The following is a 144179-nucleotide window of genomic DNA, read 5'->3' as shown; positions in this document are numbered from 1 at the left end:
CGTTGAGTCGTAAAAAAAGAAAAATGACGGCAGTAAAAAAACGCTGAACATTCGAGGAATGAAGTCTTTGAATGTAAAGCCATTTATAATGCAACGGTGGACGAACGAACGAACAAAGAGAAAAAGAAAAAACACAGACGAGAACAAAGAAGAAAAACGAGCCAGAGCGTCGCTTCGCGGTTTGAACAAAGAGAAACGTGTTCGGTAACCACGCCAGCACTAATACAGCTAAAATGGTGCGTTTTGCTATTGCCTCACTAACACAAGCAAACTGCTCTACTTTCATTGGGCACATGCGCGCGCGAACGTTAGGGCGACGAACATTGTCCATTTTACTCTGGCGCACAAAATGCCGCATGATGCCATCTCTTTCGCGTGGTTATGTAAAGATTGACGGGTCAATGTTTCGCCAAGAGGTAGCGCCATTTCTTTTCGCCGTACGGGGAGTGTGCATCAAGCCATCTCTGTCACGAGCTGATATCCCCACTCTAGTCGCAGTCCGCACCAATACATGTGAAGATTTTAGAAACTTCGATGGTAGTGGTTATTTACCCGAAAAAAGGGTGATAAAGGGGAAAAGGAACTCAAGGCGACCCTCCCACCAAAATTTAAAGAAATATACAAAAGGGAGTGGGGATGAGCAACCATCCCTGTCTGACAGCCGCCATTTCACTTCCCCGTCTCTATCACACTCACACTGTCAATTTGACAGTGCACTGTTGCCGCATTTGCGCGAATGATTGCGCAAAGGAAAAGACACGTCAAGAGCATACATATGCAAATTAGTGGCGATTAAATGAAATTGATTCAATCACCAATGAAAGAAAAAAATAGGAAGAGCTCTTATTGCTTGATTGCCCCACACACGTACACAAAGATACCTCTGAGCGACTGTCAAAGCGGCCGTCCAATTGCGCACACATTGAGAGAAGGAAAAAAAAGTTATTATTAGTTAGTTCGCGCGGGTTACCACCTCTATTAAATGCTGTATTATTACCATCATGACAGAGTAGGCCGAGTCGAGGGGGGCAATTCCGCGCCTCGAAAACGTCAATGTGTGATTCTTTAATGCTGAGTGTTTGCTCCCTCTCTCACACTCTCCTGATGAGTGGACATTTTCAATAGCGTCCACGACTCAATTGGGTCGCCATGTTGGATTTTTTTGCGACGATAAATTAATAGTGACGGACGTAATTCAATTTGAACTTCTTAATCAAACAATTTCGATATATTCAGCAAATATTTTAGTAAATTGAACTAAAAGTTTTTTGAAGATAGCAAAGAAAATCTTAGGAAGCGATTCTAGTTTGCCGTCGGCATTTGAAATGCCAATGATTTCATGATGTTTGAAAACCTGCAGCAAAAGATGGGCTTTAACTCAGTAAATAAGTAACTTGTTGTGGCAGTGTAACCCATTTGAACTTTTAGATTAGATCTTTGTTAATTTTTTTAATTTTAAATTTGAACTGCGGGTGGAAACATAAATATCAAGATTTTACCTTTGACCTGAAAATAGCACAAAAGTGTCATTTTTTTCAGAATACAAAAACTCACAAAAAAATGTGCATATTTTACCATAAATAGTATCAATTTTAAGTTTATTTAAAATAATAATTCATAAATCATATTCATGTTCAAATAGAAACGATTTTACTGAGGTGTGAAATAATCAAATGTTGATGGTTAATTTTTCATAAGAATTTTAAATTAGAACACACTTAACATAATAATAAAATCATTGACTTTAACAATTTTATTCTTCGTTTAAATAATCAGATCCAGATACAATTTTGGACAATATAATCTCAAAAACTTTAGATTAATCAAATAAATGCAAACATTGAATGTTTGCACCAAAAAAATGTTTACGCTGTTTTGAAAAATATTTATTTATTCAATAAACTTTCAAACGTTTTACTAGTTTTTTATTTGTACAATTCAGAACAAGTATACAAAATGATTTGTGCATGTAAAATTTAATATTTAAAAAATATTCTTAAATTTTTTAGCTAAGCGTCAAGTTTTCTAATCAAATTTCTAATTTTCCGAAGCAGTCACTCCCAAAAATGCCCAAAAAAAGAAGAACCCCGAGTGCCGTCGGCAGTTGGGAGCGGCCCGGTACCAGGCGGCCAGACCAACCAGGAGGAGGTGCACGACCAGTTGTTACCAAAAGAACCAGAAGAAGAGTCTCTTTCCTCTTCCACCATTACCATCATTCCCAGTTAGTTGTTGTTGTTTTTGATTGTTATTCTTACATGGAAAGAGCGAAAAAGGGGGAATCTGCGTCCTCTCGTTGTCACGTCTCTCTCTCTTCCTCTCCCTCATTCCCACTCTCCGACCATCCGGGAACCTACGATAGAAGGTCAGTGTGCCAAACCCCCGCCGAGGAACGATCCGCGGAGGGATTCTGTGAACACACGCACACGTCCCGGAAATCGGAATCGAACCAACACACAGCGGGAATATTAGCCTTGTAATAGAGCTATCTAAGCCCGATCTCACGCACACTAGCTTACCATTTGTTTTTGCTGGCGACCACAAATTTTAACCTAAAAATCCATCATGTAAGTACACGCAATACATGCGCACGTAGATAACTCTATAGGGTGAAAGTAACTGTGCGAGGGAGAGCGGAGAGAAAGCAGGAGGTGAACCGCCGGCACCACGCATAGAAACCCGGAGTATTAATAGATGGATAGACGGGAACGGGCAAATGTGGCAACAACCCGACCCGACCATAAGGGGCCAACCAGGAGGCAGTAACGTGGTGAATCTTTCTCTATAGGGCTCTGCGGGCCTGGCCATGGGTTTACATGGCAGTCTGGCAACAATGTAACCGGCGATAGGGCAAACGTGTCACGTTATGGACAACGTTTGTGGAGATTTTTGACAAAAAATGAACGAAAAGACACATTATAACAAATTGCCGTCAAGACAAGCGACTATTATGCCAAACGACCATTATGCCAAGTGACCATGAAGTCAAACGACTATCATGCCAAACAACCATTATGCCAAACGATCATTATGCCAAACGACCATTATGCCAAACGACCATTATGCCAAACGAAAATTATGTCAAATGACCATTATGCCAAACGACCATTATGCCAAATGACCATTATGTTAAACGATCATTATGACAGACGACCATTATGCTAAACGACAAAAATGCCAAACGATCATTATGACAGACGACCATTATGCCAAATTACTATTATGACGTATGACATAACTATTATGCCAAACGAAGATTACGTCAGATGACTATTATGACAAACGACCATTATGCCAGACGGCGATTGAATTGAATGCCTTTTTATGTCAATAATGTTCGTAATGTTCGCCAAACAATGCAAAATTTCGTATCGAGAAATTAAAAGTGAGAGTGTGTGCGTGCAACATGGAGTTAAACTTTTCGAAGTGCCATGGGAACCTTCACAGCAACTGCACAGAAAGTTTAACTCCATGTTGCACACACTCTCACTTTTAATTTCTCGATTAGTTTTCTGTATTACTATTATTCGTAAGTAACACTAACATATACATACTGTATACATACAATATGGGTATCGCTGTATTGCATTTTATTTTCGGTACCAATACCAATATTTCCACAAAATATCTTTTCTATTGAATATACTAAAATATAAATAACAAATTGTGTTTTCGTCATTTGATTATCCGTAGATTTGATTATTCAAAGAAATGTTTTTCTGTGGACTTCGAATAATCAAATCTGAACTGTTCAAAAGAATTCAAGGTGAAATACTAAAATTTTAAAAAAATACTGTAAATAAAAAAACATGACTTTTTTTGTTTTTGAAAATTTAGCACTTAAATTGTTATACATTTTTACAATTTTGCATTCCATTTTAAGAAAATTTAGGAATTTAAGATAAACAATTGAGTGCAGCGAAAATCATTTAAAAATGTCATAACATTTGATAACCGTGGATTTTGCAAATTATGAAAATTTAAGTTTTAAAAAACAACGTAATTAAAAAAATCAGCATTTAAGACAAAACAAAATATAATTCTTTTATTTCAGGTCCGTTGATACACATTCGTTGATTCCAAATTAAAAACGATGTTTTTTTATATTTTATTTATTTATTTTTTCCTTACTTTGGATATATGATTATTTTCAAAAATACAATGTACTTTGAGAAAATTTCAGTATTTTAATCTTTAAATGTAATACAAAGAAAATCTGTAAAACATTTTGCGTCGCATTATAACGCTATTGAAAGTCATGAAAATCTCGATTTAAAAAATAAGGTCATTCTATGAGAATTTAAAAATTAAACGTTGTGAAAAAAATGTGAAGTAGTGAAAATCCAATTAATACTACGTATGATTTTTATCGAAAAAAGGTACAATGAAGATTCGACTATTCGAAGTTTGTATGTGACTTCGGATGATCGAAATATGAAAATCAAAAAACCAATTAGATTTTTCTAAATATGTTCTTACTTTAACGTCAAATCGAGTTCTTAGGTTCCATTTTATTAGAATGTTTGGAATACTTAAACTCGACAATCAAAATGAGACAACGAAATAATTGATTCGATTATCCAAAGTGAAATTATTCGAAGGCCTTTGAATAGTCGAGTCTTGACTGTATTTTGTTTATAATTGTTGAGTAATTTTAAACTTCCAAAATTATGAAAAACTGCGTTCTGCCTTTTTTTCGTTTGTTGACGTTTTTAACTTTTTTGCTTAGCCTCCTGTGATCAAAATTTTGTTTTATTCAAATTGTTAAACAAATTACAAAAACAAATTTCATAGAAAACCTTGAAAAAAAATATCCCTTAATTGGTACCACTTCCACAACCCGACTTTTACCCGACAGTCAGCCCACAACTACCACCACACCACAAGAAAAACACCGGCGAGACTGCTCCGCGTTGGCCCCGTACCCGACCGACGGTTTTTCTGTATTTTGGATTTTGTTTACGTTCACAAAACCACACGCACACCAGAGCGTTTTGCTTACGTTGGTTAGCAATCAAAGGTACCAATACCACCAGGATTGCTGTAAAATATAGTAATTATTATGATGGAAACCAAAATAAACATGAAATTTTGCGTTTAAAACGAAAAAAAAAACCATTTGATAGAGGAACTAACCCGACTGACAGATTGGGCTAGGTCAAATTGAAACATGACCCCTACAGATGGACCGTTTATATTAGTCCAGACAGCAGATGACAATCGATGACAGTGACAGATCGACTCTCCAGGTTGAGCATTTGTGCCATAGACCAATATTCAAGATCTCCTACGAGCGATCAGATGTATCGTTCAAAAGATTTACATAACCATAAAAAGTATCAACAAAGTGTCAAACTGACAGCGGTCATTAAACAACAATCAGTACCGAATCTTCAATATTGCTCTATGCTTTTCACTCTGGATCTCTTTAATCTCGCTCTTTAACACGCTTCGCGTGAACATTTTCCCAGTATTCGTGAATACTTTGACGTTTAAAGGTGTGCAGCGCACACCACAATCGCGAATATTATTATTTTTTTCCGAAATTTCTCCGCTGATAGCAAGGCCACTCGAGCACAGTTAATTTGCAGAGTTTCTTGTGTTCGGTTCTTCAGCAAACTTGTGCGTGCGACTTTTTGCCGGGTAAGTCGTTGATTTTTGTTTTGTTTTGGTATGTCATGGACTTTACCCTAGTTCCGTAGGGGAAGGACACTTTCCTTGACCTTGATTATTAAAGTGTATAGACACTTTCCATAGGATCCCTAGGGGTTTCGGGAAATTTTCAATATCAGTCTGAGCTGTCAGTACGCACAGTTTCAATGTTATTACTCTAGCTTCGTGGTATTTGTGAGCTGTCAAATTCCTCACACCAGTATTGGTGACATCGTCGCATTTCACTACTACAAGCTCAACCAAGTTAGAAATTTAATTTCCACCAGACTACGGCTTCTTCCCGAGGCATTCAATCACTTCTGGACAGCTCGTGGAACCGTAACGACGACGGAGCGAGGGATCCGTTGGCCGCTCCGACGGCCGTCTGGTACTCCCGGGGCCGGGTTTCCCAGACTTTGAGTGTGTGTGCGAAAGAGAGTTGGTGTGAGAAATACCTGAAGCAAGGCTGTTTTGTGTGTAATTTTGGATCACAAACGAGTGCGAGTTTAATGAACTTTTTTTTTCTTGGCTTTCCGTGGAATTTAGGTTGTGTTTTTGGCATTTCTTTTCGCGCAAACTAAAAAAAAAGTTGAAAAAAGAAGCACACACACGTGCAAGAGACGGGAAACAAAACATTAGGCGAGTGTGCAATTTGCGTAAATGATTTCCTGCATTTTGGACCGGAGTTGGGCGTTCTTTTAGCAATTTGAACTCCGGAGGCCGGAGCTGCTGTGCTGACTCTTCTTCTTTTGCAGAAATCAGACACCAGCACTGGTGTTACGATGGAATGACTGGATACTCTGCGTTTCGAGTTTTTACCAAAGTGAAATTTACCGACGGCGATTTAGAATGTTACTAAGTAACAGTTTTTTAAAGTTGATATCTGTTACTAGGTGAAGTCTAAAGAGCATTGTCACCAACACCACAATAATACATGAATTTGTTAGTTATTTGTCAAATTTTGAATCATTGTAAGCCTATATATTTTAACAGGTCCTTGATGTTCCTTGATTCTATATTTTATCTATGTCAATAAAAGTGTTTTTGAATTGTAAGGAAACAAATTTCAAAGTGGTTTATATACGAAATCATGACTTGAACAAGAATGATGATATATTGGAAAGCAAAGACAACGAATGGTGCAAAGGGAACATGCCGTCGGTCTTTTGCTTAATGTCAAAAACAAGGCTGCGGAGCCGGATAGCTTCTTCAAATGCCTCAAACATCTTAATAATTTAACAACTCCGACCCCGACAACTGCAAAATCTGTGACTTCAACTCCGACTCCAGCTTTCCAAAATAACCCAACTTAACTGACTCCGATTAGGATCAAAATGGGAATCTAAGTTCAATTTAAATTTTCAAAATAAATATTGTAACTCTAGAAAAACATGACTTCCGTAATTGTATTTTTTGTTGTTGTTTTTTTATATGTTTACAAAATATTTCTGGAGTTTTTTTTAAAGGTCCAATAAACCAAATTTTCATTTTTTGCTTTTTGGGTGTTTTTTAATACCCCTGACTCAAGGCGGTTTCAAAAACACCCAAAAAGCAAAAACTGGAAAATTTGGTTTATTGGACCTTTTCAAAAAAAACTCCAGATTTTATCTAGTAAAGTAAATCTTTCCCTGTTCCTGAGGGGAATACCCGTGAAGAGTATCGAGGCCGGCATTTACAAAGCGGATTCAGTGACAGTTTATTGTTCAACTTAATGTTAACATGTTAAGGTTAATGTTAACATTCCATAGGTTGTCTTCCTAAGGTGTCTTGATAAGGTCCAGTTTGTGACGATACGCTACCTTCCCTTTACTAAGCAATAGAATCCAGAAGAGAAACGATTACCAGTTGTGTTGGTCCGAGCCGGGATTTGAACCCCGATCTACCGCTTACGAGGCGGTAGCCTTGAGCCCCTGAGATTGCTGTAGCCTTTTTTGTTTTACACTATCTTACGAATAAATTCGAGAGAAATCCGATAACAATTAATATGGGTTATTAGGGTGTAATATCAAAATCGATTTTCCAGCACAGCACTTTTTCAGTTCCTTTTGGGGTCCTAAACAACTCCCCAAAGTTTGGGACCGATTGGTTTAGTCCTCACTTTGCGCAAAGCGATTCAATTTTCCATATAAATTTGTATGGGGAAAATCATTTTTTTGGATTTTGGTATTTATCAAATCCACGTTTCATGCTATATCAAACTCATATTCGGATGCTCTAGAATGTCCTCTACAACTTTGCCGAAGAGAGTATGGTGCTATCTTGCTCCTGAAAGAAGATATAGCGTCCTCAAAACTCGTCTAAAACGTGATTTTCGAGCAAAAAACACGTTTTAGACGAGTTTTGAACACGTTGTATCTTTTTTTAGGGGCAAGCTAGCACCATACTCTCTTCGGGAAAGTTGTAGAGAACATTCCAGAGCATCCGAATATCCGGTTTTGATATAATATGAAACGTGGATTTGATAAATACCAAAATCCAAAAAAATTGTTTTCCCCATACAAATTTATATGGAAAATTGAATTGCTTTGCGCAAAGTGAGGACTAAACCAATCGGTCCCAAACTTTGGGAAGTTGTTTAGGACCCCAGAAGGAACTAAAAAAGTGCTGTGCTCACTAAATTTGGACAACTTTATTTTTTTCCATACAACCATATTACACCCTAATGGGTTATATGGTCCGGACACTGTCGAAATGTCAATTTTTTAAGTTTTTAAACGAGCTTTTCAAATGCCAAGCTAGTTTTTTTAGTTTCAAAGTATTTTCTAAATAATGCCTAGAAACCCTGTAAGCTCAAATTGGTTAGTACCACCCTGAGTAGTGATTTTTAAAGTATTTTTACTTTTTCGAAATTTCGGGTCTAATTATTTCTATAAGTATCCAGTTCAATTTTGAGCCCAATCGGATCACTTTTGATTTGGTTTGTGCATCATTGGAGCAATTAACTAGAGTTTTATTTGATTTTACTAAAATGGTAGTTGATTATTTTGTTCCAACAAAGTCTCTCAAGCTAGGCCGTTAAAATATTAAATAGTTTTCCGTAGTCTCACGTCATTCAGGTTATGTTGACGTTATAAGGCTTTCTAGGCCCAGTGAAAAAAAATATAATTTAACTCAAAAATGACGAACTCCTCGTCACAGTGTCCTGATGCAAACAATGATCGAGCTGTAGCTGTCACAGCCCTGCGAAGTATGTTGTCTGACATATCGGGCAGCCAGTCAAAAAAACCAGCTAGAAGTCGCCTGACAAAAAACTTTTGCTAGAAAGAGATAGGAAACCTGATGCAAACAAACGTCCAGCTGTCATGTAAACATACTTTCAATGTGTTGGTAAATTTGTGACTAGAAAGCCTTATTATGAAACAAAAAAAAATGAAAATTTTGAAGATTTTATGGGGCACATATTATTTCCACAACCTTGTTAAATGTCTCCTTTAAAGCCCCGATACTCTTCAAGGTGACGATTTACATTTTTGGTAACTTCCAAAATATTGCTGCCAGGATTTGAAAAAAAAACTATCATTTGATGATTCCCGATTTCAAACATTTCAAAGGGTGACCGTCACTATAGCTTGTGATTTGTCTTCTTTTATGTTTTATCTTTTTTTGCGAACTTTGCGACGGAAAGAAGAACAGTTAAAAATGGGTGGAGACACAAAAACACATCGTTACATAAAATAACTTTTAAAATTCTATGTTTAAAAATACAGAAAATATTTTTTTCATAAATTATCTTACATTATTCTTCAATTTACATAAAATGGAGCCTAACATTTTAAAAGGGCTCAAAAATTTTGTAACTATTGTATCCCTTTCACTCGAATGACAGTTTGCATGAGGTGTGAGAGGGATACACTCTTGTTTACAAAAGTTTTGTGCCCTAATGAAATGGAAAGCTCGAAATTTTCTTCCCACATTTTTGATAGCGCCTCTGTTTTCTCTGATTCGATGCTTTTGTTTCTCGTCTATAGTTTATTAAATTTTCATTAAAAACAAGACTTAACCGTTTTGTCGTGCAAAAATGAATAATATAATTAGAATTTTGAGTTTTCATTTGAAAATCAAGAAGAAAACAAATAAATTGTAACAAATTGTTTGAAATTCAATTCACTCGATACATACATCTAAAAACGATCACAAAAAAATATTTGAGAAAAAATATACCTACAAAAATTAGGGGAAAGTGGAGCAAGTGTAACAAGCTAAGGAAAAGCTCGTTAAAACCTTAATGGGTTACGTTAAAAAATCTTTCCGTTTTTTTATAATCATCTTATTCCAGGTTTTGAATCAGCTTTTGATAGAACAAGTTTTTTTAAAATCCTGTTTTTTAATGTTAAGAATTGCAGGGTTGTTACGGGAGAGTCGAAAAAAAATCCGCGCCAAATCCGCGCCGACCTAAAACACGAAACTGCGCGAAATCCGTGCCATATTAAAAATATCGCGACAAACATTTTAGAAATTTTATTTTTATAATGAAGTAAAACTAATTCAGAAAGTATTTGATAAAAAGAAAACAAACTTGTTTTAGGTTCAAAGGCTCCAAAAAATGAAAGCAATAAATCCCTTTTAAAAAATACCTTATGACCGTCTCTTAAGGGTCAAGGGCAAGGGTCATGAAAAAAACTACAAAATAGAAAATAAAATATTTTAAAACCTAAGAAATTTAACTTCAAAAATATAAGCCCAAAAATAAATCAAAATCTAACATTTTAAAATGATACAATTTTAAATTTCGAAAGCCTAAAAATTCAAAATCTAGCAGTTTTTATACAATTTGTATTCCAAAATCCTCGCTAAAAATTTACTCCAAAAGAAATTTTATTTCCGATATTTAAAATATTTTCTTCTCATAATTTCAAAACCTCTAACATAAAATATGACTCCAAAAATTGTGGCATTCAAGAATTAAAGAATTTAAGAATTTTAAAATTTTATATATTTTTATGTTTTCTAAATTGTTTTGAATTTGATATTTTTTTAGTTTTCCAATTTCGAGTTTTTCAATTTTGATTTCCCAAATTTTTGGTGTTTTGAATTTCAGATTTCTAAAATTTTGAATTGAGAAATTTTATATTTTTTAAATTACAATTTGAATATGAATTTTGATTTTTTTTTTTTTTGATTTTGAATTTCTCAAGCTTTGCATTTTTAAAGCATTGATCTTTTTATTTTCGCCAAGAATGTTTAAATTTAGAAAAAAAAAAACATTTCTACGGATTAAATCCCATCTAAAATTCGAAAGTGGAGACCAGCTTCTATTACGTCCAATCAAGCTCATATTTGGCGCCCATTAGAACAAGCCCCAATAATCGTTTTTGTTACACATTCCAATGTCTATATCTTCGGAAAAAATTTGTAATATTTGATTTACAACATTAAAAATTGGATAAATCCAGTATAAAATTAAAAATAAATAAGGTTACAAATCATCACTCAAAACTCAAAAGAAATTAAATATTCAGAGCCGGAGATGTTAAGAAAAGACAAGAAACATCTTCATTTTTCGACAGTTTGTACTAAGAAAATACAAACAAACATTTTCAAAAGAAAATTCAATAATTAAATAGGCAATTCTTGCACTCAAAGGAAAGAACAAATCATCATAATTCCTGATAATATTTTTCTTAATAACTTGAAAGTAATTCTATCTCTCTCAATTAATTTATTTATCAAAATTGCAATCCGCACGAAATCCGCGCCTGAGCAAAATTAGCCAGCAAATCCGCACCACCGCGCGATCCGCGCCGTCCGTAACAACTCTGGAATTGATTTTAAAATGTTTGATTTTCCCTACGTTCTACTCAACTAGTGGGCAAGAGGAACAGAGCATGAAACAACAAGTTAATTTGCTAATAATTGAACTGTTATCACTTAGACACATCAGATCATTAAATATTAATATTTTACTAAAAGCAATTGCCTAGATGATAAATAGTAAATTTTCATAATATCACTATATTTTGTATGTACAATTTTTTAACAATTTTCTAACAGTTTTAAGTACGTTTATGTCTTTGTTTCCCAATTTCCCATACTTAAAATCGATATGGTACACTAGGGTGATGGAAAAAAAATAAAGTTGTCCAAATTTTGTGAGCACAGCACTTTTCAGTACCTTTTGGGGTCCTAATTAACTCCCCTTTTCCATATACATTTGTATGGAGAAAACCATATTTTTTTTTTTTTTGGTATTTATCAAATCCACGTTTCATGCTATATCAAAACCGGACTCGTATGGTGCTAGCTTGCCCCTAAAAAAAGATACAGCGTGTTCAAAACTCGTCTAAAACGTGTTTTTTGCTTGAAAATCGAGTTTTAGACGAGTTTTGAGGACGCTAATCTTTTTTCAGGAGCAAGTTAGCACCATACTCTCTTAGTTGTAGAGCACATTCCAAAGCATCCAAATATGAATCCGTGGATTTGATAAATATCAAAATCCAAAAAAAAGGGTTTTCCCCATACAAATTTATATGGAAAATTGAATCGCTTTACGCAAAGTGAGGACTAAACCAATCGGTCCCAAACTTCAGGGAGTTGTGTAGGGTCCCAAAAAGAACTGAAAAAGTGCTTTTCTGGAAAATCGATTTTGATATTACCATACACAAATACCAAAAAAAGTGTCCACGGAAACTAATAGAGGCTAAAAATTACGATAAGTTTATGAATTGCGATCTTAGCGATTCCCTTTTTCTCAAACTCAAACTTACCTCTTGTGAAACTGAACAGCAATTATTTCCTGCACAAAAAAGAAAATAGAACATTAACAAATGAAAAATAAGTTCCACCACAAACTTACATTCCCAAAATGAAACCTGCCCTGCAGCCTTGCACGCTAAAACTTTTCGCCGTAAACTACACCAACCTTCTGGTGGACAAATCCTCAAAAGTGCACAAATCATGTCTAACGCTAAAATATTTCTCGTTTGCTTATCTTTCCATTTCTTCCAAGGTGACACCAAGAAGAGTGGGAAATAAGGTGTCTTTTGAAGAGGTTCCTCCCCGCAGGGCAAAATGTGTGCACCTGAGTCAAAGAAATATACGACAACTGTGGGGGGTGAAAGTTCCTTCACCTTGAGGATATTAAATTTCTAACGGTGGTGTTTCGTTTTGGCTTTGCTAGACAGACAGATTTGCAACAACCGGCAAAATCAGGATTAAATAAACATTTTCAAAATAACTATAATTACTTAATTGTTTTTCCACTGCAAATTCTTTCGAAAGTATCTCACGCTTCAAGTGACAACCCATTTCAACCCAGAAAGGCCTCACAATAAAATCCTATCATTCGCGTAATTTGATCCACTTTACCCACTCCCGACGATGTCACACTGGAAGACACGTCTATGGTAAATTCCTGGGAAAAACTCGTCGAAAACAAGACATTCAGCAAAAGCAAACTGACACTTTGCGCGGGCTTGGCCAAGTCTGGAGGAAATTCTCCGGTACGACGACGTGAACAGTCAAGGTCGTTACCCGTCACGGTCTGAGGACAAAGTTTTGGGACGAGAGCGCGCGCGGCATGGGCCAGACAGCTTCGCCCAATCCTCCCGACGATGACGATGTTCTGCCCACAGCTGTCTGCTACACTCTTCGCGGATCTCTATTAAAGTTTGTTGGGCAAAAAAAAAAACAAGAAGCGTAAACGAGGCGCGTCATAATAATCATCAGATTGTGTAATTTTCATCCCCATTCGATTCGTGGAAATTAAGGTGGACAGATAAACTATGGAACCATATCGTTAAGTTGAAGTTCAACAGGTTCAAACGACATGGATTTCAAAACTCCTAAATATATGTAAGTAATTTTAAACATTATCTTTTATTTCATGACATTTTTTTCAAAAACTTTAATGTAAACAGCAAAACACAAGATTAGGAAGCACTAAAACTGAAAAGTTTTCATTTATGCATAAATATCTCATAACAGAGTTGCCAAGTAAACAAACTATTAAAGCTCTTCTGAAAACTAGATTAAAATATGCAATTTATACTTTTGTATACTTTTAATGAAACAACTTTTAGTAAAAATTTCAAGGCATAACTTTTTCTGTGAGTTTCGGAACACATCGTTTGATGCATATTTTAATCTAGTTTTCAGAAGAGCTTTAATAGTTTGAGCAGTCCTCTCAGATTTCGGTCATTAAATTTTTTTGTATTTTTTAATCCGACTGAAACTTTTTTGGTGCCTTCGGTATGCCCAAAGAAGCCATTTTGCATCATTAGTTTGTCCATATAATATTCCATACAAATTTGGCAGCTGTCCATACAAAAACGATGTATGAAAATTCAAAAATCTGTATCCTTTGAAGGCATTTTTTGAACGATTTGGTGTCTTCGTGAAAGTTGTAGATATGGATATGGACTACACTGAAAAAAATGATACACGGTAAAAAAAATTGGTGATTTTTTATTTAACTTTTTGTCACTAAAACTTGAATTGCAAAAAACACCATTTTTATTTGTTTAATTTTTTGATATGTTTTAGAGGACAAAAAATGCCAACTTTTCAGAAATTTTCAGGTTGTGCAAAAAATCTTTGACCGAGTTATGAATTTTTTAATCAATATTGATTTTTTCAACTTCATTTTTCAATGTAAAAACAAATTTGCAATCAAAAAGTACTTAGAAATTATGATAAAGTGCAGCATTTTCAAGTTAAAGCCATTTTTTAGGTAACTTTTTTGAAAGCAGTCGCAGTTTTTAATTTTATTAAATTAGTGCACATGTTTGCCCACCTATGATTTTTTTTTGAAAAGCTGAGAAAATTCTCTATATTTTGCGATTTTGAACTTTGTTAGTACGACCCTTAGTTGCTGAGATATTGCCATGCACGTGTTTAAAAACAGGAAAATTGATGTTTCCTAAGTCTCACCCAAACAACCCACCGTTTTCTAAAGTCGATATCTCAGCAACTAATGGTCCGATTTACAATGTTATTTTAATGTTATTCGTGAAGACTAAGATTTTAAGAGGGCGTAATATTGAATATTTTACCCTTTTGAAATGTTAGTCTTAATTTAAAAAATTTGAAAATATTGGCAATATCTCAGCAAGTAAGGGTCGTATCAACAAAGTTCAAAATCGCAAAATATAGAGAATTTTCTAAGCTTTTCAAAAAAAAAAATTACCAGTTGGCAAACATGTGCAATAGTTTAAAATAATGAAAAACTGCGACTGTTTTCAAAAAAGTTACTTAAAAATGGCTTTAACTTGAAAACGGTGCACTATATCAAAATTTCACTGAAGAACTTTTTGATTGTAAATTAGATTTTGCATCGAAAACTGAAGTTGAAAAATTTTTGCGACCAATATTTCGATTTTTCGAAAAAATCAGTATTGATTAAAAATTTCTAAACTTGGTCAAAGATTTTTTGCACAACCTGGAAATTTCAGAAAAGTTGGCATTTTATGTCCTCTAAAATATATCAAAAAATAAAAAAATAAATTAAAAATAGTGTTTTTTTGCAAATCAAGTTTTAGTGACAAAAAGTTAAATAAAAAAAAACCTAAAAAAAATTTACCGTGTATCATTTTTTTTCAGTGTAGTCCATATCCATAAACACAACCACCAAAAAAGTTTCATTCGGATTAAAAAATACAAAAATTAAAATTCTAAAAAAAAGACCGATTTCGATTATAAAAATAAAATCCAAAAAATTTCATAACGATATGTTTTATCCATCGTCTCATAGCTTATCACGTGATCATAGCGGCGAGAGTGTCATTCTGCAAGGTCGCAGATAAATTCCCTGACCGATTTTGGAATTCTGCAGCACTTTCTAGTCTAACCAAAAAACATCGCTTATTCTAGCGAAGCTAATCCAACAAACAGAGCTGTCTTCACTAAACCAGGATTTCAAACAGAATCAAACAATAAAGACAGCTTCTGGATTGATACAACCACATTTTTCATTCATGAAAAAAAAAATGTTTAATGATCCATAACAATACTCTCTATTTTTGGCGAACAGTAAATTGATTCCACTCTGACAGTTCAAAATTGAGGCTGTTTTACGAACCACTATTCAGCACCCAGATTACACACATAGATTTTTTTTACCGAATTCGGTAATTGAAAAATCGATATAGGGGCATCTAATTCCAGCGTGCCTCTAATGTTGGCAAGTCAGGACTTTTGACTTTCAATTAAAGCTAATTAAAAGCGTTTTCAACTGAAATCGAGTGATAAATAGCTCAATAAGAAGTGCGCAAGCATGTTTCTATGAAAAGTTTTGCAAAATTAGTTGTTTAAATAGTGCAAATCAGCAAATTGGATGAAGTTAGGAGCGAGTGCTTAACCTGCCAAACATACGAGAATTTCCCTTAGTTTAGATCGGTGAACCATCTGTCGAATGAACAAAATTTATCGAACTGTTCAGCAGTTGAAAATTCGGTAAAATTTACTGAATTCGGTAAAAAATCTAAGGGTGTATGATGCTAGGAGCTATGTTTTCTTAGTCAAAAAAAATAAAACACTTTCTCGGGCTACCTTTTCGGTTTGCTGAAAAAACACTTTCGAACAAATTTTCGAAACCTAAATAAGACAAAGAAAAAAGTTTTTCGTGATGATTCGATTATCCGAAGCAAAATTTTTCTGAGGCTTTCGGATAATCGAGTCTGAATTGTAGTAAAAAAAAACATTTTTGACAAAAACTAAAATTGCATTGTTTTCATAAAATAGATTTTTGGATTTAAAAAAAACCTTTCGCATATAAAAAAAAAACAAAAGAAGCATTCAATTTTTTTTTAATTTGTGTTTGATCAGCAGATTTAACCAAACATCAAGAGGCAGTATTAACTCTGTGTTATTCTTTGGATATTTCATTTAACTTTTTATCTTCACGAATATATCTATACTATGAATAAAATTTTTATAATTTATCAATTGTTTCAATATCTGGCCACGTTAAGATCATCCAGAAAACAATCAAAGTTTACAAAACACCAAAATCAAAAGCCAGGTCAGTGGATAATATGAGGTTATTCAATTATGTTTAAGATTTTTTAAGGGGCAACGTTCTATCCAAACTCAACAAAACAATTGAAAAACTCCATCAGCAAATGAACGTTATCCACAACGTAGTTAGCAAATAATAAAAAAAATTATAATAAAATGCAGACAGCTCCAACCGGTAATTGACTTAGGCAATGTTAAAAACTAAAAGAAAACAGAATTGGGTTGATTTTGTCTTGAGTTGGACAATAGGTCGATGAAAATATAATCATAGCTTATCATTGGTCTACAAAAAAAATTAAATCAATTTTTTCGCTCTACAGCATTGCCCTGGCGTTCTCGAATATAAATGTATGAAAATCAAGCCAAATTCGGATAACTATCATCATGCTACCCTACCCAGTCTGGCACGGAACGCGTTCAGCAAACATCTGACGTGTACTCCCTCGATCATAGATTTTCACCACTCCCCTCTCTTGGCCGGAAAATTCCACACCCAGCCACGAATAAGTAAGCCCATAAACAACGCGTGTGGGTTTGCGATGCTGTGCCAACTCTTGGCAAAAGTTTTCCAAAAAGCAACACATTTTTGGAAAGCAACACGAGGCGTCCTTTCCAAAGTGGCTAGGGTGTCCCCAAGACAAATTAGATTACGCGCACAAAATTGGCCAAAAACTTTCGCCAAACAACCTGCTCCTCCTCCTCCTCGTCCAACCTTAATTCTAGCCAGCAGAGTGCCAAAAATCACATTTCACAAGGGTTTCACGGTCCCGAAAATGTGCTTAAAACATTTATAACTATACTCTCTGCGCGAGCACACAAAAACGCAACAGTCGCAGGCATCACTGCACTGTTGTGTTTGGGGGGCATGATCCTGCCATATTTTTCGCCGGAGGTTCCGGCTGTTTTTCTGGCCAACCCGGTGGATTTTAGGGGAAATTAGTCGTTAATTGATGTTTTTCGCAAGGCAATTTTTATGTCATTAAATCAGCAACAAATAATATAATTTTAGTTAATATCAAAGAAGAAAAACTTCAAAATAGTCACCACCTCCTAGTACAGTCCCCCTGGCAACCTGTCTCTCCGGCATCCTAGGTGAGCAGGCCGCACGCTGCCGGGTGGTTGACGAATATCCCAGGGGAGATAACAGGGTGCCGGCGAGGCAGGAGGAAACGAGTCGAACGCCACGCCGCCATGTGGCAGTCAGAGAGCAAAACCCAAAATTAAAGCAGAACTGTGCTGCTTCTGCTGCTCTGGTTTGGGCGGTACACTGCGTTTGCGTGACATTTAAAGGGCGATAGAACTCGACCCTGTCTAGGAGGAATGGGAAAAGTTTTCTACATGATTTTAGGTATTTGTCTCATTTTGGCATGCTGTCATTATGGACACTAAAATATGTTTGCAATTACAAGATATTTAAAGTTTTAGTGTCATCCCACATATTCGGAACGGTTTCCAGATCGGCCAATGTTCAAAAAATCATAGCAAATCGATAATTGAACTTAATGATTCGCTTTTACTTTCATTTGAAAGATTTTCTTGCGATCTTTCGAATGCTGTATCGAACATCTGCAAATTTTAACTTTTATATGAAGGTTTTGAGGAATTACTTTGACCCTTGAAATCCACAAATTCGGAACACTTTTTTCTTACGAATGTAAACAAACTTTGGATCTCTCCAGGAGTACATATTTATTACCAAATAATGACTTCACACACAGAAACCAATGAAACTCAAGCTTAGTGATGTTTTATACATGGTTTGAATACTTTTTTGTGAAAATATCAGTTAAATTCAGGTGTTCCACAATAGTGGGAGGCACAATAACATCCCACAATTATGAAACAGGCCATTTGGAGGCAATGTTTTGCTGCTCTGGACAAAATAGTCTTGGAATTAAGTTTTTTGTTCAAAAAGTACTACTTTTACTAGTGAAATAGCAAGATTATGTCCAAATGAAGGTTCTAAAAATAGTAAGGTCGACAGAAAAGCTACTTTTGGCATGCTATTGACAAATTATCATAAAAGTGTTCCGAATTTGTGGGTGTTCCGAATATGTAGGATGACTGTAACAGAATTTTTGTTTCTTTTTTTATATATGATTATCATTAAATAAATAGAATTTTATAAATAAAAAATACATTTATGGACGATTTCACAAAAAACCCACATTTAACCCTTTCGAGCCTGAATTTTCAAAAAAATATTTTTTAATCTAATAATGGGAAAATGATTTTTAAGACCATACGAAAATTATAGGCTAGTTTTGAAAATTTTCATTTTTGGGTCATATATGACCCATCAGGCTTGAAAGGGTTAAAAAAAAGCTGATAGCTCGGCACGTTTCAAAAATAAGATGATTAGCTGCCCTGATAAATCAGTGTGCCTAACAACTCATTCCCCATAAAGTGACAAATTGTTTGTTGTAAGTGAATTATACCACAAATAGTTTTCACTATATGGAAATGGATTTTATTTGTATTTTTTTATTTGGCTCAAACTTTGTGGGGGCCTTCCCTATGACCAAATAAGCTATTTTGCGTCATTGGTTCACCCATACAAGTCGCCATACAATTTTGGCTGCTGTCCATACAAAAATGGTATGTAAATATTCAAACAGCTGTAACTTTTGAGTGAATTTTCTGATCAATTTGGTGTCTTCCGCCAAGTTGTAGGTATTGTTGAGGACTTTTGAGAAAAAATAAGCACACGGAAAAAAATGCAGATTTTTTAATCAACTTTTTTTTCACTAAAACAAATTTCCAAAAATACGTAGTTTTTGATTTTCGAGATTTTTTTATATGTTTTAGGGGACAAAAATCCGCAGCTTTTGAGCCATAGAGAAACATGGTCAAAAAAACTGCCGCCGAGTTATGATTTTTTGAAAAAATAGTGATTGTTGGAAAAAATCGAAGTTTCAATTTGCTATAAAATTGTCTAAAAGACATTGACGAATGGACCTCGGGTTGCTGAGATAGAGCGGGTTGCTGAGAAAATGAAACACGAAAATTGATGTTTTCAAAATCTCACCAAAACAACCCACCATTTTCTAATGACGATATCTCAGCAACTAATGGTCCGATTTTCAATGTTAATACATGAAACATTCGTAAAATTTTCCGATATTTTCGAAAAAAAATACTTTGGTTTTTTTTAATCAAGACTGGCATTTTAAATGGGCGTAATATTCAATGTTTGGCCCTTTAAAATGTGAGTCTTGATTTAAAAAAAATTAAAATATTTTTTTCAAAGAGATCGGAAAACTTCACAAATGTTTCATGAATGAACATTGAAAATCGGACCATTAGGGAACATCCATAAGCCACGTGGACTCTTTTTTGGGAATCTGAATAAAGTCAACAAAGTTTTTTAACTTTCCCAATATCAAATCTTTTTCAAAAAATTGGCAGCACTTCGAATGAATTTTGACCAACTTGTGTGGTTTGCAAAACGGCCTCAATTGTGTACTGTCAAAGAGGAACCAATTTACTGTAGTATTAAAAATTAAAAATTGTTTTTTTTTGCAGGAATGAAAAATGTGTGGCTATTGAGGAACTGGAGTTGAAGTCAAGAATTCTTAAGAAAGTTGAAGACAAGATCGTCATTTTTTGTAATTAGTATTTTTTGTAAAAGTTGTTTATGGAGTCGATGCGGTTGCGTTGTGCGGTTGTGTTGTGTCCTTGTTGCTTGATTCGGTTTGAAAACCTACTGGTTTAGAGAAAATCTTCTTCGTTTGTTGGTTTAGCTTCGCTAGAGTTGGCGATTTTTTTTTTCGCTGTACCAGGAAGAGCTGCAGGATTCCAAAATCAGTCAGGGAATATATGTGCGACATCGCAGAATGACACTCTCGCCGCAGCTCTTTGTCACCCGTAAAAAAAGAAAAACCTCTTCAAACCGATCAAAACTTTAAAACACACATTTTCCAGCAAAAAATGTCCAAAACTAGACAAAATAAAACACATACTGCTGATTATAAAACAGCTCATTTACCAGTATGAAAAAAGTCATGCTTGTGCTTGAACAGCCTCCCTTTTTTGTAGATGTAAACAAAGTGGGATCATTCGAAAAACACGTAACGCATTCTCTCTATTCACCCTGAATCATATCAAAATCATCAGAGTACATCCTCAGCTATCCTCAGCACATATTTTTTTACACGTAGTATTGAAGGGCTAAGACAAAAAATTTGAAAAATGATGTTGGGAAAACTTTTAGAGTATTCGTTTCTTTAAAAAAAATTAGACTTATTGGTCAAAAGTTACAGCCAATTAAATTATTGGTCAAAAGTTACAGCCAATTAAACCTTTAAATGGCTGTAACTTTCAAGTCTAAAATCAGTTTTTTAAAGAAACGAATACCCAAAAAGTTTATCTCGAAAAGGCACATCGGATAGTCTAGATTAAACTGTAACTGCCAAATTTAAGCTTATTAGGTGGAATAAAAATGGTTCAACGAATATCTTTCAATAATAAAATAAAATTCGCCATTTTCACATCAGAGTTGCAATTATTCCTTCCACTAAATAGCCCCTTTTTCTGAACGGGCCAACAAAACACAAAAAAAAAAACGGTTCAAATCAGCCACGCTGGGGTCCAGAATTGCGCGCTGCGGTAGCCAAATGATTAATGATGGCATGTTATTATTATATTTCTCCAACTTTATTATTATTTTCTCGCGCGTTTTGCTTTGCTCAGTCTGTTCGCACTCTTCTCGCCTGTTCTTTCAATGTGTACTTTTTTGTTTCCCATTCCACGTGTCCATCACCGTCTGCCTTAGGGAATGATCGGTCACATGTCGACGATGTTGAAAAAAAAACTAGAGATGACATTTAAAAGGACTTATATTTTCAGGTTTCTTTGAACTGCAAGACCAAAATTTAAGAAAAAATAATTATCAATATTCAATATATTTTAATGAAACGACTTTTTGAAAGAGAACTACAGATGAAGAGCAGCAAAGCCAAAAAATAAATAAAACCGATAGGCGATAACGCTCGCAAGGGAAGAGCTGAGCAAACCTGTCAGAATCAGCTGCTACTGGTGTTTATGACGAGGTGCAATAAAAGGGTGAATGTTTTAGGATTAAAGCTCCCGACCAAGAAGAGGCCGGGACAGTGCAATTTTGTTGGGATATGGTGCTGCCGGTGCAATATTTTAGTGACTTTTTCGTTTCTCAGCTAGGGTAATTGCGTTTTTTATACTACATATTTGAAAGGACACGATGAATTAATATCTTAATAATAATTTCAAAAGTTATAGAAATACCAATTTTCAGTAAAGTGAGACGAACTTGTGTATGGAAAAACGGCACTTGGCGATAGTACCAAATACCCATGTTTTTGAATATTTTTTTTTTTTTGAACGCTGGTCTTAACGCCAAAATTTTAGTCAGAAATTTACCAACACATTCAAAGAATGTTTACATGGCAGCTGCGGACTGGATTGCATCAGATCTGCTATCTCTTTCAAGCTAAAGTTTTTGTCATGCTGGTGTGCTTTTTTTACCACTCGATATGTCAGCCAACATATTTTGCAGGGACTGTGACAGCTCGAGTTCGATCATTGTTTGCATTAGGATAATGTGATGAGGAGTTCGCCATTTTTGGGTTAAAATATACATATTTTTCAGTGATCCTAGAAAGCCTTTTTCAGATAATTTTACATAAATCCGTAATAACTGTTCAATAGGGCGAATCTGCGATTGTAAACAAGCAGTCTTTCCTTTTTGCTCAAGTGACAATTCACGTCAAGTAAGAGGGGGGTAGACTGTTTGTTTACAATTGCAGATTTGCCCTATAGAACTGTTACTACGGAAATGTTCTCATATCCAGGTTTTTAAGCGAAGATGGCGTTCGAAATGGTGAACGTCTGAAATGTCAAAATCGCGCAGTAGCACCAACATTAGAAAAAAATGTGGCTGTCATGCCATGGTACACTTTTTTCATAATGTTGGTATCACCGAGTGATTTTGACATTTCGGGCGTTCATCATTCGAACGCCATTTTCGTTTAAAAACCTTGATTGACCTGAACCTGAAATAAAATTTGCATTGACCTTATGTTGAAAATAAAACTTGAAATAAGCTGAAAGAAATACACATTTTTAATGACTTTTTTAAGTTCAGTCATATTTAAAAACACAATAATTTTACAAGCATTTTTCCGCAGTTTTTTTCAGTTTTTTTCAATCAGAAAATTCATGTTTTATATAAATCAAGCAAAACATTGTAAATGGGCCACTGTGAGTTTGTAAACAAATAGTGGATGTTTACAATAGGAGTACTATTTGTTTACAAACTCACATTGGCCTACTTACATTGTTTTGCTTGAAATAATTTAAAAAAAACGTATATTTTGCTGAGCAGTAGTATTGGGACCGGAGACAAGGTCGGTGGAGTCGGGTCTTGAAGAAATTCCGAAATCAAAGTCGTTAAATTTTGATGGAGAGCCGGAACCTGATAATTTTCAACAAATTTACTTGGATTGGAGTTGGTGGAGTTTTTGGAGTGTTGAAGTCGGAATAGCAAAATTTTCATAAGCCGAAATTGGAGTCGCTACACACACAAAACAATATTTCCGAATGTTACATCATTTATGATGTAACACTTTTGCACGCCATTAATCATTTAAATTTAAATGCAATTTGATGTAAATTTGCAACAAATTATACGTAAAAACGTTTACGTCGAATCTCACGTTTACATCAACTGAGTTTACATGTAACTCATTTTTTACGTGTCGAGTAAATTCACATATTTTTTTCTGTGCATAAGCTATCCGACCCCGAGTCAGATTGAAATTACAAACAAACAATTATAAATCTAGAACAATTGGTTTGCTTTTTGAGTGTTCATGAGTACCCCTGACTCGAGGCGGTTTCAAAAACAGCCAAAAAGCAAAAAAATAAAAAAAATGTTTTTGGACCTTTTGAAAGAAAAAAAACTCAAAAATGCACCATTTTTAGCAACTCTTGAAAAAAAAGATTCACAAGATGCTCGCATCTGTTTCGTTTAGCGCCAAAATCTAAAATTTCATTCAAAACCAAAGAGACCAACTGCAGCGATGTCATTCTTTTTTTCTTGCTTTGCTGATGAGCTGAAATCGTAAACAAAACAAACCAAAAAGCATAAAAACAAGTATGCGTTTGTCTGTCAAACAAGTTTCCACGTGTGAGTGCAATCTAATAATTTGCTGTTCCCACGAACACATCAGCAAAACAGAGAGAAACAACACCAACACAATCATGCAACTTGTACGCAATCGCACAAACACCACCACAATCTCAACTTCTGTGCGAGCAATTTCCTGAAAAATCTCTTCTGTCCGCCCGTCGAACCGTAAATTACCCACCAAAATGTGAAGATAAAAGGTTTCACTCACCGTTTCACTGCACGCACGATTTCACGCCCGTGTCACACGCGCACCTCAATCACTAACGATTTCACAGATTTTGCCTCGTTCATTCACACTCGTCCGTTACCGTGTATCGATACACACGCTTCACTACACTGACGAAATTTTGACGTTTACAACTCACGGGGTCTGGCCTGCTTTTTGCCTTGCCACCACACGCGATCATCAGTCAGTCACTTTGGTTGTTGTTGTTTTTGTTGTTGCGGCGTTGCCCTAGCTGTCAGCTTGTGGGGCCTTGTGCGATGAGACCACGAGGGACGAACACCAACGGATTACTAGATGACGACGGGCCCCGATGTGGAGGGAAACGTTGCCGTCTCGACAGTTCCACTCCCCTACCGAACAAGACTTTACATGACTTTGCGGTGTTTGAGTGTTTGTGTGCGTTTTGAAGGGGTAGTGGTCTTCGTGAAGGGGAAGTTCGTGTTGGAAAGGGGCGTGGCGTCCTATTCGGCTGTGTGATTGTGGTGGGGAATCGATTTAAAAGTCACGTAGGAGAGGGGGTTACACATATGTCAAACCATTTACTCTTCTTCTTGTTTGTTTCTTCAAACTTATTCATTGGATTGGAATGTGCTTGTGGAAGTGGCGCAGTTATTCATATTTTTTTCTGCCCAACAGTCACTTACACAGAAATAAAAATCTTTTACGATTGCGCACTTAAAATGACGGCCGCGACGCGGCGTTGTCGAATCGCGCGCGTCGGCTTGGGTGGGAAAAAGACAGATGACGCAAAATGTCACGTTGCCGTACTTTCCAACTGGGAGCCAGTTTGGATTGTAGGACGTGGCTCAAGCGCGCTTGGTTACGTTCATGGGTGGGATTGGCATCTTTTTTTTTGTCGTTGCTCTTGTTGACTTTTTGATAATTTCATTGCTGGAGTGGAATAGCCAGATTTCAAAACGATACTGTGAGTCATTTTGAAAGGCAATGGCTGGAAGTTTCGAGCTGCCATTGTAATTCTTAACCAATACAGTTCAGATTAAATCAGATTAAATTTTATTATCAGAAATCTTGATTACTAGTAATTTGAAACCTCGAACTTTTTTCACATTTGAATTCTTGCTTGAAGTTTTTTAACGCGTTGAGTTTAAAATAAATTTAATTTATTTTGGTCAAGACAGTGGCCATGAGAGCAACTCTCTCTTCTCAAGATTTCTTCCGTTTTTTTCTGCTTTGATGAAGAAAGTGGCTCTATTGCTCACTGTTTTGTATGAGATAACAATTATTTCAACATGTTCTAACAAAAGTAGTGCAGCTGTAAGTTTCAATTTTCAAACGATTTTTGATCTTTAAAAAGCATTGGAAAGAAGAACTCTTAAAATTTAAGAAAATTTTGGGCTGGGAGTTTGATTTATTTTTTGTAACTTGGCCAACGCATTAAATCATCTTGGGTCAATTTTGGCTGTGTTTTTCACTATTTATTTTCTTTTTATTTTAAGATATGCATATTGTTGTTGATATCCAAGACTATGCATCTACGCATTTTTTCCGCATAAGGCTTTCTAGGCCCAGTGAAAAAAAAATAATTTAACTCAAAAATGACGAACTCCTCGTCACAGTGTCCTGATGCAAACAATAGAGTTATCTAAGCCCAATCTCACGCACACTAGCTCACCATTTGTTTTTGCTGGCGGGTACAAATTTTAACCTAAAAACCCTTCGTGTACGCACAAGCAATACATGCACACGTAGATAACTCTATGATCGAGCTGTAGCTGTCACAGCCCTGCGAAGTAGCGCGGTTTAGTTACCCTCCAACTTCCCACCCTCCAGATATTTTAAACGGATCTTTACCCTCCACCCTCCAAGTTTTCATGCAACTTTTTCAAAACGGCGTATGTATTATTTAATTAAACATACATACAACAAATTGAAAAGGTACTCTTGGACAAAAAATATATTTGAGAGCTCTCCGAAGATAATACTCGATCAATTGTAGAGAAATCTCTTGCAACAACACCACCACCAACCGCCCTGTTCCGCTATCGATGGCTAAGTTATGTTTCAAGCAGCACCACTACCCACACTAGTAATGTTACATCAGCGATGGATAAATTAAAGTTTTTAATCAATGGGCTTTTGGTTGCGATTTAGATTAATAATTTGCATAATTTACCGTTTTTACTTTCAAACAAACAATTAATTAACAGATTAATCACATTTCGCTTTTCAACTAATGAATCATTCCTTTCTAAGATTTTTATTCATTTCAATCATTTTGAGCATTTCAAAATTTTGAAGTATGTTAAGTTGATTTTAAATATTACGAGTAATTTTTATATTTAAGGTATTTCAGGTATGATACACTCAAGTTTTTGAAGGTTTTTAAAGATTTCACGTAATTCAAGTTTTTTGCAGTTTTCATGGATTTTAAGTATAATAAGTATTTCCAGGGCTCCCCTCTCACTAACATTTACACACAAGATCCTCTGTAATTATTAAGTCAAATGTAATTACAAAAGCCGACTTGGTCCTAACCAGGTCCCAGCACCGAAAAGGACCTAATAAAAATAATTTTATGAAAAAAAGTATTTCCAGCATTTCAAGTATTATAAGTACCGCAATCATGGGTGAGATTGGTTCATACAAAAATGCAGAAATTTGTATGACCCAATCTCACCCCCTCACGGTGCATCAAGTATTTCAAGGGTTTAAAGAATTTCAAGTATTAATTTTTTTCTAAGCATTTCAAGTAAATCAAGTTTTCAAGTATTTCTTGAACACAATCATTTCAACATTTGTAACTATGTCATGGATTTCAAGTATTTCAAATTGATTTTTAATATTTGTAGTATTTCAAGTGTTTCAAGTTGTTGAAGTAAATATTTCAAGTATCTTTTTCATTTATTTTAATTTCATAAAGAATTTAAAATATTTCCTGTACTTCAAGTATTTTGTGTTTTTCAAGCATTTCAAGTAATACAAATAAGTCATGTATTTCAAGTAATTCAGTTAATGTTAATATTTTAATTTTTCTATAATTTCAATTATTTTTTTTTTAGATTTAATCGTCTCTTACTAAGTTTAATCATGAAATATCTTTATAAACGTTTCAGGAGTGATTGAAAATCTTTTTTTTTTTTTTAGAGGATTTAATAAATTTTCAGTAATATGATTTTTTGTTGGTTTTATACATGTATATAACCTTCGATGTACACATCCAAATTTAAAATATTTCTAGTATTTCAAGTATTTAAAGTAATTCTATTATATTAAGTTTTTAAAGTTATTCATTTTCAAGTGATTCCAGTTTTAAAAATATTTGGAGTGTATCAAATATTTTAATCATCTTAACACTTTTTTAATTTTCAAGCACTTCAATTATGTTCATGTTTTTTTATTTATTTTTTTTAAAGAATTTCAATAATTTAAGATTTTTAAGGTATTTCAAGTACCAAGTACATGAAATACTTTAATTATTTGAGCAAAAATTTGACAAAAATACCAGTTTTTTAAGTGTTTCTAAATAAATAAAATAACTAATTTAAATTAATTTCCTTTTTTGAATAAAATTTTAAAAACCGTATGTTATTATTATAAAAGCATCATATTTTAAGGAGTTTATGTAAACCGAAAAGTGATAATAATGATTGAAACTCATCTGAATATACAAAAGAAATCTTGGAACAATAGAAATTTGTCGATGTTTTCGATTCTTCAAACACTTTAATAACATAATAACAGTATAAAATTTAAAAAATGTTCTTATTAAGTGAAAATCATTCTAAAACCCAAATAAAATGGTACTTGGAATACATAAACTATTTATTGTACTTTCAATATTTACAATATTTTCAAAGATTACTTGAACAGTTGAAATATTTTTGTAGCTTGGAATATATGATAAAATATTTAAACAGGAAGTATTTGACGTGTTAACAATTCTTAAAATACTTCAACAACATTTAAAACATCCGAAATCACTAACATATTTTTAAAACACTGAAACACGTAAAAAATTCAAGCTTCATATGATCAAAATACTCGACAAACCTAAAATGCTCAATATAATAACAAAAAAAAACAAAGCAGAAAGACTTTAAATAATAGAAACTTGAAAATTTAATATACTTGGAATCTTTGAAATAATTGAAATACATAAAAAATAAAAGTAATCGAAAAATGTTGAATCATTTCGAAATACTTAAAGTCCTTGAAAATAATGAAATGCTTGAATGACTTAAACAACTTGAATTAATTACATGAATCACATGAATAACTTAAAGTAATAGAAATACTTCAAGGTCTTGAAAAAATAAAATACTCGAATTAATTCAAAAAACAAAATACTCGAATTAATTGAATAACTTGAAATACATTTAATATTGGAAAAACTTGAAATTCCTGAAATACACGAAAACACGAAGTTTTTCAATTACAAGAAATTTAAAGTATTTGAATTACTAGAAATTTTTGATACTTGTTTTACTTCTATAGTTTTTAAAGGTCCAATTACCAAAATTTTGTTGTGTTTTTGAATACTACTAACTAAATGCGGTTCGAGAAACACCAAAAAAACAAAAAAAAAAACAAAAATGTGTTTACTGGACTTGAAAAAACCCCAGACTTGAAGTTGAAGTTGAAATTCTTCATATACTTGAAACACTCGAAATATCTAAGATCAATCTGAAATACTATTGATTCTTGAAACACTTTCGGTTCTCGCAATACTTTAAATCCTTGAAATCCTACTTCGAAAACTTGGAAAAAATTAAAAACTTAAAGTGCTTATGAGACTTAAAACCCAATACTCCAAAACTTGAAATGACAAAAATCAGACAAAAATTTCGAAATTTGTATGATGCAATCTCACCCCCAGACCCAATGTCACCCCTGATGACGGTACTTATAACACTCTTGAAATATTTAAAATCGATTTGAAATATTTGAAGAATTTGAAAACATGAAGTATTTGAAATACTTAAAACATATTTATTTACTTCTATTGTTTCTTTAAAGGTCCAATTTTGCTACCTCTGACTCAATGCGGTTTCAGATACACCAAAAAGACAAAATTTTGTTCATTTGACTGTAAAAAACTCCAAACATGAAGTACTTGAAATCCTTCAAGTTCATGAAATCTTTGAAATTCTTCAAATACATGAAAATTGCTTGAAACACTCAAAATACATAAAAGACCGAATTCTTGAAATATTTAAGATAAATTTAGAATACTTCAAATCATAGAAATTGAAATACATTAAAACTTGAAATACTTCAAAACTCGAAATTTATGAAATACATGATATCCTTGAAATATCTGAAAACATATACAAGTATATACAAGAAGTATTTAGTTTTTTTGAAGGTCCATACCAATATTTTGCCTGTGTTTTTGAATACCGCTAACTCATTGCGGTTTCAGAAACACAAAAAAACAACAACAACAAAAAACTAAATTTTGCTTACTGGACTTGAAAAAACCCCAGACCCCTTCAAGTACTTAAAACCCTTTAGATACTTGAAACTTGCTTAAACACTCCAAATACTACGAAATATTAAATTACTGCAAATTTTTGAAATATCTAAGATCTATCTGAAATACTATACATTCTTGAAATACATTCAGTTCTCGCAATACTTTAAATCCTTAAAATTATACAAACACAGTGTTTGAAACACTTGATACACTTGAAAACCTACTTCGAAAACTTGGAAAAAATGAAATACTTCAATTACTTATAATGAAAACTTGAAATACTTGAAATTCTTGAAATGTTTGATGTACTTATAAAAATCTAAATTCTTAAAATATTTAAAATCAATTTGAAATATTTGAAGGAATTTAAAATAATTTTCAAAAAATATTATAAGTAATTAAATAACTTGAATTGCATGAAATACTAAGATACTAGTATACGAAGTATTTAATAAACTTGAATTAATAGAAACATTTGAGATTTTTATTTACTTCCATTATTTTTATAAAGGTCCAATTTTGATTTTGGCTTTAGAGTGTTTTTGACGCAATGTGGTTTCAGAAACACAAAAAAAAACTAAATTTTGTTCATTGGACTTAAAAAAACTCCAAACATGAATCTTGTTTGAAACACTCAAAATACATAAAAAAAACTACAAATTCTTGAAATATTTAAGATCAATCAATTCTTGAAATACTTGAAATAGGTACTTAAATACATGAAATACTTTGAAAACTTGAAATACTTGCAATACTTAAAATCCACAAAATACTTTACATACTTGAAGCTCTTGAAACACATGATGTTATTATTACACTTTAAATCCTTGAAATAATTAAAATCAATTTGAAATAATTGAAACAATTTAAAAAATAGAGTATTTGAATTATTTAAAAAACTAAAACTAATTGGATAAACAATATTTGAATAACTTGGAATACATGATATACATACAATATTTGAAATACTTGAAGCACTTTAAATCCTTGAAAACTTTAAAAAACTTGATACACTCGTATACCTGAAATACCTTAAATATAAAAATTACTCGTAATATTTAAAATCAACTTAACATACTTCAAACTATTGAAATGCTTAAAATTATTGAAATGAATAAAAATCTTAGAAAGGAATGATTCATTAGTTGAAAAGCGAAATGTGATTAATCTGTTAATTAATTGTTTGTTCAAAAGTAAAAACGGTAAATTATGCCAATTATAATTCTAAATCGCTCCCAAAAGCCCATTGATTAAAAACTTTAATTTATCCATCGCTGATGTAACATTACTAGTGTGGGTAGTGGTGCTGCTTGAAACATAACTTAGCCATCGATAGCGGAACAGGGCGGTTGGTGGTGGTGTTGTTGCAAGAGATTTCTCTACAATTGATCGAGTATTATCTTCGGAGAGCTCTCAAATATATTTTTTGTCCAAGAGTACCTTTTCAATTTGTTGTATGTATGTTTAATTAAATAAAACATACGCCGTTTTGAAAAAGTTGTTTGGAAACTTGGAGGGTGGAGGGTAAAGATCCGTTTAAAATATCTGGAGGGTGGGAAGTTGGAGGGTAACTAAACCGCGCTCTGCGAAGTATGTTGTCTGACGTATCGGGCAGCCAGTAAAAAAAAAACAGCTAGAAGTCGCCTGACAAAAAACTTTTGCTAGAAAGAGTGTGACTAGAAAGCCTTATTACCTACCTTAATTTAGACTGAAAAAGTGCCATTACACCAGAAAAGTGGTAAAATTACAGATTTTCAGAGGTAAAATTACACATTTTTTCTGACATTTAAAATCATAAATTATGATCATTTATAAATGATGTACCACTTCACAGGTGTAATATTACCATCATTTTTTTACTGTGCAAATTTTCCAAAACAAATGTTTTGACATGATTGAAGTTTTGCTGCTATCAAAATTTTGCAAAATGTCTAAGAATTTATACGCATTTTTTTCATTTTTTTCTGGTTTGAGGTTTCCAAACATGTTCTTTAGTTTAAAAATTTAACATTTTATAAGAAATAAACAAAATAAACATTTTACGATAACTTTATGAATAATCGATCCATTTAATCTGTTTAAAATGAAAATTTATAATTTTAGTAGATTAGTTGAGGCTATATTTTAACAAACGAAAAGAATTTTAAATGCGGATACATATTTCTTACTTTTGAATTTTAATATTTTTGTTTCAAAATTATTATGAAAAAATCGTGCTTGTCATTTCGTATGAACTGACTTTATTTCATGTAAACTGTCATTTGAGGGAAAGGGATTCACTATTCACCATTGCTTACAAAAGTTATGTGCCCCTTTGAAATGTTAGGCTCCAAATTATGAGACAAAACATTAATATCTTTTAAAATTGGACTGTTAAAATAACTTATTAAATTGATAAATTGGCATCTGTCACCTAAATTTTGAGTTTAGCTTTAATTTGATTCACATTAAACCTTACATTTTTGTCTTAAATCATGTTTGAGAGTAAAAAAAAAAATGCTTGCTAATATTTTTTCTGCGTTATAACTTATAACACGTTTCATTAAAATTTAAATTTTTCAATGCCAAAAAATAAAACTTCTGTCATAAAATGTTTGGTCTGTTCATCGAATTGAAATGGCTAAGCAGTTTGATGACTCTTGAAAATGATAACCATGTGAATAAAAAAATAATATTTTCAGCTGCTAAAAAATATTGTGCAACCTAGGGGTTAGACAGAATTAATGTTTTTATTATTCGTCAACCTATTGACGGCGGTCTTGATATTTTCTTCAATACTTCAACGAACAGTTGGGCTGACGTTTCCACCGTGTAGTGTTGGACCTTGAGTATAATAGACAGCTATTATTTTCAACAAAAACACTAGCAAAACATATTTTTTTGAGTCGCTCAAAACAGGTAACTTTAAAATATTTCAAAGCAAGCCGTAAATCCTCAAAAATTGTCTACTGATTGATTCGAAAGGTGCCACTTCTCCGGCGTAATTTATGATCTCAACACAAGTGTCCCAAAGCAGAAAGCCGGTTCCAACTTGATCGTATAGTACACAACTTAAGGAAAATCAAACAGGTTGGACACCCATGGATAAAGGTGTTATTATTGTACATAGGATTTAAAATGTGCATGAAGAATCAACTCAAAAGGCGATGAATGTGAATTTCTAAGAGAAATTTGAACAAATATTTTTTTTTCCTCGATTTTCTCTCAGTCTCAGTTTCAAGACCAAAAGTAAATTTAATTGATCTCGCTTATAACGAAAAATAAACTTTTTGTTACAGTATGAACGACAAAATAATTTTTTTTTTCTTTTAATTGAATTTTGCTAATTTTGTTTGGAAAACACAACATGTGTAACGTGAAACTAAATCACAAAACAATATCAAGTGTTTTGAAGTAAGAAATGTACTTCTATACTTGTTTTTTTCCTGTTCTCCTAAGCCAGAATTGAAGGAAAAGATATAATGATTTTCAACAACGTTCAAAATATCAATTGAAATTACATTGAAATATAAACCAAAATGATTAACCCTCAAAAACTCAACCCTTTTCCTGACTAAAAACTTCCAATTATTTTATTGTGTTTCAGAAGCATTTAGGCAGAATTCATACAATTATTGATTTGGTGAATTGACTTTGTAAATGTTTAAAAATCGTATTTTAGATGTGTTTTGACTTCTATTTTAGAAGTCAAAATTACAATACAGAGTTTTTTTTGTGTCAAGGACTGTTAACACACTTTGTGATGAATTATGATAAATGAAAAAATATAACAGAAAATGTGGGATACAAGTAAAATAAAGTCAAGGGTAAGGAAAAAACAACAATCCAGAAAGAAAAGTTAGTATTAAATTTTATGGTCATTCAGTCCACTCAAGTCGGGAAATCGGAAAAAGTCTGGAATTTGCCAAAATTCGCGAAAACTGTGAATTTGCAGAGGAGGTCAATCATTTACACAAACTAGTGTTTAAAAAATTGCTAACATGCTTTTCCTTTTTATTTTTGGGTATTTAATCAACTCTTAACTTAAAAATTTAATATCTCGTGAATTAAAAAGGAAAACGTACGTACGTTATCCATTAGTGGACCCATTCATATAGTGGACCCTCTGAAGGGTTTTTGATGAAAAATTCTCCAAAATCACAATTTTAAGCGTGTTGTTGTCTGCAAATCTTTTAATTTTGTAAACAAAATTATTTGTATATGATGAAAAGTGAGCAAAATCAATCTTTTATTCATTATATCTATCCTACACCATGCATCAAAACATCAAATATCGGTTAAATTTGGTATAAAAATAACAGTTTGCCTATAGTGGACCCGGGTCCATAATCGGATTATGGACCCGGGTCCACTTTAGAAAAAGGGCAAAAAACACTTCTTTTTCAAATGGCTATTTTTCTGCTCAAAAACAAATAACTGATGAAACAAATAGTCAAAATTCTTCAAAAGATTACAGATTTCATCGTTTTATACAAAGGGTTTTGAAAAAGTTCTACAAATATTGAAAATTTGTGAAAATGTGCTTTGGCTCTACTGGGGGGTTCAATCAAACCATCCACATTAACGACCCCCGGGTATTTTGTGGTCTCTATTGCAAGTTTCTGCTCGACCTAGGAGTCCGAAGGCTTGAATGGGGAGAGCACCCAAAACCTCTTTCTACTCCAAGGAACCTTCCACCCCAGTGTTTGAACTGACGACCTTCGGATTGCGAGTCCAACCGCCGCCAGCGATTCCACCGGAGTAGGCTTGGTTTGGTGTGTTGTTTGTACTTATGGCATGGAGACGACTCCTACACCTGGAATGACTTAACGGCCTAACAACCAAGGCCGGGACCGACATTTTACTTCCTCATCCGATGGAAGGTTGCAGCAGATGGGAATCGAACCCAGAATCAACCGCTTACAAAGCGGACAGCGTAACCATTCGGCCACGCACTGCCACTGGGGGGTCCACTAATGGTTAAAGTACCCTATTATATCGTTTATTTTGTATTTTGGCCAAGATTTTTGCTCATAGTAACACCAGTTGGTGAGGGATTTCTTTTGTGTCGAGAAATCAAACAGTTTTAATAATTTTATCATATCGTATTTCCTTTATGTTTTCTTTGTTTTATTTCTTTCATCGACAGATTTTTCCTAACCCCAATCCCAACCATGCTGCTCCGATATCTTGCTTCCACCGGCAAACTCCTCCGCCACAAACCAATCCCGTCGTTAGCACGCCAACTATCCTCAACCCACCGAGAGATCCCAGCGCTAACCAAGGAACGCTACCCGGTCCAGCGTGGCCAGTTCGCCGAAGTGACCAATGGAGACATTGCCAAATTTGAGTCCATCCTCGGCGGCAGCCGGGTTCTCACCCAAAGTGAGGACATTCAGGGCTTCAACATCGACTACCTGGGAAGTGTCCGCGGGTACAGTCGGGTGGTCCTGAAACCAAAGAGTACCGGTGAAGTAGCGGAGATAATGAGGTACTGCAACGAGCGGAGGTTGGCAGTTTGTCCTCAGGGTGGCAACACTGGTCTGGTCGGCGGATCGGTTCCGGTGTTTGATGAGGTTGTCCTTTCGCTACAGTTGATGGACAAAATCGAGCAGATCGATGAGTACTCGGGGATTCTGGTCTGTCAGGCAGGGTGTGTGCTGGGAACTCTGGAGGAGAAAGCCAACGAGAAGGGACTGGTGATGCCGCTGGACCTGGGAGCTAAAGGATCTTGTCACATTGGCGGGAATGTTTCCACAAATGCTGGAGGGTTGAGACTGGTCCGCTATGGGAACCTTCACGGATCGGTTCTGGGAGTTGAAGCAGTCACAGCTGAAGGTCGCATCATGGACCTGATGTCCAACTTTAAAAAGGACAACACTGGCTACCATCTGAAGCATCTCTTCATTGGATCCGAAGGAACGCTCGGAATTATCACCCGGCTGTCGATCTTTTGTCCCACGGCATCGAAGTCGGTCAACGTAGCTTTTCTGGGGCTGGAAAGCTTTGACGCTGTTAGGAGTACCTTTCTGGCGGCAAAACGGGGTCTCGGAGAAATTCTTTCGTCGTGCGAGATGATCGATGCCCTGTCGCTGGAGGCTAGCACAACGCATTTCAATCTGCAGTAAGTTAACACAACAAACGTATTCATAAAATCAGTTGTACAAATTATTCCATTTGTCCTTTCCCTAAGTAATTTTTTCGTAAATGAATTCTCATAACACTTAAAATATGTAATTAATTACTAATTTTTTTGTTATTCTTTTAATTTATACTTTTTAAGTTTGCTCGGCATTTGATTCGTCATGACCTAATCTCACCCTCAGAACCAACGTCACCTCTGATTATTTTTCAATTAAAGATTGGATATGTTTTGTTTTTAAATCGCCTAAAAAACAATGTTTATTTATTATTCTAATTGTTCACAATTTTAAAGCAACCAATTGAACAAGTACAAAAAAGTATGTAGTTTTCCAACACAAAATTAATAACAATTGAATTGTGACCTTAACAAAAATAGTTGTGATCATTTTTTTACTATCATTTCATTTTGTTTTCTTATTTATTAAATTTTCAATATGAAAATTGTGCGATGATTCTTAAGTGTATCGAGCTGTCAAATCTGCAACATGGATTTAAACTTTCTGTGAAGTTTTCCATGGCACTTAAAAAATTTTAACCACGGACGGACGTGGTTTAACTCCATGTTGCACGCACACACTCTCACAACTCTCATGAACTTATGGAATACAAAGGTCACTTATGTCGGGTTTTCACCTCATAAAATGTATGTTCCATTTTAGTTCTTAGTACTATTGTTAATTTGATTTGGTTAACCGCGGTGGATTTTTTTGAAATAATTCGTCAAAAATCCACCAAAGCATCTACCACATTGATTTGAACACAACATACATGTTTTTAACCCCATATTTTCAGTTATTCAAATTTCAACGGAAGTGCAATCAGCTCACATTAATTTAATATGCATTCCCTTGCATTTAGAATAATTTTTGGCATGTTTGGGTTTTGCAAAACAAACCGCACAAAGTTTTTTTCGCTAAAATATTCGTATTCGTCAAATCTAACATTTTCTAAAAACAAATGATTCTAAAACAACTGAAGTAGTGTAGGGTAGGGTAGTCATCAATGAGACACTTTTGGTTTTTAACTTTCAACGAATTTGTATTTTTTTTTTCATCAGCATGTTTTAATGAGTTTTATTTTGCATTTTGTTTCTTTTAATCTGCGCATCATGATGATGTTTACAGCTAAACAAGAAAAGTTTGCTTCAATTTTATGAAAAATGAGAGTTATGTTGATAGAATAATGTATTCGGTGTTTATTTTTTCGAGGTATCTCTAGAAATTGATTGACGAAATTTCAATGGCAGGAATTTCTCGATACGATTGAATCGATAGTCAAACACTTATTGCAAGTTTTAGCTCACTGGAGGTAGATTCAAAACACATGTGTTGGCACATTTTCGTCATTTTCGTGAATTACAAATTTAATCACTCACTCACATAAGATTATGATCTTTTTCCTCAATAAATTAAATTAAAGAGCTAGCCCGGCACTTTCGAAACGTCCGATCTTCTTGTTGCTAAAAGGAGACTGAGTTTGACATTTAAAAGGTCATGACAAAAAGATATTTAAAAAAGCTTCCCCTAAACAACTTGGTTTTAATACTGATTTGGTGAAGTAAATTTGTTCTGGGAATATCTTCTTCAAGATAATTGTCAGTAAATGAGAAAGAGTTTAATAACACTTTGCTCCATGTTCTTCGAAAACTTTTCAAAGTATTTTCAAGAACAGTGTTTTGCTTAGCCTTGACTTGATAAAAGGTTGACTTGATAAGACGCTTTTTCCAAATGTTTTATAAAAACTGATAAAACTTAGGAGCATTTGGTTTGCTACTTGGGTGTTCTAACATTGACCAAATTATGAGATCGATCTGACGTCTTCAGCCAGATTTATTCAACTGTCTTATTCGCGATCAAAAGCTCAAAAATTCCGACTGGTGGCGCAAAGCATCGAAGAATGACGATTCAAATTTTCGCTGTTCGGTTACATAGGAATGCAAACTTAAAATTGAATTTACAGCTCATAGAACAACTTTTGAGAAAAAATTCAAGTAGTACGATTGTTAACTCTTTGCCCTCTATAAATTAACGCAATAAAAAAATTTTGAAAAAAAAAATAATTTTGAGAAAATAATGTTGTTTAAAATGATAGAGCATCAAAAGTTAACAAAGTATCAGCTCGAATTTTTGCTCAAAAGTTGTTCTCAACGCTGGAATTTAACAAAACAGAATTCGCATACATAACCTCAAAGGGCGGAAATTTCAATCGACATTCTTCGCTCTGTTCTGCTACTCAACACTAGGTGTCGCTGTCGTTTGGCTCTTGAACGGCAATTGTAGACGTACTTGGCAGGAACAATGAGACAGCTGGGGAACAATGAGACACTCTAAGAAAATCAACACTTTTCTAATAAAACACTTTTAATTCATGTTTTGAAAGATTTACACGAAAATAAATGTAAATAAATAAGATAAAGATTTACATGAAACAAATGGAGAACAAAGAAACAGCCCTGGATCCTGGGTATATTCTTAATTTTGGTCAAACCTAATGAAAAGACATTGTAGCCCAATTCATTCCCTATGGGATGTCGAAAGAAATCTGAAGAAATATTAGTTTTGGTGCCAATGGCAACCTACGAGCGAAAAAGTATTTTTTGTCCATTATTCAACAATTGAGACTGTGGCTTGTTATTTGAATTTTTATTTTTTTTTTCGATTTTGACTACCATTTCCCACTTCTAATAAAAAAGTTTTATTTTCTCTCAAATTTTTGTTTTCGTCAAATCACACATTTTTTAAATACCTGACCTGAATAATGACTTTCATCAACATTTTCTTAACTATATTTAACTAACATTTTAAACTTCTCAAAATTTTATGAAAAGTTCTTTTTGAGGTACTTTGAACACTTCTCTACCACGGTCAGTATGATTCTAACCCATTCCGCACGTATTTTAATTGTACTCTTCATTTTACGGAAAAATCGCAAACCTATCAAAGTCACCCCGTTTTACGGTACTATTGATTGCAAAACAACTGAGTGTGTTTTTAAAACAACTTTTTCATTCAAATGTTGATACTTTTGCTTGTTATTTTTATTTTAAACAAAAATGTGTGCAACTTTGCGAAATTTTAGCAGTTTTTTATGTTTTGAACAATTTTGGGAAGAAAATTATAAATGCTTAGTAATAGTTTCATTTGATTCCGTACAGTCATCCCACATATTCGGAACATTCACAAATTGGGAACACTTTTGTGATTTTTTGTCAATAGTATGCCAAATGCATTTTTTCTGGCGCCCCTGCTATTTTTAGGACCTTTATTTGGACATTCTTTTGCTATTTCACTAGTAAAAGTAGTTCTTTTGGGACAAAAAACTGCATTTCGAGACTATTTTATTCAGAGCAGCAAAACACTGCCTCCAAATTGCCTGTTCCATAATTGTGGGATGTTATTGTGCCTCCCACAATTGTGGAACACCTGAATTTAACTGATATTTTCACAAAAAAGTTATCAGACCATTTATAAAACATCACTAAGTTTGAGTTTCATTGAATTCAGTGAGTGAAGTCATTATTTTGTTAAAAATATAGTCTCCAAGAGAGAATCAAAGTTTGTTTACATCCGTAAGAAAAAAGTGTTCCGAATTTGTGGTTTTCATGGGTCAATGTTTTTCTTTAAAAACTTGATATAAAAGTTTAAATTTGCAGTTGTTCGATACAGCTTTCCAAAGATCGCAAGAATAGCTTTCAAATGAAGGTAAAAGCTAATTATTATGTTCAATTATCGATTTGCTATGATTTGTTGAACTGTTCCGAACTGTTCTGAACTGTAAACTGTTCCGAATATGAGGGATGAGTGTATTCGTTCCGTACAATTTTTCGGCCGAAAAATACAATTGTTTAAAAAAAATAGCCATTTCTGACGGTCAGCGCACTATTTTATTAAAAAAAGGGGTTCAAATAACAGCTTTAAATAAATTTTAATATAATTTAATGAAAATGTCAGAAGTTTTCAATAATTGTTTTTTTTAATAAAGTTTGAATTACCAAATTAAAAGCTTTTAAAAAATATAGAACGGTTTAATCCCAACATTTTTTTTTTAAAGCTCTTGAAATTTCCTTTCCAAAATTACCTAAAACATTGATTATGATGAATCATTGCAAAGTTATCCGCTGTTTTGTAAATGCAAGCCTGTCCAAAAATACAATTTTGAAAAAAATGTTTCAGTTTAGTGTCACTAGAAGAGGTCTAATTCAACCCTTAACTTGATAAGCGTTATCGAAAAAGTCATTGGTTTTGATTTTTAAACACTTTGCATTTGCTTTGCATGCATTTAAGAATCCGTAAATCTATGTTGACGACATTTTCCCTGAAAAACGTTTACAATGTTGTTGATTTAGGATACATTTGCATCTAAGAAGAAAAAACAGATTTTTCTGAAGAACGATTTTTTTTCTGAATAAATATCTTATACAATCTTTAAAAAAAATCTAAAAAAAAGAGTTGTTTTAGACCCCTTGGCGAAATATATCGATTCGAGGAAGTAAGCTACGCTCGGAGAAAGACGTCAAAGATTTTCGCTGTCGTTTTTTTTCCTTGAATATTTATCCAAAATTGTGATCCTGGCAGATTCCGGAGATTCCGGTACTGGTTTTGATTGCTGTGGAAGGCCACGGTAGTGGTTCTAGCGGAGTATTTAATAACAATATTTGAATGTTCGAATTCAAATGTGAAAGTGCAGAGAGGAACGGTTTACGGCGATTCAGTGTCTATGCCGAGAACCTGAGCAGCTGTTTTACAATTGGCAGAGGAACCACGGAACCTTTCAACGGGAAAATCTTCAAAATCATCACTCAAGATCTGAAGAACTTGTGATCTAATCTAATCTAATCTAATCGAACACAAGCGCAGCCAGTCCGAAGAAAGCATCCGGGAAGAACTTATGGTTATATTACGCCTCAAGTTCCTTCTTGTCATTATTAATGATTGCAGTACTTTCGAGAACCCCCGAAGTGTATTACACTCATTAAAGCGTCCCGGCCTACTGCGTTGCATTAACCGCATGAGACAGATTCTATGAACGGATTCCACATTTCATAGAACCATCAGGGGAAGAAGAAGAAGCCGGGGACATACCGTACCAACCGATTCGAGTTATTTATAGATTATAATGGTGTGTGGTGTGTAGGGGAATCGTTGGGGAAGGGATTTTGTATTATATAGTAAATGACCTTGTGACATTATTTCACCACTACGGACTAATTTACTCAAGGAGTATTAATCCCTTGGTGGCCGAATGGCTAGAGCATCCGACTCTCAGAGGTATGAGTTCGAATCCCACCTGATTGTATGCGTTTTTTGTTCATATTCAAAGTTCAATTATAGTCGAAAAATTTCAAGGAGACCGGTCGGGAATCGAACCCTGGACCTTCCGCTTATGAGGCGGGGGCCGTCAAGATCTGAAGAACTTGTGACAGCTTCAAAATTTGGTGTTCCTTTCTGGTTTTCATCACGGTCAGCAATCCCCAGCTGCAACAGTAACAGAAAATGGACGTCGCGGTTCAATTCCAAGAAACTGGAACTTGACATAATTGGAAGCCACAAGTTCGAAGGCTGGAATGGATCAGGATTTGAAGTTTTCTTATTTGGTGAGCCCGTTCTTTTTTTTAACACAAAAAACTCTCACTTATTCTATCATACTCACAAAACAATCAAGAAAACTACGCCAACCTTATTATATACGCGGTAGGATGTTCCCTTGGTTGTTCGCTGTGAGTTGTGGATTGCCTGCTTCTCTAATGAAGGTTCGACTGAGGGGGCATGCTTATTAATTTCTCGTCGCTCCATACCCTCAGTGACGTGATGGGAACAAGGGCGTCTATGCAAAGTGTCCCTGCACTTGCTACAAATTTCCGGCTCTTGGGAAGGGAAGAGGGTAACCATTTTGATCAATGCGCCGGTATTTGTGGCACTAAAATTCGTGCAAAAAAACTTGTGCACGTGGGTGTACAGATTACGGAGTAAAAGATGATCGAATTGTTCACCTAGCGCTCACATGTGTTTCGGGACCAAGTTGCCTGCGGGTATGGGGATCATACATACATACATACATCACAGAGTAATCCAGAGAGAACAGTCCGAACAGTTGTCAGCTAATTTGGTGGCTCCGTTACGACTATACCCTTTGGAAAGGTAGCGGCTTTGGGCGTTATGTTTCGAGCGTTACGGGTTTGATTAAGCTACATTTTCATCAAAGTAAACTCAGGATTTTTCAGATTTGTTTGTTTTGACAACTGTCAGGTTTTGATGGCTTTGCTGTTGAATCTTTTCTGTTCAAGTTCTCTGATTTATTTGAATTTAAAAGGCATTGATGAAGCAGTTAAACGTTGAAATTCAGTCTAATCCTGCAGTGTTCCTCAGAACCATCCAAATACTTTAATTTGGCGGTGGGGCAATAGCATCTATCCTGGTCTATTCTTTCCGGGTTTTGTTTTGCTATCTCATGGTGATAATGAATATGCAGCTGAGTCGTAATTGCCGCTCGTGGGTTAGGCAAAATCTTATTGCCTAACCAGAGCAGTTTGCTCAATGTCATTGTTCCCTTAGTCGTTCGCTGTGAGTTGTGGATTGCCTGCTTCTCTAATGAAGGTTCGACTGGGGGGGCATGCTTATTAATTTCTCGTCGCTCCATACCCTCAGTGACGTGATGGGAACAAGGGCGTCTATGCAAAGTGTCCCTACACCCGCTACAAATTCCCGGCGCTTGGGGAGGGAAGAGGGTAACCATTTTGATCTATGCGCCGGTATTTGTAGCACTAAAATTCGTGCAAAAAAACTTATGCTCGTGAGTGTACAGATTACGGAGTAAAAGATGATCGAATTGTTCACCTAGCGCTCACATGTGTTCCAGGACCAAGTTGCCTGCGGGTATGGGGATCATACATACATACATACATACCAGAGCAGTTTGCTCAATGTCAATGGAATCAATGAGCACTCTCTGACGAAGTTGGTCCTGTTAAGGTTTTATGAGATGTTGGCGATTGTCCACGCCACATACAAACAAATTTGTTTGTGAACTTTAGTTAACAAGGAAAAAGGGAGGGGGGAAGGGCGTCTGAACCTTTCAGCAGTCTCCAAGGGATTTCTCACTTACAAACACATGCTATGCATTCTTTGCAGATTCAAAACCCACTGAGAATTTTGGCTCGAGCCAAAATTCTCAGTGGGAAGAGGGAAATCTTTCGTAGCGACATATTTTTTTTTTAGGGAATAATACTTGAGGTTAACCGTCCTTCCTAAAACGACTAAAAATGTGTCTAGTCCCAAAAACAAGAGAAGTCTTTGCACCAAGTCAGACCACACTGAGGAATATAAATGAAAATTAAACATAAAAACAAAAAGATTCTTCTAACAACACAATTTTTTCTAGTGGCATGTTCCGTCATTCCCTTAAAACAAGTTAGAGATATTGTCTGGCCACGGATAGTCTCTCAAACAAATTCGCACAATTTTCTATTTAAAAGAATGTTTAGTTTTCTGAAAATTTCACTGAAATTCTTTTGATTCCTTTGGATTGCCATCAGAAAATTTACATGATTGAATTGTTGTGATTGAGAAATTTTTTGACAACTTACAACAACCTGGTTGCTGCGAAAAAAAAGTAACGCCTTAAACGTCAGTTTACTTCGAGGCCCAGAAAGTTTTGCTGAAGGGGGGATGTACCACGATGTACCGCGTAACGCAACCATAAATTAAATGCCAGTGCTCCCTCTGGGTTACTCTGTGCATACATACTTGGCGAAATATATCGATTCGACCAAATATCAGACTTGCCGATTTTTTTTATCTTAAGTTTGTTCTACGAACCACACCGTGCTTAATTTCGTTGTTTATATTTTCTTTTCTTTTTTTATTTGAAAAAAAAATCAGGGTATTTTCTGAAGTTCAAAATCATAAAAATTGTTTTTATTTGAAAAACATGCTACTTTTATTAAATATATTATTGAATTTAATACCTTTCTTAGGTCACCGATCGAAAAGTATCCTTTCTATATGTTAATCGAGACTTCCGGAAGCAACATGAATCACGATGAGGAGAAGCTAACCAATTTTCTGGAATCTTCAATGGAACAAGGCATAGTCCTAGACGGTACCGTTACCAACGAACCTACAAAAATGAGGGTAAGATCCTCGTCATCGCATCACTGCAACACGAATGTTAACTGCCAATCGCATCTTTCCAGAACATCTGGAAGCTCCGTGAACTGATCGCTGACAGTCTCATCAACGATGGCTACTGCTTCAAGTACGACATTTCGCTTCCGTTGGACAACTTTTACGACATCGTGCTGGCCGTGCGGGACCGGGTTGGTCCGCTGGCAACCAAGGTCACCGGCTATGGGCACGTGGGCGATTCGAACCTTCATCTGAACGTGTCGTGTGAAAAGTTTACGCCTGAGATTTACCAACTGTTGGAACCGTTTGTGTACGAGTACACGTCCAAGCTGAGGGGAAGTGTCAGCGCTGAGCACGGGATCGGGTTCCTCAAGACCAAGTACCTGAAGTACTCGAAGCAGCCGGAATCGTTGGCGTTGATGCAGCAGATGAAGCAGATGATGGACCCCAACGGAATTTTGAACCCCTACAAAGTGCTTCCTCAGGCTTAGAGTTGCGTATTGTGCAAATGAGATTTTTTTCTTGTATGGAAATAAAGTGATATAAATTAATATTCAAAAATAAATAAACAAACAGATGTGTTGATAAAAGCACGGTTTTAATTATTCAACAATTGGATTGTTATATGCAGTTTCCTATGTATAAGGGACAGTTTGCGTCTCATTTGATGAGAAAACCTGGAAATTGTTGTAGGGGTTGGACAAACGCTCCAAATAACATATTGCGGGTTTGTTTATTGTGCTAAATGGCAATCTAAGTGAAAAAATATATAATTTAACTCATAAATGATGAACTCTTCGGCACAGTGTCCTGATGCAAACGAAGGTCGAGCTCGAGCTGTCACTGTCCCTGCGAAATATGTTAACTGTCATCGGACGGTTAGGCTTAAAAATACCAGCTATAAGTCGCATGACAAACAACTTTTGCGAGAAAGAGAAAGTAGATTCTGATGCAAACAAACCAACTTGTGACACTCAGAGGTGTCAATGTGGTAGTAAATTTTTGACTAGAAAGGAAGTGAGCAGGCAAGTTTCTATCAAAAGTTTTACAAAAGAAGTTGTTTAACTAGTGAAAATCAACCAATTGGATGGATTTAGGAGCGAGTGCTTAAGGGGTTATATACATGTAAATTGGGGAAAAAATCAGAGGTTGGTATAAGCACACATTTAAACCTTTTTAAAAATCTGTTTTCAGGGTATTAAAATATACATTTTTATCTGTAATATCTTCATGAAACTTTCAGGAGTGATTAAAAATCATCTTTTCAGAGGATTCAATAAATTTTCTGAATTATGAAATTTTACGATTTCTTACATGTATGTAACCCCTTAACCTGCCAAACATATGAGAATTCCCGTTATGGAAAAAAACACAAGTTCACTCTAAAGATTTATTTATTGAAGCAACAATTTCGTCTCTCCATGCAGCTTTCGAACGGTACCTATTTACATTCTAAGGAAATGTTTGATAAATCTAGCCTTTTTGTGAGCTCTTGAACGATGAACATCAAGATATTGAACAAGCTAAACGCAACGTATCTGTTAATGGCTGGTGGTCATAGATTATACATAGTTATTTGCCTCCATCACGCTGAGAGTCTTTACTTTTCGATAACAAGTTTATCTGCTTGGAATAGCTGCCCGACGAGTGCCTGCAAACACAACCAATCAGCATTATTTAGCAAATATTGTGAAATGAGTTCATTACCTGACGCTTGATGATGCCCAGATTCTTCTGGGCGTACTCCATCTGACCCTCAATTTTGGTCGCATCCGTAAGGCTTTTGTTCTCCCGGAAGGCGTCCCGAATCCGCCGAAGGGCGTACATTCTACGACGAGTTGAAAATATTGTTGTTGTTGCATTACTTATTTTATATGCCTCAAACTTACCGGTAGTTGTACGAGCTGAACTTCTCCGATTCGCGCAGCATTTGTTTGTACAGCGAAAGGACCTTCATTTTGTGAATACCGCTGGCCATGAACCGTGCACCGAGGAGCTATGAATAAGCTTGTTGGGTTAGTTATTCAGGTGTGGAATAATGTTGCACAAAGTTGTAACACTTGATTATTACATCAACACGCGATAGCAACACCGAACCGCACAAGAGTGATTACGAGAGAATGAAGCGAGCAAAACAACAAACTGGGATGACGTTTGGCGTCATGTGCGCAGTAGTTCCGGTTGTCACATGTAGGAGGGGCTACAGTTGTCTAGAAGATAACTGGAAGGCCTTTTTTTTTAGGAAAACTTTGTCAAGATTTTCAATTTTATATGCCGTGAGAAGTGTTACACAATTTCATCTCTCGTCTTCATCAATTCGAAAAAATGGAGTAAAGAAATCAACACATTGGCAGCTGTCATCGTGCTTTTGAAGAAAATTAGGCTCTTTGTCCCCTAAATAATGTGAATCATGTTTACCGTGTAATAACAACTCAAAACAGACTAATTCGTGCAGAATCGTGTATTGAATAACAGCCGTATAAAACGAGGCGCTTGTTTATGTTTACGTTGTAGACAGTCGCGAATGTACGTTTGACGCGGAAGTGTGTGAGTGTTTCCTTTGTGCTAAAACAGCTTGGCGGAATCCGGAACAGGGCAAGACACGACGAAAACGAACATGAGGTCAAAGGGTTGTTATTGTTGTTAATTTTTCATTTCTGACAGCTTTGACCTATTAAGTTTTACGCCGACTCGATTTGAAGGTTACAAAGGAGTGCACTGTTTAAGGTAAGAACAAGATTGTCCGTCAGGCCTGAACGCAAACGCAAAATTTTGCGCCTGTCATCATAGCCTGCCAGTCATCGACCATTGAACAAAGCAACCCCTGCAGATTGTTCGACTGACAGTTGATGGAAAAATCGAACTGGCACAGCGTTCTGCGTTCACCATTGCGTCGAACGGACAATCTTGTTCTTAGCTTTACACTCAACCCCGGTTGTTCGTCACTTCGATGCCAACATTTCAAAAAGCATCATGTACAAACCATGCGATTTGAGAAAAACGCATTTGAATGTTGAACATCCATTTTCAATTATCATTTTTATATAAAAGCAAAATAAGATGTTCTAATGATAACAAACGATGAAAAACGTTGCTTTTGTTGATACTTGATCATCCATATTCAATAAAACAATATTCCCGTAATTTTATTTGAGAAAAACAAACATAACTTCTTTTGAAATCACCAACGTCGATATCACCCTGCTGTCACTGAGGGGGGCGCTTTGTTATGATTCGTTTTTCTTCGCCGAATGTACATGGCGCTTTTTTCATGTTGCTTTTTTTTCGTCACGAGGTTTATGTAGCCTTTTGTTTGACAGGTTGACAGGGCTATATAAACAGGGACTGCTGATGGCAGAGATTTTGTTTATGTTACTTTATTTAAAATTATGATTAAACAGACTTTACTAAAGTAACTTTTGCTCATTTTTGGTGGAGAGGTAGCTTATTAGAAGTACTTTCAGAATATACAATAAGCCAGAAAGTGTCAAAACGTACATGATGCCTTTTGAAATGTTACCGTCGACTTTTTTGTTTGACACTTTTGTAATTTGTTGTTGTTAGTTAGTGGTTGGTCAAAGTCAAACTAAAAAAATACACTTTAAAAACAAACATTTGGTAGTGTGTGTGAACTCTGTGTAAAAGGGGTGTCAAACTAAAAAGTGACCCTGTTCGTTTGACAACAGTTGGTGTCAAACCATCGGGGTTTGAGTGTACATGAACTGGAGCGCAGTTCGATGCGATCGTCGATTATGATCGGGGAAAATGACAACACGGCGTAAAATCTAAAACATTGAAACCCCGATAGTTTGCTACCAATTGTTGGCAAACGAACGGGGTCATTTTGTCTTCCTCACTGAGGTAAGGCTATAATCCTGCTCTAAAAATGAACTTTTTATTAAAAGCTCCTAGACCCACCTTCATGTATATGTATACATATCTACTCAGAATCGAAAACTGAACAAATGTCTGTGTGTGTGTATGTGTGTGTGTATGTATGTATGTGACCAAAATTCTCACTGAGTTTTCTCAGCACTGGCTGAACCGATTTTGATCGAACCAGTTGCATTCAACTTGGTTTAGGGTCCCATACATCGCTGCTATTGAATTGTTTGAAGTTTCGATAAGTAGTTCAAAAGTTATGCATAAAAATGTGTTTTCACAAATACCCGGATCTCAATTGTATGCATGTAAACGATGTCCGGATCCATCATCCGACCCATCGTTGATTAGGTAATTGAAATGCCTTTCCAAAGAGTCCAAAACATTGAAGATCCGGCAACCCTGTCTCGAGTTATGACCACATAAGTTATACATTGTGTTCTTTTTTTCTGGATTTAAAAAATGATGAAACCACTCATATACCCTAGCATATACCCATTTTTGGTAAAAAGTGAGGAAGGCATCAACCACATAGGTGGATTAAGTTAGTTTTTAAGTTTAACAACCTCTTTACACAGAGCTCACACACACTTCCAAAGTTTGATATGATAGTAAGTGTGAGTCCCGTGTAAAAAGTGACAGTTTGTCATTTTTTAGTTTGACTTTGTCCAACCAACGGGGTACAAACTAAAAAGTGACCAACAACCGGGGCTTGATGCGTCTCTTGGAATCCCGGTGGCGACTTTACACCGACCCGGAAGCGAACAAATTGTGAGCAGTTATCAGAGTTAGCAGATTCTGTAAATGACAAAATGTCGATGCCAAAAGATGCATTAGAAATTTGTACCACCCCAAAAGCTTCGGAAGATTCGTGACTTTCTCAAAATAGTAAAAATAGACATCATCCTAAACAACCACTTTTATTACAAAAAAGAAAACAATTTCGAAATCTAACCGAATGAGCAACAATAAATAACGATTCATGGAGAAGGTGTCCTCTGTTCAACGGAATGTAGTGGAATCAACCAGCGGCGTCGTCCTCGTCGCATTAGGCCAGATAAGTACTAGCGGAAACGTTGCCACCCTTGCCGGTCCAGTTGGTGTGCACAAACTTGCCCTCCTTGCCGAGCAGCTCGTACGTGTGCGCCCCAAAGTAGTCCCGCTGGGCCTGCAGCAGATTCGCGGGCAGCCGCTCCGAGCGATAGCCATCGAAGAAGGCCAGCGCGGCGGACATGGCCGGCACTGGGACGCCCCACAGGACGGCCTGACTAACGACCTCACGCCACGACTGCTGGTTCTTCACGATGGCGTCCTTGAAGAAGTTGTCCAGCAGCAGGTTGGACAGCGCCGGGTTGCGCACGAACGCGTCCCGGATGTTTCCGAGGAAGACACTGCGGATGATGCAACCTCCGCGCCACATCAGCGCGATTCCTCCGTAGTTCAGGTTCCACTTGTACTCGTTGGCGGCCTCGCGAAGCAGCATGAAGCCCTGAGCGTACGAGACGATCTTTGCGCAATACAGAGCGTTGCGGATGTGCGTGAGGAACGCCTTACGGTCGGCAACGGTGGGCTTGGTGGACGGGCCGGCGAGTTGCTTGCTAGCCTTGGCACGTTCCTCCTTGAGGGCGGACAGACAGCGCGAGAAAACGGCCTCGCCAATCAGCGTGACCGGAACTCCGTGGTGCAGGGCAGCGATCGCCGTCCACTTGCCGGTTCCCTTCTGGCCAGCCGTGTCCCGAATACGCTCCAGCAAATACCCCTCGTCGTCCTTGTAGTTCAGGATGTCCCGAGTGATCTCGATCAGGAACGAGTCCAGCACGCCCTTGTTCCACTCGTCAAACTCCTGAGCCATCTCCTTCTGGGTCATGCCGAGCGCCAACATCAGGTGGTACGCCTCGCAGATCAGCTGCATATCTCCGTACTCGATTCCGTTGTGCACCATCTTGACAAAGTGACCGGCACCGCCCTCGCCAACCCATTCGCAGCAAGGATCACCGTTGGATTTGGCGCAAATAGACTAAAACAAAAAAAAACAGCGATCATTTACAAGATCCTCACCAACCAATCCACCCCAAACCAAACCTGAAAGATGTCCTTGATCAGCGGCCACGCGTCCGGATGACCACCGGGCATCAGCGACGGGCCATAGCGGGCGCCCTCCTCACCCCCGCTCACGCCGGAACCCACGTACAGGATGCCCTTGGCCTTGAGTTCCTCGTAGCGGCGGGCCGAATCCTGGTGCTCCGAGTTGCCCCCGTCGATGATGACGTCGCCCTTCTCGATCAACGGAAGCAGCTGGGCGATAAAGTCGTCCACGGCGCTGCCGGCTGGAAGTGAGACAAGCAAGGTAAGCGATAGCCAATTAACGCACGATCGCGATCGTGGAATGTCGCGAGCACGTGATATGGTGTGGGCTCCGTAAATGGTTTGGTCAAGTCAGAGACGTTGCGTATTTCTGTCATTTTGTATTTTTTGTAATTTTGTGTCTTTGTGTTTTTGTTTTTTTTTTGTGTTTTTGTGTTTTTTTTGTGTTTTTGTGTTTTTGTTTTTTTTTGTGTTTTTGTGTGTTTGTGTTTTTGTGTTTTTGTGTTTTTATGTTTTTGTATTTTTGTATTTTTGTATTTTTGTATTTTTGTATTTTTGTATTTTTGTATTTTTGTATTTTTGTATTTTTGTATTTTTGTATTTTTGTATTTTTGTATTTTTGTATTTTTGTATTTTTGTATTTTTGTATTTTTGTATTTTTGTATTTTTGTATTTTTGTATTTTTGTATTTTTGTATTTTTGTATTTTTTTTTTTGTATTTTTGTATTTTTGTATTTTTGTATTTTTGTATTTTTGTATTTTTGTATTTTTGTATTTTTGTATTTTTGTATTTTTGTATTTTTGTATTTTTGTATTTTTGTATTTTTGTATTTTTGCATTTTTGTTTTTTTGTATTTTTGTATTTTTGTATTTTTGTATTTTTGTATTTTTGTATTTTTGTATTTTTGTATTTTTGTATTTTTGTATTTTTGTATTTTTGTATTTTTGTATTTTTGTATTTTTGTATTTTTGTACTTTTGTATTTTTGTATTTTTGTATTTTTGTATTTTTGTATTTTTGTATTTTTGTATTTTTGTATTTTTGTATTTTTGTATTTTTGTATTTTTGTATTTTTGTATTTTTGTATTTTTGTATTTTTGTATTTTTGCATTTTTGTTTTTTTGTATTTTTGTATTTTTGTATTTTTGTATTTTTGTATTTTTGTATTTTTGTATTTTTGTATTTTTGTATTTTTGTATTTTTGTATTTTTGTATTTTTGTATTTTTGTATTTTTGTATTTTTGTATTTTTGTATTTTTGTATTTTTGTATTTTTGTATTTTTGTATTTTTGTATTTTTGTGTTTTTGTATTTTTGTGTTTTTGTGTTTTTGTGTTTTTGTGTTTTTGTTTTTTCTTTGTTTTTTTTTGTGTTTTTTTGTTTTTATGTTTTTATGTTGTTGTATTTTTGTATTTTTGTGTTTTTGTGTTTTTGTGTTTTTGTCTTTTTGTGTTTTTGTGTTTTGTGTTTTTATGTTTTTATGTTTTTGTGTTTTTGTGTTTTTTGTTTTTGTTTTTTTTTGTGTTTTTGTGTTTTGTGTTTTGTGTTTTTATGTTTTTGTGTTTTTTTGTTTTTGTGTTTTTGTGTGTCCCTGGTTATTTAATAAAATCTACTAACTTTATAGCTAGATTTACCATTTTTAACAAAATTGTAAGAGCTATAAAATCAACGATTTTGTTATATTTTAATTTTTTACCCACGCTACAACTCAACTTTCAACCTTCAAGCTGTCCACATCGTGACGTAACTTTGCGCCAACATCAAGATTAATGAGCAAAGGTACACAAATCGAAAGTGATTGTCCGCTTCACACGACTGCTCTCGATGGTGCTAGAACATAAAAATAGAAGCCCATTCCGTCCCTAAAGGTGTCAAATCTGTAGGCTCCCCCTTAAACCGACTGGAAGCCAATATTCTAGCGCTGTTTGAGTTCGAATCCAAGTCACGATTCGCGCTCGGCAAGATCAATGCTCGACTGAACAACCGACGGTGGCGGTGAAGGTCATCGCGCCAGTATAACCTGTTATGCAATGGGCCACAACAACGCGCGCGGTAAGTTCATCAGCAGAGGTAGACTTTCGCTTGCCCTAGTTTCAGACAGGCAGCCACCGTCGGACGGGGGTGCAGCGGACCGCGTTGGAAGAGCCTAAGGCCGCCGGCGTCACCGATGCATTTCGAGACCCGGCGTGCCAACCGCGCGACACGGTGTCTGCCGGACGCCGGTATAGGGTAGTTTGGTCATTGTCGAACGTATGAAACTTGAGGAGGTATTAGACTATGACAAACAAACATACTCGCACTTTTTCGTGTTTGACAGTTTGCTAAACTCGCAAACGAGGCAAAATGTATGCATGCTGACGTTTCTGTAAACAAACAAAGCAGTCAAACTGTCTGTTTGTTTGTCATAGTCTAATACCTCCTTTAGATTTTTCAGAACTACTTTATATCTCTAAGGTAACTTTTCAATTAGGCATAACCTTGGATGAAAACAAAAAGTTAATCCCGCTGACTAAACAAATTGACAACTCACCCCACAATTACCCGATTATCTCCCGGCGTTAAATTTATGGATTTTATTTTTCGCTTTCCAACGATCGTCATATTCATGTAAGACTCCACGATCTATGAGTCGAGCGTTGCAACTCCTGCTGCATGTTCCGACCGTGGGGGGTCACTCCCATAACCTCTAAATGACATTATCAAACCTCGAGCGTGAGTCGTTCGGCGTTTGCCGTAACGCAACAGTCCTACATAACAGTCGTAGCGATACGGTCCACGTCCTTCGATTTAGGTTTATATGAGTCACAAGTGCGCGGCGTAATCGTCAAATTCAGATCTTACCTTTTACCAGCATCATAATCTTGCGTGGTTTCTTCAGCTTGTTGACCATGTCCTGCAGGGAGTTGGCGCCGATGATTTTCGTGCCCTTGGCTTCGTTATCCAGGAAGTGTTTGACCTGTGGGTGGATAAAAGTAAATAATAATGGAAACTATAAATAATCTTGATTTGTTTCGTCACCACGTAAATTGGCGTGCGCCAATTTAAGGTGACTAGCCGGCTTGACTTCCGAAGCTTATCACGGAATTGAAGCTAAGGTCACGTATCATCGTGATGTTATTGCTTTATTTGTTCGATGACGAAACATTTTTCAGTTTAGCTTTATTTTCACACACTCGAAACAAACCAGTAAGCAAGAGAGCAACTTTTCTCATTTTATTAGTCTTAACTCTGCAGGTGCCTTCCAGTTATTTTACGTCATAGTTTCGTCCATACAAGTTTCCATACAAATTTAAAAGCTGTCCGAACCAAAATGGAACAGTCTAGACTCGATTATCCGGAGTTTCGATTATCCGAAGTTCGATTATTGAAGGTTTATATGGGACTTCAGATATTCGAATCATGAACAATTTTTTCGCATTTCTTAATTTTCTTACTAAATATTATCCGAAGTGTATTTTTTTTCAATGCCTTCAGGTAATCAAGCCTGGGCTTTGTGTAAATATTCTAGAATCTGTAAATATCTTGATAACAGAATTTCAGATGTGTTTCGTATCTTCGGTAGGTATAGATATAGACAATTCGGAAAAAGTACATTCTAAAAAAATACTCATTCTTTTTTTTCAAATTTTAACACAGAAAAATATTTTAGATCTTAATTTTTTGATAAATAAAGACTATTTTTGGGCTACAAGCAAGGACAAAACATATTTCGAAGTGTTGAATTTTAAATCCAAGATTAACAATTGAAAAGGGCTTTTCAATGTAAAATTAGGACCTTAAAGATGTTAATTTTGAGTTTAAAATTTTGATAGTGTTTTATCGGATTGATCAGAACATTTTGCGTACTTTTCATTTTTTGAAAAACAAAAACACCATTATTCCAATTTTTTTTTTTCCTTTTGTGGCTGTTTTTCAGATAAATTTATAGCAAATTTTGTAAACTTCGCGAATTACATTTATTTTCAAACCTGGGTATGAAAATTTTGTTTTTGAGTAATTTTTCGCCAAATCTGACGAAAACGGAAAAAGTTGTCCCGACCCTTCCGATTGTAAATGTATGAAATTCTTTATTTTCTGACCAATTTGGTAGCTTCGGCAAAGTTGTAGGTTACGATTAGGGACTTTTCAGCAAATATAGGCACACGGAAAAACTTCCATTTTTTATTTCATTTTTTTAAAGTTTTCGAAACTTGTTGATGTTTTTTGGTACTGGAGTTATGTTTTTGCAAAATATCAAAAATCTGGAAATACATAAAATACAAAAAAAATACCTATTAACCTTTTTACATTTTTTGATAAAATGTACCGTTTACGAGTTATAGCTACCTTTAACTTTTTAAAAATCGATAATGTATTCCAAAGGTACCTGTAACTTGAAAACGATACAGTAAAAGGCAATTCCTGCTCAAATCAGGATTTTTTCTGGTACTTTTGTACCCGACCCTCTCCGATTTCAATGAATCTTTGTAGACATGTTATCCTGGGCCTATATAAGCCGTTTTTGTGTATATGGAGCCTATAGTACTTGAAAATAACATTTGAGAAGGGCGTAAGGTATTTAAAAAATTTTGTATTTTGTAATTTAAAAATTACTGTATCTCGAAGCCGTTGCGTCGTATCGAAAAGTGGTCAAAGGGGACCATCCATAAACCACGTGGACACTTTAGGGGGGGGGGGGGGTTTGGCGATTGTCCACGATCCATACAAAAAAGATTTTTTTTGTATGAAAAATTGTCCACGAGAGGGGGGGGGGTAACAGATTCCCAAAAAAGTGTCCACGTGGTTTATGGATGGTCCCAAGACAAACTTGAAATTTGACGGGCTTTCTGAAAAAAAAAATACACTCAAACAAAAATACACGCCATATCTATGAGATTTTTCGATTTTTAAGTCTAAAACTTAAATTTAAAGGTGATGTCACGATTTTTTTTCGTTCAAATTTTTGAGGAAATAGCCTAAAATGTTACCAAAAGACTGACGAAAAATGCAGGATGGTATGTCACTCCTTAAAAAATACAAAAATCATTTACTAAAACTGTTTTTTTGAAAAGTGGTCTAAACTTCAAATTTTTTGAAAACCGGTAGTGGGAATCGATTCTCCAGACAATTTTACATAATAGTCTTCATAATGACCCTTGTCCTATGTCCAATCCTTGGGAAGATACAGCGGTTTTAAAAATGAAAATGTTGAAAAAACGGTTTTTTTGGTGATTTATAGCAATTTCTATATGACAGACATGGTTTTTCAGTCTCGTAAATATTTTTACCGGAAAGCTCGTCCAATTTCCCATAAGTTTGCCTTAGACAGCATTTCAATTGGATGTAAGGGCTTACAGATATAAGCTTAATTACATTGCTTATAACTGAAAATAGAATATATTTTTTTCAGTGTGGTAGGAACCAGGAGTAAATTTGATTACGTAAATATAAAAACGATATAAAAAAAATGTTTCATAGGCAAACTTATGGGAAATTGGACGAGCTTTCCGGTAAAAATTGGACATAGGACAAAGGTCAATATAGAGACTTTAATGTAAAATTGTCTGGAGAATCGATTCCCACTACCGAATTTCAAAAATTTTGACGTTTAGACCACTTTTCAAAAAAACAGTTTTAGTAAATGATTTTTGAGCAACATACCATCCTGCATTTTTTGTCAGTCTTTTGGTAACATGTTAGGCTATTTCCTCAAAAAATTTGAACAAAAAAAAATCGTGACATCACTTTTAAATTTATGTTTTAGACTTAAAAATCAAAAAATCTCATAGATGTGGCGTGTATTTTTGTTTCAGTGTATTTTTTTCAGAAAGCCTGTCCAATTTCCTATAAGTTTGTCTTTGACCATTTTTGATACGACGCAACGGCTTCGAGATACAGTTATTTTTAAATTACAAAATACAAAAATATTTAAATACCTTACGCCCTTCTCAAATGTTATTTTCGAGTACTATAGGCTCCATATACACAAAAATGGCTTATATGAGCCTAGAATAACATGTCTACAAAGTTTCATTGAAATCGGAGAGGGTCGGGTACAAAAGTACCAGAAAAAATCCTGATTTGAGCTGGAATTGCTCTAAAGTAATTATTGATTATTTTTCGATTACACATTCAATTTTGTCTTTAACAAATATTTATGGAATTTTTTTTGTCTAGATTTTTGATACTTTCCACTTTAATATCTAAAAATTTTTGTGCTGCTTGTTTTTTGGCAATTGTGTTTTATATGTTAATAATGCCGTCTAACTAAAAAGTGACGAGCTGTCACTTTTTACACGGTGTTCACCCACAGTGTGTGGTGTGTGTGAACTCCGTGTAAAAAGGGTGTCAAACTAAAAAGTGACCCCGTTCGTTTGACAACAGTTGGTGTCAAACCACCGGGGTTTGAGTGTAATTCGGAATCAAAATACACTCAAACCCCGATGGTTTGACACCAACTGTTGTCAAACGAACGGGGTCACGTTTTAGTTTGACACCCCTTTTACACGGAGTTCACACACACTACCAAACGTTTCTTTTGATAGAGTGCGTGAGCGCCGTGTAAAAAGTGACAGTTCGTCACTTTTTAGTTTGACTTTGACCAACCAACGGGGTACAAACTAAAAAAGTGTCAAACGAAAAAGTGACCAACCACCGGGGGTTGAGTGTACATACTTTGAGAATTCAGCTTTTATTCATGAAAAATTAAATAGCAAGAGTTAAAGAACATATAAATACTTCCTAGATAATTTGTAAGAAAATTTTATTTAAAGCATTATAAAAAGTTGGTCGATACTTCATAAATGGACCAAACAGAAATTGGGCACCGCTGATCTAGAACAAAGAGCTATTCACATTTTTTCGATTAAATAATTTTGCCATATTTGCCTACACAAAGATGAATAAATGTTTCATATCGTTCCTGTTCCTACCTTGTCTACAGTTCTGTTGTAGGCGCACACGACGAAACCGTGGGAGTCCATGTTGAGGATCAGGTTCTGCCCCATGACGGCCAGGCCGATAAGTGCAATGTCAGCTTTTCTGCAAGTTTAAAAACAAAAAAAAAGTTGTTTGATTATGAGCTATGATTCGGCTTTTGTGGACTTGGTCAGGCAATCACGCTTTGGGTTTTGACATCAAAAATAAAAAAAATATCGTTCAAATTGTAGTCAATACACGAGAAACACTTTATTCAACCATATAATATAAACAGAATTTCGAAGTAGCTTTCGTCAACGCTCGACCCACTCTGAATGCTTTACATAATTCTCCACCAGGCGCCACGTCTCACCATCCAGAGCCTTTTCTCTCCAGCGAGCGTCCAGGACAATCTTGAACGATGCATACCACGCCTGACCGGTGCAGCGAAGATGATTCGGAACCACATTTTTGGCCGCAACGGAATCTTTTGCGGACATTCCGAGCGCTTCGCGCACCATCCGGCACATTTCTCCGTTGGGAAGATTCGGATCTTTGAATTTGATCCACAGCGTAAACTTGGAATCGTCTTTTTTTACCGTTGGGGCGACCTCGGCGACCTGCTTGGGGATCGCTGGTTTGGGAAGGTTGTTGTTTTTGTCCGTTACGAGTTCCGCTGGTTTTAGCGGTGCCAGTTTCGGCTTGAAACTTTGCGCAGCAAGAGATTTCTTGAACATCTCGACACTGTCCACCGGTATGGCAAACGAGAAGTTGGGTTTCTCCAGCGGAGCCTCGGACTTCTTCACGCTGCCGAAGGTGAAAATTTTCGCCGGCGATTTAACATCTGGAGTTTTGTTTTCGTCTCGGGTCAGGTCTACAACAGTTGAATCAATCGTAACTTTCACCACATCGTTGCAGTCAGAAAATGGTTCTTGCTTCACTTTGCCATTTTCACCGTTCCCTTCCGAATTCGGCGAAGAATCCGGTGGGGTGTTGTAAACTCCCTTCTCCAGGTTGGTGTTCAGTTTAGTCAGCTTAGAGATAATGCTTTCGAACTTGTTCTCCAGCTGCACGACCAAAGAGTCGTCCTCCACCTGGTGTTCAGCTTCGATCTCCGGCGCTTCCTCGTCGGTGTCTTCCTCGATTGGCGCCACCTTACCGTTACACCCGTCGCAGACCCAGCGAATGTTCGGCGAGGAACCAATCACCGCCAGGTCAGTCCCGGACAGCTTCACGCACATCCCGTGGAAGTCCTTCCCGCATGACCCGTCACATTTGATGCGTTGATCGTTGAAAATACAGCTCGTAGACGCGCAGTTCTTGCCCGCTCCAGGCGGTACCGATCGATTCGAAATGCCCACTGAACACTCCTTGAAGGGGTCATTGCGGCAAACGTCGCAGAACCAGAACAAGTTGCGCGACGACTTGATCACCGGAACATCAACTGCGGATAGGCCAACACAAACGGCGTGGAATCTCTGCCGGCAGCTGCCCCTGCAGTCGATCGAGAGATCGTTGAAGTTGCAGTTTGGGTAGGCGCACGACTGGGAGGATTGATCCATGGTGGTTTGAGTTGGACGTAAATCGGGGTTTCAACACGAATTATGTAGATTTGAGACACAATTCTGAACGTTCGAACAAATATGAAATCTCGCGATCGCTCTTGATCTGTTGTGTCACTGTAACTGAAGATCGTCACGAACACTACTATAGCCGTTGGATTCTATTGTTGGGCATTGTCTGTAAGTTTACCGAGGATCATCAAGTGCTAGAAACCGTGAGTCGAGGTGGCTTTGTTACAACTTGCAAGCAGAACATAACCAAACTTTTTGGCACCCTCGCAAACGACAAATCAATACAAATTGCTGCCGGATCTTTTTCCGGATCTCTCCCGGAAAAGATTCGGCAGCAATTTTGTATGGTTTGACGTTTGCGGATCGTACCAAAAAAAAAGGTAAACAAATCACTTCGTGCATCAGCCATTTGTCCAGCGATCAATGCCCCGTAACAAAGTAACATCACTTTACGGTATCAGCAAACAAACCACCAGATAACAATCGAATCAAATGGCAATAGTTGTGTGAGCAATCGACCAGTTTTGTTGTACCGTCCAAAATTCTATAAAAAGAAGTCCTGTTGTCCTGTTTTGTCTATCCCATAATGGTCCGATCCTCGCCGCATTGTTCCTCCCCGGTCTGCAGCTTCAACGATCGCTCGATCGACTGCAAGGGCAGCTGCCGGCAACGGTTCCACGCCGTTTGCGTAGGCCTGCCCGCGGCCAGCGTTCCGGTGATCGCTGCCTCATCAAGCTTTTTCTGGTTCTGCGACGTTTGCCGCGATCACATCCGGACGGGCCGGACAACGGTGGCAGTGCTGCGGCCTGCCGAGGAGCGAAGCTGCGGGTCGACGAGCTGTATCTACACCGATCAACTGGTCGCGTGCGACGGCCCGTGCCGGAAGAACTTTCACGGCATGTGTGTGGAGCTGTCCAAGACGGACCTGTCGGTGATTGGTTCGTCAAGCAACATTGTCTGGTTCTGCGCCGAGTGTAAGCTGAATGAGGTTCCGGTTCTGGACTACAAGATCACCAGCCTGAAGAATCCACCGGATTCTACGCCGAATCCGGAAGGGATGAACTGTGAAGAAGTTCCGGCTGTTAAAACTCCCGAACCAAACGACGGAGATCGCGAAAACGATCGCGGAGCACCAGCTTCTTCAACAATTTCGAACGAAAGCGACGACAATGACGACTCTGCAATGGAGGATTCTTCGAACATCGCAGATGTCCCAACTGTTGAATCTCCCAAAGGCGATCGCGGAGCTACAAATTCCTCAGACTCTCCACCATGTTTGCAGCAGAACGCTCCGGAAGCTGGCGTTCAACCACATATCGAAACTGCGACGCTGACCCCACCAGCACCAATAAAACCGGAAGTGGACGAAACCAAAACCTCATCCCCATCCAAAAAGCGTCCCCTAAACACGGATTCCACCGTTGCACCGATCGCACCAAAAACCGTCAAGAAGAACGACTCCGTATTCTCGCTGTACCTCCGGTTCTCCGTGCCGAACATGTCCGACCTGGGCGCGGAAAGGGCGGTGCGAAGTGCGCTGGGAATGTCCCACCGAGAGCCCGTTACGGCCTGGAGCGTGACTCCGCATCGTGTGATTTTCCCCAGATATTCGACGTTCCGGGTCGATTTGGATGCGCGCTGGCGGTCGGCGGCTTTAGAGGATTCAACGTGGCGTGGTATGGCCAATTATGAGGAGCACAGGGAGTGGTTTGTTGTGAAGAGTTCGTGACTGAACATATTTTGTTTATTCGTTATTTTGTTATTGATTATTAATACAATTCTCATACTGTATCTATAAATAGTTAGTCTTCAGTTTTTGATTAGTCTCAAAAATATCACAAAATAAAAGGGCAATTTTCTCTTAAATTCGAAATACTCAGAATACAAATTGAAATCCCCCTTTCCCTTGAAATCCCTTGAAATCGCGAAAAATATACAACACTTTTTTAACTTGCTTATTTTTATTAATGACCTTCTCAAACACCTTTTCAACCATTATCGATCGATTCCACTCTCGCCGTAAACGCACATCGCCAGACTGCACTGCGGCTCGTACTCGTCGAATCGTGAAGGTTGCGGTCCGGCCCGGTTCCGGACGCGATCAATCGGTGGCTCGCCCAGCCTCTGGTTGCGCTCGTCCACGCAGTCGTTGCAGCGCCAGAACATACCCGGCGCCGTGGTGATCACGTGCAGCTGTATCTCCGTGAGGCCCACACACGCCGCGTGAACCGTCCGGCCACAACCCCGGCTGCACGTGACGGTCCGCGCGTCACGGCACACCGGTGAATCCAACAGCGGGCAGTCGGCCATTGATAGTTAGATGCACGAAAGGGATTTGACTTAACAAATTTAAAACTTAGTGTTGTGCTTTGTAAATACCTTTTTAGTTTGAATTATGAATCGTTTTAATGCTTAACTGTTTGAGCTTATGTTAATATAACAAATAAACTAACAAACAAAGCTTATGTTAAACTAACAAATAAATCAAGGTTTGTAGTCTTATAAATGTTTCTTCAAAATCTCTACCTTTGTTATAGGTAGTGAAAACATCCTCACATATTATCGTCTACCGTTGCAAAGGGGTTAAAGAAAAATTGTTTAACAATTTGAAATTTAATAATATTTTTGCAAACTTGTATGTCAAGTTTGTAGGAGTACATCAACTAATGGTTACAGCCAGTGTTATTAGTGAGTGATAGAAAAACCTATCATTGCACGTCACTTTAGCTTATGTGAGATCTCTTCTTTTATCTCTCCCCATCACTACTTCTCTATATGGGTTATCTACGTGCGCATGTATTGCGTGTACATACACGAAAAAGATTGAGGTTAAATTTTGTACCGGCCAGCAAAACAAATTGTGTGTTAGTGTGCGTGAGGCTGGAATTAGATATCTCTATACCTCATTCACACATACTCGCCGGGGACCCCTTTGTTTGCTCAGGGAACAATAAGGCAAATTGGTAAAATTCTGTTGAGGGGAATAATAGTGAATGTGGGAATAAAGAGATAATGTCACAAGGGAGTATATCTGGATTTTTTTTTGAAAAGGTCCAATAAACCAAATTTCCAATTTTTGCTATTTGGGCGTTTTTGAAACTGCCCTGAGTCAGTGGTATTAAAAAACACCCAAAAAGCAAAAACTGATATATGTTCACGTGGTTTTTCAAATATTGAATAATGCCACAAGGTCGTAACTAAATACTAAAAATATCTATCTCCACCATTTTGAATGTTTCGGAGCGTTTGGTACGGTATGTCCATACATCCTTCCTCCCCTGTTGATTCTCTGGCATGTGATTCGTTTACAGAATCTGTCTGTTGTTACTGAGTTGCATTAGGTCGGTTGTGTAACATCTTCGGGGAGCCTTGGATGTAAATATTGCAATCATTAATATTGACAAGAAAGATCTTGGAGGCGTAATCTAACCACAAGTTCTTCCAGGATGCTTTCTTTGAACTGAACTGGCTGGGCATAGCCCAGCTAAAAAGCAGACAAACGTCAAAAAACCAAAACAACCCAATATGACCGAGGGGTTAAGGATGCAAAAATCTTATTCAATTCCGGGACGCACGCGTTTTGATGTTTGACCTCGAAGAAACAAAACCAAGAGCACGCAATGTAAACAATAACAAACACATTTTGTTTGGCTGACCATTTTGAGCATTGTCCCGAAGTTTGGTTGAATTTGGTTGCTTGAGTCCCGAGTAGTGATTAAAAATGTTTACAGTTGCTAGCCATGTACGTGTGTCAAACGCGTTCTGACCTGAAATCTCTTTGGCCAGTTGTCGCACTTACATTTTTCAAATAAACTTCAATGGTTTCAAGAAATTCGAAGATTAACTCTCTTTTAGCTTATATCTAGCAAAACAATGTAAATGGGCCAATGTCGAAGTGTAAACAAAGAGTCTATCCTGCTAACGTCAGTTGATGTTTACATTTGGAACGAGCAGAATACAGCCTTTGTTTACACTTCGACATTGGCCCATTTACATTGTTTTGCTAGATATAAGCTAAAAGAGCAGAGGTGTCCAACCTTTTGGCCCTGCTTGATATAGTATCACTCGGCATGTTGCTTGATTCAAGTACCTAGAACGACACGTCGGTGCGTGGTAACGCGCGACATCTTCCAATTTTTTTGGATTGACACTGCAAATAGAGCTTTAAGACAAGTTCTTTGTCAAAACACAGTCAAAGTTGACCCCAGAAAAAATACACTTTTAAAAACATTGACAAAGTAAAACAAAAAAGAAGAAGTCAAACTTCCACCCCTAGAATTATCTTAAAATGCATGAGTTCTTCTTCCAAATAGATTTTTGGCGATTTTTTTTTTAAATCTAAGCCCGCCTAGAGACGGGGTTGGGTTAATGGTTAATGAGAATTAAACTTTGTTTTTCATATTTGATATACACATTTTTTATGCAATATTTTGACCCAAACATCTCTTAATTTTAGATTAGGTTGATTAACCCTCTACTGCCCAAATTTTTGCCTTCCTCACCTTACTGAGGAAAGGCTATAAAATCACTCGAAAAATGAACTTCTTAATTCGACCTCGTAGAACCACCTTCACGTATACATATCGACTCAGAATCATGTTCTGAGCAAATGTCTGTGTGGATGTGTGTAGGTGGGTGGACAAAAAAAATGTCACTCGATTATCTCCGGACTGGATGAACGGATTTTGACCGTATTAGTCTCATTCGATCCGTCTTGGGGTCCCATAGGTCTCTATTTAAAATCAGCATGTTTAGTTAAGTACTTCAAAAGTTATGCTAAAAAACAATTTTGGCGTATGTCCGGAAGATTGTAAAAAGGGTGGTTTTTGGGAGAAACCCTATGTTATACATTTTCAGAAAGGTATTAAAAATACCTTTCCAATGAGCCCAAAACATTGAAGATCTGACAACCCTATCAAAAGTTATTAGCACTTAAGTGTTATTTATACACTCTTTGGAGGCCGGAGCTCAGATATGTCAGTAAAAATTATGTCCGGGTCCAACATGCTACCCATCGTTAGTTAGATAATCAAAAGACCTTTCAAATGAGCCTAAAACATCAAGGATTTGACAACCCTATCAAAAGTTATTAGCACTTAAGTGTTATTTATACACTTTTTGGAGGCCGGATCTCAGATATTTCAGTAAAAATTATGTCCGGGTCCATCATGCGACCCATCGTTAGTTAGATAATCGAAAGACCTTTCAAATGAGCCTAAAACATCAAGGATCTGACAACCCTACAAAAAGTTATTAGTACTTAAGTGTTATTTATACACTTTTTGGAGCCCGGATCTCAGTTATTTCAGTAAAAATTATGTCCGGGTCCATCATGTGACCCATCGTTAGTTAGATAATCGAAAGACCTTTCAAATGAGCCTAAAACATCAAGGATCTGACAACCCTATCAAAAGTTATTGGCACTTAAGTGTTATTTATATACTTTCTGGAGGCCGGATCTGAGATATTGTGATAAAAATATTGTCTGAATCTTCCATGCGAACTATCGTTGGATAGGTTTTGCCTTCCTCACCTCACTGAGGCAAGGCTATAAAATCACTCGAAAAATGAACTTCTTAAATACGACTCCTAGATATACCTTCACGTATACCTATCGACTCAATCAAATTCTGAACAAATGTCTGTGGGGATGTGTGTAGACATGATTTTTTTCCACACGATTATCTCAGAACTGGCTGTACCGATTTTGTCCGGATCCGCCTTATTCTGTTCGTTTTGGAGTCCCCTAAGACCCTATTAAATTTTATACTGTTTAGTGAAGTATTCTTTAAGTTATGCCAAGAAAAAGTTTTTTTGTAGCTACAAAAAAGGGTGATTTTTGCATAACCTCAAAGGCCGGGTCTTTTTGCTTTTTTGACTTTTTGGCCACACGGGGGATTGGCAACCACACCCCCTTGCATGCGTATCGCCCGGTTGCCACATCGCTTAAGCAGTGTCTGCGTCTCTTCTGGAAAAAAATTCTGTATTAATTATGTTGCTGTATCATTTTGTCTCGACAAAGATTTACACGAACTTTTTACTGAAATATATAACTCATGAGACTTTTCACCTTTATTTTGAAGAGTTGGTAAAAAAAAGAATTGAAAATTGCTGTTCAAGTAAAATCAATAATAGGAATAATAGGAAGGCACCAACCACCTTAAGGTGGATTAAGTAACGTTTTTTTTATCAGACCTTGCCAATGAGCCAGAAAAATTGAAGGTCTGCGAACCCTATCAAAAAAAATCAGTAATAAAATTGATTTGTTAAACATGTTAAGGGAATGTTGCTATTTTTACTGAATGTATTGACTTTATGAATGTGAGGAAGGCACCAACCACCTAAAGGTGGATTAAGTATCGTTTTTTATAATATTTTTATTTTTCCCGTGATCAGGAGGCCATTATGAGCAACTTTTGTTCTACGAAACACTTTACTTCTCTTGTTTTATGTATTTTAAATTGCATTTATCTTGTTTAGTTTATGTTTGTTTTCGGTAGTATTTGGCCTACTCTACCACCTCCTATCATTGCATTTTGGCTATCTACTTTTTCATGTTTTTACAGTCACTTTTTCATTTTTTTTTTGCTTGTTTTTCACATTTTCTGCTACAGAATGGCACCATTAACATTCAAATAGTGAAAAAATACGTAGAGGCATAGTCTAGAACACTAGACAAATTACTGCAAACTTCTTTTTAATTAAAATATAGGAAATGTTAGTAAAAAAAACACTGCTAAAGTTGACCCCTAAAAAATACATTTTTAAAAACACTGGCAAAGTCACATAAAACAAGTAAAACTACCAATCCATATTTTTCTAAAATTTCAAGATTGCTTTTTAATGATCAAAAATTGGTTGAAAAATTGTTTTTTATTTTTATTTTTTAAATCGAAGCCCACCTAAAGGCGGGGGTAAGATCCTAAATGGTACCGTAAAAGGTAGGTTCTGATTTATTTGAATTATTTTGAACATTTTCCGAAAAACCTGGCACCACCCTAATAAAGTTGAGTTGGAGAATTTGAACGGTGTGCGTCGCGGTTCTCGCGCAGGATTTTCGTTGCCGTTTCCGTCTTTGTTGTCCCCCCGATTGTGCGTGTATTTCGATCCGGGCGGTTTCGCGTTTTCGCGTTTTAGCAAGGGGTTGGAAACTCTTAGAGCTATAATTATTATGTTACCCAGTATATCAAAATATATGTTAGTATACTTATTATTTCCTTTACATATTTCCAGTATACTTACCAATATACTGAGAGTATCTTAATATACTAACCGTTTATTGCTTTTCGGTTAGTATACTAACAAGTATACTGGAATATCGTTAGTATACTCAGTATTCCTAAGTAATATTAGAGTTTCCAGCCCCTTGCGTTTTAGTTGGTTTTATCTTTCCACAGCCGGCTGCCTAAGATCAAATCATTTATGCTAAACTCAACACCAAATAACCGGGAATAGTCTCATCCGCATACTCCGACTGATTGCCTTGAGAATGCATAATACATCACACCATTAAACAAAATTTATTGATTATTGGGTCGCATCATCATCCTCTATGTTAAATCCTGGCCATTACCCTTACCCACTAACAAAATCCCAAGTAGAAGTAGTTTTCCGGCACACGCGGGGGTGTGGATATCGTATAGAACCCACCCTTGGTAGCAGCCTGTGCTAACTAACATTCCCGTCCCATTCCCTCGAGATCTACAAACTGACATGGCGGGCGCCGTTGGTGGCCAACGACTGTTTCCTATTCGCACCGGCTGATTACTTGATGATCTGATGTTTTATCTTTTCAGCGCATTCATGCATGCTGTTGATAAGGGAAACATCATTTGATCGTTGAAGCGTGTGACCGGTTGTGCTGATGGGATATTATGGTCCTGTTCAGCAACGGAGAAGGACAACCATGGGTGGTCTCTCATGCTCATGCTCAAAACCTGGCACCACCCTAATACAGTCTTGCGCCTTAAAAGCGTGTCTTTACGAAGACGATTCAAGAACGTAAAAAGCCGGTTAAGTTCAAATCAAACACACAAAACAAAAAAAAACGGCTCGCTGCAAATCTTCAAGGAAGAACAGACATCGCAATCGACTGCTATTTGCGGAAATTCCGATTTCCGATGAGAACACTGATAGTGCAAGTCAACGCAACTCGACGCAAACCAACAATGATGACGATAATGACGGTCGGTTCGGTCGGTGTGACGACAAACACTCGACAATCTTGTGTGTGTGTGTGTGTTTGTATGAGCAAATGTAACAAAAAATAAATAAAACTCAACAGCAGCAACAAAAACAACTAAAAAAACAGCAAACTAAACTATTCAGCAAAACCCCTTCCAATCGCGGTGTCAGCCTGCGAGCAGTTCAAGTACATTCGAGGTGACTGGCAGAAATTGGGGCTTGGCGGAAGGTTACCCTCGCGGAGCCTTAACCATGTCCTGCTTGGATCTACTCACGGTTCAGCCATTCTGCTACACAGTTGTCGCCCGCCGAACAGTTGAACTAATTTGGAGAAAATTTTGAACCGCACAAGCACGCACTAAGGACGACCGGTTTAATCCACGGCTTAAGCCACTTCCGAGAGTTTAAGTTGGAGTTGTGAACAGAAAAAAAACGCGTGCGCACTGGAGCAACCTCGACCGATGACTGACTGAAAGTCGTACGATACAGACCAGACGAGCAGCGACGGCGAACTTCGCGAATTGCAACCGCGGCGAATAGCGTTTTGTGCTGGCAATGTGTGCGTTTCCAGGGAGGTCCTCATCCACGGACGTAGTCGTTAGGTCGCGACGCGCTGCGCAATCCAGTTTGATGTGTGCTGTAACACGTGTTTGATCTTATGTATGTCTTGGATCCACCAGGGAAGTGTGTTTGTGTGAATGGCGCAAGCTCAATGTCGTGGTCAACCGCGGATTGTATAATACACAGACTAAATTCGCGATCGGCTAAAGTGTGGTCTACCTGAAATTGGGATAAGGCATGGAGTTTTGTTTTAATATCTTTATTAAATGTAGAGTAGGGTGGTCGTGACATCACGTATAAATTTTACACTTAACTTTAAAATCTTAAAATCTCATCGAAGCGACGTTTTTTTTCTCTCTGTTTTTTTTTTTTTTTTTTTTCAGAGAGCCCGTTAAATTTCCTACAAGTTTGTCTTTGACCACTTTTTGACAGGATGTAACGGCTTCGAGATGCAGCAATATTTAAATTACGATATACAAAATTATTTAAATAACTTATGCCCTTTACAAATGTCATTCTCGAGTGGAACTGGCACCATATACAAAAAAAAATTGCTTATAACGACGTCGTCGTGCTATCTTGTCGCACCCGCCATTTCGACGTTCCGAGAAAAACGCGTTTTAATGTTTGACCTTGAATGAACAAAAACGAAAGCACGCAATGTAAACAATATCAAACACTTTTTGTTTGGCAGGCCATTCTGTGCATTGTCTCGAAGTTTGGTTGAAGTTGGTTGCTGGAGTCCCGAGTTATAATTACAAATGTTTACGGTAGTCTAACTTGTACGTGCGTCAAACGCGTTCTGAGCTGAAATCCCTTTGCCCTTTGTCGCACTTACATCAATTTTCAGGAAGTGACACGACAAGATTGAAACTACTCTCATATGAAAAGTGACAAAAATTTTCGGAGCTATTTGGTTTTCATTGAATATCTCATGATTGAAATCGAATTTTAGGGATCTGTGAAGGTCATTAGATGAGGCATTGTGAGCTGCACAAAATGGCGTTCTTAACTCAATTTGGCCCAAAATGCACGTACGACAAGTTAGCACGACGGTGACGATAAACACACTTAGATTTATTTACCGAATTCGGGAGTTGAAAAATCGGTAAAGTTTACATCGGTAAACCATCCGTCAAAATGAAAAAAAAAAATACCGAATATCAGTTTTATGATGAACAAAAATAAACTATATTACCGATTTTTGGTAAGTTTTTACCGAATTCGGTAAGTTTTTACCAAACTGTTCAGCATTTGAAAACTCGGTAAACTTAACCGAATTCGGAGAAAAATCTAAGTTTGTAAGCCTAGAATAACATGTCTACAAACTTAATTGAAATCGGAGAGGGTCAGGTACAACCGATTCCTTATTTAGCATGAAATTGCTCGTACATTTTAATTTCAGTTTTTTTAGCTTTTTGTTCGCAAAATTTCTTACAAGTTTTATTTACCTCTTTTGAGACGATGTAATCGCTCCGAAATACAGCAATATTAAAATAACGAGAAACAGCTAAATTGAAATAACTTACGCCCTTCTCAAATAATATATAGTCCAGACTCGATTATCCTAAGTTCGATTTTCCGAAGGTTTGTAAGGGACTTCGGATTATCGAATCACGAACAAAAAAAAAGTTTTTCCTATTTTTCCATTTTCTTATTTTTGAAATCAAATTCGAGTTCTGCGACCCCGTTTTAGTCAAATTTGAATGATTGATAGCCTTAAAAATGACCAAACTTCATTTTTCAGTATTTTGCAACCACCATTTTGGCCGCCATCTTGGATTTCAAAATTATAAATCACTTTAGAGTAGTTTAGGGATTACACTAAAGCTCGACAATCAAAAATAAGACAAAGAAAATATATGTTTTTCGTGATTCGATTATTTCAATTTATTCCCAATCTATGAACTTTATGAATAAGTTAAAAGCTCAAGCATTCAACAATATAAATAAATCTCGAACAACATTTTTCTTATTCATCAAATAAGTTTAGCAATTTTACATAATCCTTTACAATTATGTTCTGAAAAAAACAAATTTAGCATGAACATATTTTAAAACTTACAATATTTATATTTAGACCACATTTAGCAGGTATATTTATATTTAGCAGGTTTACAAAAGAGCAATTCTCCACGAAATCGGTATTTTTTTTTATTTGAATTTTTTTATACAGTCGACTCTCTGGCTGTCGATCTTCTCGATATCAATAATTCTCCATCTATCGATGAATTCTTCAGTCCCTTCAATTTGCATACTTCAATTATCTTCGATCCTCGATATTTTCCCTTGCTTGAAGGATCTCTTCCTCGACGGTCCCTTGGATTCTATTTGCTTTAAAAATCTCTTCCGGTTGTCAATAGTTTCACTTTCTCATGGCTTGCATAGACATTTTTCTTGGCGAAACGAAGCTTGAAGGGCGTTTGACATTAGTTTGTTTTTGTTTGATAGACGTTGCCATGATTCTCTTCCATAGCTGGGTATCAAGAAAAAAATATTTTCAATCGAGTCTTCATTTTGCATCGTTCTGTAAACTGATGATTCTCTTCCTCGACGGTCCCTTGGATATTGACAACCAGAGAGTCGACTATATTTTAATCCTTATACATTTTTAAATCAAAACAGATTTTTTTCAAAAAATCGAAATATTGGTCGCAAAAATTTGTCAACTTCGTTCTTCGATGTAAAATCAAATTTGCAATCAAAAAGTACTTTAGTGAAATTTTGATATAAAGTACCCTTTTCAAGTTAAAGCCATTTTTAGGTAACTTTTTTAAAATAGTCACAGTTTTTTTATTTTTTTTTTTAATTAGTGTACATATTTTTGAAAAGCTGAGAAAATTCTCTATCTTTTGATTTTTAGAACTTTGTTGATGCGATCATAATTGCTGAGATATTGCCTTGCAAAGGCTTAAAAACAGTAAAATTGATGTTTTCTAAGTCTCACCCTTACAGCCCACCATTTTCTAACGTCGATATCTCAGCAACTAATGAAGCGATTTACAACGTTAAAACATGAAACATTTGTGAAATTCCGATCTTTTGGAAACAATATTTTCAAAAAAATTAAATCAAGACTAACATTTCAAAAAGGCGTCATATTCAATATTACTTTTTTCTCAGCTATTGAAAAATATTTTTTTCAAAAGTGGGCAAACATGTGCACTTATTTAAAAAAATAAAAAAACTGCGACTATTTTCAAAAAAGTTACCAAAAAATTGCTATAACTTGAAGTTGGTGCACTTTTTCAAAATTTCACTAAAGTACTTTTTGATTGCAAATTTGATTTTACATAGAAAATGAAGTTGAAAAGTTTTTGCGACCAATATTTCGATTTTTTGAAAAAAAAACAGTATTGATTCAAAAATTTATAACTCGGTCAAAGATTTTTTGCACAACCTGGAAATTTCTGAAAAGTTGGCATTTGATGTCCCCTGAAACATTTCGAAAAATAATACTTATCAACATTTTTTTTTTATTTAAACGGTTAATTTGCAAAATACCTGATCATTTGACTTATAACTCCATTTGACTTATTATGACTTACTTGGCCCGCCACTCGTTTTTCGGTATTGCAAAAAATGTTGTATGGAACTCGTTGCAAAACATGATTTTTTCAGCACTCGTCGTATTTATCCAACTCGGTGAACCTCGTACGACTCGTGCTGAGAAATCTTCTGTTTGCAACTTGTTGCATAAACTACTATTTTGTGCAAATCGATATTCCTATTGTCAGCGCCGTACCTAGGGGTTGGCGCAGTTGGCGACCGCCAAGGGCGCCAGCCCTTGGGGGGCACCAAAATCGGTGATTGTACTATTTTTAATGTCAGTCATAGCATCCTAATTAGGTATATAAACAGATAGGGCGCCAAAATACAAAGAGAAATTACAAATAACTAGGTAATATGGTTTAACATATAAAAAAATGATTTAGAAGCGTCAAAATCAATTGTTTGAATATTTCTACCTAAGTGTTCTTGAAAATTTTTAGTTAATGCTTAATTTATTTCATCATCAAAGAAGGGCGCTCAAGTGGAACAAAGTTCAAGAAGTTTGGACCGTTATATAATGAAGTTTAAGCCACACCTTCCAGACTAAAAAAATGTCCAACTATATGTTATTTTCACGTTAACTTGGTTGTGAATCAAAATCCGCAAAATTCAGAAAAATTTTGGTCATATTTTAAGCTTCTTTGAAATAAGAGTAATTTTAACAATTGAACATTTACTTTTCTTTTGAAATTCTGACATTCTCGAGATTTAAAAAAAGAGCTTTGAAATATTTTCAGCACCATTTCCTTTTTATAAGCAACCTCGTGCATTGAAATTTCCCTGCGCTTTTTCGAAATACTAGATTTTTTAAATAGGAAAACTGCTGTAAATTGTAAATAATGGTTTTCAGAGCACACATGCTGCTCTGATCATCAGTTTTTCAGTTTTAGCTTAACCGGTGTTGAAAAATTGCTACACACTCAGATTTTTCTGTGAGATTCGGCAGAAATTTGCCGAAATCAGAACAACTTATCGATTAATGTTTCTGGCTGTTCAAGTCTTATTTACACAATTACACATTTACTTTTTGAATCTTCTAAAAAACTCTGATAATGAGAATCTATTCAAACTATTATTATCTGGAAAATGATTTTCAGTTAAAAACAAACAAATAATATTTTATCAAGGTTTTAAAATATTTATATAGTTTTATTTAAAAAAAATAACTTTGTAGAATATGGAATTCAATTTTATGAATTAAAAATAAATGAAAAAAATACAATTGAAAAAAAAATCAATGCAAAACATAAACCAAAAAAATAAAATCATAAAAAATATTTCCAAGCATCTTATTGGCGAATCAATAAAAATGAATAATAATTTCTTACCTTCATATGTTCTACCGAATTATTATTATTACCATTAAAATAAGTTTCATCATGAATTGTGCTAGATTTGGAATGATTTTTAATTGATTTTTACGAAATTTGGTTCTGCCGCTGCATGTTGAAAAATTACACTTATTGCTTTTATTTTTTTTTTAATTTTGAAAAAGGATTTTTTATCTTTTTTTCTAATCCAACCGAAATGAAATCCAATGCCAAATCAGCTTAATATTTTACGAATCCGGGAAAATTCTTTGCTAATACAATCAGATCAATACTAGATTAAATTAAATTATGCACGCTTAAAACATATCAAATTTGCACAAATTTTGGCAAAACTCATCAGGATTGAGCATTCAAACCCTGCTTTCATTATCAATTTTATGAAATCTGAGAAAATATTAATCCATTTTAATTCTTACAATAAATTTTCCATTCAACCTACCTTACTTATTTTGAAAATTAAATTATAAAAAACTGTTTTTTTTTTTAAGTTAGGTCTCCAATTGGGTGCTAAAATTAGGGATATTATTGTTCACAACGATAAGGCTTAGTTTCCTGAGCACAACGAACCTTTGTACGACCGCAAAGGATTTAAAATGGATTTTTAAATTAAATTTCTAAAAATTAACTTCGTGGACCTTCTTGCCAGAAAAGGTCCTACTTGATCATTCTTTCCATGGGGACCTTAGTTGATCCATCGTAAAATACTGTCTTGCCAATTTTTTTGCATTAAAATGAAACAAAAATGATCAGAAATGGTTTTTAATCGTGTTTTTCACAGTTTTACATAAAAAAATTCATAAGGCATCAGCCCCTATTGCAATTATACTATCAAAATTCATTGAAGCAATAATTAAAAAATAACCTAAATTTACTGAAATGCTTGTAAATTTGGGTGGGGCGCCGAATTGATGCTTCGCCAAGGGCGCCGTGGACCCAAGGTACGGCTCTGCCTATTGTGTTGAAAAGTAAAACAAAAACAAGGTTGCTGAAGACACACACATTGATCCGAAATTCCGTTTTTGAGGCATAGATTTTCGAATATTTTGATACAAGAAGATCGCTTTTTTGTAATGGTCAACTGTCAAATTGATATGGAACCTTGCATTAATATCATCCGTGTTAATATTTCGCTTGCAGGTGACTCTGCACTAGTTAAAATATCTCCTAGAGTGAGTCTCTCTTTTGTGTTGTATGCTTCTGTGAAAGTTTTTCAAGGGCAATTTCTCAACGTAGCAAAATGAAACCAGCAATGCTTTATATAGTTACTCAATAATATATTGATATACGATAAGAATATACTGTCGTTCTCAACTTTCTTTGTTCCAGTCCACACGCGGTGAAATTGTCAGTTTAAGTTTGCGTGATTGGATTCGTTATGATTTAAAAAAGAGTTTACGTCATGTTTCAACATGAAATTTCAGTTTTTTATTATTGTTTAGATTCAGTTATGCTCTTGTTTTCATTTAGTTTAGTTTTTACACACAACACACACACACATGTTCAGTGGAGGTGCGTTTCTTTGTTTCCGGCAAAACGGTGTGTGCATTTTGATACTTAAAATGCACAAACCGTTTTCGATTCCTGGTAGGAAGGTATGTATGGACCATCGTGGTGAGATAAACAAGTGATTATAACACGCGCGGGGTGATGCAAGATCTGTTTCGACTGACAACTGCGCTCCCGCCTCAACGATTTGGGAGGTTCGTACGCCAGGATGTTGTGAAGATTCTTTCTCTTTGCTAGACTTTATTTGTGCTGATTTATAGTGACATTATTTATATTTTGTGATTTTTGTTTTTCTCTTCTTTTTTTTCGTTGAATCAACGGAACTTGTTAGATATTACACAAATTGATGGGATTTTTGCTATGCTATGATTAAACTGTATCACAAAAATAGGATAATTGTCTTGTTTATTGTTACAACTAAGATATTCTCAAACCAAAAGCACTCAACAAAGAAATGACGTAAGAAACACAAAGAAAAAGTTGTCAAGAGTGCCTTAAAATATTTGTCAACAATCATTTTAAGATGAAGTGCTTCTCAATCAACTGGAACCAATTTTCGCACCTTTTAATGTATTTTTAGGTGGATAATGTTGGCTTTAGTTAATGATTTTTGGACACATTATTGATGACTGATCGATTCGTGCAGAGAAACAACATTTTTTGACAAATCTCTTAATCTCTACCTTTATTTCAGCATAAATTCAGCACAACTCTACTTCACAGAAAGAACTACTTCCATTGACTTGTCTCTGAATTGATAACTCGTGCCTGTTGCTTCGTAATTATAGACAATAAGAAAGTTTACCACTCTACAGTTGCATTGCGAATGATGTTTATTCGTTAAAATAAGTTACTTGCTGTCATAATACAATCATTCTCTCTAGCGAGGGAGCTGGGCAAACTACTCGAGGACTTGTTCAATAACTTAGGAAAATAAGGAGAATATTTAAAGTTAAAATCTGGTCTTTTACAACAGTTAGTCCTCTCAACTTCGCTCCCCGATTACAGTTTATTGTAAGTTGCGCAATGCTCTCTTTCTTCGTCAAAGCTAAAATTTATACTGGCTCTCAATTTTGCACACTTTAAACACGTTTTAATCCTTTGATCTGAGAGAGATTTCGCACAGAAAACACTTAAAAATTGACCAGTACTAGTAGTGCACATGCTAAGAGCTATGGATTAAAACCGACACAGGCCAGAATTGTTTTTTAATTTTTCATGTTGGCTTTGCTTTCTTTGGCTCTTCGTCGTTGTCTAGAAAATTTAGGACTTGTTTGCAAAAAATTAAGAAATTTAGACTCAACTCTCAGCTCAGCTCAGCACGTTGCAGTTTGCTTCCCCAAAAAAGAAAAAAAATATTGAAAAACAAATTTACTTTGCTTTTCCGGAGGAAGCAGACGCATCGGCAGCGGTATCAGTAGCAGTGGTAGCAGTCGCGGCGGCAGAAGTATCAGTAGAAACAGCATCAGCACTAGAGTTTTCGGGTTTAGTGGTCGCACCCTCGGATTCGGTCATAATTTTGTCAACGTCCTGCAATGAGTGGGTAGCAAACGGAGGTGGGGTGGTTGGACAAAGTTTGAGCAGTGAGGACGCGTGGTTTTTGTTTCTTATCAGGGAAAGCTTCCCAAAAATCAATGCAAATCCAAGAAGAACGTTAAGTATCGTTGGAATCAAGGTAGCAAACAGGAATCGAAATCAAATCAAATTATAGAGTGAAATAGTCAAGTGATAAAAACAAGAGCAAATTGATTGTTTGATTTAGCAAAACGAAACCATATATTCAACTGTGAAACAGAATTTGAAAAAAAAGATGATTTCCCCTCGAAGATTGTGCGATTTATTTAAAAAATAACAACAAAAATTGTGAGCCACCCTAATTTTTACCCAAGTTAAAATTTGCCTCTTTCTATTTGTAACTACTCTTCTGAAGGCACCAAAGCTCCAGGACGGCACAATTTTTCGGTGAGTCTATTTTCCACTCAATTTTGCGATCTGGACCACTGTGCACTGATAAAAGATAAAAGAAATGGTGTTTTGCAATTCCATCGTTAAATTGATAACTTTTCCTGTCATTCTCGAACGACGAAACGGCTCACTTGTCCCTACCAAAAATCGTGCTTGCCATTTCATTAGGGCACATAACTTTTTTAAACAAGACTGTGTCCCTTTCACAACTTATGTAAACTGTCATTTGAGTGAAAGGGATAGTTGTTGTTTACAAAAGTTATGTGCCCTTTTGAAATGTTAGGCTCCAAATAACAGAATGGAACATAAAAATTTTTTTTCAAAAATGTCACTGTTTGAGGCATTTTGGCCACCAATGCGTTTACCAAAAACATCACTGGCGTGTAGGCCAGATCCTTGCGCATCTTTTGGTATATATAACATTGACATTTGGAACACCCTGGAGCTCGGTACAGGCCTTCAAAGTTTGGCATTTTTTCGAAAAATCGGCCCCGGCAAAATCAAATGGCGTCTAGGGCGTCGCGAGGCGCGACGCATATCTTTTTTGCCGGGGCCGATTTTTCGAAAAAATGCCAAACTTTGAAGGCCTGTACCGAGCTCCAGGGTGTTCCAAATGTCAATGTTATATATACCAAAAGATGCGCAAGGATCTGGCCTACACGCCAGTGATGTTTTTGGTAAACGCATTGGTGGCCAAAATGCCTCAAACAGTGACATTTTTGAAAAAAAAAATTTTTACGGGTTAAATCCCATTTAAAATTGAAGGGCGGAGCGCCAGCTCCTGTTACGTCCAATCAAGCTCATATTTTGGATTTGGGCTTAGTATGCCCACCGGAACAAACCCTTGAATGCCCGCCAAAAAGTCATTTTTGTTACACTCTAATAAATACCTTTCAATACTAGTTCTGAAAAGTGCTACTTTTCAGCATTGAAATGGGTGCTGAAAAGTTGAACTTGTCAGCACTAGTATCGAAATAGTAGTTTATGCAACAAGTTGCAAAAAGAGGATTTTTTCAGCACGAGTCGTACGAAGAGTGCTGAAAAAATCAAGTTTTGCAAGGAGTAGCTTACAACATTTTTTGCAATTCCGAAAAACTCTTTTTGAATGGATTTTTTTTTTTTGTCAAACATCGACGTGTAAAGTAAGTTCGCCGTTCAAATGAGGATAATATTAAAAAAATGTTGTTGTTGTTGTTTAAACACTTCGTGTTGGATCCAACTGAAACAGTGGATGGTCGCACCTTTTCCACACGCCACTGGACTCGAGGTTGACAGCCAAGCCGCGACTCGTGAGAAAGATTGACAGAGAAATAAAAATCATTACAGTCATCCCACATATTCGGAACGGTTTCCAGATCGGCCAATGTTCAAAAAATCATAGCAAATCGATAATTGAACTCAATGATTCGCTTTTACCTTCATTTGAAAGCTTTTCTTGCGATCTTTCAAATGCTGTATCGAAAGTCTGCAAATTTTAACTTTTATATGAAGTTTTTGAAGAATTACTTTGACCCTTGAAATCCACAAATTCGGAACACTTTTTTCTTACGAATGTAAACAAACTTTGGATCTCTCCAAGAGTACATATTTATTACCAAATAATGACTTCACACACTGAAACCAATGAAACTCAAGCTTAGTGATGTTTTATACATGGTTTGATAATTTTTTTTTGTGAAAATATCAGTTAAATTCAGGTGTTCCACAATTGTGGGAGGCACAATAACATCCCACAATTATGAAACAGGCCATTTGGAGGCAGTGTTTTGCTGCACTGGACAAAATAGTGTTGTAATGAAGTTTTTTGTTCAAAAAATCCTAATTTTACTAGTGAAATAGCAAGATAATGTCCAAATGAAGGTTCTAAAAATAGTAGGATCGACAGAAAAGCTACTTTTGGCACGCTTTTGACAAATTATCATAAAAGTGTTCCGAATTTGTGGGTGTTCCGAATATGTGGGATGACTGTACAGTTATGTTAGAGAACAAGAAACACGCGTTTTTATCAACCGGACAAGTCTCGTCCTTGTGGTTGTTCATTGTAATTTATTTGTGCCCGCGTACCACCTCGGCCACCGTGGGTACGTTTGGGGCTACAAAACTTCGTTTTCTTAAAAAAAATTAAAAACCATACCCAATGTAAAAGGGCGAAACCTTTTTTACTGAGCAATTCACCCAAGAATGGATTGTTTTTTTTTTTTTAATTTAGGCTTTTTTTTAATTTGTATAGTACTTTGTGTGGATCCAATTAAGGAATTTTGCATCATTAATTGATACATACAAATTTTCATGCAATCTTGCAGTTGTTCTTACAAAAATACTATGAAAATATTCAAAAATCTGCATCCTACGAGGTTACATACATGTAGAAAATCCACAAAAAGATTATTTTCATTCTCTCTTGAAAGTTTCATTAAGATATTTCATGATTAAAGCACATTGAAGTGAGTAACAATCGATTGTTGTCATACTAGTCGCATTCGGCTTGGTTCAGGGTTAAATACATCGCTATTTAATTGTATTAACTTTCAATAAGTAGTTCAAAAGTTATGTATATAACGTGTTTTAGCATATATAGTATAGTATTATGTACGGAAGTTAGATCAGTACCTAACCGAAAATCGAGGCAAATTAGCTCATGTTGGATAGCTCATTGTATCTTTCTGTATCTTTTCAACAAGGCTAGACTTGAAGACTTGGCAACCCTGTCTTAGATTATAACCACTTAAGTGATATTTATCGAGAAATTAAAAGTGCAACATGGAGTCAAACATTCTGTCAAGCTGCCGTGAAGTATTCCATGAAAGCTGTGAAAGTTTTACTCCATGTTACCGGCCCACATCTCTTTTTTTAATTTCTCGATAAACTTTTCAAGGACTGAAATATCTGTATGGAAACCATGTCCGTATGAGTCATCCAACGTATCGTTGCATAGGTTTTAAAAAGACCATCCAAACGAGTTCAAAATGTAATTAAGATCTGCCAATCCGGATGTCACTTATCTATGAAAACTATGTGCGGATCAATCATTTGACCTGCTATAGTTCAACACATTATCAAAAGACCTTCGAAACGAATACAAAGTATTGAGGATCTGGCAACCCTGTCTCAGGAGAAAAACATGTACTTTTTTGAAGCCGGATATTTTAATTTCAGTTGGTTCCGCTCCAAAAACCATGTTTAATGCTAGATGTCAATTATGTCTTTACCTTTTGTGTGAACCATTTTTGATAAGAAGTGAGAAAGACACCAACCACATACGTGGATTCAGTAAGTTTTTTCTTGAAACACCGAGTTGATTTACGGGTGTCACGGCATCTCGAGATTTGAGGTGCCAAATTGGCTGAAATTTAGGGTGACGACTCTCAAGACATATTCATTCTGCATGAAGAGGTCCGATCTTTGATTTTTTTATACAAATGTTTTTTGTTTATCTATCCAACGATGGGTCGTATGATAGATCCGGAAAACTTTTTCATCAACATTTTCGAACTCCGGCCTCAAAAAAGTGTATAAAAAGGCACATAAGTGACCATAACTTTTGATAAAGTTGTCGGATCTTCAACATTATGGACGCGTTGGAAAGATCTTTCAAATAGTAGTTTTTGTAAGGTTTTCGGTACATTTTACATAGGCGGACCAACTATTTTGATCAACATCCAACCACCCACGCATACATTTGCTCAGAATTTGATGCTGAGTCGATATGCATTAGCCTGTCCCATTTTGAGGTCATGTCGAGGAATTTCAGGTGCTCACTTCTTAAATGATAGATTATGATGTTAGGAACAATGTTTTCTTAGACAAGAAAAAATAATAAAATACTTTCTCGCACCCCCTAGTCGATTTACTGAAAAAAGTCACTTTTTTGAACAAATTTTCTAAAATCGCTTGGAATCAATACAAAAACTGTTTCGATCTGGTGTGTATTATCTTCAAACGATAGGTTTTTGTCCATAGATTAAGATGCACTATCAATATTGGACCAAAATTTAAGTTTTTGGACTCTCCCAGGTGGATTTGTGTCGAAAAAATCGCATTTTTTCGAAACTTTTTTCAGAAATGCTTATTTAATTTAGGGTAGCCTATTTTTCCCAGTGAAACCAATACATGCAGCTTGTAGGAAATTTCATGGCGAAAATTTTTCCCTCTGAGAAAATGCAATTTCGACACTCCAGAGCCGAGATATTTGAGTTTTAGTGAGGAAAAAAGTGCCAATTTTCAAAATTTCTCAGAATTCAGAAGCAAGGCCTACTAATTACACGATGTAGCAAGCATATGTCTCAAAGGTCAGGGTATGCTTTTTTATAGTAATTTTGGCCGCTGAATCTGAATCTGAAATCAAATTTTGTGTAAACAGTGATGTTTTGGAGCTACACCCTTTTGGAATGTTATTTGCGTGTTTAAGAGGCAGTTTTTGTAAATATTGCTCGGTTTGTTCTAGAGGTCGTATCGAGGTGCTCCGATTTGGATGAAACTTTCAGCGTTTGTTTGTCTATACATGAGATGAACTCATGCCAAATATGAGCCCTCTACGACAAAGGGAAGTGGGGTAAAACGGGCATTGAAGTTTGAGGTCAAAAAAAATATAAAAAATCTTAAAATTGCTCGCATTTTAGTAAAACTTCATCAATTCCAACTCTCTTAGATGCATTCGAAAGGTCTTTTGAAGCACTTCAAAATGAGCCATAGACATCCAGGATTGGTTGAACTTTTTCTCATAGCTTTTGCAAATTACTGTTAAAAATGTTTTTTTTTTAATCAATATTTTTTTGCAACAGCCTCCAATACCCATACTCTTTTAGTTCAAAAGTTAGGAAATTTCATGGACTATAAGCCTATGGTAATAACTTTTTGGCCAATCACAGTTTTTCTCATAGTTTTTCGATTTTTCTATAACAAACATTTTACAACATTAGTTATTGTCCTACAAGCATAGCGGCACTTTTTAGTCTCACTTTTGTCATACCCTCGGAAAACTCAAACTTCAATGCCAATCTTGGATGTCTATGGCTCATTTTGAAGTGCTTCAAAAGACCTTTCGAAGGCATCTAAGAGAGTTGGAATTGATGGAGTTTTACTAAAATGCGAGCAATTTTAAGATTTTTTATATTTTTTGGACCTCAAACTTCAATGCCCGTTTTACCCCACTTCCCTTTGTCGTAGAGGGCTCATATTTGGCATGAGTTCATCTCATGTATAGACAAACAAACGCTGAAAGTTTCATCCAAATCGGAGCACCTCGATACGACCTCTAGAACAAACCGAGCAATATTTACAAAAACTGCCTCTTAAACACGCAAATAACATTCCAAAAGGGTGTAGCTCCAAAACATCACTGTTTACACAAAATTTGATTTCAGATTCAGATTCAGCGGCCAAAATTACTATAAAAAAGCATACCCTGACCTTTGAGACATATGCTTGCTACATCGTGTAATTAGTAGGCCTTGCTTCTGAATTCTGAGAAATTTTGAAAATTGGCACTTTTTTCCTCACTAAAACTCAAATATCTCGGCTCTGGAGTGTCGAAATTGCATTTTCTCAGAGGGAAAAATTTTCGCCATGAAATTTCCTACAAGCTGCATGTATTGGTTTCACTGGGAAAAATAGGCTACCCTAAATTAAATAAGCATTTCTGAAAAAAGTTTCGAAAAAATGCGATTTTTTCGACACAAATCCACCTGGGAGAGTCCAAAAACTTAAATTTTGGTCCAATATTGATAGTGCATCTTAATCTATGGACAAAAACCTATCGTTTGAAGATAATACACACCAGATCGAAACAGTTTTTGTATTGATTCCAAGCGATTTTAGAAAATTTGTTCAAAAAAGTGACTTTTTTCAGTAAATCGACTAGGGGGTGCGAGAAAGTATTTTATTATTTTTTCTTGTCTAAGAAAACATTGTTCCTAACATCATAATCTATCATTTAAGAAGTGAGCACCTGAAATTCCTCGACATGACCTCAAAATGGGACAGGCTAATATGCATACATGAAAGTGGGTCTAGGAGGTCAAATTAAGAAGTTCGTTTTAAATTTTATGCACACGGGACAGTTTAACAAAGTCTTCACTAAAATTTGGGGCCGATTTGGTCAAAGCAGTGTTGAGATATCGTTTCTTCAAACTGCTTACTTTAAAAATGTCCAAATGCCATCAAATTAAATTTGTTGATAGTTCAATCAACTGACTGAAAACAGTTTAAAAAAAAAAGTTCAAATGGTTTCTCATACCAACCCTTGACATTATTGCCGATTTACATGTATGTAACCCCTTAAGAACAGAATTTCTGATGAACTCGGAAACATGAACGTATTGCTTAAGTATTTAAAAAAAAAATAGTAACACTTAAAAAAACTTGTTTTAAATTCGATTTTCACAAACAAAAACCGAATTGTGAAGTAGCTTGAGTATCTGTATTTTTATGGTTCACAGGGTGGCCACTCAAGTCGGGAAATCGGGAAAGTCGGGAAAAAATCGGGAATTCACGAAAACCCGTCAAAAATCGGGGAAAAGTCGGGATTTTTTGTCAAAAAGTCGGGAAAAGTCGCGAATCCCAAGGATATCTGTTTGAAAATTATTTATGACCTTTGAATAATTTTATAATATTCAGTTCAACTTTACTTTGTTTATCAAACAAGACTTTAAAAAATACCAACGGTAATGAAAAACTAATATGAAAATAGAGCCTAATGGCCTATTATGGCCAGCGTGAAGTTATGGTTCTTGTTATGGCAATGGCCACATAGCTTGAATATTAGAAAAAAAACGATGCCTACTTAAGTTTTTTAATTAATAAACTAAATTCATATAATTATTTCGAACATTTTTTTTCCAAATATTTCCATTGGACATTTTTGTGAGTATGGCAGTATGGGTAAATCACCGGAAACTTAAATATCAAATAAAATCCAATCGTTTTTCGGTCTCAATGTGAATGAAATACTGTTTACGTTAAGCAAACATGAAAAAAATATAGAAATTGCTGAACAAAAATCCAATGAATTTTGGTTTATCGATGCCGGTGTGCTCTTTTGTACTAAGCCTGCTGGGATTCTTATCTAGATAAAACAAAAGAGCAAAATAATGCATTTATTTTTTTAGTATTTTTTAAAGGAATTTGTTTGAATTAGTTTCTGCTTTTACGAAAACTGACAATAGTTTGACAATAGTATTGACTTTTTTTATTAAGATAATAAAATATTAAGATAAGAAATGCCGTTTTTTGGAGTTTTTGGAAAAGTCGGGAATTGGAAAATGGGATTTGAGTGGTCACCCTGGGTTCGTTTATAAATTAGCAGCATGTGCTTAATTTTAATGTCTTAAATTATTTTTTTCGCTTTTTTGATGTTTTTGAATAAAGCAAAAAAAATTGGACCTATTTTGAAAAAAAAAACAACAAATTTCACTATACGGAATTTATAGTGCACAACTATAAAAGTTAAGAGTATTATTGGTAACTTGACTCGGGAATTATTGCTTTTGCAAAGTCACCGTCTCAAGTTTTGCAAAACTAGCCATCCAACATTTTCTTCTCATCATTGAAATAAAACATGTTACAAAAAGCAAATAAAACTCCTATATTTCTGAACATAAAAAACGTATGAATCAGAAATCAACTTAAGCTGGAGATTGCCACCGATCAACGAGGATCAATTTCGCCAGCTCAAACTGGGCCACCAGCAATCGTTGCTGCGAAATAAACAATTACCAAGTTCAAACCCTGCGCACAATCTTCACCCAGCTAGGAAATCATCCCCCTTCCCGATGGAACCTCCCTTTCCCCAGCAAAATTACCTGCTCCGGATGCTTTCCGATAAACTCCAGCTTCGCCGCGTCGTACATCTTCACAAACTTGTCCCGCTGCTCCTTGAACTGCGCAAACAGCGCGTCATCCCGGTTGCCCTTCAACCGATCCGCCAGCTGGACCTTTTTGTCATGTTCCGCCTTGATTTCGTCCGTGACCCAGGGCTGATCCAGCGGGTACTCTTCCCGTGGTTTCGCCGGTTCCTTCGACTTGGTGCCCTTCTTTCCCGGTCCCACCTTCGGTCCCTTACCGTTCCGCACTGCCGCCGCAGCGGCACCTTTGGGACCAACCTTACCCGGGCGACCACCCCCCGGGGGCAGCTTTCCGTTCGGATTGCGTCGCATCGGCGGACCGTTCCAGTTGTTCGGGCCACCCCAGTTCATGGGACCGCCACGCATCGGCGGCATCGGCATCATGGGCCGGGGTGGCATCATCGGCATCGGTCCCGGTCCGAAGCGTCCGTTCGGCGGCGGCATCATCGGTCCACCCCGCATGCCACGCATTCCCATCGGCGGGACGCGGAAGTGTGGCGGTGGCGGACCAAACGGACCCCCGTTGCGTCGGCCACCCATCGGAAACATCGGAGGCATGGGCGGAATCGGAGGGCCCCACACTCCCGGACCGCCCGGAGGCATTCGGCGCATGTTGCCGTTGCGGAAGCGCTTTGCGTTCGGATTGGCCTTCCGATTTGGACCGCCCTTGGCCTTGCCTCCTTCGCTCGTTGTAGCCGCAACATCGGTCGTGGTCGATTCAGCCGCGGGGATTGCCTTCTGCGCCGGCACCGGAGGGATCTGCACGTCCTCGTTAAAATCCAAGAAGCCCGGATTGTCGTCCAGCTGATTGACGGTAAACATTGCCGCCGCGCCCATCGCCCGGGGATTAAACTGCTTGCCACCGGGCTTGAAGCGCTGCCGGTTCGGGGCACCGCCGTGGAATCCGCCCCGACGCTTGTTGCCGGGTTGCGGGCCTGCTCCGGTTGCGGCTGCTGCGGGTGCTTTGGTGGCAACCATTTTGAAAGTGGTTCCGGAGCACGACGTGATTACCTGCGGATTTTGCGAGCTTGTTTTTTGCTGCAGAACGCAATGCAAAGGGATTGAATTTGTTCGTACACTATTGGCGGGGTGGTTTTCTAGCGTTTAACGAATGAAATAAGATGGATTAGCACGAGATTCCTCTAGAAAATCGTAATTTTCTCCGGCGATATGAAGCTTCAAGACTTTTGGATCGGAAAACTTTTCAACTCTTTGATTGTACTAAAAAGGTTTGACAGTTGTGTCATTTCGACAAATTTAGAACACAAACCGAGGGGTGATCCAACAAAAATTGGGAACTAATATTATAAAATGGCATTTTCGTACTCACATATTTCGTTGCAGAAAACAAGATCAAAACAGAAAACAAGTCTGGATTTTTTTTAAAAGGTCCAATAAACTAAATTTTCAGTTTTTGCTTTTTGGGTGTTTTTTAATACCCCTGACTCAAGGCGGATTCAAAAACACCTAAAAAAGCAAAAACTGGAAATTTGGTTTATTGGTCCTTTTCAAAAAAAAATCCAGAAGTAAAAAAACAAGATATTTTTTTTTTGAAGGATCAACTATGGTCCCCTTGGAACGAGCAGTCAAGTAGGATCTTTTCTGTCAAGAAGAACCGAAAAGAAGTTTTTTTAATTGATTTAAAAATGCATTTTAAAACCTGTTTGGTCATAGAAAGGGTCATGTCACTGAAACCCCGATGGTTTGACACCAACTGTTGTCAACCGGACGGGGTCACTTTTTAGTGTGACACTCTCTTTACACAGAGCTCACACTTACTACCAAACGTTTGGCACAGACAAACAGACGGGACACTCGAGTGCCGAACCATCGTCCTCTAAAAACGGATATTTCAAATTCAATTTTGTTTCGGCATCCACTCACCCGGGCTGATGGCGCTGCTGTCGTGACAGCTCGCCCGTCTTTTCTCAGTGTGTGTGATGCGTGTTTTTTGAGTTGAGCGTGAGCACGTGTGAGGCAACAAATGAAAACAATTTTTTTTAATGAAATTTAGAAATTCCATCGGTGATCCACTATCCAGACATTGCGGGTCAAAGCGGCTGACTAGCGAGAGCTACCTTTTACCCCACTATTAACCAGATAGGCCTGCTCCACTCCCTGCCGAAGACTAGGCTGCTGCTGAGGCGCCGCTACTGCGGAGAAAGCCGGATCCTGTGGTGGAGTCATCTCCTTCGGAGCAACCTGCTTATCCTTCGTGGACTGCTGCTGCTGGTCGTCCTTTATTTTGGAATTTTGACGATGTTGTGTCGATCATGAGCGCCACTCTTCGCGACTTTTTTCGTCTCATTCGGCCTTTTTGGTTTTGTTGGCTGGCAACTGAATTGCGCCGTGGACACGTTCCCCGCAGAATTTTCAAAACGCCCATCGTGGGGATCTATTCCGTTAGTTTTGAATTGGATTTTCCTATTCTGGCGGCCACTACTGGTGTTTTCGTGACCGGGATATCTTGTTGATGATGGTGTCAGGTGTAATGGTTCATGTTTTCGGTGGAGGAGGAATCTTAGACGGAACATGCAAGCAACGGGGAGGACCAGTGGTGTGGTCTCTGTCATTGTGTTTGTCTTGCATCGCTGCAGGTGCTGCCGCATGATTTGCCTCATAAGGTTCTGCCATTGGAAACGGAACAGACCGTGGAACCGACCCACCGTCATTTTCGGCCGTCGGTCTTGATTTAATTATTTTGATTTTGTTACTGATGATCAGCAACAACAAATTTATTTCAAAACAGCTGTTAATGTTTACAATCGTTAAGGCTTGATTGTCTGACGCATACACTGACATGACACATGACAGTAATGGGTTTGAATTGGTGTGTTTGAGCTGCGCTTCGGCATAAGCTCACCAGGCAGCGCTGGCGTCGCCGTAATTTGGTGGTTTGATGAAGGACGATGGATTTCAAACATAATTTGTATGGAGAGTCACGTCTGTTTGTCTGTGCGTTTGGTTTGATAGTAAATTTGAGTCCCGTGTAACAATTGGGTCCTAAAATGAAGCTTAGATTGCTGATATTATTGTTTACAGCGATAAAGCTTATTTTTCTAGGTACAATGGTGATCTATTATCGGGGTTCTATCCGGGATCCTGTCCTGTCCTGGGTCACTCCCGGCAGCACGACTTGTCCACTCGCGCACATCACAATAACTCCCTCAGCTGACGTTAGCTACACGATTGTTGTATTCTAGGTAACACTGACTTAATCCTGCTCGCTCAAGCTGGTATAATATTAGGGCGGTACCACATCTCGTTTTGTCTACAGATAGTGAATCTATATTCATTATCACAAAATGACACTACCTGTTTCTCGATAAGTTTAAAGTACATAGCAAGCTTCTTCAGCTAATCTTGATGCCAATCTATTCAATGTCTAGCAGGCACTTCTTAATGTATACTTTTTGGACCAATCTAGCTTTTCTATCAATTTTTATCATTCGTCCTACTCTTCGCTCTATTTATTTCTTTTTTTAAGGTCTCTTGGTGATTTATCTTCTCCTCTCTTCAATGAACTACCGATCTGGATTATAATGCTTTGATCAATTATGTACTTTGTGTGCTTTATAATTACTATGTGTTAGTTGGTTAGTTAGTTAGAAAAACTTTTCATATTTAGATTACTATTTTTCTTCAATAATAGGGTGACATAACCCAGCTGCTGGATAAAATTACTTAGTCCTTTCTTTACGAGAAACATTTGCTAACATTTTTTTATTAACATAGTTGTGTTTGCTCTCAAAAGGTCAACCAGATTTGTAAAAAATAAACCTGTAGGTTCTCTACCACTGTTAAATCAAAATGAATTTTAGGCACATAATAACTTGATCCGCTTTACTGCTCCTCTGAATTTGTGAATGTTTTGTGTTTCAAAATTTGGTATAATGTTTCGTTACTGAAAATCTTGTTAATAATGTTCAAACACTTATTTTCTTCATTTTTAAACAAACAAATCACAAACATTAGGCCAAACCAAAATAAAATCTTTGCTATTCTAATTATGCCTTTAACTTTGTCTTTTAACCCTCCAGTAAGAAATTGTAATTAAATTTTCCTTTTGCATCCTTTTTTTTACACATTTTGTCTGTTCATTTTTCATTTGCACCCCACAAAGTACAATTACTTTTTAACTCGATCTATTATTATGTGGTCTTTGCTAACAGTGTATCTTCCTTTTTTCCTACCAGTTGATAATATCATTATTCTGCAGTGTTGGTATTATCGCGCTCTCGCGAGAAAATTTTCTCTTTCTCGAGTTCTCGAGTTCTATATGCAGTTGTTCTTTATCGGTCTCTATTATGGCAGTCGATTTCTCGACTCACATCATTCTGACATTCGGCTGATACTTAAATTTTGGCTGAGTCTTCTTTTTTTTTTTTTTTGCTGCTAGCGGTTTATACTCTATCCATCTTTGTGTTTCATTAACTGTTACGCTTATTACAGAATATCTACTTTAATTATTTCAAACTCTCAACAACTTGTGCAATCTAATTAATTCAAGATCTATAGTAACTTAAATAGTAATTCGTCATTTCCTTAAATCTACAGTCGACTCTCTGGCTGTCGATTTTCTCGATATCAATATTGCTCCAGCTGTCAAAACAGTTATCAGTCCCTTCAACTTGAATTGAGGCTTCAAGCAGCATGCTTTGATTTTTCGTTCTATAATATGATGCCCCCCGCTCTCAACGGTTCCTTCCATATCTGTGCTTCTGGCACGAGACGAGAAGCTCCCAGCGCGTACGCTTACCTCGCGAGCACCGTCGTACAAAAGAGCCCGATTGCTTGCTCGCCCGAAACACATCACGGTTGAGTGAGAGCCACCGTTTGCTGAGAGCCCAAGACTGGCTCTCATAGTGAGTGTCACTCAGTTGTGACATTAAACAGTACAGCTCGCCCCTGGCAAACGACAGTAGAGCCGTGACAGTGATTGCTTGATATTATGCCCCACAATATCGACATCGAGAGAGTCCACTGTATTAGCTTTTTAAAAGTAATTTCAAACCTTTTCCTGTAGTTGATTGACTCCATTCATTTAGCTCACGCGACCTCTGTTCCATTTTTTCGTCTTCTTTAGTGAAGAATCTCAGCTAAAGATAGTAGCTGAACACAAGTTATTTTTTGAACTAGAATCGAATCTTTCTTAGTTACGAACACAAAACCATGTCAAAAACTCAGCCTAAAATGTCACATTGGGTGTGTGTCTGGGAAATTGCGTTAGAAAATCTGGCGAATTTCCCCCGCAGCTTTTTAGCTGATACGCATCACACCGCGTACGGTTCAACCGATTTAACCGTTTTTTTTTTTGGGATTACTTTTCCTATTATGGAACTTTTTATTTAACACTTATAATATCTCCTTCCCGGATCTTTGCCAACTTTGCACTTTAAATTTCTCTTTTGGTCTCTAGTTTACCTGACTCTCAATCCTTCCTGACTTCTTACGCAATATCATTCTGGCTTTTAGCCTACGTTTTGCTCTTGGCCATTTTCTGTTTTACTGGCTATTGGCATCACCCTTTATTTATTCCTTACTTTCTGACTCTCGATCTTTATGGTTTTATCTTTCCTTACCCTTTGGAATCTGTCCATTTCATATTTTCTATCCAGCTCATAAACATCAGTTCTTACTCCAGGTCTCCCCGTGTTTCATTTGTATCAATGCTTCGGGTTCCGACTACGTATTACCGTCTTTTGCATCTGGCTCTTAGCCTAGGGTTCTGACTGGTTCTGGTCTTCCCTCTTATTCAACTGGCTCAAGACCTTGGGTCAGACTCTTGGTCTTCCCGCCTTTTTTCAACTGGCTCAAGACCTTGGGTCAGACTCTTGGTCTTCCCGCCTTTTTTCAACTGGCTCGAAGCCTCGGGTCGGACTCTTGGTCTTCCCGTCTCTTTTCAACTGGCTCGAAGCCTCGGGTCAGACTCATGGTCTTCCCGTCTTTTTTATTCAACTGGCTCGAAGCCTCGGGTCGGACTCTCGGTCTTCCCGTTTTTCAACTGGCTCGAAGCCTCGGGTCAGACTCGTGGTCTTCCCGTCTTTTTTATTCAACTGGCTCGAAGCCTCGGGTCAGACTCGTGGTCTTCCCGTCTTTTTTCCAACTGGCTCGAAGCCTCGGGTCGGACTCTTGGTCTTCCCGTTCTTCAACTGGCTCGAAGCCTCGGGTCAGACTCGTGGTCTTCCCGTCTTGTTTCAACTGGCTCGAAGCCTCGAGTATGTCATCTGCTTTGTCAATTCAACTCATTTTTAGGTTGAACTATAACGTCAAAGTTCTTTCTGCTCTCTCCCATATTTTGCCGAACAGAACATCTAATAATTCATCTGGCCAAACCCTGGAAACATGTTTCGGCACGCCCTTGCTTCAGTCTGTCTCCACTCTGGTTCAACATAGTCTGTAACTATTTGTACATGCAAACAAAAATTCAAAGAAATGTTAACAAACCTAAAACACTCCCCACGTCCACATTCTCTTCAGTCGGTGACCTAGTGTTAATTTTGTGTACTGTTTTCGTTGTCGATGAACCAAGTCTACGATGGCATCTGACTACCCGCATAGTCATGAACTATATAACTACTTTATGACAAATAGTTACTCAACTATTTATCAAATGGTCTCTACTATTCATTAAATTGTAACCCAACTATATATGTACGATATATCAAACCATTAATTCCATTCCCAAAATAGTTTTGGTCGATTTTACTATATGAGAAATTAGTTGTTAGGCAGAAAACTATATGAGGTTTTCATACATATGTAAATATTTTTATAAACTTGGATTTTACGTCAAATAGTCATTGCCCAAAAAATTGACTATTCCCTATATAGTTTCTGAAAAACTACTTTACCGACACTACTTTGCCGACACTTTAAAAAAGACCGCAAAAATGAACCCTACAATTGTTGTGATAACTACTTCGGATATAATCAAATTTGATTTTTAAGTTCTATCGATAGTTGGGGAATGTTTACCGCCATTACATGTGATGTTATTTACGTTGCTGCCGAACTGCTGCCGCCTTATCCGATTGATCTATATCTGTTGGTGGTTTTTCAGTGGTTTTGGTGACATGTTGTGTTAGAAGGGAGCAAGCTCGGGGGCAAGTATTTTTCGATAAGTCCAAGTAGTCCAAACAATTGACTCATTTTATAGTGAACAGTAATAGTCCACCATGTTGTACACATATTTTTGGTGTATGGTAAGAACAGCATGCCTACTTTTTCTGGAATAGTGAAAGTCAATTTCATGAGCCCTCGTAACATTTTTCTTCTTTTGGGGAGTTTTCTGATAATCTGAGGAGAAGTGGGGGTGTTGAAGGTTCTCTATCATCCAGAGGAATCGACTGTGATCAATTTACTTGATAAAAGTTGAAATTTTTGTACCAATCGTTTAACATATAGTTGGATTATATAACAAACTGTAATTGTACTCCATACTGTTGAAATATTGTTTGAACTATTTGGACTTATAGAAATTTTTAATTCAAAATAGTATGGTGTATAGTAATTTTACTTCATGTAAGTTGACAAATTATTTGGATTATACAAACTTATCGAAAAAAATGTGGCCGCCATCAATTGTGTTCTACTATAGCATTTATAGTAGGTTTTTAGTTCTTACAGGTTCTGACTATAAAAATCTAAAATCTGTGGAATTTTGCTATATTGTTCTCAATAAAGTTGATAAATTGTTTGAACTATTTGGACTTGTACATTTTTTCGTTGAGTCACGTTGTCTAAACAATCCGAACTGTTTAGTGTAAGGTTATTGTACCCCAAATAGTTCAAACATAGTTAGAATCATTAGATTTACTTCAATAAAAACGTCATCATTTGACGATCAGTTTCGTTATGGTTTTGTATAGTGCCGTAACTATATGATAATGGTTAAGTATGTGGTAACTACATCTCTTTTAGTAGTAATATAGTTTGGACTATTCCCCCGATGGTTTTTGATTATGCGGGTAAGCCATGTTCGTGAATATATTTCACACAATTTCAACCTACGAATCGAGTAAAGCTTTCTACCCGAAAATCCACTCAAAAAAAAATTTTTTTTTTTTTACTCTAGTGCATAGCGTTTTCTATAGCAAGAATTCTACTCGATTTAGGTGACGAAGAACTACAAAACTTTTTACACCCAGTTTCTATCCACCCCGGGACTAGAACTGACGACCACTGGATTGCGAGTCCAACGGTCGACCATCGACTCTCCCGAAGAAGACTTCTACATTTTGCAGATATCGGCCCGTACACATTGCACAGTGGGGCGAGGCGGCAATCTAGCGGGACAAAATTAATAGCGCTCTGGGGTTACGTCCTAGAGCTTCGGTGTCTTCAGCAAAGTTGCTCAGAAAAATCAGGGCTACATTTTGGTACTAAAATGTAGTTCCAATTTTGGCCGCATAGGTGGCGCTGAAATCTAACTTTTTCCAGTGACCTCCTAGCGAGTTGGTGTCTTCGACAAAGTTGTAGATCTCGCCAAATTACGTAAAGTTACCGAACATGTCAAAATTCTCAAAAATAACTGCGTAAAGTTACAGTTAGTTTAAAAAATAGTTATAATTAAGCTATGAATATTCAGTCAATCTAGCAGGACAAAATTAATGGCGCTCTGGGGTTACGTCCTAGAGCTTCGGTGTCTTCAGCAAAGTTGCTCAGAAAAATCAGGGCTACATTTTGGTACTAAAATGTAGTTCCAATTTTGGCCGCATAGGTGGCGCTGAAATCTAACTTTTTCCAGTGACCTCCTAGCGAGTTGGTGTCTTTGACAAAGTTGTAGATCTCGCCAAATTACGTATAGTCACGGAACATGTCAAAATTCTCAAAAATAACTGCGTAAAGTTACAGTTAGTTTAAAAAATAGTTATAATTAAGCTATGAATATTCAGTCAATCTAGCAGGACAAAATTAATGGCGCTCTGGGGTTACGTCCTAGAGCTTCGGTGTCTTCAGCAAAGTTGCTCAGAAAAATCAGGGCTACATTTTGGTACTAAAATGTAGTTCCAATTTTGGCCGCATAGGTGGCGCTGAAATCTAACTTTTTCCAGTGACCTCCTAGCGAGTTGGTGTCTTCGACAAAGTTGTAGATCTCGCCAAATTACGTAAAGTTACCGAACATGTCAAAATTCTCAAAAATAACTGCGTAAAGTTACTGTTAGTTTAAAAAATTGTTATAATTAAGCTATGAATATTCAGTCAATCTAGCAGGACAAAATTAATAGCGCTCTGGGGTTACGTCCTAGAGCTTCGGTGTCTTCAGCAAAGTTGCTCAGAAAAATCAGGGCTACATTTTGGTACTAAAATGTAGTTCCAATTATGGCCGCATAGGTGGCGCTGAAATCTAACTTTTTCCAGTGACCTCCTAGCGAGTTGGTGTCTTCGACAAAATTGTAGATCTCGCCAAATTACGTAAAGTTACCGAACATGTCAAAATTCTCAAAAATAACTGCGTAAAGTTACAGTTAGTTTAAAAAATAAACAAATTAGCTTGCGGGCCAGATGTACAAAATTGAATGAAATTACGTTATTTTCATATAAAAGACTAAAAAATTATCTATCACTTGAAGTTTTTTTAATTTCTGTTATTTTTTGGAAATTTTTGGTATTTAAAAATAATAGAAAAGCTGAAAATAACAGTTGTCTATCAGTTTTGTTGATTTTATTGTTTTTGGTGTTTGAAAAGGTATTTAGTTTAACGTTCTTGTGTTTTCATTGAAATTTGAGACTATTTTTAGGTGACATAAAATCTGAACAATTTATGTAGTGCCAAATCTGGTGGCCACCCTGGTAGTGGCGTAATTTTATCTTTCAATCAATTGTAACGTTTTGGACGTTATTTTGCAACAATTAGACTTTGGCCATGGTCGAGTGGAGGCAAAGAAAATTAAAAGAAATATAAAAAGTGAGATTACAAGCCAGAATTTATACATTTCAATAAAAAAAATGGTTATAAAATGTATTACACAAAAGTACTCTTGATTTGCAATCATTCTTTTCAAAAAATATAAGATTCGGGAATAAAAAAAGCATTTTAGCGATACTGTTCATCTAAAATTTAATTAAATTAAAATTGTTTTTGAATAAACCCGAACATGCACAAAATTATTCTTAACGCAGAGCAATTCATTTTAAATGGATTTCAGCTGACTACACATAAGTTTCCATTGAAAGTATGATTTTTTTTTTTTGAAAAAATATGCTCTACCTCTGATTTGGGGGTGGTGACAAAAGCATTGAAACATACAGTATGTAAAAAAGTATGTTTACACACCTTGGGCACTATGCACAAATTGTGATGAAACATGTAAACAATTTAAAGTTTGACAGAAACCTAGTACTGAATTTTCATAGCCTAATTATAACTATTTTTTAAACTAACTGTAACTTTACGCAGTTATTTTTGAGAATTTTGACATGTTCGGTAACTTTACGTAATTTGGCGAGATCTACAACTTTGTCGAAGACACCAACTCGCTAGGAGGTCACTGGAAAAAGTTAGATTTCAGCGCCACCTATGCGGCCAAAATTGGAACTACATTTTAATACCAAAATGTAGCCCTGATTTTTCTGAGCAACTTTGCTGAAGACACCGAATCTTTATGACGTAACCCCAGAGCGCTATTAATTTTGTCCTGCTAGATTGACTGAATATTCATAGCTTAATTATAACTATTTTTTAAACTAACTGTAACTTTACGCAGTTATTTTTGAGAATTTTGACATGTTCCGTGACTATACGTAATTTGGCGAGATCTACAACTTTGTCGAAGACACCAACTCGCTAGGAGGTAACTGGAAAAAGTTAGATTTCAGCGCCACCTATGCGGCCAAAATTGGAACTACATTTTAGTACCAAAATGTAGCCCTGATTTTTTTGAGCAACTTTGCTGAAGACACCGAAGCTCTAGGACGTAACCCCAGAGCGCTATTAATTTTGTCCCGCTAGATTGCCACCTCGCCCCACTGTGCATTGACTGACATTTACTCTGTGTTTACTTCCTTCGCCAACGGAAAACTTGATCTAACAAATCTCGTTTCGAAAATGTCACTGGGCCACCTGGGGTCGAACCCACGCCAACTGAATTAAGAGGCAATCACGATTACCACTGCACCACCGGACTCGGCGAAAATTCACTCAAACCCTTTAAAAATATATTTTGATTTGTCTTAAATGTTTACCTACTTACTGGGGATTTCCCTTTCAGCGTGCACACATTCATGTAAACAAACAATCACTCACCACTTCCAGCCCAGAAGCCTAGAAAAGTTCATGTTCAGTTCTGAACTCTCAAACTGAAGAAAACTTTAAAATTGTTTTCTTTCATAGCTTCTTCACTTTCCTAATTTGACAACATTACAAATGATTTCGCATTGTGGTCGCTTAGGCGTGAAGCATTGCAATCGTCTACCTTTTTCAATTGCCAAACAAATCAAGTACGGTCTTACCCAAACAATGCGATCCCATCCTCGTCGCCAATTTGTGGTGATCTATTATGGGGGTTCTATCCGGGATCCTGTCCTGTCCTGGGTCACTCCCGGCAGCACGACTTGTCCACTCGCGCACATCACAACAACTCCCTCAGCTGACGTTAGCTACACGATTGTTGTATTCTAGGTAACACTGACTTAATCCTGCTCGCTCAAGCTGGTATAATATTAGGGCGGTACCACAGAGCACAAAGAGTTTAAAATGGATTTTTAAATCAATTTTGAAAAATTAACCTCGCGGTCCTTCTTGACAGAAAAGCTCCTACTTGACAGCTCGTTCCAAGGGGACCATAGTTGATCCATCGAAAAAATGTTGTCTTGTCAAAAAAAAATGCATTAAAATGAAAAAAAGTGATCAGAAATGGTTTTTAATCGTGTTTTTTACCGTTGTACATAAAAATTTACATGGGACTTTAGTACCCAATTGTCAGTTCGTCACTTTTTAGTTTGACTTTGTCAAACCAACGGGGTATGGGTCATTCCATCTCAACTGTGCACGAAAAAGTGCAAATTTGAAAATTACCTGTCGTGATCGGGGACTTTCTTTTATAATAAAAACACAGATATTTTGCAATTAACAAACAACACGTCTTATTCCACAGAAATTAACCACAAAACTGATTTGACAATCTTCATTCTCTCTTTCGCCGGCCGCGCGCATCTCGTTGTTTCCACGCTCGTTGTTCTCTCTCGCAGCTCGCTAGCGCGCTCTCGCACTCAATCCACAATTAGCTAACAAGGCAATATTCATGAAGGTGCGCACTTTTTGTTGCGCTCTTAACTCTTATTTATGAATTATATCAATCTTATAATAAATACTCATTTAATAATTTATTACATATTCAATCCTGCAACCCATAATCCCTACATTCTCCCTCTTTTCTACTCTCTAGATGACGAATATCAATCATAATTCCTAACAGAAAAATTGCATGAATGCTAAATCAATCAATGTTTTTTTTTAATTTCCTAAAAGATTTTCGTCGGGTTCCTCGACTTTGTTTTCATGCTGATCTAAATACGAAAGCGCAGTCTTCGAAATGTTTCATCTATGTTGTCCAAGAGACTGACATCCGATCGCAGGAGTTGTAGCAAATGGAATGCGCTGATGAGGTTGAAAATTTATAACACCTGAAAATATAAGAAAAAGAAAAAAAAACGAGGAGAAAAACAAAAACCACAAATATTTCTCAAATAAACGCAGGTTTATCAATTTTTATGCAATACGAGATTAGTGATTTTTTACCTGATTTTCTTTAAATTTTATGTAATTTAAAATTAAAAAGCAAATTTTACAAACATTGCTGAAACAACACAACACGATTTAGAAAAAAATAAAAATTCAAATTCAAAATCAATTTTTATTTTTTTTAACATTTCGAATTAAATGGAATCACATTATTTTTATTTATTATCATTTTGTGAATATGAAATATAAAACAATGTGTTCTAAATTCAAAAATCTAACATTTTGCTGACTTAAATAACAAATGAAGCATAATCCCGGCGTTTTAAAGTTTTAAATTTATGTGTACCATAAAAAAAAACAAAAGAATAAACATTTCTAAAAATATATACAATGTGGTAATTTATTTAACTTATTTAAAAAAAATCTGAAACAAAAATTATGACAGGCGCAGATATTGTTTTTACTCAAATTTACACTTTGAATTTATGTGCGCCTGCCACGGAGTTCAAACCGATCTATGAATTATGAGCCCAAGCCCAGTGCCACGTCCGATTGATCCACCAGACGGGACTTGAAGGTAAACATTAACTGATTTTAATATTAAAAGCAGACGTGACGAAAAGTATATGTTTGTAATTAATACCCAAAAACACCCAAAATGGATCTACAAGCAAGCTTATTCCTTCCTCATTTTCAATATTTTTATCTGTACTTTTCTGTAATTTATTCCCAACCAAGCTGTACAGCTAAAACAAACAACTTTTTTTTAAAATAAAGGCTAGTATGGAGATCGGAAGGAAAGGGGTCAAGAAACAGCTTCACGAACAGCAGAACAAAGGAGAGGGAGCGTTTTCTTAGGGCTTTTCTTCACCCTATCTGGCTCGCTTTCGCTTCTACTGCTGCCCATTTGAATTTTTTCTTGACCGGTTCCTTCCGATGTGCGTACACCGCTCAACATTGTATCAAAAATTACCGCATTTTAACTAATTTTGAAACTGTTAGTAAATCATGGCAAAAATTACTAAAATGCAAAATCAGTAATATTTTCGAAGAATTTGTTTTCATCAGTACCGGTACACTTTTATAAAATAAAAAATAGTCCATATTTCAGTTTAAGATGATTTCTTGAAAAGCAATCTCAATAACTGAAGCAAATTGCAAAAATAATATAATTCAATTAATGCTCAAAATGTGCTTTGCTGCACAAAATACATTTTTTTATAAAAAAATAAAATCAAATGTTGTTTATTCATGCCACAAAAGCTTTCTTAAAAAAAAATTACCGATTTAACGATTTTGTTCTGTAAATGCATGGTAGTATCAAAATTTTTCAACTTTTATATTAAAAATTTTGAACTTTCTATTAATATTCACTTACGTGATCTTTAAACCAGACAAACGATAGTTTTTACCGAAGAGTTTTTTTTTTCTCTGTTGTGTCTACTTAATAATATTTTTGTTTATCTTGAAACAAAACATAGTTCAGAAAATATTATTCTAATGAATAAAACAAAATCATGTGGTAAATTGTTGCAATAAAAATAAAATATATAAACTGAAATAAATGCCGTTCCGCTATATTCGATTTCTATTATATGTCAAATTAATTTTCTCTTCAAATTGTATTTATTGTAGCTAAAGGTATGGATTCAAGCACTTTTGATATTACCGTAGATTAGATTATTCAATGTTACATTTAATCATGATCAAAACAATGTTTAAGGTCATTTTATTTATAAATACCTTCAAAATGTACTGTGCTTATCAGATAACAACAAAAAACATATTTTATTCAATTATTCTTGTAATGCATAGATGTATAGATTGCAATCTGACTACTTTCTCAAAGGGTTCCAGCTCAGGCGAAACATTTTTCAAACTACCACCGCAGAGGTCTGTCTGGCTTCAACACGGAGGATACAATACCCTAACCATAAATTCCTTCAAAACGTATCTTGCTTATTTAAAAACAGCTGAAAGATTTTTTTAATGTTTTATTTTTAAATATTTTGTTTTATTTTTCTCGTAATGTAAAATGGGTTCCAAGCAACTTTGATATATTACTTGACTAGATTGTTCACAGAAACTTTTTTTTTTTAAATCACGATCTTTACGATCCCTGTCAATAATTTCCTTTCTTATTTAAAATTTTAACTTTTTCTTTGCTGATAAACTCCTGTTATGTAATTTGAAAAAAGTTTGGTTTCATAATTAAGTACAATCGATTAAAGAACCCCAAAGTTTCTTTAATTCATTAAAAAAAAATTGAATTTTGATATATTTACTTTACTAAAATTCTGAAAGTTTTGTTTTTTTTAACTCAATTAAATGATACAGTGTTATATAATATAATTTCTATAAATATAATTTTTATATAAATATAATTTCTATCGAAATTAATGAATGATTTTGAACTATTTTGATACAAATAACAGATATTGCATTGAAAAATAAAAATAAATATAAATATTTCCTAGTTTTTTTAAATAATGTTTTTTTTTCGTTGCTCAAATTGTCACTCATACTTCTCAATTCAAAATTAATATTTAAATATTTGTATTATTTTCTCTTGTGACGCAACGCTCTCACACTTTAAATTATATTTTAAGCATTTCTGTTGATTAATCATTTCTTTATTTATTATTTAAAAATGCATCAAATTAATTATTAAGTGAATTATTTAACCTTTTTTAACTAATAATGTATTGTTCATGTTAACGATTACTTAATTTTTTTACTTCCCTGTGATATAATGTTGGGTTTCAAGCAACTTTTGTATCACAGCTGAGTAAATCGATTAAAGTAACAATTAACCATAACAACTATCAATATGGAATACTTAATCATTAACGTCTTTCAATTTAGAGGTTTATCTTTCAAGAGAGGACAACTCCAGTTTTAGTAATAGTGACAACCGTTTTAGTCCTATTCGATGAATTTAAAATCATTTTTTTATGTAGTTCACAGACATAACGGAAAAATACATATTGCTTTATCTGTGGATACCAAAAAGTGCTCACTTTCACATTTAAATTTATTTATTCATTTTCTTCGGTTAATTTCTTTTGTGATGTTAAAGACGGTCCTTAATTGAATGAAAAGATTTGCTGAACAATATATTTTTAAAATCCATAAGGCTCCTTCTGCGAAGTTATTAAAAAAAAAATCATCACAAAAGTCTGTCGGGTTCCTTTATCGAGGAGATTGTTATCTGACTGCTTTCGCAAAGAACTCCAGCACAGATTATTCATCATTTTTTTTTTTTTTTTATCTGACTACCATTACAGAGGTCTGTCAGGCTCCAACACAGAGGAGACTTTTTTCTGACTACCATCGCAGAGGTCTGTCAGGCTCCAACACAGAGGAGACTTTTTTCTGACTACCATCGCAGAGGTCTGTCAGGCTCCAACACAGAGGAGACTTTTTTTCTGACTACCATCGCAGAGGTCTGTCAGGCTCCAACACAGAGGAGACTTTTTTCTGACTACCATCGCAGAGGTCTGTCAGGCTCCAACACAGAGGAGACTTTTTTTTCTGACTACCATCGCAGAGGTCTGTCAGGCTCCAACACAGAGGAGACTTTTTTTCTGACTACCATCGCAGAGGTCTGTCAGGCTCCAACACAGAGGATACTTTTTTTCTGACTACCATCGCAGAGGTCTGTCAGGCTCCAACACAGAGGAGACTTTTTTTTCTGACTACCATCGCAGAGGACTGTCAGGCTCCAACACAGAGGAGACTTTTTTTCTGACTACCATCGCAGAGGTCTGTCAGGCTCCAACACAGAGGAGACTTTTTTCTGACTACCATCGCAGAGGTCTGTCAGGCTCCAACACAGAGGAGACTTTTTTCTGACTACCATCGCAGGGGACTGTCAGGCTCCAACACAGAAGAGACTTCAAAATTAACTATGACTAATCAATTATAACGGCAAAAAAACGTTGCTCAAATCAAATTTCAAAGCAAAACATTGTTTGTCAATTTCTAAAAATTTCATTAGAATTCTAAAACGATAGTTTTCAATTTCCACAGCATCAAGCAACAATCTAATATTGCATCAAATTCACAGTAAAAACTTCTCGTCAATAATAACAACAATCAAATCTTCATTCAAATGAGAACTAAACATTTTTCATTAACCATAAAATTAATAATCAAATTTTGCATCAACTTCAAAACAAAACATTGGTCATCAATTACCATATAAACAATCAAATATTGCGTCAAATTTAAAACTCAAAATTGCCCATCATAAAACAACAATCAAATATTGCATGAAATTTTAAACCGAATAAAAATACCGTTCTATAATAACAATACTCAAATTCAGAAAACAAATCTTGGCCTTCGATTGCCACAACAAAAAGCAAATCTTTCATCATATTCAAAATAATAACTGGTTTTCGATTACCACAATATCAATCAAACCTCGTATCTTACTCGAAACAAAATATTGGTTTTCATTTATCGCAAAAATAAGCAAATTTTTCATCTTATCATAACAAAACATTGGTTTATAATTCCCTCATCAACAATCAAATCTTTCAATCAAAAATAACCCTGTAAATTTTGTAATTTGTGATTTTATTGGACTTTGCATCAAGTCATTGCCACAACAAGCATATCTTTCATTAAATTTAAAACAAAACTAACAAGAAGCAAATATTTATCTTATTCAAAAATAAACATTGGTCTTCAATTACCAAAGTAACCAGAATCCAATCCAAAATAAAAAATTAAAATAATGATCATGATCATCAATAATAACAACAATCCATAACAATCAAATTTTGCATCAAATTCAAAACAAAACATTGGTCGTCAATTATAATAACAACAATAAAATTCAAACAACAAATTTGATTTCAATTACCAAAACAATAACTAAATTAAAAACAAATTATCTACCTTCAATCGCAAACTAATCCTCCATCAAATTCAAAACGAAATATAAAAAAAACGAAGTTGACTTTATAGCTGTCGGCCACCATTGCTAGTACCAACCACTAGTGTCTTCCTTTTTATCTACAAGGACTTCGCCGCCCTGGGCTCCTAAGTGTATGAAAGTATGGCACGGAGCGACGGCGCCGAATACCCATATTTACACAAAGAATTTTAGAGCGCCCGCCGCGGGATTCGAACCGGCGACCTCTGGATTGTGAGTCCAGTGCGCGGTCCGATTGATCCACACGGGCGGACATTCAAAACGAAATATTGATTTTCAATTTCCACAATCTTGTCAAATCTTTTGTCAAATTATAAACAAAATATTGATTTTCATCAATCACAAAAATAAGAAAAAAATTGAAGTCTAATTCGTAACAAAACATTGGAGTTTAATTTCCACAACAACGATTAAACATTGCATCAAATTAAAAACAAAACATTGGTCGTCAATCCAAACAACAACAATCAAATCTAAAGCAAAAATGTGATTGTACAAAAACAATCAAATTTTGAGCAAATTATTTGCCTTCAAATTCCACCATAAACTTAGAATAAAACATGGTTTTCAGTTATCACAACGAAAAGCCAAACTTACTACTTCAAAACAAAACATTCGTTCCCAATATCACAACAACAAGCAAATCATTCATTAAATTCAAGACCGTCAATTATCGCAGATAGTTTTATGCCTTTTATCAATTTCAAATAACAAGTTCAAACAAAAATCTACCTGTTTCAAAACACAGGCAAAACAACAAAGCGAAACTTTGGACCTGCATCTTGGCAGGTAAACAAAACTGTTGGATTTCACAACACAACAATTTAAGCAAAACAAATGATCTTTCATGAATCAAAAAGGTTCGACTTACCGGACTGTGCCATTGTCGTGATCGGGGACTTTCTTTTATAATAAAAACACAGATATTTTGCAATTAACAAACAACACGTCTTATTCCACAGAAATTAACCACAAAACTGATTTGACAATCTTCATTCTCTCTTTCGCCGGCCGCGCGCATCTCGTTGTTTCCACGCTCGTTGTTCTCTCTCGCAGCTCGCTAGCGCGCTCTCGCACTCAATCCACAATTAGCTAACAAGGCAATATTCATGAAGGTGCGCACTTTTTGTTGCGCTCTTAACTCTTATTTATGAATTATATCAATCTTATAATAAATACTCATTTAATAATTTATTACATATTCAATCCTGCAACCCATAATCCCTACATTACCCTCTCCGATCCTGCTCAAATTTGGCAGGGCTGTTGATACTATCAAAACATGCAAGAATCCCGAATTTCATCCAAATCGGACCACCCCCTCCATTTTTGTACCTCCCCAAAAAATCGACTTTTTGACGATTTTTGACCAAACCTCCTAGTTTCAAACGGCGATAGCTCAGGAACCACAAATCTTAGAGGGTCGGTCTTAGACTCAATTTTGAAGGAAATTGGACGTAGTATCCATTTCCGTGATCGAAATGTTGATTAATTTATGTTTTCTACCTGTATTGCGCAATTGAAAACTTGAAACGGCCGTATCTCAAAACACCCCAACTTATTTTTTTTATTTGACCTCACCATCGTGTTCCCCGGCCAATTTTACATAAGAATCACTTATCGACAGAAATGAATATGTTTCGTTCCAGAGATATCGAATTTTAAAGTTTTGTGTTTTCGAGATTACCTACATCAGCTTCATTCGCCGCATCTGCTAGAAGCACACAGGCGGGCCGATCAATAACTGTTACCTGGTCATTTATTGAAATAATATTTCATCATAAATAATCTTTACCAAATTGGGCAAAAATTAACAGTATAACACTGTAGGAAACTGAAGTTTAATCGCGAATAATCGCGAAATATCTGCTCAAAAAAATTAATGAAATGAATTTCTGTGCTAACCCACAGGACAGAGCAATAACGACACACAGTAAAGGGCAGAATTGGATTCCGGCGAAGCGAGCAGGAAAATGCAATTAATCTTGTTAGTAACACTGAACAATAAGTGCACGATACATTATTGAGTAAAAATATGAATTAAAATGAATAAAATTTGTTGATACGTTGTACTCTAGTGAAGGATGATCACAAGGAGTAGGAAAAGGATTTATGGAAAGTATAAAATTGAAAAATGTAAGCAAATCACAAAGTTTGATCTGCTTCAAAGCGGCTAATTCCCCAAATTTAGTTGCGACAGTGTTTTTTATCTTCTATCTCGGCTGCTGTCCTCACGTATGAAGATTTTTTTTAAATTAAATGTACCTTGACCAAAATCATCTTTCAATCAAATGGAGCTGGCTAACAATATAAAAATTGATTTAATATGATCAATCTTTTAAACCATAAATCAGATTTGCCAAATTATGGTAAAGTGTCAATAGTAAACTATAATAATGATAATAATAATAATAAAGCAGGTTTTGGGGTTTTTGCTGAATGGCACTATTTTGCTACCGCCCATGATAAAGGCCCTAGTCATGGCCTCGGAGGTACTCTGAAACGGTTAGCAACACGTAAAAAAACGGTGCATTCAAAATAACCCAATAAATATTCCTTTCACAAAAATAGATTGATCAAGGTAGGTATCAGCCATTTGAATAAATATTTGCGTAATTTTTTTAAAATTTAAATTAAATTATTCATCTCCCAGAACACCAGGTAGCAGTTATTGATCGGCCCGCCTGTGTGCTTCTAGCAGATGCGGCGAATGAAGCTGATGTAGGTAATCTCGAAAACACAAAACTTTAAAATTCGATATCTCTGGAACGAAACATATTCATTTCTGTCGATAAGTGATTCTTATGTAAAATTGGCCGGGGAACACGATGGTGAGGTCAAATAAAAAAAATAAGTTGGGGTGTTTTGAGATACGGCCGTTTCAAGTTTTCAATTGCGCAATACAGGTAGAAAAAATAAATTAATCAACATTTTGATCACGGAAATGGACTCTACGTCCAATTTCCTTCAAAATTGAGTCTAAGACCGACCCTCTAAGATTTGTGGTTCCTGAGCTATCGCCGTTTGAAACTAGGGGGTTTGGTCAAAAATCGCCAAAAAGTCGATTTTTTGGGGAGGTACAAAAATGGAGGGGGTGGTCCGATTTGGATGAAATTCGGGATTCTTGCATGTTTCGATAGTATCAACAGCCCTGCCAAATTTGAGCAGGATCGGAGAGGGTAATTTTCAAATGCTGTTCCGCTTCAGATGGAATGACCCGTATACAAACTTTAAAAAGTGACCAACCACCGGGGGTTGAGTTTACTCAGAAAAATATGATTTATTGTTCGGAACTAGGTTCGGAACAATAATATCACAAATGTAAGCTTTATTTTATGACCCAATTTGAGCTAAATGCTGTATTCGTTGGTCGGCGGTAGGACTCCAAATTGAACTCGCAATCCAAAGGTCGCCAGTTTGAATCCTGGAAGGTAAAAAGAAGATTGGGTGCAGAATTCTGCAATAAACTTGCAATAGAAAAAAAAACCCCTGTGGGTCGTTAGGGCCGATACGCACCTCCCAAGAACAGGGGTCAAGAAATGGCTGTACGAACAGCAGAACAAAGGAGAGGGAACGATTTCTTGGGGCTTTTCTTCACCCTCTCTGGCTTGCTTTCGCTGCCGCTGCTGCCCATTTGATTTTTTTTTTGACCGGTTCCTTCTGAAGTGCATACACCGCTTTAAAGTGGATAGTTTTTTGTGTAGTATGATAGAGTATGATTAGGGGAAGCTGAGTCAAAGTCATCAATCGGATCCTAAAATTAAGTTTAAATTATTTTTCTGAGTAAAATGACTCTTTTTACGACCGCTAAGGATTAAAAGTGATTCTTTGAATCATTAACCAAAAATAAACTTCGCTGTCTTTTCTGACAGAAAAGGTCCTACTTGACAGCTCGTTCGAAGGGGACCATAGTTGATCCATCGGAAAATTGTTGTCTTGGGATTTTTTTGCATTAACATTTTAGTGATCAGAAATGGTTTTAAATCGTGCTTTTCCGTTTTAAACGAAAATTGACATAGGGCTTCAGAACCCTATTCTGTGAACTGTGATTTTTCGAGAAAATGAGAGTTTCATGATTGAATTGTTAAATTTATTGTACACATGTTTAATATATTTCGTACTTTTCATCCAACATAAAGTAGCACAACAAGAAGATCCAACCTGCTCACTTCTTCTTCTTCAGCTTCTTCTTGTCCCGAAACCGATCCAGCACGCTGCCCGATTCCAGCGGAATAAAATCTCCCGTCTCCTGCGCCCCCGTCCCTCTCTCCTCCTTCAGCGCTTCCTTCGCACTTCGAATGTCCGCAATGGCCGCATTCCGGAGCGTTTCCTTGACGATTTTCTTGCTCTTGATGCGCTTCGCCTTCGACATCCGGTGCTTCATGCGCGGTTCGAAGTTGATTTTCGGTGCCTTCATGGTGAGCAGGTTCGTTTTCGCGTCTAGACGGTCCTTCAGGGAGGGGACGTCCACTTCGCCGATTTGGGCTGGGTTGAGCGAGATGAATTCGGAGGGGATTTTCTCGAGCAGCTTGTGGACTTCCTCTTCGCGACGTTGGGAGAGCGATTGGAAGGGGTTCGCCTCGAGGGTGTCGAAGTTGGGTTCGCCCGAGCCGGGCACGATGATGGAGGTGAATCCGGTCGCGGTGGCGATGCCGAGGATGTCCTCGAAGGGGCAGAAGCGGAAGTTGGAGATGGTGGCCGGGGCGCGTTGACGAAGGTAGGGTCGGTTGTCTTTTTGGACGAAGGAGGGCTTTTTGAAGATTTCACAGATGTTGCCCATTGAGATGGCCATGAGTCCTTTTTGGGACAGGTCGATTCCGGAGGCTGCGGTTTGAAGACGGTACTCTACGGTTGGTCCGTCCAGCTGGCGAATGTCCCAAAGCTTGACCGTTCGATCTAGACCGGCGGTGGCCATTTGCGTTCCGGTTGGGTCAACTGCGACCGCTGTGAGGGGCATCGAGTGGCAGAGCATTTTGGCCAGCGGATCGCGGACCGATGGTGACCACATTGATACGACGCCCTTGGAGTTTCCGACGCAGGTCACGGCATTCCACGGATTTTGGCACATCATGCTGATCTTCCCCATGCGAGAGTTGTACGAGGCGACCGTCTGCCCAACTGACACGTCCATCCACGTGATGAACCCCTCTTCGTTGGCAGAGTTCAGCAAAAAGTGGTACGGAAGGTACTCCATCCTTGTCACACGGTTCATTCCTTTAACGCAGTGCAGTTCCGTTCCCTTGCTGTCGTACACGTGGACCCAATTCTTCTGAGCAACCGCAAACATGGTCTGGTTCATCAACCAGGTCACGTCGTGCACCGACTCCATCACGTTCATCTCGCACAGTAGCGACTTCTTGACCCAGTTGAACGCGGCCACGTGACCCCTCTTCCCACCCAGCAGCAAATACGTTCCGTTCTTCGTGTACCTCATCCTGTACGGACCAAACTCCAGCTGCAAATTGAAATGCTTCGCCGCCGTCGTAATGTCCACGTTCTCCACAATCTCCGCCTGGCTCACCTCCGTCGTCAACTCGTCATCGCTCACCTCCAAAAAACCCTCCTCCTCGTTCAGCAAAACCTCCGCCCGCGCTGCCTGCTCCTCCGCAAACTCAATATTAATATCCTTTCGCTTCTGCCTTATCTTCTGAAACCGACTCTTAACTCCCTCCAAACGAACGCCATCCCCACGCGAGTGCCTTCGCAACGCCTCCGGATCGACGGGAACCTCCCTCAGCTTGACCTTCTTGCCCCCGCCCCGCTTCGGAGCCCGGAAATGACGCGCTCGTTTATCATCCACCTGAATCACGTCCATGCCCCCTTCCGGGTCAGCTTTGAACTTTGGCTCCTTTTTGCCCTTCTTCTCCTGTTTGACACCCTCGGTGGAGATGCCCTTAGCGTCCGCGGTGCCTTCATCGCCGCCAGCCGAGTCGAAGTAACGTTTCGGGGTTTTGCCCTGAAAAATGCACTGTTAGAATGAAACCTCGGCACTAAATTGTTCAAACTTACCATTTTAGTGTCTTATTCCAAAATGACTTCAATTTAATGCGCTTTAACAACGAAATTAAACTTAAAAAATTCAGTAGAACTTCACGTTGTGATCACCATGCTGGTTTGTTTTGAATGCACCCGGTTTGACGTTTCCACCTGCGAAAACATTGCTCAAATTTGGTCGATGAGGCCGTTTGTACTAAAATCGGAAGTTACGCCCCTTTCAGAAGTTGCGCCCGCCAATAAACACAGAACTGTCAAACGGAGGTAAACAAAACAAGCGGCCGCTTGTAAGGGAGCGTTCTTTTATTACGTAACGCAGTAGGGGGGGAGGGGGGGTCGGAGGCCGTGTTACGCTCCATACAAAATTTTTAAAATTTGTATGGAAATTTTGTTACGAGGGGGGGGGGGAGGGGGTCTAAAAGTCCGATTTTTCGCGTTACGTAATAAAAGAACGCTCCCTAAGCGAAAAGTTTGTTTTGATTTCCATCGTGAAAATTTAAGTTTTCGTGACGATTTCAAAAAATATAGTCGTAAAAATGCAGCGAAACATCACGCAATCGAAAGAGGCTTTGCTCAAATCGTACAACACCAGGTTGAAGGAGGACGTCCGCAGCATGCTCGAGAACTTTGAGGGTGAGAAGTTTGGTCTGTATACAGTGCAGATTCGATTTTTAGGACGCATTGATTTGAAAAAAAGTAGAAGTACAGCCTTCACATGTTTTAGGACAAAATCTAGTTATTTGATTAAATTTTGAGTTAATGGTTGGTCGGCAAATCACTGGACTCCACCAAACAGCCCATAGCCTCTTATCTAGTAACTCCGAACCTTTGCAGAGATTGATCTTCGTTAGGCGCGGAGACCAGGTATAGACAGACCTGGTTAGGCGACATACCGAAGCAAATCTTCAACTCAGAAAAACAAAAGAAGAAATTCATGTACAAAGGAACATGTACAAATGTACAAAGGACAACGATTGGAAACTCGGTACTTGGAACGTTCGAACTCACCAATATCTGGCCTTCTTGCCCGAGAGCTGCACAAGGTGAACGTGCATGTGGCCGTCATTCAGGAAGTTCAATGACGCGGTCATGGAGAGCGAGAATTCACGGCGGTGAACTCCATTGTCAACACTTCTTTCAAGAATCACATCTACTTCAGTGGCGGCAAAAAGGCGATGCACGGAGTCGGTTTCGTAGTGAATGGGGATCAGAAGAACCGAGTCATCTAGTGGAAGTGGTGAATGACAAGATCTGCGTGTTGAGAATCAAAGGTAAATTCTTCAACCACACTCTGATCAACATCTACGCGACGAAGAACGACAAGACTGATGAGGAAACATACGCTTTCTACGAGCGTCTCGATATGTAGAATATCCAAAACACGACGTGAAAATTGTCATCGGAGACGCAAACACGCAAGTCGGAAGGGAAGCGTTCTTCCACCCTCGACAACGGCTTGCGTTTGATCAGTTTCATTGCATCCAGGGGAGCACATTCTTTACGCGCAAGAACATTCGGAGGCGACACCCGAATGGAAAATCGTGTACCCAAATCGGTCACGTTTTGGTGGATGGTTAACACTTCTCGGGCATAATGAACGTGCGATCGTAGAGAGGACCGAACATCGACTCGGACCACTTTTTGGTAGCGTGTAAAATTTGAGCTAAACGGTGAATTTACAGCGTCTCTTGATCAGCGATCTTGCTGCAGAGTATATTCGAAAGCTTGTCGAACGGATCACGCCCTCGGGTAACCTGAACGATTAAAGAAGAGCTCCCCAGAGCATCGTAAACAAAACGGCAATTGGCATGACCAGAGGACGCACACTCAAAGGGAGGTTCGATGCGGAGTGCCAGCGAGTAACGGACGAGAAAACGAGGCCAGGAAACGTAATGATGGTTATGGATAAGCACCGAAACTGCAACCAATACAATGAGTTGCAACGAGCAGAGAAACAAACCCATTGCCCAAAGAAAGAGAGTACGATGAGTGACCTTTGTGATGTGCAACGACAGGAAAGGTAATTTGTTGACAGATAAGACAGCGGTAGCGACCAGGGGTTCTATCGTGAGATGCGAGAGGGATTCGTCGAGGTCCAGCAAGTTCATGTAAGAGGTTTTCGAACGGCGAGTGCTTAGGACGACCTTTGGCGGCGTACGTGAGAACTATATGGGAAAGAGAAGGACGAACCACGAGCTGGTGCAACTCTACGGCAATTCTCGTTTTTGGAAGTTCGCCAAGGCTGGACACTTCGCAAGAATGCCGGACGCGCTGGATGCGCGCCAACCGAACCAGACAATAAATCCGGTAAAGTTGGTGTTGAATTCGAAGCCGGTTGGAACATGGCGGAGGCGGTTGAACCAAGTCGAGGAAGATCTGGAAAGTGTGGGAGTTTTGTGTCGGAATTGGAGAGAAGCAGCCCAGAATCGAGTTACCTATATGGCAACGAATCTGGTGGTTGTCCGAGCAGTTAAAGTAAAGTTAGTAAGTAAAGTTTAACGTTGGGGATGATGGAATAGCTATAGACCCGCCTATGTTGGAGGACGCTAAAGCCGTGAAGGAGCTTAAGAGCGGGAAATCTGCGGGAAAGAAAGAACTGGTCGATATTCTGTACCAAATCGTCCAGCACATTTGATGCGAAGAACAGCTTCCGACCGACTGGATAGACGGACTCATTACACCAATCTACAAGAAGAGACAAAGACTCGATTTTTATCTTTGGCGGAACGCTAGTGGGAGACCGGTAGTTCATCGCGTTTTCCTCGGAATGTCAAAAAGTGACGCGCGACAAAATAGCACGATCACGTCGATATCCGAAGATGGACGCCTCGACATATTTGTTATTTTCAAATTAAGAGTCACCTTTTTTGCAAAAGATCCTTCTTTTACTTAGTGGAGGCATTTTCCTCTTATTCTTGCAGAAATTGTCCGTCTGGCCAAGGGCGAAAACGAAACGCAACTCTCCAAGATGACCCAGTGCGAGCAGGACACGTACGAGATGCAGGTGCGGGCTTCCAACATTGGTATTACTGAGTGACTGTTGCAACTCGAGATACATGTTAAAAATTTGTGTTTGTAACTTTTCAGTTCGCGCCGGAGAATTGCTGATGAAGCTGGTGTCGGACATCAAGCAGTACTTGATCTTGAACGATTTCCACTCGGTGAACGACGCCATCTGCAGCAGTTCGCAGCTCTACCGGAGCACCCAGATGGACCGCGACAACAAGCTGATGATGGTGCGGGACGATATGGCGGCCGATTTGTACGATCTGGAGGAGGAGTACTACACCAGTATGTACAAGTAAGAGGTGTAATAGATTGGGTTATTTATAATTTCATGCACTGTTGATTATTGAGTAGAGAAATTCCCTGATAATCGTTATTTTTGAGAAACTCATCCAAGAAGTCCTTGCGATTTCTTCAACTGTCAGTTTGAACAAACCAAATTCGCCACCATGTCCAAATCCAAAGTGACCGTCTACTTCTTCACGAACGGCCAACCGTTCAAGCCGCCGCACAAGGTGACCATCCCGCGTCACAAACTCGAGGAGAACCAGATCGTCGAGCGGATCAACCGGTTGCACTACTACAATGGTTACGTGTAGGTTTCAACTTTTTGGTGGTGTGATCTTGTTGTCATCTGAGGTGTCGTCCAAACCCTTTTCAGCGTCTACACCCTGTTCGGGGAGGTTCTCCGCTCGGTGCAGGAAATCCACGACGAGTCGGCGTTCGTGGCGGTACCGCGGGATCAGTGCTTCCAGCCGGGGCCGTACGCGAAGGTGTTTCGGGACTATGCCAACACTAAGCTGTAGGTTGATTCTGGACGTTGTTGGTGGGCATGTGTTCTGAACTTACGATTTTTTTTAGACCGGTGATCGAAGAATCGAAAAAGGGCAAAAAGAAGAAGGCTTCAACGAGTAAGGTTTATTTGGTTATGGGTGGTCACTCGGGTTAAAATTCTATTTTTATGACAGAACCGCTCGGCACCAGCTACGGCTGCAAGGCTCCTGCGCCGCGAATGGCCAAGGAGGTTCGCTTCTGTCCGGGATGTCGTCACGTGGCGGTGGACACGCGCTGCAAGCACTTTGGCGCGAAGCGTACCCGCAACAAACAGGACGCGTGCCAGTGTCGGACGACGGATCCCCACGGCGAGTGCGTTCCGAAGCCGGTGCGACCGCCGCGGAAGGTTCGCCGAGAGCGGCCGGGTTGGTCCTGCTGTCGGAGGAAGACCAAGAAGAAAGAGTACGTGGTCAAGCTGAGGAAGCGGGATGTGGAACGGCTGGAGGAGCTGGAAGCGGCCAAGAAGGACAGGCCGAAGAGCGCTGGGAAGCGGACCGGATGCTGCGGGAAGAGACCTACCCGGGAGGAGCACTACCGGAAGATGAGGGAAAAGATGGTCAAGCAGCGGAAGCTGAGGCTGCAGAAGGAGCAGAATCGACGGAATAAAGAGCTGAAGGAGGCTCAAAATCGGGTCAAGAGTCGCAGGAGAAGGCAGCGATGTATGGCCCGGTGTTGTCCGTGCTGCGTGAAGAAGCCGGAACCGATCTGGAGGCAGCCCCCGCCGCACAACTGCGTTGAGCATCTGCGGAAGGCTCGAGAGTATGCGATTCGCCGCCGGAGGGCGCTGCAAATCCCGGAACAGACCTCGTGGGAAAGCGTTACGTTCCCGCCCAAGTTTCGGAAGAAGATTCGTGGTACTCAGGTTACGAAGGAGGACCTCAAGAAGGCGAAGAAGGCTTCCGGCGGAGGTTGGAACTGTTTCCGACGCAAGAAAAAGACGGTTCAATTTGACGAGGAAGAACCTCCTTGCAGTTCTTAGATCTTGCTTTATTTGTACCAAATATACGAAAACCTAACCTAACTAGTTGCTGAGTTGCTCTTAAAAAGTTGTAAATAGTGGTAAAATAACGTTATATCCCTAACGATTGCTTATTTGGTGAGTATTACGAAGAGGCACCGCCGCCGCCGCCACTCTCCTTGCTGAAGCGCCACGGGTTGGGCAGTCCGTTGAGCAGGTGCAGGTTCGGGTCGATCGTGGCGTACGTGTCGGCCGCGATACGCCGCAGAGATTCCGCCTCGGACGGGCCGGTCGCGTCGACCATGTCGCGCAGGATGCCACCCTCGAGCTGGAGCAGCACGTGGGGTGCGTCGAACTCGCGCGCCTCGCCCGCGTCCATCACCAGGATGCGGTCCGAGTCCATGACGGTGTGGAGGCGGTGCGCCACCGTCAGCACGGTGCACTGTTTGAACTTGTCGCGGATCGTGCGCTGGATGAGGGCGTCGGTTCTGGAAAGAAAGTGGGTTTTATTATAGGTTTTTTGTATTGATTTGTGAGAGACTAATTTGCTCTCCATCCGCATTGACTTTCTCGAATTTAGGATTTTCAGCGCTCCCTCAATTTAATTCGAATTCTGAAACGGAATCTAATTAGATTTCGTTCCGAAATTCTAATTTAACTGACTGGGCCCTGGGACTGGGTATTTGTCTGGGGATAATGAGCTCGATTTGCTCTCCATCCGCATTGACCTTTTCTCGTACATAATTTTCCTGTTTATTAGTAGATAGAATCAAAGCCGGGGATCGGGGTAGGAGCATTAGAGCAGATTGTCTAATTATAGTCAAATCTCCGGTTGACTATATTCTAGAGATCATCGAAGAAGAGAATCACCAGTTCACAGAACGAAGCAAAATGAATACTCGATTGAGAATATCTAGAGAAAAAAAAAATCATTTTTTTTAGGTAAAATTAAATTTGCAATCGAAAACTATTTTACAGGTTTTTTTTTATAAAGGGCCTTATTTCAAGAAATAGCCACCAAAAGTTTGATTTTAGCGAAATATTTGCAGTTTAGCGATTTAAAAAAAATAGTTGCCATGAATGACCATTTCTGAAAATGTTCGTTTTTATGTCAGAAAATTTGCTATACAATTGGGTACAAAAGCCCTGTGTGAATTTTTATCTACAAAGGTAAAAAACTCGATCAAAAACCATTTCTGATCACTTTTTTTCATTTTAATGCAAAAAAACATTGACAAGACAACATTTTTTTGATGGATCAACTATGGTCCCTGTTGCGGCTGATTGCCTCAATGTCGGGACGGTTTCGATGGTATTTTCGCGGGACTGTAAACCACGTTCTGGCACGGCAATAAAACACTCGTTTTTCTCTATAAAACTCTATCGACCGATTTATTTACACGACTTGACTCTACAAAGTTTGCGAACGGAATGAATTTTGGTTCGGTTTCCTTTTTTTCCCTACTTTTCGGGCGCTTTTCGTTCGCGCTAAATCTGACGATCAGGTTGCCGTTGCTTTTCACGCAAAGCCGACATTAGTCTTTTAAGACTTAAAATTAGGCTTTATCGAACCTAACCGTGTTAAGTCTTTTTAAGCCTAATGATGGGTTAGTCTTTAAAAGACTAGTTTCGTTTTAGTACGAAAAATTCATTTCAATTAGCTGGGTGGTGACGCGCGGTCAATTATGTGACATTGTGTGTGAAAAGAAGAGAATTTTATTTCGTGTTTCATCCTGGTTGGCTTGCCCACAAGCAGAAGAAAATCAGTTCAATTAGTTGGGTGGTGACGCGCGGTCAATTATGTGGCATTGTGTGTGAAAAGAAAAGAATTTTATTTCGTGTTTCATCCTGATTGGCTTGCTCAAGTCCTTCCTACATCATCGTTGATCGGGAGGCACGACGTCGTGTGAATTGTTGCATTAAAATAAGTTTAAGTATTACTGTAAATGAATGTAAAAAAGACCTTCCTATATCATCAATGTCGTCTGGGTAATCGTGATGAAAAATTACATTTATTCAGTATTTAAATACCTGTGCGCGAGTGTTTTGGTGTGCTAATTAGAAAGACCTTCCCATAGCATCGTTGCTCGGAAGGCTCGCCGACGGGTTTGTTATGAAAGTCCTCCCCATAGCATCGTAGCTCGGGAGGCATCGAAAAGCCAATACCTTATCCTATTGTGGTTTGGTTGAGCGTTTTAGCTTATCCTACTAACCCAAAAAAAAATAATAATCACGTGATGCTTGAAGGAGATGCTGTGGATTCAACGGTCTCAAGCGGTATCAACAAGTATATAGCGAAAAACTATGTGCTTGATGAGTCTGCAACTTCAACTATCGGACTAACATTCCTCCCTTTTGTTGAACTGCAGGCTTCTTGGGAGGGCGCCGGTATTGACTAATAAAGTCGGGGTCTTCAGGGGTTAAACAGTGAACGGATGGTTGGCTCCCACTGATCATTTTTGATCCATTGTTTAACTTCAGCTGATCTGTCAATAACGGAGTAGCAGCTCATTGGCAGTCAACCATGCTCATGCTCATGCTCATGCTCAAAAGACTAGTTTCGTTTTAGTACGAAAAAGCCTAAATTTTAGGCTTTATGTTATCGTCAAAAAGCCTAAATTTTAGTCTTTTTCGAGAATGCGAGGGGATCAGAGCGGACATAATCCAAGATGGCGGAACTTGATTAAGACTTATTTTTAGGCCTAAAAAGACTTATTTAAAGGTTTAAAAGACTAATTTTTAGGCTTTTGCAAGAAATGGGAGGAGTCAAAGCGGACAAAATCCAAGATGGCGGAACTTCGCCGTTGACCAATTGTCAGGAATTTTTATTTTACGCTTGAAGAGCCTCGGAAACGGACGCGATGGCGAACAGTCCCCTTGGAACGAGCTGTCAAGTATGACCTTTTCTGTCAAGGTCCTTAAGGTTAATTTTTCAAAATTGATTTAAAAATCCATTTTAAACTCTTTGTGGTCGTACAAAGGGTCATTGTACTCAGAAAAATAAGCTTTATCGCTGTGAACAATAATATCAGCAATCTAAGCTTCATTTTAGGACCCAATTGTCTAAGAGACTTTGAAGATTGGACCTCTAAAAAACGAAGTTGATGTTATAGCTGTCGGCCACCATTGCTAGTACCAACCACTAGTGATCAAGATTGGACCTCTGGTTGCTGAGATACAGAGGCTTAAAGAAAAAGAAACACGAAAATTGAATTTTTCTAAAGAAGCCATTACACTACAGTAAACAAACAAACAAACTCGCACTTTTTGACAGCTTTGTTTGTTTTCCTAGATTTGTTTGTACAAACGTCAGCCTGCATACATTTTGCCTTGTTTGCGAGTTTGGCAAACTGTCAAACAGGAAAAAAAGTGCGAGTTGGTTTGTTTGTTTTCAGTAGTGTAATGGCTCCTTAAGTATCACCCAAACAACCCACCATTTTCTAATGATGATATCTCAGCAACTAATAGGCCGATTTTTAACGTTAAAACATGAAACATTCGTGAAATTTTTCGATATTTTCGAAAATACTATTTTGAAATTTGTTGAATCAAGGCTAACATTTCAAAAGGGCATAATATTGAATGTTTGGCCCTTTTGTCTTGATTCATTTTTTTTAAAGTATTGTTATCGAAAAGATCGAAAAAATTTCACGAATGTTTCATGTTTTAACATTGAAAATCGGACTATAAGTTGCTGAGATATCATCATAAGAAAATGGTGAGTTGTTTGGGTGAAACTAAGAAAAAAACAATTTTCCCGTTTCTTTTTTTTAAAGCCGCTCTATCTCAGCAACCAGAGGTCCAATTTTCAATGTCTCTTAGACAATTTTATAGCCAATTTTTTGAACTATTAATTTTTTTTTCCCGAAATGGTCACTCATGGTCACTATTTTGAAATCGAAAAACTGCAAATATTTCGCTAAATTTATACTTTCGGTGGCTATAAAACGGGGCCCTTCATCAAAAAATCTGTAAAGTACTTTTCGATTGCAAATTTACACTTGCAAATTTTACATTAAAAAAATTAGGTATTTTTTTTTTGCATGGAATTTTGATTTTTCCAGAAATTATTATTTTTCAAAAAATCATAACTCAGCACCAGATTTTTTGACCATATTTCTCTATGGCTCAAAAGTGGCGGGATTTTGTCCTCTTAAACATATCAAAAAATCTCAAAAATCAAAAAAAAATTGGAAAATTGAGTTTTTGTGAAAAAAATGTTAATTAAAAAATCGGCGTTTTTTTCCGTGTTTCAATTTTTGCCTCAATAGTCTTCAACAATACCTACAACTTTCCGAAAACGCCAAATTCACTCAAAAGTTACAGCCATGACGTACAATTTTTGTATGGACAGCTGCCAAAATTGTATGGGTGAACCAAGACACAAAATAGCTTCATTAGTCATAGGGAAGGCCCCCACAAAATTTGAGCCAAATAAAAAAATACAAATAAGTTCTGTAAGTTTCCAGCTGTTTTCCGCGCCTTTTGAAGCTCCTAACAGTTTGCGAGCCTGTTTCTCAGCTTCGTCAGACTTTTTTCGGAGTTATTGGAGGTTACCGTCGGAAGTAGATTCAATCAAGACAAACCCAACTAAACTTACTGTGGATCCACGTTCGCCGTCGCTTCGTCCAGCACCAAAATCTTGTTGTTCCTCAAAATGGCCCTCGCCAAGCAGATCAGCTGCCTCTGCCCGACGCTAAAGTTCGTACCACTCTCCGTCACCATGTAGTCCAGCCCGGAGATGGCCGACCTCAGCTCGACCTCGTTGATCGCCCTCCACAGCGCGTCATCGTCGTACAAACTGAACGGATCCAGGTTGTACCGGATGGTCGCACTGAACAGCACCGGATCCTGCGGGATGATCGAAATCTTCGACCGCAGCGACTCCAGCGAAACCACCCCCGTATCGATCCCGTCGATCAAGATCTTGCCCTCGATCGGCGCCAGCCGGAACAACGCCCCAATCAGCGAGGACTTGCCCGCGCCGGTGCGACCCACGATCCCCACCTTCCACGCCGGAGCGATCGTCAGGTCCAGGTCCTTCAGCACCGCCGCACCGTCCTTGTCGTACCGCAGCGTCATCCGGCGGAACTCGATCTGACCCTTCCAGGGCCAGTCGCCCGGCGGGATCTTGGGCGGGTCCGCTTCCGACTTGAGCTCGGTGTACTGAATTACACGCTCCACCGAGGTCATCTGCTGGATTGACTCCGCCGTCTGGCGGATGCCGTACTGCACCATACCGGTCAAGATCATCGCTTGAGAGATGGCGAGTCCGACGTTGGCACTGAAGATTTCTGCAAATGAGAACGAAATATTTGATTTAGCAGGGTTCGTCTCTTGCTGCCAAACAGCAAAACAAGTCTCCGACCAAGCGATTCCGTGGAGACGCCCGGTTTCTGAACCCTAGCTGAGTGACTTGGTTTTCAAGTAGGTCACTAGACGACGAACTCGTACCCACCTTGGTGCATCACGATGAAGCTGTACGTCACGCAGGCCACAAACGCCGTACTGATACAGTCCAGCCACAGCCCGAGCGCGGCGTTGCTCGACATGGTCAGCTGCCAAACGGCCGAGTGCACATTCTGCAGCGCGTCAAACTCCTGGCAGATCTTTTGCTGGGCCTCGTTGGCGCGAATCGTCGACAGGCCGCTCAACGTGGCGGAAAGGTGCGAAAACACCGGACTGCGAGCTGTTTTGAAAAAGGGTTAAGAAGTGAAGGATTTGAAGATCGTGCCAAACTTACTGATTCCCTCGAGCCGCTTGAGATCCTGCGTTGGTCGGAGGTACAGCTTCAACGCAACAGCAAACAGTACGATCGCGCCGAGGAGTGCCAGCAGGAGGATTGGGTTCATGAGTGCGATCACCACCAGGATGCCGACCATGATTAGCAGAACCTGGACGGCGTCCATGATGGCTTTGGGCAGCAGCTCGTCGATCGATCCCATGTCCTTGGAGAAGCGGTTCAAGATTCTCCCGGATGGGTTCGTGTCGAAGAAGCGCATCGGAGCGGCCAGGATCTTGGCGAACATTCGATCGTGCAGCGTTCGGGAGGCCTTCATGCAAATGTTGAAGAACAGGTACCCTCGGAAGGTGGTGAACACGACTACGCCGACGATGATGACGCCGTACGCCGTTAGGTATTCGCCGGTCGAGTGTTCCACCGGAAGATCGCGCTGGCGCCGCTCCTCCTGGCGCGTCCAATACGTGACGAAGTAGTCCGACCCGCTGATGACGACCTGCGAGAAGATCAGCATGAAGAAGGTGAAGAAGAGCAGGAACAGGTTTCCACCCGCCCGGAAGTAGGTGGTCCACACGCGGAACGGGATGCTGCCTTCGGCTTTGTCCTCGCCGACGGTGCGGCCGAGGTTTTCCGCCACGCTGGACTGCAATTGGAGAGTGTGATCAGTTTAAAGTTTGGGGATTTGGAACTCATAATACGAACCATTTGCGACGTCGATCCTCGCAGCGAGGTCGAACTCTTCAACAGCTTGTAACTTTCCGCCTTAGCGCCATCAATGAACGGAATCTCCTCATCTGCGATGTCTTCCAGCTCTTCCTCGGCGACGTTTTCACTAACCTCCTCGGACGCTCCCAGCAGCTTACCAAAGTCCAGGTTACTCTTGGACAGGGTTTGGTACGTGCCTTGTAGGAGAATTTTGCCCTAAAAATCAATTTGTTTAGTTAAGATCTCCACGGTAGGAAAATCCAACAACTCACATTTTCCACGATCACAATCCAGTCGGCCTCCTTCAGGAAGTGCACCTGATGTGTAACGAGAATCCGCGTGACCTTCTGGGTCGCCAGGTAACCCCGCGGTCCCATAACCTCGTCAAACAGGTGCCGCCCGACGTGGGTATCGACGGCGCTGAGCGGATCATCCAACAGGTAGATCGATGCGTTCTTGTAGATCGCTCGCGCCAGATTAACTCGAGCCCGTTGCCCGCCGGACAGGGAAGTTCCCCGCTCGCCAACCACGGTTTTGTCCCCGTCCGGGAGTTGTTCAAAGTCTGTGAGCAGGGCGCAATGCTTGACCACTTCGGAGTAGCGCTTGCGATCGTACGGCAGACCGAACAGGATGTTGTTCCGGACGGTGCCCGTGAAGAGCCACGGTTCCTGGCAGCTGTACGACACGTCCCCGTTGATGATCGTTTCTCCGTTGGTGATGGGCAGTTCTCCTAGGAGGAGTTGAAGGAGGGAACTCTTCCCGGCGCCGACGGGTCCGACTACGGCGAGGAGTTGGCCGGACTTGGCCTTCAGGGTGACGTCTTTAAGGGTTTTGTCCTTTTCCTGGTCCCAACTGGCGGACACGTTGACAAGCTCAACGGCCGTCTCCGGGCAGGTCTTGACGTTTTCGATGAGATTCTTGCGCAGACCGATCATCTTTTTGTCCTGTTCTTCCAATACGAGGAACTCTTGGACGCGGTCGATCGAGACGAGGGCTTCAGCGCCTAGCGATACAGCTAGTGGGTAGAAGATGGCAGCGGTCAGTTGCAGAATGTTGAAGAACTGTGCCATCGGGAAGACGATCTCCGCCGTGATGGCTCGTCCCTCGAAGAAGCACATGGCGATCGCGAGGAAGAGCGTCGATCGCTCGGTGAAGATCATCGTACTGAGGTAGATTCCGCGGATGTACGAGGCCCACCGAATCTGCTGGACTTCGTTTTTACGTGCTAGCGACACTACCGTGTGGAACGGCTTCTCCCAGGCGTACATCTTGATCACCTGGATGCCCTGGATGAGTTCGTTCATTATACCGACCCGTTGATCGGTACGCTTCGCTACGCGCATTCGCAGTACCGATTGTAACCTTCCCAAGCCCGTTTGGACGGGGATCGTCTTGAGCAGTAAGCCTACGACTCCGACTACCGCCGCCCACTGAACCTGACGCCAGATGAGGTAGCACGTGAAGATCGCCTGGAACGGCAAAACCCACACATAGTGCAGGAAAATGAACCCGTAGTCCAGCCGACTGACGTCGTTCGACAGCAGATTGATCAGATAACCGGCCGGCGTTTGCCCAGCGGCTTTCTTCGACATTCGCAACGTCTTCCGGTAGATCATCGAGCAACACGCGATCCTCATCCTAGCTCCCACCAACCGCTGCCGCAAATCTGAGTGATGACTACAGAAACAACTCAGCAAGGTCAACGCCACCAAGATCCCCGCCAACCAATACGCATCGTTCCACACGTAACTGATGTAATCGGCGGCACTTGATAACCGCCGCACCGTCGGCTCTTCCTCATCCTCAATCAGATCGACGTAACCGTCATCCTTGCTGTTACTGTAATCTAAAAAGGCAAAACAAAACTTGTTCAAGCAATTCAATTCCTGTTTAGTTCATCAAGCCTCACCCGCATCATCCCGCCAATCGTTCTTCTCCAGCTGATTGCGCTTCCCACTCTCTATGCTCCGTCGGACGCGATCAACTACAGTTTCGTTGTGCTCATCGTCCAGCTCGTTCAGAAAATTGATCGTCGTGAGGAGCACATCGGGCAGCTCTGTGCTAGGGGCGGTTCCGTTGAACGCCAAAGCTGCCACGTGGGTTGCGTTGGGCGAGACGGGCAGCTGGAACTGGATCAGGAGTTGGGCCAGCACCAGCGGCAGGATTGATCTGGAAGAAATTAATCAGCGGTAAAGAACGTGCCGCACGAGGTTTGAGCGGACTTACTTGATCAGAACGAACAGGAACACGAGGAAGCCGTCAAAGATGCACTGGTCGATGAAGGTCCAAAACAGGGCGGTCCGAAGACGGGGTTCGCAGTTTTTACTGCGGGCTCGGGCGAGTTCCTTTTCCCATTGTCTGAAGAATAATAAGAACAAAAGAGGGTTAACCGATTTCTCAAACAATAATCCAAGTCACAGTAGGCAGCTTTTACTACAATAGTTATTTTCATTTGGAAAAGAATCTTCAAGTTTGACAGAACCCCTAGATTTTATATCTTTCAATGAAATTTTCAAATCGAAGAATGATTGTAAAATCTGAGGTAAAATTTCTAAAATCGCTTGCAAAAAATCATAAAATAATTAAACGTCTCCAAAAAAATAGCCTGGAACCCGCACAAATCCCCGCGATTGTGGTCCCGGATGGCGCCGGCGTCCGCTTGCTCAGCGACAGGCCATTGCGATCTACCGCCGGATGAGGGCGGAACGGCAGGCCGAGGAGCGACTGAATCGAAGCCGTAGTCGGGGAAGATCCCCGCGGCGCCGAAGTCGGTCCCGTTCGCGGACCCCGAGTCGGTCGCGCGGTAGTCCGAGACGGGCGGCGGCACGGTCCAGATCGCGTACCCCGAGCAGGTCCGGGTCAAGGTCTCGGTCGAGGAGATGAGTTTAGTAATGCATATTCAACAACAAAATTTCTAGTGAATAGATATTTATTTTATAAATAACATAAATATTTGTTAAGTTTGCTTTTGTCTTGTTTATACACAGATTAAAAAAGAAATAGTGTAGAAGGTCCAGTTTTTGCCTTCCTCACCTCACTGAGGCAAGGCTATAAAATCACTCGAAAATTGAACTTCTTAAATATACCTTCTAGATATACCTTCACGTATACCTATCGACTCAGAATCAAATTCTGAGCAAATGTCTGTGGGGATGTGTGTAGACATGATTGTTTTTCCACACGATTTTCTCAGAACTGGCTGAACCGATTTTGGCCGGGTCAGCCTTTTTCGATTCGTTTTGGGGTCTCATAAGACCCTATTAAAATTTATTCTGTTTAGTAAAGTATTTAAAAAGTTATGGCGAAATTTTTTTTTTGTATCGGCAAAAAAGGGTGATTTTTTGCATAACCTCGAAGTCCCGGTTCTTTTTGTTTACGTGCGAGAGTCGCGCCAGATGCGAAACGCCCGGTTGCCACATTGCTTCAAATGAGAGTCTGCATGTTTTCTGAAAAAAGTCTGTATCAGTTTTTTTCATTAACTTATTTTCATTATTACTTTGTAAATGTGAGGAAGGCACCAACCACCTAATGGTGGATTAAGAACAAGATTAAGAAACGTTTTTTTTTCAATGATTTACTTTTAATTTACGCGATAATGAATTTTGTAAAAGGCCATTTTGAATAATGTTTTTTTCCATACAGGTCTCCGCACAATTTTGATAAGAACTTTAAAAAATATGAAAGATCCTGTTTGTTTATTCCATTTTAGGCCACTGCAAATATTTTTTAAAAGGTTATATCGACTTTTGTCAGAGTCGATGGACATAAAATTCAAAAAATATTCGCAACGACCTTTCGTATCACTTTAAGATAAACACCTAAAAGTTTTGATTTTCGTTTTTTTTTATTTAATGGGGACCTAAAATAGTAGTTTATGCAACAAGTTACAAAATGAGGATTTTTCAGCACGAGTCGTACATTTATCCAACGAGGTTCACCGAGTTGGATAAATACGAAGAGTTTTCCCATCTGTTCCAACCTTCCATCGGATGAGGAAGTAAAATGTCGGTCCCGGTATTGGTTGTTGTTAGGCCGTTAAGTCATTCCAGGTGTAGGAGTCGTCTCCATGCCATAAGTACAAACAACACACCAAACCAAGCCTACTCCGGTGGAATCGCTGGCGGCGGTTGGACTCGCAATCCAAAGGTCGTCAGTTCAAACACTGGGGTGGAAGGTTCCTTGGAGTAGAAAGAGGTTTGGGTGCTCTCCCCATTCAAGCCTTCGGACTCCTAGGTTCGAGCAGAAACTTGCAATAGAGACCACAAAAGACCCGGGGGTCGTTAATGTGGATGGTTTGTTTGTTTTGAAAAAATCCAGTTTTGTAACGAGTTCCATACAACGTTTTTTGCAATTCCGAAAAACATCCATTGACTGAAATTTTAAGTCAAATTTGCATGTATTTTTTTTAAATTAATCGTTTAAATAAAAAAAATTGAAAAGTGTTACTTTTCAAAACAAGTGCTGAAAAGTTCAACTTTTCAGCACACATTTCAGTGCTGAAAAGTAGAACTTTTCATCATTTATTTTGAAAAGTTTTGCTATTCGATTCTGTTATTTTTGGTACAGAAAAGTAGGCTATTTCGTCGTTCAAGAATTCTCATAGGCTGCTATAGGCAGCATTGCTAGAAATACATGAATAATTTGTTTTTTAATACGAACACTTTTGTTCGGTCGGGACCGAACTACGGAGCGTGTGGACTGTAATTTTGGCGACGGCGGACTCTCGGGTGCGGTCACCCTTGGTGGACAACGGAGGAACCACTTTTCGGAGGCGGAATCGGATGGAGGGCGGATCAAACTAATGAATTACTAAACTAAACTTCTATTTCTCTACATAGTTCACAAACGATTCGCGGTCGGGGGTTTGCTTCCTCGGAAGCCGGTTCGGGGTTCGCGTCGGATCGCGTCGAGGTTGGGCGAAACTTGTCCTCGCGTGTCGTACACCTCCTTCTCGGACGGGAGGTGGATCAAGAATGCTGCTGACGTCGTGGTGTGGAGCAAAACTAGCGGTACTTTCTGTTGTCGTTGCACGCGCCGTTTTTCCTCCACTTTGTGTGTGTGGTTTGTTTTGGTTAGCGCTCCCTTCAGCAACGCTCGAGTGCACGCTAAACTCTTTCCGAACGGAACATACTCCCCCCGTTGAAGCATCGATTCAACATTTTTGCTGATCAGGTTGGCGTTGATGTCGAAACGGAGTGTTGAGTTTGGTTGAGTTGTTGATCAGATGCGTAGCAACGGGAAGAAGTAGACGGATCGAAGTTCTTCGTGGGCGGTCTCCATCGTGAAGGCATGGTTTGAGCAATTCCAGCTGCTTCGGGCGAACCTTCGGTGGTCCCAGGCAATCTGCTGTAGTCGCATTGGCAGGTCTTGGAGTTCATTGTGGTCGATGGAGTGATGCGTGTGGAACCATTATCGGGCAGGTCGCACTGCGGTAACTCGGCACAAACCGTGCAGGCTTGTTTGATCCAGTGACGATGGTCTCGGTGGAACAGCTTGGTGTGATCATCGTGTTGAGCGGTTGGCCGCTTTTTGTTCTCCAGCGTGCGTTCGCCAACGGAGCACTTTCGATGGGCTGGTTCGGAATCGTTCATCAGGCTTCGTCCACCGACGTCTTGGATAATCGGTTTGCGGGGGTGGCATCCTCGTGTGTAGTTGGAATCGTCATCGTAGCGCCGATTGCAGCTTCGGGACATCCGCACTGTGGAGTAACTGTACGGCGGGTTGCTCGGAATCTTGCTCCGCTGCCAGCCTTCAAGCAATCGTAGTAGGCGAACTTTTTGGCTGCTCACAACGCGTCGGTTGACCTTGACGGACTGCGGAGCGACGATCTGTTCGCATGGCCCACGGCCGTTCTTCAGGAAACTGGTTTCACGACCGACGAAGTCGTTCTCGTAGTACTTGGCGTGTATGTTGTGGCAAAAAGCAAGCAAAATTGGAAGCATACTCACAAGTGCGGCAACGGCGGTGCTTGAAATTGTCCAAAGTGATCTGCTTCGTGGGGTTTTGGGCTTCGTTCTGGACTCGACGATGGTGGCTTTCAAGTTGGATGTTAGCTTGGAGCAGCAGAGACTGCCGTTTGTTCGATTAAGCTTCAGGCAGGTCCAGAAAACTGCGGCGATAGTGCGTTGTTTCTGCGGCGGGCCGAGTGGTTCGTTCAGGAGTGGTCGATGGTTGAGCGCTTCGCTTGTTGGGGTGCTCTTCTTCGGTGCTGCTCTATGCTGAAGCCGTTTGAGGGCGTGCTTGGAGCCACCTTTGCGTTCAGACTGCACGCACGTCTCCGTCAGTTGCTCGGTCTCGGACTTTCGTTTCGGTGGAGGTTTCTCTTCGTGGTGTTGGTGTGTCACGTTCACGCGATTGGGTTCCGGAGCTCCTGTGTCTCGCAGGTCGCCAGAAGTTGAGCAGGTGGGTCGTTGTTCGTGTGGTGCGCCTCGACAAAGCACTGGTTGTAACGGGTCTGGGAACATTGGAGAAACGGCTTCCGTCTTTCGAGGATTGGGGTTTGCGGGTTTGTTGACAGCGTGCTTCTTCCGGGTTCCGTGGGTGTCGTTGAGCGGCGAGTTGGGACAGGCTATGGTTAGGCGTCGTTTATCGGGCGCTTTCGCAGCGGTTGGCAGCGGCGGATTTAGCTCGGCTCTGGTCTGGAGGGTTACAGCGTCCCGCTGGATGGTCGTCAGGGAGCTGCCGTGCTCGACACGGAGAGAATTAACTTTTTCGTTCCGTAGAATCACCGCTGGTAGCGGCTCGCGTTCTTTCGTTCGTGCGTCACCGTCCGTGAGCGAACGTTTGGAGTTGAACAGGTTGGGTTCGGGAATGCTTGGCAGCACTGTTGACATCATCTCGGCTTCGGGTCGGGATCCGCTGTCCTTTGAGCAGCGGTCAGTGTTGAGGAGCGTTGTCACCGTCGGCATTGCGAGTTCCCATCTCTCGTCGGGTTCGACTTGTGGTTCGATGCCGTTGTCTGTTGCGATCAGACTTGCTTCGTGGTTCAGAACACTGTCGGGAGTTGGCGCACCAGTCATGTGGGTACCGTAGTCCGGGAGGACACGGCCGGTTCCGGATTCGTTGGGGTTTCCTTGTGTCGGTTCGAGATGCACGCATTTGACACTGGTTTCGGTTACTTCGCTGGAGATTGCGGACACTGGGAGGTCCGTCGGATCGGCATTGGTTGCCGGTTGAAGCTGGTCACGCATGACCACTTCGGTGTCCAAGACATCGCTCGCGGATGTGGGCTTGGATGGGCGGATTGGATCGATCTTTGGCGGCATACGACTTCGCAAAGCCGTATCCGCTTCCAGGGTTTGGGACCTGGACCGGGTTTCGGGTGGTGAGCTCGTGTAGCTCGTCGACGGAGAGTGATTTCGCAAAATCACTTCCGTGTCCAGGTTTTCGGGCCTGGATCGTAGGTTCGAGTTGGCGGTTTGTCCTGAGAGCTCCGGATGGGCGGACTCACAGGCCATCATCGGGGTGTCCCAGTAGTTGCTTTCGTAGATCGTCGGCGTTGACATCGTCCAGAGCTTCTGCTGGTGTGCAACGTAGTCCATTGCACTCGTTTTCGGGTTGGCGTTCGTCAGCGCAATGAACTTCTCCTCCAATGGCACGCTGACTGCATCGAAGAGTTGGTCGAAGGCGTCGTATTCCACTTCTTGCTGGGCGAGGTCGTCATCCGGAACATTGCCGACGATGCAGCTGTGGGCTCGGCCATACTCGTCGTACAATGCCCAAAGGGTTTTACGCAGCTTTGTCAGCTGTGCTAGCGTCGGATTCTGCAGATCGAGGACGACATCCCGGAGATTCGCGATCTTCTGCATGGCATGTACTCGCTGTTGGAACGCATCCTCCAGCTTTATCGTAAACATTGCCTTCCACATGGTGAAATTGGGAATCAGGGGGCAACAGGATCGAGGTGGAACGCTGCAGGTCGCCTACAGCGTTGGCAGCGGAATGTGGTTTACGCGAGAGGGATGTTGTCTTCTCAAACGACGGGTTTGTTTCACTTTTCGCACTGTTCTGCCGCAGCAGGAAGGATCTTCTTATTCTTCACTTTTCCGGAAGCTCACTTCCGGAGCAGCTCTTTTTGGCAGCAACCGTTTTCGCACTTTGCTGAAGTTCCACTGCTCACAGCGAAATGTTTCGCGACACTTTTGTTCGACACTTTATCGGAAGGTCATTTGTCGGAACTTTCCTTCCGGATGTCCCCGGGCGGCGCGCACACGGAAGTCCAATCCGGGTCGGTAGGACCATATGTTCGGTCGGGACCGAACTACGGAGCGTGTGGACTGTAATTTTGGCGACGGCGGACTCTCGGGTGCGGTCACCCTTGGTGGACAACGGAGGAACCACTTTTCGGAGGCGGAATCGGATGGAGGGCGGATCAAACTAATGAATTACTAAACTAAACTTCTATTTCTCTACATAGTTCACAAACGATTCGCGGTCGGGGGTTTGCTTCCTCGGAAGCCGGTTCGGGGTTCGCGTCGGATCGCGTCGAGGTTGGGCGAAACTTGTCCTCGCGTGTCGTACACCTCCTTCTCGGACGGGAGGTGGATCAAGAATGCTGCTGACGTCGTGGTGTGGAGCAAAACTAGCGGTACTTTCTGTTGTCGTTGCACGCGCCGTTTTTCCTCCACTTTGTGTGTGTGGTTTGTTTTGGTTAGCGCTCCCTTCAGCAACGCTCGAGTGCACGCTAAACTCTTTCCGAACGGAACAACTTTTATTAAATCACATTTTTGTATAAGCCCGAGAAACTAAAAACTTTTTTGTCCCTATTTTGGGGATATTGCTTCTAGCATACGATCTTCTTTGTACATATTTTCGGCCTACCTTCTGATTCTGAAATCTCGAAGCACGTGGCGAACTTTTTTGACGTACGGCTCAGCCCCAGCCACGTAGCCCAGTGGTAACGCTTCCGCCTCGTAAGCGGTAGATCGGGGTTCAAATCCCGGCTCGGACCAACACAACTGGTGATCTTTTCCCTTCTGGAATCGATTGCTTAGTAGAGGGAAGGTAGTGTATCGTCACAAACTGGACCTTATCACGACACCTTAGGGAGGCGACCTATGGAATGTTAACATTAACCTTAACATGTTAACATTAAGTTGAGAATGAAACTGCCACTGAATTCGCTTTGTAAATGCCGGCCCCGATACTCTTCAAGGGTGTTCCCCTCAGGAACAGGGAAAGATTTACTTTTTACTCAGCCCCAGCTCGTACAGTACAGCCGTACAAATTCGGCCGACAAACATGCTTAATCATTGTGATGTTTTAAGCCAGGGGTGCTCAATGTTTTTGGAGGCCGGGCCAAATTTGAAGCTCGAATGACCTTGCGGGCCAAATTTACAGAAAAAATTAAATATTTTAAAATATGCAATATCGTTATTTTAATTTAAATGTTTTAATTTCTGTTATTTAAAAAAAGTCAATTCAAAATAATAGAAACCACAAAATAACGGGTTTCTATCGGTATTATTGATTTTATTGTTTCAGGTATTTAAAGAAAAAAGTTTTAAGCTGAATGTACAGTCATCCCACATATTCGGAACGGTTTCCAGATCGGCCAATGTTCAAAAAATCATAGCAAATCGATAATTGAACTTAATGATTCGCTTTTTCCTTCATTTGAAAGCTTTTCTTGCGATCTTTTGAATGCTGTATCGAACATCTGCAAATTTTAACTTTTATATGAAGTTTTTGAAGAATTACTTTGACCCTTGAAATCCACAAATTCGGAACACTTTTTTCTTACGAATGTAAACAAACTTTGGATCTCTCCAGGAGCCAAATAATTTCTTCACACACTGAAACCAATGAAACTCAAGCTTAGTGATGTTTTATACATGGTTTGATAACTTTTTTTGTGAAAATATCAGTTAAATTCTGGTGTTCCCCAATTGTGGGAGGCACAATAACATCCCACAATTATGAAACAGGCCATTTGGAGGCAGTGTTTTGCTGTTCTGGACAAAATAGTCTTGGAATGAAGTTTTTGTTCAAAAAGTATTACTTTTACTAGTGATATAGCAAGATAATGTCCAAATAAAGGTTCTAAAAATAGTAGGGTCGACAGAAAAGCTACTTTTGGCATGCTATTGACAAATTATCATAAAAGTGTTCCGAATTTGTGGGTGTTCCAAATATGTGGGATGACTGTACTTGTGTTTTGAATGCTGTTGACATGTGGCGTCGCGGTGTTCATCAAGCATTCATAGCATGCTAAGGAAAATTTGATGCCTTCCTGGGGAAAACGGTTGGTTCCGAAAACCCCGGATGTATTGCCGTTGAGCTCGATGGGGGTTGAACGAATCGACCTGGTCTCTTAGGGAAAGTTGTTCTCCAGACGATTCCGCTCATTTCTGGCCATCCTAGAAGTTTCTACATGTTTTCCCCATGCCTTTAGGAGCGAATGAACGAAAATTCAAAATTTCCCAAAGTAATTTCCATGTAAACTTGAACCCGCTTGAGACAAGCCAGTTTTCAACCAAATGAGCTGAAATTTGGCGTGAAGGTCCCTATGGGTATGCCCTACAAGGAGAACCACACCAGAACTTGATCTGAGAACTTTTCAAAATCCGTACCCACCCTAATAAATATAGTTAAAAATAAAATTTGACAAAAAAAAACATTTAAGCGAAAAAAACATTTGTATTCAAATAATTTTTCATAAACTCAAACATGCTAAAATGATTCTAAATGCAAAGGAATGCATATTTCATTAATTTCTGCTGATTGCACTTAAATTTAATTTTTTGAGGTTTTGAAGTTTTTTGAAAATATAATTTTGCTCCTGTTTTTTCGAGCCAATTTTTTAATAATGGGGGAGGGGTGGGTTGATCGACCTACAGCTTTGTAAAATATTTGCAACAAACTTGATCCTCTGATTTCCACATTTTGTCTGCCTGAATTAGTTGGTAGTCAATCAGATTCGTTATCTAACTGTAACGAGTTCGAATCCCGAAGGAAGTATGTAAGTTTGTGGGTCAGTTTATAAAAGGGTCGTTATGACTTGCAAATTAATAAAGAAAACTTATATTTTTGCAATTATTACAGAATTCTACCTAAGTCAAACTTGAACATTTTTTTTAAATTTTTCCAAAAATATTTGATGAAAGTTTTGACGATATTTACTAGTTTAACTCACATTGAAACGTGTAAAATTATTTTGATTAGAAGATTTTTTGAATAAATTATTTGTATCCTAAAGTAGGCATCAAAATTTTGATAAATCATAAGTTGAGCAACTCTCTGCGAAATCGGCCGATTTCGCTATGCTATTTTGTGTCATTGGTTCACCCATACAAGTCTCCATACAATTTTGGCAGCTGTCCATACAAAAATGGTTTGTAAATATTCAAACAGCTGTAACTTTTGAGTGAATTTTTTGATCAATTTGGTGTCTTCGGCAAAGTTGTAGGTATTGTTGAGGACTTTTGAGAAAAAAATAGGTACACGGAAAAAAAATTGAGGATTTTTTTATCAACTTTTTTTTTACTAAAACTCAATTTCCCAAAATATGTATTTTTTGATTTTCGAGATTTTTTGATATGTTTTAGGGGACAAAAATCCGCAACTTTTGAGCCATAGAGAAACATGGTCAAAAAATCTGCCGCCGAGTTATGAATTTTTGAAAAAATAGTGATTTTTGGAAAAAATCGAAGTTTCATGCAAAAACAAGTTTGACATTATTTTTTAATGCAAAATTGAATTTGCAATCGAAAAGTACTTTACATATTTTTTGATAAAGGTCTCCGTTTTCTAAATATAGCCACCGAAAGTTTGATTTTAGCGAAATATTTGCAGGTTTTCAATGTTTAAAAATAGTGACCATGAGTGACCATTTCTAAAAATATATTTTTTGAAAAGTTCAGAAAATTTGCTATAAAATTGTCTAAGAGACATTGAAGATTGGACCTTTGGTTGCTGAGATACAGCGGCTTAAAGAAAAAGAAACACGAAAATTGAAGTTTTCTAAGTCTCACCCAAACAGCCCACCATTTTCTAATGACGATATCTCAGCAATTAATGGTCCGATTTTCAATGTTAATACATGAAACAATCGTGAAATTTTCCGATCTCTTCGAAAAAAATATTTTGAAAATTTTAAAATCAAGACTAGCATTTTAAATGGGCGTAATATTCAATGTTTGGCCCTTTTAAAATGTTAGTCTTGATTTTAAAATTTTCAAAATATTTTTTTCGAAGAGATCGGAAAATTTCACGATTGTTTCATGTATTAACATTGAAAATCGGACCATTAATTGCTGAGATATCGTCATTAGAAAATGGTGGGCTGTTTGGGTGAGACTTAGAAAACTTCAATTTTCGTGTTTCTTTTTCTTTAAGCCGCTGTATCTCAGCAACCAGAGGTCCAATCTTCAATGTTTCTTAGACAATTTTATAGCAAATTTTCTGAACTTTTCAAAAAAAATATTTTTAGAAATGGTCACTCATGGTCACTATTTTTGAAAATTGAAAAACTGCAAATATTTCGCTAAAATCAAACTTTCGGTGGCTATAGCTAGAAAACGGAGACCTTTATCAAAAAATATGTAAAGTACTTTTCGATTGCAAATTCAATTTTGCATTAAAAAATAATGTCAAACATGTTTTTGCATGAAACTTCGATTTTTTCCAAAAATCACTATTTTTTTCAAAAATTCATAACTTGGCGGCAGATTTTTTGACCATGTTTCTCTATGGCTCAAAAGTTGCGGATTTTTGTCCCCTAAAACATATCAAAAAATCTCGAAAATCAAAAAATACATATTTTGGGAAATTGAGTTTTAGTAAAAAAAAGTTGATAAAAAAATCCTCAATTTTTTTTCCGTGTACCTATTTTTTTCTCAAAAGTCCTCAACAATACCTACAACTTTGCCGAAGACACCAAATTGATCAAAAAATTCACTCAAAAGTTACAGCTGTTTGAATATTTACATACAATTTTTGTATGGACAGCTGCCAAAATTTTATGGAGACTTGTATGGGTGAACCAATGACACAAAATAGCATATTTGGGTATAGGGAAGGCCCCCACAAAGTTTGAACCAAATAAAAAAATACAAATAAAATCCATTTCCGGTTTTGGTAGAGAATTGCTCAGTTTTTTTATTAACAAAAAATAAAAAAGATTAGCACATAACAGTTTGAAATAAACCTTATTTTTTTTAAAAAAGTATAAAATCATTTTACAAGTGGTCAACGGGCCATTTTACAAAATCATTCAAAATGGGTCCGCGGGCCACAAAGTATCAACTTGCGGGCCACGTTCGGCCCGCGGGCCATACTTTGGTCACCCCTGTTTTAAGCCGCAAATCAACATTAGAATGATTGATTTCACTTGCATTAGGTGCATAATAAGCATGGACATGATTTATATCATTCTTTACGAGTTTTAAACATAATTAAACATTTGTTGCCTAAGCCAAACAACAAGCCCGCAATATGCAAGAAAGACTGTAACTTGTGAAAAGCGCACACACACTGTCACAATTTCTAGAAGTGTCAAAATGTAATGGACTGTAAATAGAGCCATTCTCTCCGAAATGGACGAAGCAACTTTAATCAGTTATTTTATTGATTTGGTGGCAGTTAAGCGATTGTTTTTGCAACGGGATTGTGCAACCCACCAATAAAAAACATTTTGCCTATGGTTGGAGATTCGGGGGACGGCTCTCATTCGTGTGCTGAGCGATAAAAGCCGGGCGCTTAGTGTCAACAAGCGGTAAGCAAAAGTGGTGAAAATGTTCGCCCTAATGGGCAATTAGCGATTTGCCAAGAAAAAAGTGAAGAGTGTTATTTTTATTGCTTTATTTCTAATTTAGAAGGAAAAAGTAAATTATTCTTGCCCACCAAAATGAAGATAATGACTGCACGTATCATTATCATTATCAAGTGGCAGATTCCTGCCAGATTTGGTGAAATGCTCAATTTCTTTGAATTAAGTTTGGTAGACCCAAAATAGATACTAGGCCCAAAATAGGGACAAATACCCTAGTTTTTTACTCATGAAATAAACCTTTACATTTAATATTTAAAAAATAACCCATCAACATTAGACATTCAACGCACGTACAGTGCACCCCTTCAATGTTATCTTATCGCACAATGTGTTCTTTAGGCCAAGGCCAATTCCACACGATTTTGCCCTCATTACTGGCATGTCTAGCTTATCTCAAAACAAAACTCTACAAAAATACTTACTGCTCCAGCCGATCACCGAGATCCTCGGATTTATCCTTCTTGAGGCACTTGGTGAGGTCGTCCTTGTCCAGTCCCCGCCGGCACCCCTTGAAGAACACCGGCAGCAGCCATCCGAACAGCAGCTGGGACAGGACGAACGCCCCCTTCCGGGGATTCTTCTTGTCCGGCTTGCGGGAATGATCCATGCCGGTGGGGAACACACTTTCAGTCTTTTCTCGTGCGTAAATTTGCTCTCACTTTTCACTAACTTTGCGCGAAGCACTTTCCGCGCGGGCACATCGCAAGGCACTGCTGATTAGGAAGGCACATTCGGCTACTGAATTCTAGAACAAAAAAAGAATCGCACTTTCAGGCTAGTTGATTGATCCTTCCGATGTGTTGCGGCGGAATTTGGCTATTAGGAAGTCGACAAATTTGCTGTTTTTGTTTTATTTGGGTGTTCTGAAAGTCACGGTCAAATTTAATACGTTGGTCTGCCGAATTGTTGCGATAACCTTGGGTCACGCTGGATGAACAATCACGGGGTTTTGCTGACGATTTCCAGGGGGAAGTAGCCCCGGAATAACGCTATCAAACGAGTTTGTTTGGCAATGAAATTGCGATTAACCTGGCAGTAGGATTAGCTAAACTAAACCAGAACGCCGTTACACCACGCACCGAAACTTAAATCTCTTTCAACCGTAACATAACTACGTGTGATCAGCTCATTTTACAGCTACATCAACTAATTTTGAACACATTTCACAAATCCCACAGTCAACAGGAAGACCGTATAGATGTAGTTGTACGTCGTATTGCGGAGTACATAAATAATATCTTGTCAGGGTGCTTATCTCTGAAGTTGCGTTTGTGCCGGCTCTGTCTAGTAACACATAAGTATGTAAAATAAAGTAAATCACACAGCGCACGGTTCTGATCTTACTCAACGCGTTTTCAATGGTCGGAGAGCACTGCACGCGCTCTTGACGTGAAAGGCAGAAAAGTGTCTTGTTGTCAGCACACTAATGAGGTGTGTGTAATTGTATATACCTGGAGTTTTGTTTTTGAAAAGGTCCAATGAACGAAATTTCCAGTTTTTGCTTTTTGGGTGTTTTTGTAACCGCCTTGAGTCAGGGGTGATAAAAAAAAACACAAATAGCAAAAACTGAAAATTTGGTTTGTTGAACCTTTTCAGAAAAAAAAACTCCAAATATTGTCTATAAAAGGATTCGTTTTAATGAGTTTTTCGGAAGATATGTGATTCAGAGTTCTATTTGCGATGCCTTTTCGTCGGGTCGCAAAATTTTTCGCGTCCGTCGTCGGTGTGCAACAATAACAAAACCCTATCATACCATTTCAGCACGATAAACATTGCAACTCGTCGGTCGCAACGTTAATCAGTACCTCACTAAACATCAATAATTTAAAACTCGTAAAATCATCTCAAGTTAAAAAGTGCACTGTTCAATCCTTCATTCATTAAGTTCAAATGATTTTGGTTCTATCTTTCCACAGCCGGCTGTCTAAGATTAAACCATTTCATTAAAAATTTAACACCAGTTAAACCGAGTGTTTGCCTTGAGAATAAAATATAATACCTTTCAACAAACACTATGATTTTGGGTCGCATCATCATCTTCTATGATGAATCCTGACCAAACACCCTATCATACTAACAAATTTTCAGGTTCCTGGCGCTTGTGGGGTGTAAGCACAGAGTAAATCAGCTGCCCTAGTAGCAACCTGTGCATTACTAACATTCCCGTCCCTTAAAATCGAGGTCTACAAACTGCCATGGCGGGCGCCGTTGGTGGCCAATGACTGTTACCTATTCGCAACTGATCTAGCTTTAGCAATCACGGTGTTTTATCTTTTCAGCGCATTCATACATGCTGTTGATAAGACAAACACCACTAGATCGTCGAAGCCTATAATCAGTAGTGCTCAAAGGATATTACGGTTCTGTTCAGCAACGGAGGGGCAACCATGGGTGATCTCTCATGCCCATGCTCATGCTTTAGGAAGATATGTGATTCAGTTGGGAACTCGAAGCTGCGTTGCCCGACGAGGGTGAGCTCGCCGAAGCCCCTCTGGAGGCCTGCTGGAGCCATATGGAAGCAGCCATCAACGCAGCGGCATCGAGCGCCATCAGGTACGTGGACCGAGTTCGACGAGGAATGTCAGGCGATTTGGGGCGAGAAGAAAGCAGCGCGGGACAAGTGGCTGCTGCACAACACCCGTGGGAACAAGGAGCCGTACAAACGTACCGAAAAGGCTTCATGCCGCGAGCCGAAATGTGCTGGGATAAGGACTGAGGAATCTTGACGGACGAGCGTGAGGTGATCGAAAGGTGGAAGCAGCACTTCGACGAGCACCTGAACGGCCCAGAGGCGGAGTACCAGGGCGACGGGGGAAACGACGTCAGTGGTATGGTGGACGGCGAGGACGAGCCAGCACCCACGATGAGAGAAGTTATGGATGCCATCAAGAAGCTGAAGAACAACAAAGCAGCGGGTAAGGATGGTATCGGTGCGGAACTCATCAAGCAGGGCCCGGACAAGCTGACGGCCTGTCTACACCGGCTGATAGTCAAGGTCTGGGACACAGAACAGGCTGTCTTAGATCATTTTCTGTCGTCTGTCGGAGCGAGCAAAGGATTTCGTTGGGACGTACCAAGCCGGTTTTGTGGAGGGGAAATCGACGACGGCCAAATCCTCCAAAAATATCGCAAGAACCAGATCCCGTCGCACCACCTGTTCATCGATTTCAAAGCCGCGTACAACTCAAGGGGCTGGAAACTCTAATATTATTTAGGAATACTGAGTATACTAATGATATTCCAGTATACTTGTTAGTATACTAACCGAAAAGCAATAAACTGTTAGTATATTAAGATACTCTCAGTATATTGTAAAGGAAATAATTAGTATACTAACATATATTTTGATATACTGGTTTACACAATAAGTATAGCTCTAAGAGTTTCCAACCCCTTGGTACAACTCGGTCACGAGAACGGCTTTCCCGGGAAGCTGATCAGAATGGTGAAATCAACGGGGCACGGTGCAGCGTGAAGATTTCGGGAGCGATTTCCGACCCGATCGAATCGCGCAAGAGACTGCGACAAGGCGACGGTATCTCCGGCCTCTGTTTCAACATTGGGCTTGAAGGTGTTATGAGGCGGGCGGGCTTCAACGACGACATGGACATTGTCGGCAGGACGTTCGAGGAGGTGGCTAAGCGGTACACCGAATTGAAGCGGGAAGCGGATAAGGTTGGATTGAAGGTGAATGTTGCGAAGACGAAGTATCTGCTGGCAGGAGGAACCGAGTGGCTCACATAGGACCGAGCGTGACGATCGACGGCGACGAGTTTCGAGGTCGTGGAGGAGTTTGTGTACCTCGGATCGTTGGTAACGTCGGACAAGAACTGCAGCAGGGAAATTCGGAGGCGCAACATCACCGGTAGTCGTGCCTACTATGGACTCCACAAGACTCAACGGTCTGGTCACCTTTCCCGGCGTAGAAAGTGCACCATGTACGAAACGCTGATAAGACCGGTCGTTCTCTACGAGCACGTAGTATCCGACTGAAACTTTTTTGGTGCCTTCGATATGCTCAAAGAAGCCATTATGCATCATTAGTTTGTCCATATAATTTTCCATACAAATTTGGCAGCTGTCCATACTAAAATGATGTATGAAAATTCAAAAATCTGTATCTTTTGAAGGAATTTTTTGATCGATTTGGTGTCTTGGGCAAAGTTGTAGGTATGGATAAGGATTAAACCTAAAAAATGATACACGGTAAAAATTGGTGATTTTTAATTTAACTTTTTGTCACTAAAACTTGATTTGCAAAATAAAAACACTATTATTATTTTTAGTTAGTTTTTGATATTATTCAGGGGACATCAAATGACAACTTTTCAGAAATTTCCAGGTTATGTAATAGTAGTTTATGCAACAAGTTGCAAAAAGAGGATTTTTTCAGCACGAGTCGTACATTTATCCAACGAGGTTCACCGAGTTGGATAAATACGAAGAGTGCTGAAAAAATCAAGTTTTGCAACGAGTTCCATACAACATTTTTTGCAATTCCACACTGAGTGAAATTTTATGTCAAATTTTCATTTTGTCAATAAATCATTTAAATCAAAAAAAAATTGAAAAGTGTTACTTTTCGAAACAAGTGCTGAAAAGTTCAACTGTTGCTATTCGATTCTGTTATTTTTGGTACAGAAAAGTAGGCTATTTCGTCGTTCAAGAATGACAGGAAAAGTAAGTAGTTTCACGACGGAATTGCAAAAAAAAATCTTTAACCGAGCTATACATCTTTGAATCAATACTGATTTTTTGAAAAAAAAAAATCGAGGTGTTGGTCGCAAAAATTTGTCAACTTCATTTTTCGATGTAAAATCAAATTTGCAATCAAAAAGTACTTACAATGTTAAAATATGAATTCGTGAAATTTTCCGATCATTTCGAAAACAATATATTCAAAATTTTTGAATCAAGACTAACATTTCACAATCGGATCATTAGTTGCTGAGATATCAACGTTGGCAAATAATGGGTTGTTTGGGTGAAACTTAGAAAACATCAATTATCTTGTTTTAAAACCTTTGCATGGCAATATCTCAGCAACTAAGGGTCGTACCAACAAAGTTCAAAAAAGCAAAATATAGAGAATATGCTCAGTTTTTCAAAAGTGGGCAAACATGTGCACTTTAAAAAAAAATAACTGCTGCTATTTTCAAAAAAGTTACCTAAAATGGTTTTAACTTGAAAAAGGTGCACTTTATCAAAATTTCACTAGAGTATTCTTTGATAAAAAATTTGATTTTACATCGAAAAATTAAGTTGAAAAATTTTTGCGACCAATATTTCGTTTTTTTTTAAATTAGTTTTGATTCAAAAATTCAAAACTCGATCGAAGGTTTTTTTGCACAACCTGGAAATTTCTAAAATGTTGTTCATATCAAAAAATAAAAAAAATAAAATAGTGTTTTTTTGCAAATCAAGTTTTAGTAACAAAAAGCTAAATTAAAAATCACAATTTTTTTACCGTGTATCATTTTTTTCAGTGTAGTCCTTATGCATACCTACAACTTTGCCGCAGACACCAAATCGATCAAAAAAATCCTTCAAAAGATACAGATTTTTGAATTTTCATCCATCATTTTTGTATGGACAGCTGCCAAATTTGTATGGAAAATTATATGGACAAACTAATGAAGCAAAATGGCTTCTTTGGGCATACCGAAGGCACCAAAAAAGTTTCAGCCGGATTAAAAAATACAAAAATTACAATTCAAAGAAAAGACCGATTTCGTCCTATCTAAGTTTTTTTATGTTACGGTATTTTCCTTAAAGCTGCTTCAATAAACTCGAGTTGTGTCAGGCTTTCTATTTTATATTATTTCAAAAAATCTTCTCCGGAACGGCTGAACAGGTTTTTTTTGGATCCAATGAGCAAAAAGATGAAATTTTCGCACATTCGTCAATTTCTTCATCCGCCATTACATGTCAAGTAACACAAATGGAATCCAGATGGCCATAAAGTCCCAAAAGTTTGCAAATCAACCACTCTCGCACATGTCCAGTCCATGCTGCTGCTGATCACATCAAATTCCTTCTTCACCATCATCATCCGTCCAGAACTGTCGAGTCATCCAAGTCAGGTCAAGTCATGCAAACAGGGGAACCGAAATAAATCACACAAAGTATACAAAATAGTTCACACATGTGCGCTGAGAAGCTCGCTGAACGAGTCTGTTTCGAGGAGGTTACATAACTCCTGAACCGGTGTTCGGTTCCCGCTCAAATGCTCCTGGAACTCTAGAAGAGTGCTAATCGGTGACTCAACCTCAGTCAATCGACTTTCAATTAGGAATGGTTCTTGAAGGGGCAATGTACGGCTAGGGAACACACTTGTTGGCTGCACTCTCTCTATCTTCCCGACAGTGTATTTTGTATGTCTCTTGTAAATACTACTCTCTTTTTCCTGTAGACAGTCGGAGGGTGTATGCGTTGTGTTTTTTACAACTTATTTATCATTTTCTCTCCCTGTGGTTGCTCATTCGCCATGACGGCGACGACTTCAAAGTCTCCAACCTTGAAAACGGGTTCTTTTTTTAGTTAGCCGACTGTTTGATTTATTTCACCAATTGAGCTGATTTGTGCTTCGACTTGTTGACCGCAAAGGTTAACTGTGAACTTCCAATAATAACGAGTTCACATTTGTTCAGAATCAGCCGTTATCAGCTGCTCCCTGTGACTGAACATCCCTCCACCCTAGAATGAAACCTACGTTCCGCGCGATCCAGAATATCACAATCAAGGAAGAGAGCACAGTGCACTTCTTCACTATCACTTTCGAACGGAGAAGGAACGAGGACGCTTCAAAAGTCCACTGAACTGCGTTGAACTCGACACTCGACAGAACACGTGCCCACGCTTCAATATTGGCTTACGCTGGACTCGAACGCTGAACCTTACACTTGCTAGAAATGGGTCAAATGGCGGATTTGGACCAGCAGTCGAGGCGGCGCGCGTGCCGGCTATAAACACATCAAGTCTCGGACGGGAGTTAAAAATATTACACGTATTCGACGGAGCGCGGTCGGACTAGGACTGAACCGAACTTGACGTAACCGCGCTCCCTCTTTGGTCGATGGATTCGAAGAGAATGTAAAAGAGAGGAAGATTCTTCAACGGCGTGGTATTTGTGCAAGCCGGCTGTGTTGGTGAAACCGTGTTGGAGCGGTGTTGGTGGATTGTTTTTAAAATGTGTAGCTTGGTTTTAGTGAGAGCGTTTTGCCGGGTTTGGTTGACAGCATATTTAGTTACACACTAAAATAATTGGTGATTAAATGTCACTTAGCAAAGGGTGCTTCATGTTCACCCTAAAAAAATATTTCAATTTTATCACATCGGCCTCTCAATATGTATATCAAAATCTAACATACTTCAGCAACTCTGATATCCTTTCTATATCATCGCTCTTCGGAAGGCATGCCGGCATGTTTACACATGATGCACATCGACGTCGTCGTGCTATCCTGTACACTGAAAGAAACTAACATAGCTATCTCAAGTGATTTTTCACGTGAGAGTCTCCAAAAATCAACACAATAAATTCACGTGCTTTTCCTTTGATCCACACATGTTTTACATGTCAAATAGATGTGAATATCATTTAAAATCAGCTGATCGGTATCCAAAGATCTTTCACTCTTTTTTCGAATGCTGTTCACTGCATGTTCAAATGAATTTCACTTAGATTTGCCCCATTTGACTTTTCTTTTGATTTCGAAGTGGAAAGCACGTTAGATTGGAATGTTTTGGTTTTGAAATGAGTGTGGCAAAAAAAAAATCATTGGTAAGATGGCCACGGACGAAGCCGGTGAAAAATTTGCGGTTCGAAGCAAACTATTCTTTTTGCCAACAAATTACTTAAGTTTACATATTTCTGCGCTGGTGGTGAGTAAAAACATGAGACAATTAAGTACAATTGATTGAAATTAATGCAGATTAACATTATTTTTCCAGAAAATCAGGTTCCGGTCAGAGGTCGCCTAAAGAATCTGCTCCGATTCGGAGCTGTTAGTTCGGGCAAAAAATTGCAAGTGGTGTTTTCGAGATTCACCATGGACATCACTACGCATCTGCCAGCTGCCGGATCGGGAAGTGTTTGATGGTCTTGGACACTTTTGCTCGAAAAGCTTGAACCCGTTCGCGAACGAGATGGACCGTGACGTTACACCGGCTCAGCAGAGGTCATGTATTGCAGATCGGTAAAACGCCGTCGGAACCTGGTCCGCATTCTTCAACGCAGCAGTGAAATTTAATGTATGTGGAGTAAATTGTGTGGTTTTGTGCAATGTATAAGTTTATATTTTTATGTAAGTTTTTTGAAAACTTTTTCTTACTCCTGTCTATTCCATAGTTATAAGTAATAATTTTTCGATTGAATTACGATGTAAATCACAGCTGAAAGGAACACCAAAACTCTGTTGTGTACCTAAATGAACTCATTGTAAATTGATTATTCACAAATAAAACCGAATTGAATTGAATTGAATAAGTTTATATTTCGAAAAATAAATCTTATTTATATTTGAAACCCTGGAATAATTTTATGAAAAAGAATATGAAAACCCTCTCTTTGATTTACACATGTGGTGCACCTGAATACCATTGGAAAACCATTGAATTTACACTATAAACTCATTTAACATTAATAAGAAATGCAATTCAAATTCATAAGCATCGTCACGTGAAGTTAACGTGTTGTGCTTTTGAATTTACCATGTTGCGCAATGAAAATTTGTCAAGTGATTTGCACATGACATTCACATGCAAAGTCGTATGGGGCAGATTCACGTGTGAAACATGTGATATTGCTGTGGGCCTTTCTTTCAGTGTAGCACCCGCCATTTTGACGTTTCGAGAAAAACGAGAAAAACGCGTTTTAATGTTTGACCTTGAATAAACAAACACGAAAGCACGCAATGTAAATAATAACAAACACGTTTTGTTTGGCTGACCATTCTGTGCGTTGTCCCGAAGTTTGGTTGAAGTTGGTTGCTGGAGTCCCGAGTTATGTTTACAAATGTTTACGGTAGTCTAACTTTTACGTGCGTCAAACGCGTTCTGACCTGAAATCCTTTTGGCCAGTTGTCGCACTTACATCAATTTTCAGGGAGTGACAAGATAGCACGACAAGATTGAAACCACTTTCATATGAAAAGTGACAAAAATGCACGAAGTTTTTTCGGATTTCGTTGAATATCTCAGGATTGAAATCGAACTTTGGGGATCTGTGAGGCATTGTGAGCTGCACTAAATGGCGTTCTTAACTCAATTTGGCCTAAAATGCACGTACGACAAGTTAGCACGACGGCGACGACATGAGCGTGTCGGGACCATCCATAAACCACGTGAACACTTTTTTGGAAATCTAACCCCCCTTCCCCCCGTTTGTTTACAATTGTCCATACAAAAAAAAAATCTTGTTTTGTATGGAGCGTGGACAATCGCCATAACTCAATACTGATTTTTTCAAAAAATCGAAATATTTGTCGCAAAAAAATTTCAACTGTATTTTTCGATGTAAAATCAAATTTTCAATAAAAACGTACTTGAGTGAAATTTTGATAATGTGCACCGTTTTCATGCTAAAGCCGTTTTAAGGTAACTTTTTTGAAAATAGTCGCACTTTTTCACTTTTGTAAAAAAAATTTTTGAAAAGCTGAGAAAATTCTCTATATTCTGTTTTTTTTAACTTTGTTGATACGACCCTAAGTTGCTGAGATATTGCCATGCAAATGTTTAAAAACATGAAAATTGATGTTTTCCAAGTCTCACCCAAACAACCCACCATTTTCTAGCGTCGATTTCTCAGCAACTAATGGTCCGATTTTCAATGTTAAAATATGAAACAATCGTGAAATTTTCCGATCTTTTCGAAAAAAAATATTTTCAAAATTTTTGAATCAAGACTAACATTTCAAAAGGGCCAAATATTCAATATTACGCCCTTTTAAAATGTTAGTTTGGGCTTAAAAACTTTAAAAATATGTTTTTCGAAAAGATCGGATATTTGCGACCAATATTTCGATGTTTAAGTCAAGACTAACATTTTAAAAGGGCCAAAGATCGGATTTTTGCGACCAATATTTCGATGTTTAAATCAAGGCTAACATTTTAATCTAATCTAATCTAATCATACCCTAGCGCAGCCAATCTTTCGAAGGGATCCTGGAGAGTGCCTTAGGTTAGATGACGCCTAGCACTCTTCTTGTCATTTATTAACATTTGTAGTGCGCCATTGCATCGGAATGCATTGAAACATCACAAGCGTTAAAGCGGCCAGGCCTACTGCGTAAAGCCGTATCGCAGAGATGACTCGTAATTGGGTTGAGTTTGAGCACTGAGTGTTCGAACAACAACACAATTCTGAATCGACAGGGGAGGAAGAAGCGTGGCGACACACCACCATACGCTCCGAGATTTGGTTGTATTCGTTGGGAGCACCATGCTAAGAAGGTTTGGTACTCCGGGACCCTCTGGGATGGGACATTGTATTTCCACGAATGCCCTGGACACTATTTGCCGTGGTTATAGCGCCACAACTCGCTCTCTGTAACAGTAGTCCTAATTCCAGTCTAAGCTTACCAAGTCGTCATGGCCTAGCGGTTAGCATTTTTGCTTACCAACCCAAAGGACGGGGGATCGAACCCCGCCTCGAGCGACTTTGATTTTTCGTTCATATTCATCATTTCAAATTCTGTGTACTTAACTTTCTCGTTGGGCGCAGATGGGAATCGAACCCAGAACCATTCGCTTACAAAGCGAACACCGTAACCAGTCAGCCACGGCCGCTCCCTTTAAATCAAGGCTAACATTTTAAAAGGGCCAAATATTGAATATTACGCCCATTTAAAATGGTAGTCTTGATTTAATTAAGCCGATGCAAATATTTAAAAAAGTTTTTGTCCCTCGGCCCTGGCCGAGGACAAGGGGGGGGGGGGGGGCAAAAAAAAATATAAAAATTTAAATAACAAGCCATAGTCTTCACATTTAAATGAAAAAAGTGTTTTGAAATGCATTTTTCACTAGTTCAGTTGTTTTGCAATCATTAGTTTTCAAAAAATCTAAGATCTGACAAAAACAAAAATTGTATCGAAAAAAAAAGATTTTGCATCGAAAATTTTCAAAAAATCTTAAGATTTTTTAATAAACCTAAACATGCTAAAAATGATTTTAAACGCAGAAGAATGTATTTTAATTTGATTTCAGCTGGTTGCACTTGAATTTTCATTGAAATTTTGAAGTTTATTGTAATAATATTTTTTTTTCCCCCCAAGGGGTTGGAAACTCTTAGAGCTATAATTATTATGTTAACCAGTATATCAAAATATATGTTAGTATACTTATTATTTTCTTTACATATCGCCAGTATACTAACCAATATACTGAGAGTATCTTAATATACTAACAGATTATTTCTTTTCGGTTAGTATACTAACAAGTATACTGGAATATCGTTAGTATACTCAATATTCTTAAGTAATATTAGAGTTTCCAGCCCCTTGTTTCCCCCTGATTTTTCGGGACAATTTTGAAGGGGGGGGGGGGGGGTGACAAAAACTTTTAAAAATATTTGTACCAGCCTTATTTTCAAAATATTTTTTTCGAAAAGATCGGAAAATTTCACGAGTGTTGAAAATCGGACCATTAGTTGCTGAGATATCGACATTAGAAAATGGTAGGTTGTTTTGGTGAGATTTAGAAAACTTCAATTTTCGTGTTTCTTTTTCTTAAAACGGCTCTATCTCAGCAACCCGAGGTCCAATCTTCAATTTCTCTTAGACAATTTCATAGCAAATTTTCTGAACTTTTCAAAAAAAAAAAAATATTTTTAGAAATGGTCATCTTCTCACAAAATCAAAAACTGACCTTCCCATGCTATTTCCGTCTGCTCGGGAATTGTGTTACATGTGAGTTTGTTCATGTACCTAAACATAAATAATTTAAGCAACATAAATAGCTCTGACAGGAATGATGTTTTTGTTAATACATATTGTACAAATCGCCAGAGTGAATTCGCAGTGGTTTTTTTTATTATTCTTAAGAATTTATTGTGGGCTATTTGAAATTTGTTAATCAAAATATGTATCTTGCTATCTCGCGAACATTGAAAGTTTTATAGAAAATTACTGAATAAATTTCGAGTCTAATGTTGAACTTGAATTTGAATCTTATGTTTGACACCAAAATTTTAGTTTGGTGTGTTGTTTGTACTCACATACCAGGGATATCCACCATTCGGCCACGCCTGCTGCTATGAAAAAACAGGCATTTTATTAAAAATTGGTAAACGTCGTGTCCTAAAATTAGCAAACAATTCTCCTGGAATGACCGGTTGAAATGCTAGGAAGGCCTCATCCACCTTCAAAGTGGATTAAATATTGCATAAAGTCCCCACAAACTTCCTTGCACGTTCTCAACGTGCGACCGTTGCTTAGCGCCTTACTCGTTGCCATATATTCAACAATTCAATTGACTTCAATTGGTGA

At 38.4% G+C, this 144179-nt stretch overlaps 8 protein-coding genes across 11 annotated transcripts; 3 read left to right on the top strand and 5 right to left on the bottom strand.

Annotated features, from left to right (window-relative positions):
• The first annotated feature begins 5481 nt into the window (after positions 1-5481).
• LOC120413979 (D-2-hydroxyglutarate dehydrogenase, mitochondrial) lies at positions 5482-44269 on the top strand. Its single transcript, XM_039574987.2, has 4 exons — positions 5482-5640; positions 34562-35536; positions 43529-43685; positions 43748-44269. The coding sequence occupies exons 2-4, from the start codon at positions 34587-34589 to the stop codon at positions 44168-44170; spliced, it is 1530 nt and encodes a 509-aa protein (XP_039430921.1). The 5' UTR covers positions 5482-5640; positions 34562-34586; the 3' UTR covers positions 44171-44269.
• Positions 44270-45055: 786 nt separating this feature from the next.
• LOC120413950 (LYR motif-containing protein 4) lies at positions 45056-45863 on the bottom strand. Of its 2 annotated transcripts, XM_039574954.2 has the most exons (4): positions 45751-45863; positions 45569-45675; positions 45387-45507; positions 45056-45330 (listed from the first exon to the last, which is right to left on the bottom strand). In XM_039574954.2, the coding sequence occupies exons 2-4, from the start codon at positions 45655-45657 to the stop codon at positions 45280-45282; spliced, it is 261 nt and encodes an 86-aa protein (XP_039430888.1). In that variant the 5' UTR covers positions 45658-45675; positions 45751-45863; the 3' UTR covers positions 45056-45279. The 2 variants fall into 2 exon arrangements, with proteins under 2 accessions (XP_039430888.1, XP_039430887.1); XM_039574953.2 differs by having other exon boundaries at positions 45569-45800.
• Positions 45864-48465: 2602 nt separating this feature from the next.
• On the bottom strand, positions 48466-66787 carry LOC120413932 (6-phosphogluconate dehydrogenase, decarboxylating). The gene is made up of 5 exons (XM_039574923.2): positions 66576-66787; positions 56557-56665; positions 52487-52601; positions 49644-49888; positions 48466-49578 (listed from the first exon to the last, which is right to left on the bottom strand). Exons 1-5 carry the CDS (start codon positions 66584-66586, stop codon positions 48610-48612), a joined length of 1449 nt encoding a protein of 482 aa, XP_039430857.1. The 5' UTR covers positions 66587-66787; the 3' UTR covers positions 48466-48609.
• A 6209-nt stretch (positions 66788-72996) lies between these two features.
• Positions 72997-84269, bottom strand: LOC120413938 (DNA-binding protein K10-like). Its single transcript, XM_039574937.2, has 2 exons — positions 83015-84269; positions 72997-74780 (listed from the first exon to the last, which is right to left on the bottom strand). The coding sequence occupies exons 1-2, from the start codon at positions 84032-84034 to the stop codon at positions 74622-74624; spliced, it is 1179 nt and encodes a 392-aa protein (XP_039430871.1). The 5' UTR covers positions 84035-84269; the 3' UTR covers positions 72997-74621.
• Positions 84270-104754: 20485 nt separating this feature from the next.
• Positions 104755-106833, bottom strand: LOC120413927 (WD repeat-containing protein 46). The gene is made up of 2 exons (XM_039574916.1): positions 106696-106833; positions 104755-106642 (listed from the first exon to the last, which is right to left on the bottom strand). The coding sequence occupies exons 1-2, from the start codon at positions 106696-106698 to the stop codon at positions 104852-104854; spliced, it is 1794 nt and encodes a 597-aa protein (XP_039430850.1). The 5' UTR covers positions 106699-106833; the 3' UTR covers positions 104755-104851.
• Positions 106834-106909: 76 nt separating this feature from the next.
• Positions 106910-110018, top strand: LOC120413929 (mediator of RNA polymerase II transcription subunit 22). The gene is made up of 4 exons (XM_039574918.1): positions 106910-106972; positions 107144-107313; positions 109602-109703; positions 109768-110018. The coding sequence occupies exons 2-4, from the start codon at positions 107217-107219 to the stop codon at positions 109983-109985; spliced, it is 417 nt and encodes a 138-aa protein (XP_039430852.1). The 5' UTR covers positions 106910-106972; positions 107144-107216; the 3' UTR covers positions 109986-110018.
• Positions 110019-110057: 39 nt separating this feature from the next.
• On the top strand, positions 110058-111541 carry LOC120413928 (uncharacterized). Its single transcript, XM_039574917.2, has 4 exons — positions 110058-110281; positions 110348-110488; positions 110548-110597; positions 110655-111541. Exons 1-4 carry the CDS (start codon positions 110136-110138, stop codon positions 111497-111499), a joined length of 1182 nt encoding a protein of 393 aa, XP_039430851.1. The 5' UTR covers positions 110058-110135; the 3' UTR covers positions 111500-111541.
• LOC120413925 (probable multidrug resistance-associated protein lethal(2)03659) lies at positions 111467-138732 on the bottom strand. 3 transcript variants are annotated; one of them, XM_039574908.2, is made up of 10 exons: positions 138595-138732; positions 132117-132439; positions 120150-120281; positions 119833-120092; positions 118196-119769; positions 117921-118139; positions 117222-117861; positions 116937-117167; positions 116079-116772; positions 111467-111966 (listed from the first exon to the last, which is right to left on the bottom strand). In XM_039574908.2, exons 2-10 carry the CDS (start codon positions 132299-132301, stop codon positions 111624-111626), a joined length of 4278 nt encoding a protein of 1425 aa, XP_039430842.1. In that variant the 5' UTR covers positions 132302-132439; positions 138595-138732; the 3' UTR covers positions 111467-111623. The 3 variants fall into 3 exon arrangements, with proteins under 3 accessions (XP_039430842.1, XP_039430843.1, XP_039430841.1); XM_039574909.2 differs by having other exon boundaries at positions 138570-138709; XM_039574907.2 differs by lacking the exon at positions 138595-138732 and adding an exon at positions 138407-138543.
• Positions 138733-144179: the final 5447 nt, after the last annotated feature.

This window comes from Culex pipiens, chromosome 3 (genome assembly GCF_016801865.2).
Source record: "Culex pipiens pallens isolate TS chromosome 3, TS_CPP_V2, whole genome shotgun sequence".
NCBI lineage: Eukaryota > Metazoa > Arthropoda > Insecta > Diptera > Culicidae > Culex > Culex pipiens.
The sequence above is the reverse complement of the archived record's forward strand: the minus strand, read 5'-3'. Positions and strand labels throughout refer to the sequence as shown.

Excerpts from the sequence above, each read along its gene's own strand:
- LOC120413979 (XM_039574987.2), top strand. The coding sequence starts at position 34,587 with ATGCTGCTCCGATATCTTGCTTCCACCGGCAAACTCCTCCGCCACAAA. Across the intron at positions 35,537-43,528 it reads ACAACGCATTTCAATCTGCA|GTCACCGATCGAAAAGTATC; the intron begins GTAAGTTAACAC and ends TACCTTTCTTAG. Across the intron at positions 43,686-43,747 it reads ACGAACCTACAAAAATGAGG|AACATCTGGAAGCTCCGTGA; the intron begins GTAAGATCCTCG and ends GCATCTTTCCAG.
- LOC120413950 (XM_039574954.2), bottom strand. The coding sequence starts at position 45,657 with ATGGCCAGCGGTATTCACAAAATGAAGGTCCTTTCGCTGTACAAACAA. Across the intron at positions 45,508-45,568 it reads TTCAGCTCGTACAACTACCG|AATGTACGCCCTTCGGCGGA; the intron begins GTAAGTTTGAGG and ends AACTCGTCGTAG. Across the intron at positions 45,331-45,386 it reads TGGGCATCATCAAGCGTCAG|GCACTCGTCGGGCAGCTATT; the intron begins GTAATGAACTCA and ends TTGTGTTTGCAG.
- LOC120413932 (XM_039574923.2), bottom strand. Across the intron at positions 49,889-52,486 it reads GATTATGATGCTGGTAAAAG|CCGGCAGCGCCGTGGACGAC; the intron begins GTAAGATCTGAA and ends TCTCACTTCCAG. Across the intron at positions 49,579-49,643 it reads TGATCAAGGACATCTTTCAG|TCTATTTGCGCCAAATCCAA; the intron begins GTTTGGTTTGGG and ends TTTTTGTTTTAG.
- LOC120413938 (XM_039574937.2), bottom strand. The coding sequence starts at position 84,034 with ATGGTTGCCACCAAAGCACCCGCAGCAGCCGCAACCGGAGCAGGCCCG. Across the intron at positions 74,781-83,014 it reads TCGGAAAGCATCCGGAGCAG|GACGTTGACAAAATTATGAC; the intron begins GTAATTTTGCTG and ends CACTCATTGCAG.
- LOC120413929 (XM_039574918.1), top strand. The coding sequence starts at position 107,217 with ATGCAGCGAAACATCACGCAATCGAAAGAGGCTTTGCTCAAATCGTAC. Across the intron at positions 107,314-109,601 it reads CATGCTCGAGAACTTTGAGG|AAATTGTCCGTCTGGCCAAG; the intron begins GTGAGAAGTTTG and ends TTATTCTTGCAG. Across the intron at positions 109,704-109,767 it reads GGTGCGGGCTTCCAACATTG|TTCGCGCCGGAGAATTGCTG; the intron begins GTATTACTGAGT and ends GTAACTTTTCAG.
- LOC120413928 (XM_039574917.2), top strand. The coding sequence starts at position 110,136 with ATGTCCAAATCCAAAGTGACCGTCTACTTCTTCACGAACGGCCAACCG. Across the intron at positions 110,489-110,547 it reads GACTATGCCAACACTAAGCT|ACCGGTGATCGAAGAATCGA; the intron begins GTAGGTTGATTC and ends GATTTTTTTTAG. Across the intron at positions 110,598-110,654 it reads AAAGAAGAAGGCTTCAACGA|AACCGCTCGGCACCAGCTAC; the intron begins GTAAGGTTTATT and ends TTTTTATGACAG.
- LOC120413925 (XM_039574908.2), bottom strand. The coding sequence starts at position 132,301 with ATGGATCATTCCCGCAAGCCGGACAAGAAGAATCCCCGGAAGGGGGCG. Across the intron at positions 120,282-132,116 it reads CTCGGTGATCGGCTGGAGCA|ACAATGGGAAAAGGAACTCG; the intron begins GTAAGTATTTTT and ends ATTATTCTTCAG. Across the intron at positions 119,770-119,832 it reads CGATTGGCGGGATGATGCGG|ATTACAGTAACAGCAAGGAT; the intron begins GTGAGGCTTGAT and ends TTGCCTTTTTAG.